At 39.8% G+C, this 144,179-nt stretch overlaps 1 protein-coding gene, 1 non-coding gene and 1 pseudogene across 2 annotated transcripts; 2 read left to right on the forward strand and 1 right to left on the reverse strand.

Moving 5' to 3' along the window:
• Positions 1-2,536: 2,536 nt before the first annotated feature.
• Positions 2,537-47,699, forward strand: LOC124776498. The gene is made up of 9 exons (XM_047251516.1): positions 2,537-2,785; positions 8,305-8,422; positions 12,351-12,484; positions 12,787-12,883; positions 13,375-13,604; positions 16,780-16,931; positions 23,513-23,638; positions 36,980-37,110; positions 47,264-47,699. Exons 1-9 carry the CDS (start codon positions 2,576-2,578, stop codon positions 47,365-47,367), a joined length of 1,302 nt encoding a protein of 433 aa, XP_047107472.1. The 5' UTR covers positions 2,537-2,575; the 3' UTR covers positions 47,368-47,699.
• A 91,383-nt stretch (positions 47,700-139,082) lies between these two features.
• Trnat-ugu lies at positions 139,083-139,156 on the reverse strand. Its single transcript has one exon. It is a non-coding gene; the product is annotated as a tRNA-Thr (tRNA).
• A 4,403-nt stretch (positions 139,157-143,559) lies between these two features.
• LOC124778253 lies at positions 143,560-143,676 on the forward strand (annotated as a pseudogene).
• Positions 143,677-144,179: the final 503 nt, after the last annotated feature.

Consider the following 144,179-nt stretch of genomic DNA (forward strand, 5'->3'; position numbering starts at 1 on the left):
ATTGGAATGGCAATCATTAAAACAAAGGCATTTTTTGTTGTGACGGGATCTTCTCATGAAATTTCAGTCACCAGTTTTCTCCTCCAATTGTTAAAATATTCTGTTGGCACCCACCTACATGGGGAGAAATGATCATCATGATAAAATAAGATAAATCAGGGCTCGCACAGAAAAATTTAAGTGCTCGTTTTTCCTGCGCGCCGTTCGAAAGTGGAACGGTAGAGAGACAGCTTGAAGGTGGTTCATTGAATCCTCTGCCAGGCACTTTATTGTAAATAGCAGAGTAATTATGTAGATGTAGATGTAGAAGTAAATAATCTCCTCAATCTCCATGGGCACTGTATTGAACAGTTTTATTACTTAGTAGAAAATACTGTTTTGATTTAATACTTATTCTTTCTTAGATGTTAGCCACTCTTTCTGTCAGCTTTGACTAACTGCCCTTGACCCACTAAAAAGGGAAACTGTGTTCACAGTATTGTAAGAATGATAGAAAATAAAAATTCAGAAGAAATTCCCAAAAATGTCATAGAAACCCTAGAAAATTTAGATGTGTGGTTCCACCTAAATGACCTAAAACTAAATATTTAAAAAACACAGCTTATGGAGTTTAAGACCAAACAGTCTAAAATAAATTATATTCAAATTATGCATGAAGTCTGGAACTAAATAAAGCAGAATGTGTTAAATTGTGAGGAGTGCAGTTGGACAGAAATCTATCATGGTCCTCATGTACAGACTATTTAAAAAATAAACAGAACTGCCTGGTATTTACTACGTCAATATTAGCCAATATCACAGCCATAGACATGGAAAAGGTAAGTGTACCATAGCTACTTTGAGGCAATACTGAGATACGGCGTTGTCTTTTGGGGAAATGCTAGCAATTTTGACAAGAATATTAACTTTACAGAAAATATTATTAGGAATATGTGTAGTGCAAAACCAAGAGAATTTTGTCAGCCACTATTAAGAGACTAAAACATACTGAGTAGTCTATTACTGTATTCATATGAAATAATGCTTTTCACAAATAATAATCCAGAACTGTTTGCTCCAAATAACTTCCAGCACACCTATGAAACTAGAAACAAAGAAAGTTTCATGCTTCCTACACATAGATTCAATATTTTCATGCAGACCCCACAATATATGGGGAGGGAAATATGCAATAGGTTAAAAAAGACAATTTTCAAAAGATTGAAATTGATTCAGTAAAAAGAAAATTATATATCACTCTAGTACAAAAATGCTATTACTCTACTGATGAATTTTTTAGTGATGATCTGACCACTTGAGCAGGATAAAAATTAATAGTATATATATTCAGATATTTTATAGTTCTAGTAAATGTTGCATTCCATGTACAGCCTATTATAGATATAAGCTTGGAGAGTCTCCCGTACAGTAAATCAACGATTTGACATGTATGGTACGAGACAATAAAATTCTGGTTCTGATTATAAGAGGGGATTAAATTCCTCATCTACTTTGTTCCATTAGGTAACTTCTTCCTATTGTTTATCTAACATATTATATCTGAATAGTAGAACCAAATGTGGTTACTTCCTGCTTTTTACCATTTATGTCTCGGAACAAAGTCTAGGTATGTCCACTGGGGATTCTTGTTAATAACCTCATTCTCTGTTTCACTTCACTGATCCTAGTATAACTCATAGTTGCAGGCCTCATAATATATTTTTGGTTCCTGTAATTTTTAACAACATCCACATTTTTGTCCTATCATATAATTTTATGTTATTTGTTCTTCTAGTAGAGAAACAAAAAATGAATGATGAAAAAGAGGCTATTAGTCCACCACAGATGAACAGTTGCTTGTCCCCCTTAATTATTTGTCTGTCATTTCCAGTCTGGAATTTCTGTTGTTGTTATCTCTCAGTTGACCTGGAGATGTCCTAACGACTTTTTATTTCCTTTCTTACTCTGAAACTGTAACACAATTTTGTTTATATTTCTTTGTTTTATTTTCTTGTGTATTTTTTCATTGTGCTTGATTATGCTTCAGGTTATTATTTGTATGATATTGAAATCAGAGACTGAAAACCTCTTTGTTTTGTTATTTACACTATTGTTGTGTAAGTGTGTATGACTGAGGGGATAGGGAAAATAATTGATTGTAATTGTGTAAAAGGAAACTTGAGGAATCTAACTTGAAGCTGTGTATGAGAACACAAAGAATCTCTCACACATTGGTTGGATTGAATTCCATATTTTACCTATTTATTAATACCTGATGAATATGTGGCATCCTAAAGTGTTGTTCTGCAAAGAGGTATTTCCATGTTGCAAAAGATGGATGTTGATGGTTGCTGCTGCTAGCAAAATCTTTCTTCACATATGAAAAAAAGTGCACATTTTGTTTGCAGTTTGCTACTACAGGATGATGCATGAGCTTGCACCTGTTTACACAGGCACAGCTGTGTGAACAATGAGCATTTAATTAAGTGCAGATGTTCAAACAGATGGAAAAAGGTGTGTCTTTGCACTTCTATGATCATTATTTGTCTCACAGTTGGTACGTCTCTCTATAAGAGACATCAGATCACAGCAAGACATGCAGAACTCCAAGATGATCACTGGGACATTGGTTCTTCTCACTGCAGTGGCCACTACTGCCTTTGATATTTTGCCAAAGGAGTTGGGGAACTTCTATTTGGGCCAAGCTGCTTTTCTTGGGGTTTTCCAGTCCGAGCAGGCAACAGAGAACTATGCTGACCAGTTCACCCTGTATATCTCCAACTTCAACCCTCTTTCTCTTGCACAGGTAAACTCCAAAACATTGCTTTATTACTAAGTTCTGACTGTGTCAGTTTATACAGGATAGAAAGTAATTACTTTAACTGATAACAATCTTATAATGAGTACAGTGTTAGAAAGTAATTACTTTAATTGATAACAATCTTACAATGAGTACAGTTTTGCAGTATTATATGTGCTGCAATGATGTAACAAGTGCATTAAGGAAGAACACACAATGTGTTTCCTTCCTAACTTCCCATTAAAAGAATTTCACGCAACTGAAATTTAAAAAGGGACATTCTTAAATTTTGCAGTTTTCACGGTGATTAAATGAGTGTCTTGATAACATTTTTCATTTTACTGAAAACTTAGTTGCCTTGAAAAAACGTAGTACTTTCAGTACAATCAGGGCTCCTGTCACATTAATAAACCTTGTGGCAGTCAAATAGCTAACATCTTCTTTCTTCATGTTCAGCACACACCAACATGCATACTCCACAAACCACCATAAGGTGCACAGCAGTGGGTATCTTGTACCACAGCTACTCATTCCTTTTCTTGTTCTATATGTAAATGAAGTGAGTGAAAAATGACTGTTAGTGTGTCTCTGTATGAACCATAATTTCTCTTATCTTGTCTTCACAGTCCTTACACTGAGATGCATGTTGGTAGCTGTGGAATCATTCTATAGCCATTCACAGAAGCCAGTTCTCTTAACTTTCACTGTAGTGTTTTGTGAAAAGAAAGTTGTCTAGCCTCCATGGCTTCCCATATGAGTTCATGGACCAATTCCATATACACATATGCTGAGCAAACGTAATAGTAACAAAATTTAGCAGCATGCCTCTGTATTGTTTTGATGTCTCCATTTTGTCCAAACATGTAAGCAATATGCAAGAATGGGTTGCACACGTGTTCTATATGTGGTCTCCATTATAGATGAGCTACAGTTTCCTAGAATTCTCACAGTAATTCAAACCACTGACCTTACTTGCTCATTCAGTGTCATATTTTGCAGAGTTATCCTCAGATATTTAATCAGTGTGGCCGTGTCATGTAGCATACTGCTAATACTTCATTCAAACTCTTGGGTCCCTTACTGTTCATGTTGTATATTAATGGCCTCATAGACAATATTAATAGCAACTTCAGACTTTTTGCAGATGATGCAGTTATCTGCAATGAAGAACAGTCTGAGTGAAGCAGTTCAATATTCAGTCAGATCTTGATAGGATTTCAAAATGGTGCACTGAGAGACAACATGCTTTAAATGTTCAAATGTAAAATTGTGTACTTCACAAAATGAAAATCTTAGTATCCTATGAATATAATATCATTGAGTCACATCTGGAATCTGTAAGCGCATACAAATACTTGGGTTTAACTCTTAGCAGGGACATCACATAGACTCAGCTGTGGGTAAAGTAGACAGCAGACTTTGGTTTATTGATAGAATGCTGGAGAAACATAATCAGTCTACAATTTCAAGAACTGGCTTTAAATACTTGCTGTAGGAATACACTATAACACCTAATGTATCACTCCCAGAGGGATCATGAGGATAAGATTATATTAATTACAGCATGCATAGTGGCATTTGAACAATCATTTTTCCCACACTTCATATGTGAATGCGACAGGAAAAAGCCCTAATAACTGGTACAGTGGGATGTTCCCTTTGCCATGCACTTCACAGTGGTTTGCAGAGTATAGCTGTATATGTAGACGTAGATTTAGAACAAGCTGACATCCATCACATAAATCAGAAATTATGTATAACTTATCCTGTATCCTACTACATTCATTTAAGAACAACATCTTCCCATAAACTACAGCATCATCAGAAAAAAATCAAAGGCAACTACTCACCCTATCCTTCGGACTGTTTATGTATATAGAGAACATGAGCTGAACTATGACACTTCCCAGGGACACTCCTGACGAAACCTATATCTTTTATGAACACTTGCTATTCAGAACTATGTACCAGTTATGTATCTGAGAACCTATTCACTATGATCAGACTTTCATTATCAGTCTACTGTGGGGCATTGTGTCAAATGCTATCCAGAAATCTAGGAATATGGAATATGCAGTTCACAGGATATTGTGTGAGAAAATAGCAAGCTGAGTTTTGTATGAATGATGCTTTCTAAATTCATGCTGATTTGTGGGCAGACAGTTTTCATTTGTGGACAGACAATTATCTGTCTCAAGGAAATTCATTACGTGCAAACGCAGAATCTGCTTTAAGAATTCTGCAGCAAACTGATATTAAGGACATTGATTTGTAATTTTGTGGGTCTGTTCATTTACCCTGCTTGTATAAGTAAGTCAACTGTGTTTTTTTCCCATTTGCTTGGGACTTTGTGCTGGGCAGGAGATTTGTGATAAATGCATGCTAAGTAAGGGGTCAGTGCCGAAGCATACTCTCTGTAAAACTGAACTGAGATTTCATCTGGACCTGGAAACTTATTTGTTTTCAACTCTTTTAGTTGCATCTCAATTCCAGGATGCGTATACCTATGTCCTACATATGAGAGTCTGTACAATGGTCTGTATGATCCTCCTGCATGAATGAGCTTTTAAATGCAAAATTTAAAACATCAGCTTTCCTTATGCTGTCTTCTACTACCACATCAGATTGGCCACTGAGTGACTGAGTAGATCAAAGTTCTTCTTTTGAAATAACTTGGAATATGTTTGAAGGTCCTCGAATTTCTTACTTTTATAAAGTAAAACTGAAACTGAAAACTCACCTGTAATATGAAATGAGTACATGCTACTTTAGTATCAGTATGCCTTTGGGATTCAGTGGATACATTTTTCAAAGTAGCTGTATCCAAATAGTAATGAAATATCCTTTTAAGCATCAAAAAGTTTTTGCTGAATCCCTTTATACTTCCTCACATATATATTATGAACCAAGTAATCCAGTTCCTGAGTCATGGTTCACAGTGCCTATCTAACAGCTTCCAGGGGCAACAGCTTTTTCCAATATTTCAAGTTATTTTTGGCCAAATTAAGAAATTTGAAATTCTCTCATAACCTAGTCATTAAGACATACATTCTTAGGTTAAATATTTAATGCAATAAGACAAGTATTAAAGTTAGAAACTGTGTATATATCTTGAGGCAGTGTAATTCATGGTGTGCAAATTACTCCAATTATATTCAGTATTTGAGAAAGAGGCACTTAGTGACTTCCAGCAAACTTTAAACATAATTTCAAACTTTTTCTAAACTTTTTCTTGCTTGCATGCTTAACATAAAACTTTTAACAAATTAACTCATTTGCAAGGTAATCAGGCATTTCAAGCTGTTTTACGCATGTGATCTGGTATAACATATTTTGAGAAGATCTACATTGACGTACATACTCCACAAGCTTGCAATGGTGGGTGGCAGAGGGTAACTTGTACTGCTTCAAATCATTCTCTTTCCTGTTCCACACACAAATGGATCAAGGGAAAAATGACTGTCCAAATGTGTCCATATGAGCTCTAATTTATCTTGTCTTCACAGCCCTTATGCAAGATGTACATTGGAGGCAGTAGAATCATTTTGCATTCAGCTGCAAATACTGGGTCTCTAAACTTTCTCAGTAATTTTTTGAAAATAGTATTGTCTTCCATCCAGGAATTCTAATTTGAGTTCCTGAAGCATCTCCATAGTGTTTTTATGTTGACCGAACCTATCAGTTGCAAATCTAGCAGCACCTCTGATTTCCTTCAATGTCTTCCTTCAACCTGATCTGTGAGGATCCAAAACACTTGAACAGTACTCAAGAGTGGGTCACACAAGTATTCTTTACAGGTGAGAATTCTCCCAATAAACCAAAGTTTACCTTCCCTACTACCACCCTTACATGTTCATAATATTTCATACTGCTTTGCTACGTTACATCTATATATTTAATCAACACTGTAGCAAGCTGCACTCCACTATACTATTTTTAAACATTATAGTATTGTTTTTCCTACTCACTTGCATTAGCTTAATATTTTTATACATTTTGAGCACTCTGTTATTCATCACACCAAATAGAAATTGTGTCTAAGTCATCCTGTATCCTCCCACAGTCATTCAATGATGACCTTTTTCATACACTACAATGTAATCAGCAAATGGTTGCAGACTGCTGATTACCCTATATCCACCAGGTTGCTTATGCGTATAGAGAACAATATTGGTCCTATCACACTTCCTTTTGGGGCACTCTTAATGACACAACTTCCCTGATGAACATTCATCACCCATGACAACATACTGGGTTCTTTTATTTAAGAAGTCTTTGAGCCACTCACAAATCTGAGAATCTATTCTGTATGCTCAGACCTTCATTAACAGTCTCCTGTGGAGCACTGTATTAAATTCTTTCTCAAAATCTAGGAATATGGGATCATACTGGACTTTACGTATCCATTCTGACATGACTGGAATCTGCTTTTAATGCCAATGGTTTCCTAAACCATATTATTCATGGTAATGTGTTGTGTTTTTTGGCTCTTCCATATTTTTGTCCAACTCCTATACTTTTATCATACTTTTATGACTGTTTGTGTGCAGCTGCTGATTATCACTCTTTTGCTCACTTTAGATTCCAGTTACACAATTTCCACATCACTGATAAATCTCCCATACAAAAATAATGATGATTTGTTATCAGTTGCAAATATTACATTATTTGTGCAACACATCTTTCCATATACCAAAAATATCACACTTTAAATGTTCCTTTGTACATAGGAATTGCTTTGGTAGCTCACTTTTACTTTTGAGTTTACCTGAAGCTTGCTCATCAACCTTACTATCGATCTGCTACACAGATCCTACATCTACAGCTACAGACATACTCTTTTAAACACTGTGAAATGCATGTTGAGGGCACCTCTCATTTTACCAGTTAAGAGGGCTTCCTTCCTGTTCCATTTACATATTTAGTGCAGGAAGAATGATTGCTTCATTGCCTTTGTATGTGCAGTAGTTAGTGACATTCTTGTCTTCATGATCCCTATGGGAGCAATTTATGGGGGATCAGAGTATAATCCTAGATCCACCACTCAGTACAGATTCTTTAAACTTTTTAAATTGCTTTAAACTTTTTAAATTGCTACTAACAGGATAGTTGGTGTCTATCTTCAAATGTACATCATATTATATTCCAATTTTTTTTTCTACCAATGTAGGTAACTTCCTATAATAAAGTATTAAAGCTGCAACAAACATAGTAGCTACATTTAATTGATTTTCTGTGAACTTCATATTTATTTCAGCAGTTAATCATAAATTGATGACACAATATTTAACAAACTGTATCAATCCTAAAATAAAAAATGATGGAAACATGATTTCATGACAGATTCATTGCCTCTAACTACTTCGAGAACTGTATTATTTCTTTGTAAAGAAACACTGAGAGAAATGTTAAATATCAATGAAGAAATTCTGTTTATCAGTTTTTGTTAATGTGTAAATTCATATTTGCTGTAATCCACTTAACTGTGATTTTGTTTCAGCCAAGTTTGCTTTTTTAATTTACAGAAAGATTATATTTACTACATCAAGTCTCCTGGGAGTCAGTTAAATGATGTCAACAACTGGGTGCCAACAAAAATAGATCAAGAAAACTATTGGCCAAATGATCTCTATTTTATGAGCAGTGAGTACCACTTCAAGTAGTATTAATTCAAGATTACCAAATTTACTCAACTTTTCTGGTCCATTAATGATGCGAAGGTAATACATATTATTTTCTAACTACAATACATATCATATTTCCTCACCTGCAGTAATGTTGAACTTTAACTCTGTATAAATTACCAATGCATAAATATGGTAAGGAAAGCTCTGGTAGAATTTGAATAATTTAGGAGTGAAGGAGATAACTCACCTAACAGTGGAAGCATTGAGATGTCAACAGCAACAGCAATAAAAGCTTTTCTAGCCTTCGGATGAATCCTTTGATGAACAACTGAAATTTGACTGTCTATCATCATGCCTGGAATTAGGGACATTCTACCCACAATTCAGCGCAATCCTCCTAAAATGATATTCTGTCACACACTCAACCCACACAACACCCTTGTCCATATCTATGTCACTGCCACTCCCAAATCTTTGCCACAGGATGAAAGACGTAGGTGCAGGATGTGCCCGATTCACCCACCCAAGATATTCTACTCTACTAATGTCAGTGATTAACTTACAGATGAATTAATGTATTAAATATTTGATGTCAAATATGTAAAACCTGATTTAAGAAAAGTTAGTTTCTCACACATCTCAATGTTTATGACATCATATCCTCTAAGCTATATGTCAAATAATAATATAAATTTTGATGATCATTCAGTGGAATATGTGGACACTGTCTGTAAAAAATGTTGCAAATGATGTCAATAATAAAGAAGTAATAAATCAAAATAGCATGCATGATGCTGAAGTTTCACTGCATGAATAGTGAAAATGTTGTAAAGAATCAAGATTCTTCTTTTATTACTTTGTGGTGGGTGTCAATGAGAATTTTTTTAAGGTTTGAAATTATGTGCAATGTTTGTTGGAAACTATGATACTGTTAAGCAGAAATTACAGCTGAACTAGTGAAAAGATTTTTTTTTTATTTTACTGATTACAGTATCGGCGTGTTTTGCAGGTAATTTCCAGTCCTCTTCAAAATCCAGTTTTTATTCAATACTTGCAGATGGAATATACCTGAGGGCCAATAAGTGTGTAACATATGAATCTCCTACTGTATTCCCTGGATGAATGGATTTATGGTGCAGAATTTTAGAGAGTTTCTAAAAAAGTTATGAGATATATACTTAATCTTTTACTGACCTTGTCTGCCACATCTTCTACATCAACATCTGCGTCTACATAGATACCCCACAAGCCACCATATGATGCAGGGCAGGAGCTTCCTTTATCACATCAAAATAAGCAGCTGGTGAACAGAGCACCCTGTTTCTCTTTCTTCATTCACTCTGGAGGAATGAACACTATCACATTTCATTTGGGGGTGTCCTTTAACTAAATATTTTTGAATGATTGTCATACCACTTGCTGTACTGTAATTTTGCAACACATTTAACAGAAATATATTTTGATTTGGTTCAGATATTGAAGAGCACATTCTCTTGGTCTTTGATTTGCAACAGAATTTTGAGAAGCATTATGGACCCTTTCAGTTTGTTTTCCTTTTTTGTTATACACAGTACTTTTATCTTCTTTGCCTTTCTTCTAAAAATTTTTGCTTCATTTCTTTTCCACACAGAAGGATCTGCTTCACCTTTCTTAGCACACTTTATTGTCATTTCATGCCCTTTATTCATAAGTTCTGGCTCCACAGCATTATTCAGAGTGTTAACTTGTTGAGTTTGGCTTTTTCTTTGACTCTCATTATCTAATAACACTTAAATTTCAACAGTGGCAGTAGTTTATAAATTGTCATTTTTTTCTATTTTTCCAGTATCTTGCTTCTTAATTCTTTTTTGGACATATTGGTACCAATATTCATCCTCTGTTTTCTTATGTGAGCCTTCAGATTCCTCTGATGTAATGAGCTCATAATTTTGTGTCCTTTGCCTTTACATATGTCTGCTTGTGTCTGTATATGTGCGGATGGATATGTGTGTGTGTGCGAGTGTATACCTGTCCTTTTTTCCCCTTAAGGTAAGTCTTTCCGCTCCCGGGATTGGAATGACTCCTTACCCTCTCCCTTAAAACCCACATCCTTTCGTCTTTCCCTCACCTTCCCTCTTTCCTGATGAAGCAACCGTGGGTTCCGAAAGCTTGAATTTTGTGTGTGTGTTTGTGTTTGTTTCTGTGTCTAAATAATTATTACACACACCCAACAATTAAAGAAGCATGGTATGTCCTACTGAATTAGAATGTTTCGTACCCATAAGATTTCAATGTTATAAGATATGAGGTTTTGATACTTTGCTACAGAAGAGCTAAGCAAACATGTATTAAGATATGAGGTGTGGCTGTAAAATAATGAGACTATTGCTGTAAAGCATTTTATTTCAAAAACATACACATTGAGTTATTGTCACCCTCAATATATTCTGCTTCTCTTTCCATGCAATGCTCTATGCAGATTTTACATTTATGGAAACAGTGTTGGAAGTCTTTTTCTGTGAGCTCCTTGATGATGTGTGCCACTTTTTCTTTCACTATTTCAATCAATTGAAATCTTCTATATCAAATTTAACATTGGGAATAAATAAGAATCACATGGTGCTAGATCAGGGAAATAAGATGGGTTGTCTAGTATTGGGCTGCTGTACTTTGCTAGAAACATCTTAACAGGCAGTACAGTATGAGCTGGTGCGTTATCTTTATGGAGAACCCATGACTTGTTCTTTCATGATACGGTTTGTTTTTTTTTCTTATTTTTTCATGGAATTGAGCAAGAACCTCAAGGTTGTAATGCTGATTAACAGTTTGATCTTCAGGAACCCAGTGAAGGTAAATAGTTCCATGAATGTCGGGGAGGCGGGGGGGGGGGGGGGAGGGGGGGGGGAACAGTCATCATCACTTTGAATCTCGATTTGCGGATTTGCTCATTTGAATTTCTTTCATGCTCATTGAAGTTGGACCCTTCCAATGCATGGATAGGGATTTAGTTTCTGGATCATAAGTGAAGAACAAAGATTCATCACATATTATCACACTTTCCAAGAAACTATGATCATTTTCAAGGTATTCAAAGTTTGCAAACATTTTCACAAGCTTGTTTTCGTTCACTCATAAGGCTTTTCAGCACCAGTCTAGCCATGCCTTGTATGGGGCTTTCAACACTGTAGGAAAAGACAGGTTGCTACTTTACCATAAAGAAGACACATCAAGTTGAAGACAGTCACATTTAAGAGACACTTACATATAGCTTTTGGCCACAGCCTTCATCTGTAAAAGAGACACACACACCATTCACAAGTATAAGTAAGCAGACCTCATGCACACACAACCGCCAACTTCAGTATCTCGGGACAGCCTGATAGGTAGCAATCTGTCTTTTCCTACATTCTTGATATTCCTACCTGGAGTTTTCATTGTTGCATGGGACTTTTCACCCTATGTGGGACACATTTTCTAAACTGTAGAAACAAGTAAGTAAAATCTGACAATTTTTGAATTATGAGCTATTGCTATCTTAATGATGAGATGGTTGTAGCATTTTGATTTTTGTCCATTATTTCTAGGGCTTTCTGTAGAAAATCATAGATGGCACTAGTTGTAGATTTATTTTTTTTGAAAACATTCTGGGTACTAGTGAGGATTTTGTTTTAGTCAAAAAACTTTATTAACATGTTATAGATTACTATTCCACTACCTGTGGTCAGTGGTGAAAACAATATCTAGAAACATAAGACACAAAGAGAAAATTTATTTCAGAATGTCGATTTACTCGACTTCGTCTCTGTTTCTTCCAAATATGAATCAACTGACATAGCACCCTCCAATATTTCTTGGTGAAAATGAAACAAATAAATGTAAGATCTACAAATAATAGGAAAATTTATCCTAATATTAAACATTTTAGCCTATTATATCTACACTGTGTTCTTTTCAATGTACTACAGGTTCTATAGCGGGTCGTGAGGGAATAATTTGGACATCAGGTTTTCTTGTACCCACCAAAACGAAAGGTTGTTTGAACATCTACTTCACTGATCAAGAGCCATTTGATGGACCATATAATATTGCTTCATTAGATGTAAGTTGAATGTACTATTATTATTATCAAAATATTACAAACATTGGCTGAAGTGACACAAATGTTTAGTGTACTTATTACTTGGTACTAATTGTAACTAATGTATAGAAATTCTGTTTAAAGTAAAAGGTGAACAGTTGACAGCGTGAAGTTAAATTTCACTATTAAAGAAGTATTTATATACTAGTAATAACTTCAAGTTACTGAATTATGTTAAAGATTAGCAGAACAAGTTATTTATATTATACAAATGTAATGTTTGAGTAGTAGGTGCTGCATACATAATTTCTTTGTTTTAATAGGATCAAGACTATTCTTACCATCGAATAATTTGGAGAGATGTTAATGGTGATGGCCTTTCAGATGCTGTGACTGCTCGTTTCCACACTGGACTCTTAGGTATGCTTCAGTTTCCTTTGAAACATTGGCATTTGTTTCAATAGTATAAATTATAATATTACTTTAGTACTGATGGCTGGTACTTACTTTCAGGAAGCAAAATGTATGGTACTGCCAATAGGCACACTACTAGTTTTCAGAACTAATTATTCCATTTTCAGGGAGGACTAAGGGGTGTGTTGAGTTAAAAAAAAAAAAAAAATTATGCCTCTTGGACCCGAATATGAGAGACGCTCACCTGTACTGAGGAAGAGTGTACATAAATATCTTTAGTACCCAAAACTACTTAGTGCTTCCATTGTACCTTTATATGCGCTACTTAATACACTTTGCTTCCTGGAGATAGGTAATGACCAGCAATTCTGTCTCATAGTTTATTAGTTTTATCTGTCAAGTTTTCCTTTGTTAATATTACTAGAGCTTCTGATTATAATTATAATCATTTATTGTTTTTCAATTTACCACAATTATGTTCAATGACAATGCTTCAGGCAGTGTAACAAAACAGTTCCTGTGGCTTGAGAATCCAGGTAACAGTCAGTTGGAAGGATGGACTCAGCATATGATAAACGAAGATGGAGCTGATATACATTTTCAGATTGAGCAATTGCCAGTTGGTGGAACAGCCTATGATGTCCAGCTCAATGGTGAATTCTGGAATGAAAAGGTCACAATATACTATGGAAATGACAATGCAAATTTCTGGCAAAACCCTTCTGTGGTTAGTATAGGATCTCTTTATGCTCACATTTAATGGTAGTTTACTTGTACAAAACATAAGTTTACTTACTCATGACCTGTATATTAGACTAAATATTTGTAATGTAAATGGATAGATAAAAAATCTACTCACCGAGCGATGGCAGGAGAATACACACACAAAAAGATTTAATATTTACAAGTTTCGGAGCCAGTGGCTCCCTCTTGTGGCAGAACAGTTAAAGGGGAAGGAAGGGGGGTGAAGAAGGACTGGAGAGATTTAGGAAAAGGGGTAAAGTTCAGAAAAGTCACCAGAACCCTGGGTTGGGGAGTCTTACTGGATAGGATGAGAAGGAAAGACTAATTACTTTCTCTGTCTTGCAATGGAAATTACAAATTGTATCATAAGATGACCAGAATCTTATATTGATGTTGTTGAATGTGTGGAAGTGTGAAAATTTGTTTTCATAAAATGCACGTCACTCCTCCACTGGAACTAGGGTAAAATGTGAATCACCCAAAAGCTTACTAAGTCAACTTTGTGGACAAAATGATATCTAACATTGGCTTCTCCATTTTCTCATCAGTCTTCGGTACAGATCCTGCCTCTCACCATCTCTCTTTCATATGTGGAAGCTAGCCACTATCATGATACCCAAATGAAAGAGCTGCCATGTCTCCTAGAAGCGTGTCTTTCCAATACTGTATTTATTTATTTATTTATTTCTTGTTCCGTAGATCCAGTTAGTGAGTCAATCACAAGGATATGGAACGTGTCAAATTGTACAGGTTTCAATTTAAACTTACAATAAATACAAGGGCAATTCAATGGCAAATTGTACATAGTTTAAGTAAGACATACTATAAATACAGTAACAGATACAATGTCAGCTAGATAACATAACAACCATTTGACAGAAAAAGGAGTTTCAAATAAAGGTTAAAGATAAGAGCACAAAGTTAAATCAGATATTAGGCCTACAAGAGTAAGTACATGTACAGCCAATCTGTTGTTACAAAAAGTGTGCTAATGCCCAAATGCACAATAAAATCAATTGAACTACTTCTAGACGCAATAAGTTTAGCGATGGTATACATTTTCTTTCAGGTATTCATCCACAGTATAATAAGATTTCTCTGTCAGGTAATCTTTGAGAACTTGTTTAAATTTTGGCAGTTCTGTATGAACACATTTGATATGTAGTGGTAGAGCATTGAACAACTTAATGCTGGAGTAGTAAACTCCTTTTTGTACCAGAGTGAGACGTTTCATTTCTAAATGTAGATTGTTTTTGTTTCTGGTGTTATAACCATGGAATTTACTGTTGTCTTGGTAGATGGAATAATTTTTGCACACAATGGTCAGCAAGGAAAAAATATACTGTGAGGCAGTTGTTAGGATACCTATCTTCTGAAACAAGTGCCTGCAAGGGTGTCTTTGATGGACCCCACACATTATTCTGATTGCTTTTTTTTGGATGGTGAAAACTTTTTTTGCAAGTGGTTGGTTCCCCCAGAATATGATAGCATATGACATCAATGAGTGGAAGTAGCCAAAGTAGGCAACTTTAATAGTGTCAACTTCAGCCACTGAAGAAATTACCCGTAATGCAAATGTTGCCGAGCTAAGTTTTTTACATAGATGAAGAATGTGAACTGACCAATTACATTTACTGTCTATGTAAGCACCCAGGAATTTTGTGTCTTCAACTTTCTGTATTGGTTGATCTCTACATTTTATGTCAATTTCATCGGGATTACTTTGTGATGTATGGAACCTCATATAATGAGTTTTATCTGCATTGAGTGAGAGACCATTTGAGGAGAACCGATTTAAGATGTCATTAAAAACAGTATTTGTAGTTTTTTCAAGATCATGATCAATCAAATCGTCAATTAGAATTGTGGTATCATTGTCAAACAGGGTAAATTTGCTGTTTGTCTCAAAACAAAGAGAAAGATCATTAATAGAGATGAGGAAAAGCAGTGGGCCCAAAACGGAGCCTTGAGGCACACCACACGTTATCGTGCCCCATTCAGACGAGGCAGGTTCTCCAGAAGAGCCATTTAGCATTACAGTCTGCATCCGATCCTGTAGATATGATTGTAGCCACAAGCCAACAGTACCACCTAAACCATAGTATTATGCCTTTTTCCAAAGAATTTGGTGGTTTACACAGTCAAAGGCTTTCGTAAGATCACAAAAAATACCCACTGGAGACATTTTTTTGTTAACGGCTTCCAAAACTTGGTTGCTGAAAGAGAATATTGCCTGTTCAGTACAAAGACCGGCACTAAAACCAAACTGATTTTTGCTTAAGATACTGTGGAAGTTGAGATGGTCTACAATCCTCCTGTGCATGAGTTTTTCTAGAATTTTCGAGAAGGTAGTTAATAGGGATATTGGGCGATAGTTTGTAACAATACTTTTATCCCCTTTTTTAAAGAGAGGAATCACTACAGCCAACTTAAGTCTGTCAGGGACAATCCCATCTTGTAGGGATGCATTGTATATGTTGCATAAGATGGGACTAACAAATTTATAACAGTGTTTCAGTATTTTACTAGAAATATTGTCCACACCAGCAGAATTTTTATTTTTTAATGATCTAATTACTCTTATGACTTCGCTTACAGTAACTGGAGATAAGGATAACTGTTTCTCTTCTGCCTCATGCCCATTCTCCAATATATTTGTTCCTCCATCCACTCAAATTGAGAACAGTACTCATTCCAGCCAAACTGCAGCAACAGAACAAAGAGAAGAGAGGCCTGCTGAGAACTTAAGTTTACGATATGAGCAGTGGTCTCTAACTATTTATATCTTCCTTCTTTGTGAATTTGCTGTATTTTCCGTGTGTGGTGAGTGGTTATCTGTTCTCAAAAGCTATCAGTAACTATTTTGTAGTTTCTTAATAAGAAACTGGAAATACTATGGCTAAAACATTTGAATGCTGGGTGTGCAATACAACCCAAGGTGACGTTTTCTCAATGCTATGTGCACCTCCCAGGTGTTCCAGCAGTCAATGACTGCATCTACTGCAAAATACTGCAAGAGCACTTTGCAGATCTCCTGAATTGGTGTGCATATGTTAGATATATTTGCACAAATACCTGAATCATAGTTACTCTGTTACTTATTTTAACAATAAAATTTGCAAGGCTTCTAATGTATATGATATAACTGTTTGTTGCAGTTACAAGAAGTGGTTGTAGATGATACAATCGGTCAACCTTTTGATTTATATTACTGGGATATTAACCTTGATGGTGTAAAAGAAATAATTGTTACTGCGTATAATGGCAGCTATGGAAATGTTTTTGCTTATACAGTACCAGAAGACTTCAGGTGAGTTAATAATAATTACTCTGGTGGTACTCAGCATTATGAGCACTACACATTAAGTACCAGGAGGTTATGATTAAACTGCAGCTACTCATGTAGGCACAGCGTTTGCTGCAATTATCATATGGCATTGAAACTTTGTAGATATCATATGTTTTAATATGAAACTGATTACAACAGGAAAATATTAGTTCCAATTTTGGCCACCAGGTGCATATCTATCTCTCTACACTATTTGAATTAATAGAGGGAAACATTCCACGTGGGAAAAATATATCTAAAAACAAAGATGATGTGACTTACCAAACGAAAGTGCTGGCACGTCGATAGACACACAAACACAAACATACACACAAAATTCAAGCTTTCGCAACAAACTGTTGCCTCATCAGGAAAGAGGAAAGGAGAGGGAAAGACGAAAGGATGTGGGTTTTAAGGGAGAAGGTAAGGAGTCATTCCAATCCCGGGAGCAGACAGACTTACCTTAGGGGGAAAAAAGGACGGGTATACACTCGCACACACACACATATCCAACAGTACAGAAAGTTTTGTGGTCTATTTTACACTGATACTTTTACAAGATCCAGACAGTGTAGCAATTGAAACCTCATGATCCATGGCAGTGTTCTGAATTTGCTCTTTGGTTTCTGGCATGGACTGATGTTGAAGACGTGTAGCTGGGCAATATTTTGTGGAGTGATGAGGCACATTTTACACTACAGGATGCAGTGAATACACAGAACTGTCAGATTTGTGGTTAAGCTGCATGTTGTGTATGAAGAGCCATTGCACTCACCATATGTGACTGTGGTATGGATTGATAAACACCTTTATTCTCAGTCCATTCTTCTTTGAAGAGAATACACCCAGAGGTCCTATGAGGTATATTGTGACATCTGCACATTATCAAGACCTCCTTGTACAGCATGTGTTTTCTGCTTTGGAAGAGAGGAGCTGTATAGAAACCACTGTTTTCATGCAATATGGGGCACCACCTCATGTCAAATGCCCATTGAAAGATCTGCTTACTGTAACCTTCCATGAATATGTTAACTCCAGAGGTTTTCCTACAAGATCACCTCATCTAAATCCATGTGCCTTTTGGCCCTGTAGATATCTAAAAGAACACATTTACGAGGAATGTGTTCAGTCTGTACCTCAAGTGTAGGCCAATATGCAGGAACATGTTGCTCAGGTCCCACCAGAACTGTTGCGAGCAACTGTTGATCATGTCATTATATGGATGCAGCATCTTGTCAATGGCTTCAGTACTCATACTGAACAAATTGTATAGTGGCATTAGTAATAAAATCAGCATTACGCAATTCTCATTTGTTACCTTTTCTGCCCACATCCAACTCCTAATCCATTACATGTGGGAACACTTCAGTATGTCTTTCTTGCATTCACAGCACCAGATTTGAATTTGGTGACCAAAATTGGTCCCACATTAATGCGTTAGAATATCTACCAAATTTCATTGGCATGTGATAATTGCAGCTAACACTGGCTCTCTGTGAGTAGCAGCACTTTAATTATAACCACCCAGTAGTATAGTAAAAAAAAAAAAAAAAAAAAAAAAACTGGTGTGCATGTCTTACACCCTGTCTTTGCTATGGTTCTTTTTTTTAATAAATATGCATAGGCATAAATGGTCATTTCATTTTACTCCACACCCCAGTAGGCATGACCCAGGCAGATGACAAACTGTACTAGCATTCTTCATTTTCATCTGTCTTATTCTGTAGCTCGAGAAAACCATAAAATTATGATACAATATTACTGCCCAACACTTACATCTACACCTGCTTCCATGCTCTGCAAATTACTGGGATGTGCATGGCTGAGGATATGTCCAACTGTATCAGCTGTCAGGGCTTTTTCCCATTACATTCATCTATGGGGCACTGGAAAACTGATTCTTTACACGCCTGTGAGCATGCTGCAGTTAATCTAACCTTGTCCTCATGATCCCTATGGGAACAATATATGGAGGGTGGGGGGATTAGTAGATTCCTAGAGCCATCATTTAAAGTTGGCCCTTGAAACTTTTTTGGCAGACTTTCTCTGGATAGTTTCCATCTTCCCTCAAAGAGGCTGCCTTTTCAGATCTTTCAACATCTCTGTGACACTCTCCTATGGGTCAAACAAAACTGCAACCATTCATGCTGACCTCTGTAAATGTTCAGTATCCCCTATTAGTCCTATTTGGTACGGGTCCCACATGTGAGCAACATTCTAGAACTGGTCACATAAGTGATTTGCAAGTAATCTCCTTTGTAGACTGATTGCACTTCCCCTGTACTCTACCAATAAACTGAAGTCTACCACCTGCTTCACTTATGACTGAGCTGATGTGATTGTCCCATTTCATGTCCCTGTTAAATGTTACACTCAGGTATTTGTATGAGTCTATCGATTCCAGCTGTGACTCACCAATATTATTTTCATATCCCTCCATTTATCCACAACTTTGCGCACCACCTCTGTAACAACTGACATGCTTGCTCTCAAATAACAACTTCAATCTCACTAAGTTAAAAAAAATCCCTCCTTGACCTTGCACTGGCCTTTATATATATAGACAAATGACAGCTGGTATCTACTTCAGTTTAGCTGCAATGTGAATTTATCTTGATTTACAATGATTCCATTAGCATACCTCAGCTTCAGACAGTCAGATTAGATTAGATTAGATTAGATTAATACTTGTTCCATAGATCATGAATACGACACTTTGTAATGATGTGGAACGTGTCAGGTTAATAAAAGATGTCTGTACAAGATATTACATTACACAAAATATTGCATGACACTAATGTTTAAGTTGTTGTTGTTTTTTTTAAATTTATATCTAAAAATTCAGCCAACTATCTTTAGTTCACAAGAAGTTGTTAAAAACTTAAGAAAATCTTCAATAAGTTACTAATACAATGGCAAAAGTTGCTTTGTTGTAATATTATTTTTGTGGTGTAAATATTACAGAGAATTAATGTGTTCCTTTTGTGACTGAGCATTCAGACTTTTACTGTATAAGGAACAAATCATACATGATGCTACCAAACAGGTCTCATTCAGCTGTGGATCAGAAAAAGTGGCTATGAAATTATAAATTTTTGAATATCTCATTCACTGGATCTTTTAATAGAGTGCTTTGCACTACAAAAATATTATAAAGCACCCACGTAGTTGCTGGTATATGTTCCTCATAAGAAAAATACTAAACACTGTAATTTGCAGTCCATCATACAGTAGCATGTTAAGAGGTACAAAAATCTATCTATGTAACTATTAACTGATTTATTGCTTTCTTAAACTAATATGGTGAGGATCACAAGTATATGCCAGAAGCAGGTTTTGGGAGTAGGTAGCAATGAAGTAACAGTGAACAACAGAATCACTTTCATCATAGCTTACTATAAGGGGCGACAACAAAATTTCCATTTGAAGGCCATACAGTCCACACCTTCTATGGCAACAGGCAAAATCATCATGAGCTTTGACACAATGAGCCCACTGATGCACCAGGTTGAAGATAGCTGTTTGGTAAAACACTATGTCCTGCTGCATAAAGATGTCCATAGCTACTTGCTGGACATGCTTATCTGACAGGAATCATCGACCATTGAAGGCCATATTTAAGGAACTGAAGGCATGCTAATCACGTGGGACAGATCAAGACTATAGGATGGGTCCTAGAGTGTCTCCCACTTTATGTGACATGACTTCTGCTTTATGACATTTGGGATTTGGGAACATGCATTATCATGAAGCAGCAGCATCCGGCACAGAACTGTACATACCATTCCACTGTCGTGCTTTTCGACAGACATGCTCCTCCACAAAAATTCTTCATTCTCCAATGGATGTCTACCAATGTTGTCCTTTAGCAGCCAAGAAAAGAACAACAGCACATTGGTCCCATTTGAATGCATTAGGTAATAATGTTGCCAAAGTTCACATTTCTGTATCTACTACACATGCACTGGAAAGACATGAATGCCACACTAATCCCCTGCTACATCACAACAATGCCCTCAAATGGAAACTTTTCAATTGTTCTTTATAAACTCACTTTGAAAACTAACAACAGTCATGTAATTCTTATGGAAAAAAGAAATTATAACACCTCTGTGGTTTTATCCTTATAGGAACCAGTTTTCTAAGAAGCTTCCAAACCAGAAATTGGAGATCTCTATATTTTTCTGCAATCACTGTATTCAGTTAATGTTGTTGATGACAAAACTCAAGTGACAAAATTCAATACTGCTAGCATGCCAGAAATATTCAGTACAGGACCAGGCAGGTGGTTCAAGTAACACAGCATTTGTTAGCATTTTGAAGATGTTGCAGTCAGTGCAGGTGTCCACATTAGGTGATAACAAGCCAGTGCTCAAACCAATACGTAGAAAACTCTTCTAGAAGTGAAAGAGTTGCTAATTGATGGTACTGTTTTTGTTAGCAAGTATTAAACATTCCCCATCAGGCTAAAATATTTAAATATAAACATGCTATAGTGACACCCATTCACAAAAGTGAAGACAAATGATGTGTAGTTACTGGTACTGATAAGCCTCTCTCTCCAGCTAGTTTTTCATAAAATTGTTGGGGACATTATGATCCTTCTATCTTTATATCTGAAAGTTTATAAGTTTTTGGAGTTCCAATCAATTTGTCATTTTCTGTTTCATGAAATTTTGACAACTTCACTAGTTGTTGAATGCTGACTTCATTGTTCACTCTTTTGACTCCTACCAAACTGCAAAGTACACATTGGTCACTACCAGTTGACTGCTTCCTGATGTTGATAACTAATGAAACAGTCAATAAAAATTCAAATCTAAGAAAAAGCTTTGCAGAAGCATAAAAAAAGTTTAATTGATGAAAATGTTACAAGAGAGACCATAAGAATGATTAGACAAATATGTAAAGAACATAAGTATTACATGAGACTAATATAGCCACCCCAGACTAATATAGCCAACATTGTGATGCAGGTGCCAAATTTCTGGGACAGTGGAATACGGAAAACAATTGAGATTAGAATGGTGGATAATACAATCAATAGGGACAGAGGTTTTAAATTAAGTAAAGTGTGGGGTCTAACACTCAGTTAACTTAAATCGCATCAGCAAACATCTCAATGCTCTCCTTTGCTCATAGATAAGAAGCTTTTTAGTGAAGGGTTTTGTGTGACAGGTTGTAGTCCAAAGAGCAAGCCCCAAAATCTCTCCTCAACACCTGGTGAAGACAACAAGGAAAATTGTTGAAATATTGTGAAAGAGCCAATGTCAGCTTGACTGTAACTTCTCCCCCACACAGTTTGTGGTGCTTTGCAGAGTACAGATTAGATTAGATTAGATTTACTTTCATTAGATACAGAAGTAGGTGCAAACACAAAATCTCTTACACCAATTGGGGACATGCACTTCACTGTGATTTGCAGTGTATGTATCTAAACCTAATAAGATTACTGACAGTATTACATACAATGATATGATGACTTAATTGTAGTTCGGATTTTGTATAGGGTGCTCTACAGAAAGGACACTAGTATAATGTGCACTGGGAAAGTATGTTATTTTCATATATCACCTAACATGTTAGAGATGACAGAAAAATACAGAAAATATTATTCCTAGAAGATGCAGTTAACTAGCCGTCTACACAAACAAATAACAAACTTTACAAATACCTAATTACTATTATCTCAATAACAGACATAGGTCTAACACCAATCCCAGAATGGAGAAATATTATATACTAGACCTAAATACTCAAAGCTTCAATCTTGAGCTATAACATGCCTTGATTTTCTTATCTACAGATGCACCTATATCTACATATATACTCCACAAACCAACTTGTGGTGTGTCACTTGTCCCCTTAATTGTTTGTCAGGAATGGCCTGCAAGAGGAATAATAAAATGGAAATTCCATGTGGCTAGGGCCTCCCATCGGCTAGACCATTTGCCTGGTGCAAGTCTTTCGAGTTAACGCCACTTCAGTGACTCACATGTTGATGGGGATGAAATGATGATGATAAGAACAACACAACACCAAGTCCCTGAGTGGAGAAAATCTCTAACCCAGCTGGGAATCAAACCCAGGCCATTAGGTATGACATCCCGTTGCGCTGACCACTAAGCTACCATGGGTGGACAGAGGAATAATAGCTGATGTGAACTCAATCTCTCTAAACTCTTTCAGTCACAAAAAATAAACATATAGAGGTAATTGTCAAGTGATAGTACAAACATTTTGATCTAGAACCACAACTTGACACAACAAGGTGCAATTAAAATCATGACTAAATTTCCAAGGCATCTTAATTGATGAGCAATTCATGTTGTATGAACATGCTGATCAGCCAATGAAAATTGTAGTATTATCATACTTCGAGCTATAAAGGTTTCCTTGCTGTATCAAATGGCAAGTAAACCTGTGATAAATATTAAGTTTCTCTCTGTCTCTCTCATTTTTACGCACAAAATATTTTTCATGTATGCTTTTCTTTTTATGGCACATTACTTACCTATGTTAAGGTCTGCTTCTTTACTATGTAAAGTTTCATCATTTCTCAGAACAGGAACATTTGAGAGACACACACTTGCTGAAGGATTTGAGGCTAATTTCATTCTGGGAGGTCAGTCTATGACACCTGGTGCTGCGCACTTGTTTTACATCTCTGACGAACATGAGCAGTCAGGGTAAGTGTGATTATTATTTTTATTAGTTTTGTATTATTTCATCATTTACATCTCTGGTCAAAAAACGTTTGCTCATTTCATGGCACCCAGACCAAAAAAACATTTTCTCACTGACCATATTTGCTCTCCATAGACAGACTAGTAATCAGAAAATTTTAGCATTTTACATTTCTCTATTTTCATTTTATGTCATTTTAAGATTTGGTAGTTTTGACATTTTTAACACTGTGATGAGACAAAATGACGCTTTCTAACATCTGAAAAATAAATTACAATAGTTTAATTTATCATCCATTGCATGTAAAATTTGGTGGTCATATACTCTGAAGTATAGGGTTTGTAAACAAAATTATCTAGTACCTTTTATGTGAACTCATCAAGGAAAGAAAAGAGTAAATACTTATATTATTGTGTTTTATCTTGTAATAAACTTGGTTTAGCATTATAGTGGATATCACTTAAAGACAGTATGATAGTATGCAAAATATTTTTTTCAAAAATTCTCCTCAAAATGTGAGCTGTTACTCAGTAAAATGAGTTAGTATGGTTTTTCACTCCTTTGTATTTACTGCTATATAAGAAATTTTAGGACAGTTGTTTATTATGGTGTCTCTCAAAATCTATTATTGTTCCAATATTTGTGAAGACAGTTTCTTATAATTTTATATTTTCAATTTTATTATTCATTTTAATAAATAATATTTTGTTTAAAACCTAAGGAATAAGTAGCAATATAAATTATATAGTCACAAAAAAAACAACAAATATTTGTATGTTGGTATCCATGTTTTCTGGTGTACAAAATCTTTAATATTTCTTACATGGAAGTGTTCACTTTTGAAATTATGTGCACTTAATGAGGACTGTAAAAAGGAATATGCAAAAGTTAAAATTCAAAAACTGGCAGAAAATGTAAAAAGTTGCATTAGATGTTGAAGTGCAGAAAATGATACAGCATTAGTAAATACTGGAGGTGTTGAAATAGACTTACTGCTCGATATCATAAGGAACAATATACACCAATATACAGAGAATAAAAAAATTCACCTGCTGACTGGCTCTGCATCACTGAACTGTTCCTGATAATAAATTCAGAGTGCTTTTGAAATTTCTGATTATACAGTGCACTGAATCTTTTTAGCGAATAGAGTTTCTTGGCAGAACCTAGCCTGACAAGAGGAATGAAGCTGAAACCTGAAGTAAATGATTTAGTAATGAATTTTTGTGAAAATGATAAACTGTTTAGAGTTTCACCAGGTGAGGAGGATTTGGTACACAGAGGGAGAAAATTTTGGAAGAAAACAGTTGATTTGATGAAATTTACACTAAATACGCAGTCCACAAAAAAATGAAGCACCCAGAAGATGTGGTAGGATGTCAATGTAAATTTGTACATGTACACACCATTGGCAGGAATGTAAATGATTCGAATTGCAGCTCTCTGTGAGAAGTATAACAGCCACCAGAGTGCATTAATGTTGTTCATGTTTAGTGCTGTTACCTGGACTGATAGGGCATACTTATGGAAGACTGTGTTATGATCACCTGGCACAGTTTGAGGGGCACAGTGGGTCTCAATTTAGCCAGTTGACTGAATCATGCATTGTCTAGATTTATGGGGCATTTGGATATGTTGGCGAAGATGGGAACGTGAGGTCAGGCATATTTGCTGTCAAGGTTCCAGTAGACCACATCTAACCACCACAAGGGAGGACTGCTGTACTCTGCACCAAGCACATTGTAACTGCTTTACACCTGTGCCTGCCATCCAACAACAGCCAGTGGACTCCCTGCAATATTCTATGTCATCCTGAACCATTAGTCAGAGACTCAGCCAGACTAGGAAATTAATATTGCATTCATAGGCTTCCATTTGCACCACAACACAAACAACTGCACATTGTGTTCAGTGATGAATCACTGTTCTGCACCATCCCAGATGACCATCATCGGCAAGTATGGTAGCTACCTGGGAATACATCCCATTCTTACAGTGTTTTGGAGAGGCAAAGAGATGTTGCTTCTGGGATCATTGTGTGGAGCACCATTTGCGTATGACTTCAGGTAATGGCTGGTAGTGATTGAGGAAACTTTGAGAGCACAGCAGTACATAATGGACATCCTGTGTCCTCATGTGTTACCTCTCATGCAACAATATCATGGTGCCATTTTTTTGACAGGACAGTGCTAGTCCACACATGGCACCTGTCTTCATGGATTGTCTGTTTGATGTTGAGGTACTCAAGTGGCAAGCAAGATCTCTAGATCTGTCTCTGATAGAACATGTGTGGAACCAGCTCTGATGTCAACGCCTTTCCAGAACTGATATCCAGGTTATCAAGGACCAGTTGCAACAGTTGTGGACAATCTTGCCTCAGAAGAGGACACAATGGTTTTATCACACTCTTCCCAATTGAATCGGTTCATACATTCAGGGCACTGGGGATGCAACATCATACTGATAAGTGCTGTCGTACTGACATGTTCTCTGTAAATCTGATTTGATTTTATAATCACTGAAATGGCATCTGTACCCTCTCAACCCATGAAGTTTTATTGCATATCCTCCTCTCCTTCTGCATTCTTCACTTTTATGCCTGACACTTTTTATGCCCCAAATCATGTATTTTATCACATGGTAATGAAATGAAATGACCATATGACACCGGTGGCCAGGAGTCCCCCCACAGGGGGAAGTTTGGCTGCTGAGTTGGATGTCTTTTCAGTTGATTCCACATTGGGCAACTTGTGTGTCACAGCGATGTACTCTGGTTAGGGAAAAGTGTTGCCATTTTAAATTACTTTAACTTTATCAGTGTGGTTAAGAAAGTAAATAAATTAGAAGTTATGTTACCATCATCATTCTTTTTTTTAAACTGCTGTTGGTTAAGCCAGTTTGTTTTATAAGTTTAATTATTTAAAATTTCAGTTTTGTCGTAAGTATTTGGACCAGAATGAATGACATTGCCTGTCGCCATTTGTTCCTTAGTTTTTAAACAAGTATTATTTATTAAAATGGATAATAACATTGAAAGCAATGAAATTTTTTTAAAAAATATTAAAATATGCAAAAAATGACAGATTGTGTAAGATGAACAATAAAAAATTGATCTAAAAATTCCAGTGTAGCAGGAAATATACTTTCAAGGAGTGAAAACCTAACTAAATTTTATTTTTCCACATGATAGCTCTTGATTTGAGGTTTATTTTGGGGAAAAGAAGGGGGATTACTGCACTGTCTTTATGTGATATGCAATGCAATGCTGAACCAAGTTTTTCAGAAAGTAAAAGACAAAAATATAAGTATACAAATTTACCTGCCTTGGTCAATTGACTTCAAGGTATTTGGTAATTATGTTTACAATCCTTAGAGTACATGAACACTAGCACAGAATAGATGATAAATGTAAAGATTGTAATTTATTTTCAAGTGTTATTAAGTGTAATTTTGCGTCATTGTGGTGTCAAACATGTCACAACTTCGAAGCTTTAAAATGTCATAAATGAAAATGGAGAGATAAGATGCTAAAATTTGGTATGGTTACTTATTTCTAAGGAGAGCAAATAAGACAAATTTCATCCAATTCTGAGATAGTGGGTGAGATGGCTTGGTTGACTTGACATAGAATGTACCTTTTGTGGTTATCACTGTGTGTCTGTTTCCTGTCACTTAAAAAATGAAAATTATTCTTTTTCTATATTTGATTATTCTTGCATTTTTGGCTACAGGTTGTAATCTTGTCCTTCCACTCATCACCATTAAATTTTTGTCTCTTCATTACTTTAATAAGCTTCCACAGGTGTACTATGTACAAAAAACTATTCACACTTATTTTGATTTTCTCATTGTTGACTACAGTCACATGTAAGGGTAGATTCTTGAGACTGTAATTTTTTTTTAACTTAGTGGGTTTCAGTTGCTCTGATAACTGATGAAGTAAACTCTGTTTCTATGGTTTTTTTATTTTATTTGACCTATTCTTCTATGTCACACTGTCTTTACAGTTTCCACTTCAATAAAAACTATAATTACATTGTTAGTGCTAAAATTAAAAACATGTCCCATTCCATCAGAGGCATGCACACTACCATTTACATTCTGCGGTACTAACAATATTCTAAAGAGTTTACAAAACAACAGAGTTTACAGACTTTCTTGAGAAAAGAAGAATCTTCACCAAGTTATATCATTATTTTGTTAATGAAACCAGAAATAAATTTAAAAATTAGTGTTAGATTGTGCAATTAATATAATGAATTTTAAGTATGCCAGATATTTTGTAATTTCAAATATTTCTAAAGGATAAGTAATTTTAGCTGTATTGATTGTAACAAATTAATTTCTTTTTATACATTTTAGCCTTAAATATAAAACCTTGTATTATATATATATATATATATATATATATATATATATATATATATATATATATATATATATATATATATATATATATATATATATATATATATATATATATGGTTATAATAGAGGGAAACATTCCACGTAGGAAATATATATCTAAAAACAAATATGATGTGACTTACCAAATGAAAGTGCTGGCAGGTCGACAGACACACAAACAAACACAAACATATACACAAAATTCAAGCTTTCGCAACAAACTGTTGCCTCATCAGGAAAGAGGGAAGGAGAGGGAAAAGACAAAAGGATGTGGGTTTTAAGGGAGAGGGTAAGGAGTCATTCCAATCCCGGGAGCGGAAAGACTTACCTTAGGGGGAAAAAAAGGACGGGTATACACTCGTGCACACACACACATATCCATCCACACATAGACAGACACAAGCAGACATATTTAAAGACTGGTTTGATGCAGCTCTCCATGCTACTCTATCCTGTGCAAGCTTCTTCATCTCCCAGTACCTACTGCAACCTACATCCTTCTGAATCTGCTTAGTGTATTCATCTCTTGGTCTCCCTCTATGATTTTTACCTTCCACGCTGCCCTCCAATGCTAAATTTGTGATCCCTTGATGCCACAAAACATGTCCTACCAACCGATCCCTTTTTCTAGTCAAGTTGTGCCAAAAACTCCTCTTCTCCCCAATACTATTCAATACCTCCTCATTAGTTACGTGATCTACCCACCTTATCTTCACCATTCTTCTGTAGCACCACATTTCGAAAGCTTCTATTCTCTTCTTGTCCAAACTGGTTATCGTCCATGTTTCACTTCCATACATGGCTACACTGCATACAAATACTTTCAGAAACGCGTTCCTGACACTTAAATCTATACTCGATGTTAACAAATTTCTCTTCTTCAGAAACGATTTCCTTGCCATTGCCAGTCTACATTTTATATCCTCTCTACTTCGACCATCATCAGTTATTTTACTCCCTAAATAGCAAAACTCCTTTACTACTTTAAGTGTCTCATTTCCTAATCTAATCCCCTCAGCATCACCCGATTTGATTTGACTACATTCCATTATCCTCATTTTGCTTTTGTTGATGTTCATCTTATATCCTCCTTTCAAGACACTGTCCATTCCATTCAACTGCTCTTCCAAGTCCTTTGCTGTCTCTGACAGAATTACAATGTCATCGGCGAACCTCAAAGTTTTTACTTCTTCTCCATGAATTTTAATACCTACTCCGAATTTTTCTTTTGTTTCCTTTACTGCTTGCTCAATATACAGATTGAATAACATCGGGGAGAGACTACAACCCTGTCTCACTCCTTTCCCAACCACTGCTTCCCTTTCATGCCCCTCAACTCTTATAACTGCCATCTGGTTTCTGTACAAATTGTAAATAGCCTTTCGCTCCCTGTATTTTACCCCTGTCAACTTCAGAATTTGAAAGAGAGTATTCCAGTTAACGTTGTCAAAAGCTTTCTCTAAGTCTACAAATGCTACAAACGTAGGTTTGTCTTTTCTTAATCTTTCTTCTAAGATAAGTCGTAAGGTTAGTATTGCCTCACGTGTTCCAGTGTTTCTACGGAATCCAAACTGATCTTCCCCGAGGTCCGCTTCTACCAGTTTTTCCATTCGTCTGTAAAGAATTTGCGTTAGTATTTTGCAGCTATGACTTATTAAACTGATAGTTCGGTAATTTTCACATACGTCAACACCTGCTTTCTTTGGGATTGGAATTATTATATTCTTCTTGAAGTCTGTGGTTATTTCGCCTGTCTCATACATCTTTCTCACCAGATGGTAGAGTTTTGTGAGGACTGGCTCTCCCAAGGCTGTCAGTAGTTCCAATGGAATGTTGTCTACTCCGGGGGCTTGTTTTGACTCAGGTCTTTCAGTGCTCTGTCAAACTCTTCACGCAGTATCATATCTCCCATTTCATCTTCATCTACATCCTCTTCCATTTCCATAATATTGTCTTCAAGTACATCGCCCTTGTATAAACCCTGTATATACTCCTTCCACCTTTCTGCCTTCCCTTCTTTGCTTAGAACTGGGTTGCCATCTGAGCTCTTGATATTCATACAAGCGGTTCTCTTCTCTCCAAAGGTCTCCTTAATTTTCCTGTAGGCAATATCTATCTTACCCCTAGTGAGACAAGCCTCAACATCCATACATTTGTCCTCTAGCCATCCCTGCTTAGCCATTTTGCACTTCCTGTCGATCTCATTTTTGAGACGTTTGTATTCCTTTTTGCCTGCTTCATTTACCGCATTTTTATATTTTCTCCTTTCATCAATTAAATTCAATATTTCTTCTGGTACCCAAGGATTTCTATTAGCCCTCGTCTTTTTACCCACTTGATCCTCTGCTGCCTTCACTACTTCATCCCTCAGAGCTACCCATTCTTCTTCTACTGTATTTCTTTCCCCCATTCCTGTCAATTGTTCCCTTATGCTCTCCCTGAAACTCTCTACAACCTCTGGTTCTTTCAGTTTATCCAGGTCCCATCTCCTTAAATTCCCACCTTTTTGCAGTTTCTTCAGTTTCAATCTGCAGTTCATAACCAATAGATTGTGGTCAGAATCCACATCTGCCCCTGGAAATGTCTTACAATTTAAAACCTGGTTCCTAAATCTCTGTCTTACCATTATATAATCTATCTGATACCTTTTAGTATCTCCAGGATTCTTCCATGTATACAACCTTCTTTTATGATTCTTGAGCCAAGTATTAGCTATGATTAAGTTATGCTCTGCGCAAAATTCTACCAGGCGGCTTCCTCTTTCATTTCTTAGCCCCAATCCATATTCACCTACTATGTTTCCTTCTCTCCCTTTTCCTACTGACGAATTCCAGTCACCCATGACTATTAAATTTTCGTCTCCCTTCACTACCTGAATAATTTCTTTTATCTCGTCATACATTTCATCTATTTCTTCATCATCTGCAGAGCTAGTTGGCATATAAACTTGTACTACTGTAGTAGGCATGGGCTTTGTGTCTATCTTGCTCACAATAATGCGTTCACTATGCTGTTTGTAGTAGCTAACCCGCACTCCTATTTTTTTATTCATTATTAAACCTACTCCTGCATTACCCCTATTTGATTTTGTATTTATAACCCTGTAATCACCTGACCAAAAGTCTTGTTCCTCCTGCCACCGAACTTCACTAATTCCCACTATATCTAACTTTAACCTATTCATTTCCCTTTTTAAATTTTCTAACCTACCTGCCCGATTAAGGGATCTGACATTCCACGCTCTGATCCGTAGAACGCCAGTTTTCTTTCTCCTGATAACGACGCCCTCTTGAGTAGTCCCCGCCCGGAGATCTGAATGGGGGACTATTATACCTCCGAAATATTTTACCCAAGAGTACGCCATCATCATTTAATCATACAGTAAAGCTGCATGTCCTCGGGAAAAATTACGGCTGTAGTTTCCCCTTCCTTTCAGCCGTTCGCAGTACCAGCACAGCAAGGACGTTTTGGTTAATGTTACATGGCCAGATCAGTCAATCATCCAGACTGCTGCCCCTGCAACTACTGAAAAGGCTGATATATATATATATATATATATATATATATATATATATATATATATATAGATATATATATATATATATATATATATATATATATATATATATATATATATATTTTAAACAATGATGATGTGACTTACCATACGAAAGCGCTGGCAGGTCGATAGAAATACAAACAGACACATGCATACACACAAAATTCAAGCTTTCGCAACAAACTGTTGCCTCATCAGGAAAGAGGGAAGGAGAGGGAAAGACGAAAGTAAGTGGGTTTTAAGGGAGAGGGTAAGGAGTCATTCCAATCCCGGGAGCGGAGGGAAAAAAGGACGGGTGTGTCTGTTTGTGTTTCTATCGACCTGCCCGCGCTTTCGTATGGTAAGTCACATCATCTGTTTTTAAATATATTTTTCCCATGTGGAATGTTTCCCTCTATATATATATAAACCTTGTATACAAAATCAAATGAAATTCATTTAGTTAATGAAATTCATTTAGTTAAACAGCTGAGATAATGTTCACCTATACAAGAATTGAAAGTACACTTGGTATTGACTATTTTTATATATATATATATATATATATATATATATATATATATATATATAAGCTAGGTATTACTTCGTTCTTATTTTTAATACTTTTAAAGCAATCAGTTAATAATGTAAAAGTCAAAAGTGTTGTAGTACAAAATATTCATCAGTTGTTATTTATGATCTTGTGCCTCCTCAGAAAGGGTAATAAAATAAATTTTTGTAAATGTCATTTCAGTCAAAGGGAAATGCTACAAGAGTCACAAAGTGTTGTTAGAGCTCTGTTGCCTCCAGATAGATATTCCTTATTTTATTTGTTACACAATACGACATAATGGACAGTTACACTTCCATCTAACTCTTTTGGGTCCTGAGAAACTGTGGATATATTCTATCCAACATGCATTCGTCAAAATTACAATGAGATCTTTAAAGATCTTTCTTGCGAAAAAGGGCAAAGATTCACAGTAGTAGACCTTGTAAATACCTATACGTTGCAACGTGAGGGGGGGGGGGGCTAAATAGCAGTTCCAGAAACATATCTCCTGCTTAAAATTGTGTGGGTGGAAACTATCATTGAAAAATTTAAAGCCATTTTTCTGAATTGTTGCACTGAATATTAAACAAATATTTTTTAAAATGAATTGTTCCCATTTATTCAAGTACAATGATGTTCCTTGCTAGTTTCTTCATCATTATGAGTAGTATTTTAACTTGAGAGCTCCAGGCATAAGGTTGTTCAAAATGACATATGATCAGAATACTTATTTTCAGAGGTGAACATGTATTATTGTTCCTCAACTGTAGGACCTCATAAGCTAGCTGACATTGCAAACCAAACATATACTAAGTGTCTGAGGTAAACAGCATCTGATAGAGTGAACTAACTTTTGACTTGCCATTTGGATTATTCTTTAAAAAATATTGGCTGTTAATGTAATAATACTATGAAATGGAAAGTTGCTACTCACCATATAGCAAAGATGCTGAGTCATAGATAGGCACAAAAAAAAGACTGTCACAAATAAACACACACACACACACACACACACACACACACACACACACACACACAACTCTCATTAACTTTGTGACAGTCTTTTTTGTTGTGGCTATTGGCAACTCAGCATCTCTGCTATATGGTGAGTAGCAACTTTCCTTTTCATAATAATGTTACATTCCATCCTGAATTTTCCATTGTTTGATTTTTGCCTGTTTATGACTTTAGAGCATTTGGCACGTAGCAGACACTGAACAAGATTCTTTGTTGAAATTTAAAACATGGTAGAATTATAACATAGGTAACCGTAGTTATCTTTGATAAGGCTTGATGATTATGCCCTTCCCATTCTTACATTAAATGGTTAAATTGTAAAGAAGATAGCATCCTTTGGTAATTTGGCCTGTCAGTCAGTCAGAGATCACAAAAGAGTTTCAAAGTGAATTGTAGGGGATGGATAGTGTGTTTTGAACAAATAAAAGTGAAACAAGGGTATTACAATGCATTTAAATTAAGCCAGACAGTACTGAAGAAATTAGATTTGGAAATGAGATGCTGAAAGTACATGAAATAAGGCCATTTGGACCTCCTGAGAAAATGAGTCACCTCTGTGATTTATAATCTAATGTTCATCGTAGTAGACATGTTTTGCTGTATGGGTAAAAAAAGTCTGATTATGGAAAAAGAATAGATGACATATAAAGTAGATGGCTAACAGCAAGTAAAGCTTTCCTGAAAAAGAAAAAAAAATGTTTTTACATCAAATTTAAGTATTAGGAAGTCTTTTCTGAACATATTTGTTTTCCATGAAGCCTTGAGAAATCAGGTAATATATAACTGGCCTGTAATTTGATACATCTTATTTTTTCCCTTTCTTGAATAATTCTTCAAGCAACTAGGGGAAGCTGCAGTTGACAGTGGACTGTTCTGCAAATGGAACTGTGGTGGTGTAGTAATGTTATCACATTTCTTAATAACATAATCTGTGGTGACATCTACATCGATACTCTGCAAATCACATTTAAGTGCCTGGCAGAGGGTTCATCAAACCACCTTCACAATTCTCTATTATTCCAATCTCGTATAGCGCACTGAATGAACAAGCACGGAGGAGTCAAGCAGTATATTGCTCCCTCCTACGTACATCTCGTGAAGAGACCATGAGGATAAAATTAGAGAGATTAGAGGCCACACAGAGGCATACCGACAATCTTTCTTTCCAAGAACAATACGAGACTGGAATAGAAGGGAGAACTGATAGATGTACTCAAAGTACCCTCCACCACACACCGTCAGGTGGCTTGCGGCGTATGGATGTTGATGTAGATGTAGATGTAGATATCTTCCTGTACGAGCTCTGATTTCCCTTATTTTATCAAGGTGATCATTTCTCCCTATGTAGGTCAGTATAAACAAAATATTTCCACATTCGGTGGAGAAAGTTGGTGATTGGAATTTTGTGAGAAGATTCTGTCGCAAGGAAAAACGCCTTTCTTTTAATGATGTCCAGCCCAAATCCTGTATCATTTCCGTGACACTCTCCCACATTTTGTGATAATATAAAACATGCTGCCCTTCTTTGAAATTTTTCGATGTACTCCATCTGGTGAGGGTCCTACACCGCACAGTAGTATTCTAAAAGAATAGAAGGTGAAGAGGTAGTACAAGAACTATGCTGCACAGCTAGTGAATAAACTTTAGCTGCTTTTCACTCCTTGATATTACCTTTTAATAGCTTGTGAAAAACCTGATTCATTGACTAATTTGTCTTCGTAAACCTGTACACTATTAGAAATGTATTATTCAGTAGTTTATTTTAATATCCCATGATTTGGAATGTATTATGTTATATACTTAGTATTAATAGTTAATTTCTTTCATAACTGTAAATTATATGGTTTGATTATGCCTGTACCAATATGCAAAAAACCAGCAGTGTTACAAAATAGGCTAATAACTCAATACCTAGATTGCAAAAATAACTGATGAAACAATAGAAAATAAGGTATGGCAAAGAAAAAGTCAGAACATATCTGAATGGTTTTGATTTTTATGACGAAGTTGTACTTTTGCTTCTAGTACAGATAAATTTCAACACCATATAGAAAGACTAAATAGAGCAAGTCTAAAAGTAGGTCTACCCATGTAAATCGGTTACAGTATGACTAAAATGATGTATTTGATTAAGATCATAATAATGGTTGTGGGGCTTAGCTTTATGGCATCAAAAGAATGCGCAGGGCAGATTTAGCTATGAGAGTAGGCAGATATTTAGGAGTAAGCAAGTCAGAAAACTTATTTATGGGTCATCTGAGTCTAAAAACTTTACCGCAGTGTTTAGAATTACTGATTTCTTGTTTTCATGATTTGATCATTAACTGGTTCAACTTCACCATGATGGAAGAAATATCTGCTTGCATAGTGAGTTCAGTGGATAGTTCTAGGATTTGAATTTATTCCTTAGGTTGCTGAAATATTGGATGAGAGAGTAAATTTCAGAGAATACAGGACTTCCCTAAAGGTGTAGGCTTTAAGAGAGAGAATTCTTAATGTCATTAATTTAGGAGTAAAAGTAAAAACTTAGCAAATAGTAGAGGCTTTGAGTCATTGATAAGCACTTAAAAAAGACTGAAAACTTAGTTCTGCAGTTCCGCATGTAGATGGGGGTTGGGGGATGAGAGGCTGTGTTAGGTGACATTTGTGACAGGAGAAAGGAGGTGAGGAACACGAGGGAGAATTGGGGAAGGAGTGCTGATGGCTCAGAGAGCGGCTGCCGGTTGTATGGGCTACAGATAATGGAGTGAAAGGTATCGGGTGCACATGTTAGAAATGTGACACATGGGCATGAGCACCACTAAGCTCAAGAAACACACAATGATGATAACATGGGGAATGGATTGGGAGTTGGGCCAAACAGATGAAGGGGAAACTGTGGGAAGAGGTTGTGGGTGCATGATGAGTGAAGTTAAGGACTGGTGTCATAGTGGAGGTGTGTGTGCGAGGCATGGGACTAGTGAAGATTGAGGGCAGTTGGATTTCTGGACCAAAGGATGTGTTGCAAGGATAATTTCTATCTGTGTAATTCAGAAAATCTGTTGCGGGAGGGAAGAATCCAGATGGGGAGTGGCTTTTAAAGTAGCACCCAGCAGCATGTTCCACAAGGGGGGAGGGGAGGGAGTCACGTCTGCTCTTGGCCACAGTATGGCAGTAGCCATTCATTTGGGGGGGCAGTTATTTGGTGGTCATGCCCACGTAGAATACTGTGCAAAAATTGCAGCAGAGGTGGTAAGGACATGGCTTCTTCCACAGGTGACTCTGCCTGCGATGTGATAGGACAAACCTGTGACAGGAATGGAGTAGGATGTGGTGGGTGGGTGAACAGTACAGTCTCTCATCTGGGTGTTCCACAGAGATATGCCACAAAAGTTTTCACTCTTGTTCATGTGCCTGCTGACATCTCAGCACCTCTACTATTCAGTGAGTTGTTACCTTTACCCCTAAATTACTTACATTTTGCCATAATGTTCTGTACCATATTTAACCCTTAATGTGAGATGTATGATAATATAAAAATGCATAAACTGTTATTTTTAGTTAGCAAATGTGGATGTGTTGAGGTGACATGTCATACAAGTCAGCATTAACACCAATAAATTTCTGAAAACTACAGATTTCACAATTTTTTCTCTTGTGTGTCTATCACCTCTCAGTACCTAACAAGGAAAGCTCATCTTAGATACTGTCGACACAATATGCACTCAAAATAGAATAAGCAGGTTAGAATTCAACCATAGATTCTACATCTTTTTATCATGAAACATTTTTTTGGTGTCCTCATCACTTTAGATGATAAATACTGATCACTGAAATACTTTCTTATAGGGAAAAGCCATATATACTTTTGTCAGGTGATGATGATGGAAAGCACTATATTCTCACAGCGGCAAGTCAAGACAAAAATGACTGGAGCTATGAGAAAAATGTTTATTTGGACACAAAAGCTACTACAACAGGTAAGGTGTTGTGATACTTAAGAATGACAATCTTTTTGATGCTACGAGTGAGCTGTTTTTGGTTTTTGACAATGTTCTTGTTCTTTCACACAAAAGCAATATCACACACACAAAGAATAATTCAAATTGATGGCTGTTTTACTTAATATTTGATTACCACTTTAACTGCTTAAGAGATGGAGCTACAATAGTGTCCATGTAAGCACTTTCTAATGTCACTGATTTACCCACATGTGTTAATTGATGACCCAAATTACTGAAGAGTTATTAAAAGCATAAGTGTTATAAAAACAGCCTTACTTCAGTTTCCTCTCTTCATCAACTAACAGTCTCTCTAAGAGGATGCAAGAAATTTTGCCATATAGCTAGCTAACAAGAATATTACTTGGACTGTCGAGGATACAAATGAATCTTGCTGTAACAAAAACAAACATGTTTTATTGAACGTAGTTCCTTTTAGAGCAACACATAAGATACAGGTTGTATGCAGCACCGAATACATTGACTGGACAACAGTAATACAGGGTACAGAATAAGCTGGACACTCATCTACAATTGCTTAAATAATACTGTTTCCTTGGCAGCTCACCAGAGCGTGGCAGTGGGTTGACCCAGGTGTGCCTCTACGATTAGGCCTGCAAACTTTATGGATGCACGAGCTCTGAAATTGCACACACCATGAGTGACACACACACACACACACACACACACACACACACACACACATGCACACAATAATATCGATTATGTTATTGGCTCCAAGGTTCTGAAGGAACTTACTCAAGCTACAGAACCAGTACATAAGTAAACATCCTTACAATGCTGCTTTTAATTTTATGAGACCATATATTGTTACAGTTTTTTTTGGCAGCTTATTGTTCGTAATTTTACAATAATGTGGCGTCCCTTTTGGCGAACATGGTTTTTACTTGGTGCACATGAAAGTTTATTTTCCATTTAGTGTTATGACAATGAATATTTTGAGTTTTGATAGATGTATTACAAAAAATTGCATATATTTCTTAATAAAAATACATGCAAGAGTAAGAATTCATGTCCTTTTAAAGAGAGCTCAAAGTGATCTCATCCTTCAGGGCAGAATGTACATTTACACATTACAAGTCATCAGGCATTCCTTCTGGCAACAGTTTTCAAGCACTTTCATTAAATAACACATTGTTCTTAACCTTCTAAATATACTGTAAATGTGTGTATCTCATTTGCAGTTGTCCTGGAGCAAGACCTCAGAAGTTTTGTACTGATTGCACTTACAATGTCTGTGTCTCACATCTGCATTATTAATGTCTTCACAATTTCTGTTGATGATGTAGGAATTTAATGGTACTATTTATTTTTATTATCAGCTTGTCAAGGCTGAACCAGTTTACAATACAGCTCAGTAATGCAGGTAGTGTTTTCTGAAGCATTCCTACAATTTTACCATTGATAAAGATACTTAATTTAGATTTGTAATTAAGCTGTTTCATCTTCATAGCCTCACATATCTATTATAAATAATGTTCTTTATTAATATATAATGTAAGATATTGTGTCTTATCAGATAAATTTTTCATAAGCTCTAGTAGATAAGTGGCATCACAAGTCTCAGTTTTTGCACTTATTCTCTGGTTTATGTTCCATAAGCTAAGTCAAGTTATTTTTCCTGTTTTCCATCCTTGGTTACATAAAACGTCAATGCTTTCATCAAGTTTAATGACATAAATTCACACACCTACCCCCCCCCCCTCTCTTCCCCCAGCAATTAATGGTGTGATAGAATATATTATACAGTCATTAGAAGAAAAAAACTTGTGTCTATAATATTTCTATATGTCTTCTAAGCTATAGCACTCAAGGACAAGCAGGAGAACAGATACAATTATACCTATGGAACAGGAAATAGTGTGTACCAATATAGAACAAAGACCAGTCACAAACCATCAAATACAGAGTGGCACAGGATTTATAATTAGGTCATTGCTATTTATTCCCTTTATATGCGACAGAAATGTTGAACAGAAAGAGAAGAAAACATTGTATGCAGATGACCTGACAATATTGATCGGTGAGCAAAATATGGAACAGGTTGAGAGAACAGCATATACTTCTACAAGCATTGCAGTCCAGTGGAAAATTAAGTGGTTATAAACCAGAAAATAAAACTATATATTCAGTGAAGTCTGAGTATAAGGATTTAGAAGTGGACAAAACAAGGCTGGAAGAAGTAGAATCCAAAGTCTGTCCATAAGGATTTAGAAGTGGACAAAACAAGGCTGGAAGAAGTAGAATCCACTAAATTATTAGGTATTACTGTGGCTAATGAACTAAATAGAAACAGTGTATTAATTCTGTCTGTAAGAAACTCAGAACTGTCACATTCATAATGAAACAGCTGCCACAACACACAGACAAACAGCTTCTGTGCAAAGTATACCATGGATTCTTTCAACAGTACCCACAGTACAGAGTGACAGTATGGGGAAACTCAAACATTCAGGGAATGAAAAGAGTATTCACATTGAGGGGTAAGGGATGGGGGATACTTCTGAAACATAAAGAAACTGCTTCAGAAATCTTGGCATCTTATCTTTTACTTATTTGTAGATATATGAAACAACAATATAAATCACAAAAGACAGTTCAGAGTGGATCACAAATGAATGATAATGTACCATCCACAATGCTCAGAGAAAAAACGAGATATGAAGCATATTCCTCTGATAGACAATTCTTGTGGACCTAAAAGGACTTTAGTATCACATTATGAAGAAATTACTCAGAACCCTATATCATAGTATACACCACATTAACTTAACAAAGAAACTCAAAAACTATCTGTCAGTAAAGATATTTTGCAGGTGAAATTGTGCCTATTAAATTTAATTTATCTGGGTTTTTCTTTGTAATCAGTGGTGTTTAAAGAGGGAAACCAAAATGATTAGTCCTTAGGAAATAACTGATACTGAGTGTTTTCTGTTTTTGATATGTTGTACATAACACACACACTTTATGCGTGCAATATAATACTATAGAATCAAATAAAATTTAATTCACTTCAATTCACTCATTATAATGGGCTTTCCAAGTTTGGCATCTCACACATTATGTAATTCAGTTACTAATCACAACATGGGTGCATTTGTCAAGGAGTCTGCATTTTATGTTGGTACTGTGTCAGGGTTACAGACACATTTCTCTGAAAACAGCTACAAGCTTAACATATTATTATCGTCTCAGATTGTAAAAATAGTCTTGGAATTCTTGCAATCAAGTGCCAATACATTTACTCCCTAGTAGTACTGCTCGTTAATAAAAAGAGTGAACTAAGGATGAACTGTGAAATACACATCTCGAATAATATAAGTTAATAATAGTAATAATGATGAAGAGAATGATGATGATGATAATAGTAATAATAATAATAATAATAATAATAATAATAATAATAATAATAATAATAATAATAATAATATAATACTTGTTTCAACATTGAATGATTCTTTGCATATATACAGAAACAGCAAATGCTACTAATCTCAATATACAGCACAGTAATATATTTTTCTAAATACGTCACTGATTAACATATGATAAGATTACACATAAATAGTAGTGATGGGGCAGCTGATTGGTTTTAACAACCAACTGGCCCATTGACTGCTTTTTCATTCAGTCAGTTTTATCAGTTGAATGAAAGAATTGAATGAAACTAGTGTCTGTGGCCCTGTGAGATATACAAATGTTTCTCACTCATTCTCCGGGTTTGAGTAGTTTCGCTAAATGTGAGATAGTGGAATGACACAAGTCTCTGATAATTAAGTCTGTTATTTGAATGTTTTCACTCAGTCTCTAGGTTTGAGAGGTTTACTTAGTTTACATATATTCAGCCTTTTTCCATTTGAGGGTGGTGCAGTGTCCTGGGAGCCAGGTGCACGGTGCCACCACTGCCAATCTCTAGCAGTCAGGAGTGCATCCATCATGAGGAGGTGGCCTGCTTGCTGGCACAGTGTAAGGAACTGCGCCATCTCCTCCTCATGGCTGCACTCCAAGCAGCAGCAGGAGGCTCATGTGGAGCATGTGTAACCTGAGAGAGGTTTTTAACTAATGTTCATCATCACTCACATCTTTTCAGTAAAACAAAATGCAAACAGTTGCTGAAATTTGGCAATGCCCCTTTCTTCCTCACATACTGCCAAGGGATCTTTTTATGCTCAACTTTCAACTTTTTAGCTCCAGAGAAAGAAAACTGGTGTTCTACAGATCGGAGCGTGGAATGTCAGATCCCTTAATTGGGCAGGTAGGTTAGAAAATTTAAAAAGGGAAATGGATAGGTTAAAGTTAGATATAGTGGGAATTAGTGAAGTTCGGTGGCAGGAGGAACAAGACTTTTGGTCAGGTGAATACAGGGTTGTAAATACAAAATCAAATAGGGGTAGTACAGGAGTAGGTTTAATAATGAATAAAAAAAAAGAGTTCAGTTAAGCTACTACAAACAGCACAGTGAACGCATTATTGTGGCCAAGATAGTCACAAAGCCCATGCCTACTACAGTAGTACGAGTTTATATGCCAACTAGCTCTGCAGATGATGAAGAAATTGATAAATGTATGATGAGATAAAAGAAATTATTCAGGTAGTGAACGGAGACGAAAATTTAATAGTCATGGGTGACTGGAATTCGAGAGTAGGAAAAGGGAGAGAAGGAAACTTAGTAGGTGAATATGGATTGGGGCTAAAAAATGAAAGAGGAAGCCGCCTGGTAGAATTTTGCACAGAGCACAACTTAATCATTGCTAACATTTGGTTCAAGAATCATAAAAGAAGGTTGTATACATGGAACAATCCTGGAGATACTAGAAGGTATCAGATAGATTTTATAATGGTAAGACAGAGATTTAGGAACCAGGTTTTAAATTGTAAGACATTTCCAGGGGCAGATGTGGATTCTGACCACAATCTATTGGTTATGAACTGCAGATTAAAACTGAAGAAACTGCAAAAAGGTGGGAATTTAAGGAGATGGGACGTGTATAAACTGAAAGAACCAGAGGTTGTAGAGAGTTTCAGGGAGAGCATAAGGGAACAATTGACAGGAATGGGGGAAAGAAATACAGTAGAAGAAGAATGGGTAGCTCTGAGGGATGAAGTAGTGAAGGCAGCAGAGGATCGAGTAGGTAAAAAGACGAGGGCTAATAGAAATCCTTGGGTACCAGAAGAAATATTGAATTTAATTGATGAAAGGAGAAAATATAAAAATGCGGTAAATGAAGCAGGCAAAAAGGAATACAAACGTCTCAAAAATGATATCGACAGGAAGTGCAAAATGGCTAAGCAGGGATGGCTAGAGGACAAATGTAAGGATGTAGAGGCTTATCTCACTAGGGGTAAGATAGATACCACCTACAGGAAAATTAAAGAGAACTTTGGAGAAAAGAGAGCCACTTGTATGAATATCAAGAGCTCAGATGGAAACCCAGTTCTAAGCAAAGACGGGAAAGCAGAAAGGTGGAAGGAGTATATAGAGGGTCTATACAAGGGTGATGTACTCGAGGACAATGTTATGGAAATGGAAGAGGATGTAGATGAAGATGAAATGGGAGATATGATACTGCGTGAAGAGTTTGACAAAGCACTGAAAGACCTGAGTCGAAACAAGCCCCCGGAGTAGACAACATTCCATTGGAACTACTGACAGCCTTGGGAGAGCCAGTCCTCACAAAACTCTACCATCTGGTGAGAAAGATGTATGAGACAGGCGAAATACCCTCAGACTTCAAGAAGAATATAATAATTCCAATCTCAAAGAAAGCAGGTGTAGACAGATGTGAAAATTACCGAACTATCAGTTTAATAAGTCACAGCTGCAAAATACTAACGCGAATTCTTTACAGACAAGTGGAAAAACTGATAGAAGCCGACCTCGGGGAAGATCTGTTTGGATTCCGTAGAAATGTTGGAACACGTGAGGCAATACTGACCTTAAGCCTCATCTTAGAAGAAAGATTAAGGAAAAGCAAACCTTCGTTTCTAGCATTTGTAGACTTAGAGAAAGCTTTTGACAATGTTGATTGGAATACTCTCTTTTAAAATTCTGAAGGTGTCAGGGGTAAAATACAGAGAGCGAAAGCCTATTTACAAATTGTACAGAAAGCAGGTGGCAGTTATAAGAGTCGAGGGGTATAAAAGGGAAGTAGTGGTTGGGAAGGGAGTGAGACAGGGTTGTAGCCTATCCCCAATGTTGTTCAATCTGTATATTGAGCAAGAAATAAAATTAACAAAAGAAAAGTTCGGAGTAGGAATTAAAATCCATGGCGAAGAAATAAAAACTTTGAGGTTCGCTGATGACATTGTAATTCTGTCAGAGACAGCAAAGAAATTGGAAGAGCAGTTGAATGGAATGGACAGTATTTTGAAAGGAGGGTATAAGGTGAACATCAACAAAAGCAAAACGAGGATAATGGAATGTAGTCGAATTAAGTTGGGTGATGCTGAGGGAATTAGATTAGGAAATGAGTAGTAAAGGAGTTTTGCTATTTGGGGAGCAAAATAACTGATGATGGTCGAAGTAGAGAGGATATAAAATGTAGACTGGCAATGGCAAGGAAATCGTTTCTGAAGAAGAAAAATTTGTTAACATTGAGTATAGATTTAAATGTCACGAAGTCATTTCTGAAAGTATTTGTATGGAGTGTAGCCATGTACGGAAGTGAAGAGTGGACAATAAATAGCTTAGACAAGAAGAGAATAGAAGCTTTTGAAATGTGGTGCTACAGAAAAATGCTGAAGATTAGATGGTTCAAATGGCTCTGAGCACTATGGGACTTAACATCTGTGGTCATCAGTCCCCTAGAACTTAGAACTACTTAAACCTAACTAACCTAAGGACATCACACACATCCATGCCCAAGAGATTAGATGGGTAGATCACATAACTAATGAAGAAGTATTGAATAGGATTGGGGAGAACAGAGGTTTGTGGCACAACTTGACTAGAAGAAGGGATTTTGTTGGTAGGACATGTTCTGAGACATCGAGGGATCACCAATTTAGTATTGAAGGGCAGCGTGGAGGGTAAAAATCGTAGAGTGAGACCAAGAGATGAATACACTAAGCAGATTCAGAAGGATGTAGGCTGCAGTAGCTACTGGGAGATGAAGAAGCTTGCACAGGATAGAGTTGCTTGGAGGGCTGCATCAAACCAGTCTCAGGACTGAAGACCACAACAACAACAACATTTTAGCTCCAATGATACATCAGCTTGTTAATATGTATGTGTTACCTGCTTCTAGAACAACTTAATTCACAGGAATATATTAACCAGATTTGAGTGCTGAAAAGAAAAATTAGTCTATTCAGTACACAAATAAATGCACATGCACAAGTATAATGCTTTTTTAACTTTGGTGTACCACCTGAGATGTTTTCACACACTCCCAAGTTTGGAGCTACTGTCTGGAAGTATGTATCCCAGTTATATACCTCTGCTTTGGTTCAGCTAATGAAAATTCTACAGACAGCTTTCACACAAGAAGAATCAATGGATAACTCAGTCAACTAAAATGCTTAAGAGTGGTTTCAGCTGAAAAAATGAATAAATACATGGTTCAACTGACAAAAATACAACTAGTTTCACTTGGAAAGAAAGAATGATTAACTCACTCACCATGCAAAACTTGGTCTACTGTTTTCATTCGGTTGCTCAGATCGGCTGGTAGCACTGAAATGAATAATTCAACCAACTGATTCAACTGTCTTCATTCGGTTATTCCTATCATTAACAAATAATTTGCTGTGATTTATATACTTTTTAAAAACCCTTCTTACTCTTTATGATACTACAATATTCTTCTAATGTGTAGGAAAGGTTTTGGATAAGAAATTCCTTAAGCTTAAATGTTACTGTGGGAAGAGTAATAATTATGCTGGGCATTGCACTGACTAATTTTAATCCTGCATATAGCAGAGCCTTTTCATAGCATGCTATTCTGTGGTTCTGATGTAAAATTTTTCTTTACTTCTATCCTTTTGTGTCCCTATTTACAGTTTAGAATGGAATTTTATTTTCTGGTGCAAAAATATTTGACAGTTTGCCCATAGACTTCAGGCAGGAAATTAAAAATCTACAGATATTCTAAATTGAAGTACAAAAAGTTCTTTCCAGTGTATAGACAGCTTATAACATTATCTGAAATCAGTACAGTTACACAAATTGTCAATATGAAACTGTAGATTAAAAACAGGAGCTAAGTGGTGCAAGATGGGGAATAGTAGCTTTTTTCCAAATTAGTTGCATCTCTGCACCAATACATATAAATAAAACAGAGTTTTCTTGAGAAAAATCTTATAATTAAAAATGCAAGGTTAGCACTTCACAACAGTAGCCTACAGTGGCTATTTGCGCCTGTCAATGAATACTTTAACTTGTTCCCCATTCCTGCATACTCTTTCTTGCTGGTATTTACAGAACATAATGTGTGAATGACTGAATGAATAAGGAGCACACGTAAGTGTCTGCAGTACCTATTCAGTTTAGCCTCCCATTTCTGGACCAACTGTCAGACAGAGTAGATGATGGGAGAAACCATTGCACTCATCTGTAACTAGTCAACTAAGTGAACACACATTTTTTGGCCAGCTCTATTGTACTGGTTCTGAAGCGTTAGTAGTTTGTCAAGTGCAGTTGCTGTTGATGAGAGGAGGAAGAGTGTAGGGAGGAGAGGGAGAGGCGGAGAGAGAAAGAAGGATGATGGCTGGGGGGGGGGGGGGGGGGAAGAGGAGGTTGAGGTGACAGGGAGACAGGACAGGACTGAAGCACTAGTGAGCTCACCTTGTTGCAGGCAGATGTGTAATGAACTTTTGCTTTCACCAAAATCACCAATTTCCTCCAGGTTTCTTCTTTTTCTGTATATTCTTCTTCTTTTATTTTAACTTGTTAGTTTTCACTGGACATCACACCCAGAGCAGATGTTTCCTACCTCAGCTTCTGAGTTATGTAACTGTGTTTGCAGTTTTTCAGCTGTGTATCCTGAAATGTTATCACTTACCCTTCTTCTTACATTTGAGCATCTTCCACCCTCTCTTCTGCGCTTGATTAACAACACAAATTATATCTCAATCTATTGCTACTATTTTTATCCAAATATGTTACATGTCTTATCTTCCTGTTACTCACTCGTCGCCACTGTGAACCAGCCACCAATATTTACTCCCTCATCACATCTTGGAATGAAAGACTGTCAGTGTTCTGCAAGGATCAGTACTGGTCTCACTATTGTTTTTAATTGACATACATTATCTGCCAATGACTTTGAAAGACAGTTGTTGCAGTTGATACAGCCATACTAAACAAGGTTCCAGTCTCAACCTTACCAGATGCAGCTCAAATGACTGTTGCACAAGCCTGTGACTGGTTCACGGCAAACAGTTGTCTCAGTCTCAACAAGACTCATATGTGATTTTAGAGAAACAAAAATAACCTGCTAGCACCAGGAAAAAAATATATAAATGATCAAGTGCTAGATGAAACGCTGTGTTAAATTCCATTGAATTCAACTGGATGCAATTTAAAATTGAGTCAACATGTAAAAACAGTAATCAGGCAACTTAGTTTAGGATGTTTTGCCCTTGAGAGTATTTCTCTTTGTATTGACTTGAGCACAACGTAAGTGTTAGAAATAACTAATCCAAAGTCAAGTAGATAGTAAGCCAACAACAATATTGGTTATGGAGTAGCTATTTAATATAAATGAAAAAGCAGCACCATTTGTCTTCTAAATGGGGGCTGCCTATTAATTTTGCTTTATTAAATTTAGTTTGCGTAGGCACAAATAGTATATAGCAATTTAACATGTTAGTTAATATACATTCAGTTCTTAATGGCTACTTCACCTCACTAATGTACTGTAAAACGACTCAGTTCACATAATTGAAGGTGCTCCTTCATTATGCAGTACATATGATGAATGAATTAATAATCTTCATTCAGACTTCATTTTTTCTAATTGTTAATCCACGACAGTTATCAGTGTGTGGAAGTAAAATTTCTTTGTCTTCAGAAAATTGTTAATCCACGACAGTTATCAGTGTGCGGAAGTAAAGTTTCTTTGTCTTCAGAAATGGTTATTATTTAATCAAAATAAACTTTTATTTTCAGGCAAATCAGTTGTAGCTGACTTGGATGGTGATGGGAAGAAAGAAATTGTTGCAGCTGCCTACAGTGCTGGCAGAGTATATGTTTATACTTATGGAGATGTGTAATAATGTCCACTATTTCATACTGACAATGTGTAATGCTACACTGTAAAATAAGTAATGCAACCATGTAAAGTAATACACACTAGTCAGTATTCAATGTACAATTACCAATATAGTATATTTATTAAAATTTGATCCAATACCTTTTTGTGTTAAGTTGTGATTTGGATTATTTTGTCAAATCTTTTGTGCATTTTGTGTTTTCTTAAAAATGAATTCTACATTTCTGCAAGTTCATCAGAGGCAGCAATCAGCTGTTAAAATACTGTTGCTATATTGCATGTATCATAAAAGTTGATATTTCAAAAGCCATTAAAAACTTATTAAAACTTGGACCATGATTTCTTTTATTTATAAATACCACTTACGTGCAATTTCTTTAGTTTCAGTTCAGTTTTTTAGTCCACATGTGAAAGGCATCCATTATCAGTTATAACATAAGAATCCCATTCTCACTGAGTAAGTATAGGGGATGAAATGATCTATCTGAGATATAATATCCCAGGGAGCCACTCCACTTCAAATGACCCTCTACTCTAATTATGTAAGATGGCCGCCGAGTAAGTGACGCCAGAAACCATTTCCAGAAAGTTAAGTGATTTAGACAGGAATATAATTTAGTTTAACGCCGACAACAAATTAAATACGTGCATTAGTGTATCGTTTAGTCTTGCCATTAAAGGTTTGACTTTTCTTTGCGTATTTTTTCAGAAAACACGAAAAGATCGTAACTTCGCGAAGTCGCGCTTAGGCTTAAATTTTGTAAACGTGTTTGTTTCTTGTTTCACGGTAATTTAACTAGTTTCTCGGTAACAAATAAGTAAACTACCGTAAATAATGTATAACTTCATTGTTTTAATACAGATTTCAGAAAAACAGTGTAACTTTATATCAGAAACTTGCCTATATACATTTGTTTATAGGCCTAATTCTCGTAACGTTTTTGGAGAATCAAAGTTAAAGTATCTCGTTTAATTGTCCTTTTTTTTCATTCCATCGAGTGAAATATATAATAAATAGCGTATACCTTCATTGTTTTAATACAGATCTCAGAAAAACAGCGGAATTTTAAATCAGAAACTTGCTTATATACATTTGTGAATAGGCTTAATTCTTGTAACGTCTTTTTTGATTTTCGGTAATTTAATTGATTTATTGTAGCTAAAGTATTATTTTTGCCATGAGTGAGAAGTGCCTGACTTGCCATAGAATTGTTAGTTCCGGGGTTTGGTGTGATGGATGTAGTAATTTTTTTCACTGGGGGGACTGCAGTGGTGTGGGTGTTGGGAAAGTGGATCAGGCTCATCAGTGGTTATGTAGGATTTGCAGCAGAGATAGGAAGATAGTGGAACAGGAGGGGAAAATTGCTGCCCTTCAGGCTGAGCTAGATCAGGCTAGGGAAGATCTGGACAGGTTAAGGAGGGAGAAGGGTAAAGAGAGGTGGGAAGTGGCAACAGGTAGCAGAAGGAACAGGCCTAGAACTAAGTCTGACAGTTTTGTGGTGAATGTCAAAAATAAGTTTGACCTGTTGCTTCAGTTAGAAACTGATGAGCCTCAAGCAGAGGTAGGTGTAGACAGGACACAACAAACTTTCAATAGGAAATTGAAACAGAAAGTAGGAAAGTCATCGAAATGGAAGAAAGTTTTGTTGTTAGGCGGTTTTCATGCCAGAGGTGTAGGCCAACTTCTGCAGGAGGAATTAGGACCCGAATACCAGGTCACAAATTTTTTCAAACCAAGTGCTAGTCTGGATCAGGTGACAGAGGAGTTAGGTTCACTCTGTAAAGGATTTACCAGGGAAGAGGGAAGACACTGTGGTTATTGTGGGAGGGCCAGGGAACAGCATCGACAGAGATCCTGGGTACAGTATAGAGTGTGACCTGGTAAAGATTGTGTCGGCATCGAGACACACCAATGTTGAATTTGTATCTGTCCTGAGACGCCATGACCGGTCTCATTTGAACTCTTCTGTTGGGAGAGTTAATTTGGAGTTGGAACAGCTGCTTGGGTCGGGTGCGGGGGCTCATATTGGTGTGGTTCCTGTTGATTATCTCAGTAGGTGGGACTATACCAGGCACGGCCTACATCTCAACAGGAAAGGGAAGGGGAAACTGGCTGTTGTAATAGCAGGAAATTTAAGGGGGGGGGGGAGACACTGCCATGAATGGTAAAATACCAGTGGTTACAGGTGTTGGAGCAGCACCTTTTTTAGGATAGGTAAGACAGAAAGATGTCAAGTTCTACGAGAGGTCAGGATTGAAACAAATCTTCAGTTTAGGAAAGAAATTAAACAGCACAATTCTAGCACATTGGATCACAAATCACAGCTATCAATTATAAATTTTCACCAATCACCAGAAATTTTATCTCCACCAAGTTGTATCTCAGTCCTAGGTAATTGCATTGATGAATTAAAGTCACCCATCCCAGTTGACATAATCTGCCTCCCTGAACACCATGTGACCACTGGTATAGGAACTAGGCCTAAGCACAATGAGAAGCTCAGACAGGAGAGTACTGCAAATGTTAGAATAAGGAAAGGTTCTCATAAAAGTATAATTAAAAATAATGTAAGTCTATTTCATCAAAATATTGGGAGTTTAAAGAATAAAGTAGATGAGCTTCTGGTTTGTTTAGAAGATTTAGAAGCTGAGAATGAAATAGATATACTATGCCTGTCTGAGCATCACATTGTTACTGATATGGATGAGGTAAATGTAAGTGGTTATAAGCCCTCTGCACATGTAATGAGAGAAAATATGGAGAAAGGAGGAGTTGCCATATATGTCAAAAGTTATCATTGTGCAAAAAGTATAGAAACAAAAAAGTTTTGTGTAGAGAAACATATAGAAGCATGTGCCTGTGAGCTTAAATAAAATAAAGGCACATTTATAATTGTAACTGTATATATGTCCCCATCAGGAAATTTTTATCTATTTCTGAAAAATTTGGACTCCTTGTTGTGCTATCTGTCAGACAAGGGGAAGCAAATTATTATTTGTGGGGACTTCGATGTAGATTCTCTGAAAGAGGGTAATAGGAAAAATGACCTTGAAGTATTACTCGGTTCTTTCAATTTGACACCCATTATTGATTTTCCTACTCAAGTGGTAAAGGATAGCAGCTCACTGATAGATAACATCTTTACAGACCAAGATAAGTTTAACCAGATAAATGCTCAGCCTGTTGAGAATGGTCTTTCTGATCATGGTGCACAGCTAGTTACAATATATGACATAGCTCCATTCAGCAATACTAAACAGTCCTCCAAAGTAGTACGTTCAGTCAACGATTTAACAACTGCAAATTTCAGGGAAAGCCTACAGCAGTTAGACTGGGATGAGGTGTACCGTGAACCTGATGCCAATTTAAAATATAATTTATTTCATGACATTTTTGTAAATGCATTTGAAAACTGCTTCCCCAAGAAAATAGTTAAATATACTCGTAAGAAACCTTGTAACAAACCATGGCTTACTAAGGGTATAAAAATATCTTGTAACCGGAAAAGGGAAATGTATAATTGGCATCACAATAAACATTTAGACGAATACTGTCTTCTTCATTTTCTTTTTATAGAAAATACCATAATTCTTGGAACCTTGTCGATATCTAAGAATTCTTTTTATGTTTTTGTAATCCTTTTCTTGGGGTCTTCTGTAAAGCAACTCTCATTATTTACTGTAAATCCAAGATCTCGTCTGGTTTTACATGACAAATAAAGAAGGCTTCCTATGGCTTCACAATATGCAAATTCAATGTGTTAGTTTTCTTGATTTTCGTCATTTATCTTTATGTTGTAGTTTATGCAGATTAACGCAGCTAAATGACAGGTAACAACTAGTTAAGGGACAAAATAAACTTATGCTTTATTCGCACAACACATATTAATACATTTGACTACCAAATTATATTACGTTGCCCCATCAACAAAAACAGAACATGTATATTCCATAGAGTCTAATGCACTCTGCACATCATATCTTGTGTGCCACTATGCATGCTGGAAAATGTTTGTTCACATATCCCCAACACTCTCCCTTGAACAAATACTTTTCAGATACTCAACACTATAGATCCCAGGTTAACCATAACGTTTCACCAGCTTCTGAAATTTGTCCTTACTGAGAGGTTTGGTTAGGAGATCAGATAACTTTTCTTCCGTCCATAGATAACTGAGGATTATGTTCCCCTGTTCCACATGATGTCTTATAAAGTGATGCCTTATGTCAATATGTTTGGATCTTACACTGGTGACATTCTTTTTTGCAAGTTTAATAGCTCCCATATTGTCACAAAATATCACAGTTGGCTTTAATGTTGGAGGAGATTCTATTTCACTCATCAGTGTACGGATCCAAAGAGCTTCTTGGATAGTGGAGCACAAGGCCATATATCTACATCTACATCCATACACCGCAAGCCACCTGATGGTGTGTGGCGGAGGGTACCCTGAGTACCTCTATTGGTTCTCCCTTCTATTCCAGTCTCGTATTATTCGTGCTCCCCTCCCCCCCCCCCCCCCCCCCATGAATCATGAACCTTGCCGTTGGTGGGGAGGCTTGCGTGCCTCAGCGATACAGATAGCTGTACCGTAGGTGCAACCACAATGGAGGGGTATCTGTTGAGAGGCCAGACAAACGTGTGGTTCCTGAAGAGGGGGAACAGCCTTTTCAGTAGTTGTAAGGGCAACAGTCTGGATGATTGACTGATCTGGACTTGTAACAATAACCAAAACGGCCTTGCTGTGCTGGTACTGCGAACGGCTGAAAGCAAGGGGAAACTACGGCCGTAATTTTTCCCGAGGGCATGCAGCTTTACTGTATGATTAAATGATGATGGCGTCCTCCTGGGTAAAATATTCTGGAGGTAAAATAGTCCCCCATTCGGATCTCCGGGCGGGGACTACTCAAGAGGATGTTGTTATCAGGAGAAAGAAAACTGGCGTTCTATGGATCGGAGCGTGGAATGTCAGATCCCTCAATCGGGCAGGTAGGTTAGAAAATTTAAAAAGGAAAATGGATAGGTTAATCTTAGATATGGTGGGAATTAGTGAAGTTCGGTGGCAGGAGAAACAAGACTTCTGGTCAGGTGACTACAGGGTTATAAACATAAAATAAAATAGGGGTAATGCAGGAGTAGGTTTAATAATGAATAGGAAAATAGGAATGCGGGTAAGCTACTACAAAATGCATAGTGAACGCATTATTGCGGCCAAGATAGATACGAAGCCCACACCTACTACAGTAGTACAAGTTTATATGCCAACTAGCTCTGCAGATGATGAAGAAATTGAAGAAATGTATGATGAAATAAAAGAAATTATTCAGATAGTGAAGGGTGATGAAAATTTAATAGTCATGGGTGACTGGAATTCGAGAGTAGGAAAAGGGAGAGAAGGAAACGTAGTAGGTGAATATGGATTGGGGCTAAGAAATGCAAGAGGAAGCCACCTGGTAGAATTTTGCACAGAGCACAACTTAATCATAGATAACACTTCGTTCAAGAATCATAAAAGAAGGCTGTATACATGGAAGAAGCCTGGAGATACTGACAGGTTTCAGATAGATTATATAATGGTAAGACAGAGATTTAGGAACCAGGTTTTAAATTGTAAGACATTCCCAGAGGCAGATGTGGACTCTGGCCACAATCTATTGGTTATGACCTGTAGATTAAAACTGAAGAAACTGCAAAAAGGTGGGAATTTAAGGAGATGGGACGTGTATAAACTGAAAGAACCAGAGGTTGTAGAGAGTTTCAGGGAGAGCATAAGGGAACAATTCACAGGAATGGGGGAAAGAAATACAGTAGAAGAAGAATGGGTAGCTTTGAGGGATGAAGTAGTGAAGGCAGCAGAGGATCAAGTAGGTAAAAAGACGAGGGCTAGTAGAAATCCTTGGGTAAAAGAAGAAATACTGAATTTAATTGATGAAAGGAGAAAATATGAAAATGCAATAAATGAAGCAGGCAAAAAGCAATACAAACGTCTCAAAAATGAGATCGACAGAAAGTGCAAAATGGCTAAGCAGGGATGGCTAGAGGACAAATGTAAGGATGTAGAGGCTTATCTCACTAGGGGTAAGATAGATACTGCCTACAGGACAATTAAAGAGACCTTTGAAGATAAGAGAACCATTTGTAGGAACATCAAGAGCTCAGATTGAAACCGAGTTCTAAGCAAAGAAGGGAAAGCAGAAAGGTGGAAGGAGTATATGGAGGGTCTATACAAGGGCGATGTACTTGAGGACAATATTATGGAAACTGAAGAGGATGTAGATGAAGATGACATGGGAAATACGATACTGCGTGAAGAGTTTGACAGAGCACTGAAAGACCTGAGTCGAAACAAGGCCCCTGGAGTAGACAACATTCCATTGGAACTACTTACGGTCTTGGAAGAACCAGTCGCGACAAAACTCTACCATCTGGTGAACAAGATGTATGAAATAGGCGAAATACCCTCAGACTTCAAGAATAATATAAAAATTCCAATCCCAAAGAAAGCAGGTGTTGACAGATGTGAAAATTACAGAACTATCACTTTAATAAGTCACAGCTGCAAAATACTAACGCGAATTCTTTACAGACGAATGGAAAAACTAGTAGAAGCCGACCTCGGGGAAGATCTGTTTGGATTCCGTAGAAATGTTGGAACACGTGAGGCAATACTAACCTTACGACTTATCTTAGAAGAAAGATTAAGAAAAGACAAACCTACGTTTGTAGCATTTGTAGACTTAGAGAAAGCTTTTGACAACGTTAACTGGAATACTCTCTTTCAAATTCTGAAGTTGACAGGGGTAAAATACAGGGAGCGAAAGGCTATTTACAATTTGTACAGAAACCAGATGGCAGTTATAAGAGTCGAGGGGCATGAAAGGGAAGCAGTGGTTGGGAAAGGAGTGAGACAGGGTTGTAGTTTCTCCCCGCTGTTGTTCAATCTGTATATTGAGCAAGCAGTGAAGGAAACAAAAGAAAAATTCGGAGTAGGTATTAAAATCCATGGCGAAGAAATAAAAACTTTGAGGTTCGCCGATGACATCGTAATTCTGTCAGAGACAGCAAAGGACTTGGAAGAGCAGTCGAACGGAATGGACAGTGTTTTGAAAGGAGGATATAAGATAAACATCAACAAAAGCAAAACGAGGATAATGGAATGTAGTCGAATTAAGTCGGGTGATGCTCAGGGAATTAGATTAGGAAATGAGACACTTAAAGTAGTAAAGGAGTTTTGCTATTTGGGGAGCAAAATAACTGATGATGGTCGAAGTAGAGAGGATATAAAATGTAGACTGGCAATGGCAAGGAAAGCGTTTCTGAAGAAGAGAAATTTGTTAACATCGAGTATAGATCTAAGTGTCAGGAAGTTATTTCTGAAAGTATTTGTATGGAGTGTAGCCATGTATGGAAGTGCAAGATGGACGATAAATAGTTTGGACAAGAAGAGAATAAAAGCTTTCGAAATGTGGTGCTACAGAAGAATGCTGAAGATTAGATGGGTAGATCACATAACTAATGAGGAAGTATTGAATAGGATCAACACCCCCGGGATAACAAGGCCGCCCAGCAGTGTTAGTGACGTCACACTAAGCGGCCCATAGCCGACGCAGCAGTCCACGGACACCTCCGTACCGACGCGCCTGATGCTAACGAGCTTCTGTCCGTCATACAGAAAGGAGCGAACTATAATTCGAACCAAAGACCAAATTATATATATTCTTGTAAACAGCATAAAGGTTCATAACGAAATACCGATTACATATATGGGCAGGAATAAGTTTAATCGATTGAGGAACTTTGCCACTATTTTATAATTGTCAGAACACTATTTAGCTTTAAAAGTCGCATACAGGTGGTGACAAATGCCAACTGACAGCAGGACTTAACATTTTCAAGCTATTACACTGAAAGTAAATTATCTTAAACACCGTCATACATAGCAAAACCCTCACAACTTACATTAAGGTAACAAGAGTTCGCTTTATCTCATAAAACACATGACTATTGTGAATTTACTCGTATGTTCATGGCGACAGCTCTTTTCAAGAATTTTTACAAGTGTATCCCCAGTAATAAAGAATGGAAACAAAAGGTAGATATTAAATATTCTCCTTTTAACATAGACATCACTGAACACAAGATTCTGTCTTGCACTGTGATACTAAGGGATTGCTCTTTCCTTTAAGAGAAGCCTGACAATTTGAAGTTCACTCTGCTATTGAAGATACACTTCTTGAAACAATATTAAAAATGTTATGAAAGGTAAGGAAATGAAAAACAACCAAGTGCATTACATGTAAGAATGTGAGCAAAAGGCTGAGGCTCTCTTTACTTACCATTTTCGATCTCTCTACAGCTTTTCCACGTAGAAATCACCAACTGCAAGTCTCATTATTGCTGTCTGTAAAACATGGCGTCTGGTGTAGTAGGACTAATGAATCGCTCCATGAAAATTAATTGCGTAGTGTCTATAAAGTGTGTATTATGTAGTGAAATAGTACGTAAAGGAATAAAAATTTGTTCTACATTGCAAAAATGGTACCACACAGAATGTTTTGGTGTTACTAACTTTAATAATCCAAGTTGTGAGTGCGGGGTAACAACGTGTAACGGCCGACAGACGGCAGCCAAAATGTTTGCCGATGGACAAGACGAAAGTGTATTATGTTCTCTACAGCGTGATGTGGAAATGTGCGAACAGTATACAAATCTACTTAAGAAAATGATGAGAAGCCTTCTTAGCAACTCGGATAGTATTAACGACGATAACAGTGTACATGTTACACCTAATCCAGTGCATCGTAAACAGTGTGAAAACATGCTTCACTCAGCAATAAACGTACGTATCAGTGCACCTGAGGCAGGTGTGAATTCAGGTAAAACCACGTACGGGGAAGAATATGTTATGTCTAGTGCAGTGCGTCGTAAACATTGTAAAAATATGTTTCATACAGCTGTAAACACAGCGATAAATACGCAGAGTGAAATAACAACAGGTAGGCCTACTGGTACTGTAAACCACACAAAGGAACATGCGCAAATTAATACAGTGTTACATGCGCAAATTTCTGAATCAAATGTGTGTATATATTCTGACAGCCACGGACGTGGTCTTGCTGAAATCTTACGTGATAATTATCGTGTAAATGCAACCGCCATTGTAAAACCGAGGGCACCCATGTCTGAAATCACAACGAACATAAAAGTCGGAAATCGCCCCAGCTCAACTCAGTGTACAATTATAATAGGTGGAGCTAATGATGTCTACAGGAATGAACTAACAATTTGAAAGAAATTTTGAGCTTTGCTAGAACACCTGTAATTGTCGTTGGTATTCCCCACAGACACGATCTTATGACTACTTCTATTGTAAATAAAGAAATTATTAAGGCTAACAGACAGTTCAAGAAGATATGCAAAGCATTTCAGAACTCACATTTCATTAGTGTAGATTCACTGGAGAGAGAACATTATACCCAACATGGCCTGCATTTAAACAACAGGGGAAAGATTGTATTAGGATAAATAATCCGAGACTTCCTTTGTTCACTAGGCAGATGCAAGAAAAGTGAGCACATTATTCTTCCACCTCCAGTAACCCAGTCTACAGCATCGTGTGTAGGACAACAATCACCATCTTCAACAGAAGCAGATCAGCCTACACTGCTGGCAGCTTCAACAACAGTACCTACTAAGGAAAGTGAGCCCACTATTCTTCTGCCTCCAGTAGCCCAGTCTACAGCATCTTCTCCAGTAATACAATCACCATCTTCAGTAGAAGCTGATCAACTTACATCACTAACAGGTTCAACAACAGTACCAACTACCCGAGCAGAAGCAATGAAAACCACCCGCCCCTTAAGCAAAAGAAGAGTGTCACCACCAGGCCATCTCAAAGATTTTTTATTGGAGGCAAGCACCAATCAGCCAATGCGGTGAGCACTGCAACAGATGCCAAGCATAAAAAATTAGTAGTTTTGTATCAAAATGTACAGGGTATAATTAGTAAGATTCCAGAATTAGAAGTACTATTGCTTGATGAACTAAAGGATGTTTCAGTTTTATGTGTATGTGAACATTGGTTAAAAGAAAATCAAGCTTTTGCTACCAGAATAACAGGATATGAAATGATTAGTAGCTTCAGTAGAGAAACTTTTAAAGGGGGAGGAACATGCATTTATGTCAGACAAGGAATTGAATATAAAGAAGTCAAGTTTAGTAAGATAAAAAACATTGAAAAAATATTTGAATATTGCGTTTGCAAACTAACAGACCTTAAAATAATTATTGTGTGTGTATACCGTTCCCCATCAGGTAATTTTATTGAATGTTTGGACAGTGTTGAAAGTCTTTTTAGTGAATTAAGACATTCTATAGAAAGCATTATTGTACTTGGAGATTTCAATGTCAACTTCAAGATCAACTGTTTAAATGTTACAAAATTGACCAATGTCTTTTGTTCACATAATTTAGCACCAACTATCTTTGAATACACTAGACATGGAAAGAACTCTGAAACAATAATAGACCAAATATTTCTTGACTTACATAAACTAGACAATGTTGTAGAAGTGATTGACACTGGATTCTCTGATCATAAAGCACTAAAACTTAGTATAAATAACGTACTCTGTAAAAACTCTAGGCCAAGTGAGAAACACATCCACAGGAGATGTATTAATGAGGACAACATTAGGATTTTTAATTCCTTGTTAAAAAATACAAGTTGGGATCTAGATAAACATGATAGTATAGACATGAAGTTTGAGTCATTTCTAGCTGATTACAAACATAACTTTGAAATTGCTTTTCCCCTTAAGAAAATGAAAGTAAAAGGCAAAATTAACGCATGGTTAACACAGGGCATAAGAAAATCTGGAGAGCAACTCAGAATGTTAAGTAAATCAGCAAGGCAAAATCCTGCTTTGAAACAACGTGTTAAGTGTTATAGGAAATTATACAAGAAAGTAATCAGTGCAGCAAAAAAGTTAAATAATGATTCATATATCAGTAGAAATATTGGCAACAAAAAAATGAAATCAGTTTGGAAAGTGATCAATAGTAACTTAGGAAGAAGCAAAGTAAGAAACAACATTGTTATTAAAACTGAGGACAAAACTATAAATGATCCATTACAAATTGCCAATATATTCAACTGTCATTTTACAAGTGTAGTTCAAAACCTCATACAAACCCAAAGTAGTACAGACATCAGTCATAACATCACATTGAATTCTGAAACTATGTTTTTGTATCCCGTAACAGTACATGAGGTAGAGAATGCCATCAGCAAACTAAAAAATAAATTATCCTGTGGCACTGATGGCATTCCAGACAAAATCATTAAACACAGCAGATATATTTCTCCTCTTCTTGTAGATATAATTAATGCATCTTTCAGTACTGGCACTTTCCCTAGAAAGCTGAAACAGTCAATTATAAAACCATTATACAAAAATGGGGATCATTATGATGTTAAAAACTACAGGCCTTTATCAATGTTATCTTGTTTTTCAAAAATTATAGAAAGAGTAATGTAAGGAAGACTCTCTACTTTCCTAAAAAAAAAGTGGAATATTGGTCGATGAACAAAATGGCTTTCGAAAGAATAGATCAACTGAAACAGCTATATACAACTTTCTAAAACTTCTCCTAAATTCCATTGATAATAATGAAGTAAATTGTGGGGTCTTTTTAGATTTATCAAGGGCCTTTGACGTTATTGATCATAAACTACTGCTCGAAAAACTTAGTTGCTATGGACTCCGTGGTACTGCTCATGCATGGTTTAAGTCATATTTATCTGGCAGATCCCAGAAAGTAGAAATAGTTCACGATGGAAAGTCATACTTTTCTGGTTATAAGGAACTTAGTTATGGGGTGCCCCAAGGTTCGGTGTTGGGACCCCTGTTGTTCTTGATCTTTATAAATGACTTGCCAAACTATTTAACACAAGCTGATTGTGTACTTTTTGCTGATGATACAAGTCTCTTTATTAAAGCTCAGAATGAGACTGACTTTAACAGCAAAATTGAAACAACAGCAGTTGAAGCAAGTAAATGGTTCAGGGACAACAGTTTATTTGTGAATGAGGGGAAAACATTATGGATGAATTACAGACATGTTTCCAATAATATGAAGCCCAATATAACTGTGAAGCTAGGCCAACAGAATATACCACAAACGCCAAATACAAAATTCTTAGGAATTTGGTTAGATGAGCATCTAAAATGGGACAAGCATATAGATGTGCTCAATAAAAAGTTAAGTAAATGTTGCTATGTATTTAGAATGGTCAAAAATTGCTGCAGTGATCAAACAGTATTGTGTACATGTTATGCATTTATGCATAGTCTTTTGCGATATGGTGTCATATTTTGGGGCAATTCAAGTCAGGCAAAACGCTCCTTTATTATTCAAAAACGAGCGATAAGAATCATAAAAGGAGCTGCACCTAGAGATCCACGTAGGGAAATTTTCAAGGAATATAAAATCATGACTCTTCCATCCATTTACATCTATGAAAGTATATGCTTTCTGAAGTCTCACCCCCAGTTTTCTTCTTTAAACAGTGAGTTCCATGACTATACAACAAGACAGAGTAATGAATTTCACAGAGAAGTGCATAAGAAAGCCCAATACAACAAGAGTGCAATATACCACCCAAAAATTCTCTATAGTGCTCTTCCCTTAAAAATAAAAAGGATTCAGCAGCTGAGCAGTTTTAAAAGTGAACTCAAAAGAATGTTAATCAGTAATAGTTTTTACAGTATTAGTGAATATATGAATTCTTCAGAAAGATAGCGTGCCTTCACCTATCTTATAAGTTACTCATATACAAACTTGTGTCATGGGGTAGACTCTTTTATGTACACACAAAAATTAATTAATCTGTCAATATAGAGTGTTATAATCATTGTTTCTTGTTGCTGTCCATTATACACAGAATATATGTAACTTATTTGTGTCCTATATTATTACAAATTTATATCATGTAAGCTATAACTGTTTTGCCCATATATTTAATTCAGATTATTCACTGATAGTTTTTACATAATATGTTGTTATTCATATTTTTTCTGTATGTAACATATGACAAATCCCATATCATTGTACATGATAAAACGGGTGCTCAATAAACTAAACTAAACTAAACAAAGTGCTTTTCTGTTTAGAAAACCTGGCAATTTGATGTTCATTCTAGTACTGAAGATAAACACATTTCAGAGGAGTTCTAGAACCTATTCCTGCCCGTATATGTAATCGGTATTTCGTTATGAACCTTTATGCTGTTTACAAGAATATATATAATTTGGTCTTTGGTTCGAATTATAGTTTGCTCCTTTCTGTATGACGGACAGAAGATCGTTAGCATCAGGCGCGTCTGTACGGAGGTGTCCGTGGACTGCTGCGTCGGCTATGGGCCGCTTAGTGTGACGTCACTAACACTGCTGGACGGCCTTGTTATCCCGGGGGTGTCGATAGGATTGGGGAGAAGAGAAGTTTGTGGCACAATTTGACTAGAAGAAGGGATCGGATAGAGTAGCATGGAGAGCTGCATCAAACCAGTCTCAGGACTGAAGACAACAACCACAACAACATTGTTCGTGGAAAGAAGGGTTGTCGGTATGCTTCTGTGTGGGCTCTAATCTCTCTGATTTTATCCTCATGGTCTCTTCGCGAGATATACGTAGGAGGGAGCAATATACTGCTTGACTCTTCGGTGAAGGTATGTTCTCGAAACTTTAATAAAAGCCCGTACCGAGCTACTGAGCATCTCTCCTGCAGAGTCTTCCACTGGAGTTTATCTATCATCTCCGTAATGCTTTCGCGATTACTAAATAATCCTGTAACGAAGTGCAGTGCTCTCCGTTGGATCTTCTCTATCTCTTCTATCAACCCTATCTGGTACGGATCCCACACTGCTGAGCAGTATTCAAGCAGTGGGCGAACAAGTGTACTGTAACATACTTCCTTTTCTTTCGGATTGCATTTCCTTAGGATTCTTCCAATGACTCTCAGTCTGGCATCTGCTTTACCGACGATCAACTTTATATGATCATTCCATTTTAAATCACTCCTAATGCGTACTCCCAGACAATTTATGGAATTAACTGCTTCCAGTTGCTGACCTGCTATTTTGTAGCTACATGATAAGGGAACTATCTTTCTATGTATTCGCAGCACATTACACTTGTCTACATTGAGATTCAATTGCCATTCCCTGCACCATGCGTTAATTCGCTGCAGATCCTCCTGCATTTCAGTACAATTTTCCATTGTTACAACCTCTCGATACGCCACAGCATCATCTGCAAAAAGCCTCAGTGAACTTCCGATGTCATCCACAAGGTCATTTACGTATATTGTGAATAGCAACGGTCCTATAACATTCCCCTGCGGCACACCTGAAATCACTCTTACTTCGGAAGACTTCTCTCCATTGAGAATGACATGTTGCGTTCTGTTATCTAGGAACTATTCAATCCAATCACAGAATTGGCCTGATAGTCCATATGCTCTTACTTTGTTCAATAAACGACAGTGGGGAACTGTATCGAACGCCTTGCGGAAGTCAAGAAACACGACATCTACCTGGGAACCCGTGTCTATGGCCCTCTGAGTGTCGTGGACGAACAGCGCAAGCTGGGTTTCACACGACCGTCTTTTATGAAACCCATGGTGATTCCTACAGAGTAGATTTCTAGTCTCCAGAAAAGACAGTATACTCGAACATAATACATGTTCCAAAATTCTACAACTGATCGACGTTAGAGATATAGGTCTATAGTTCTGCACATCTGTTCGACGTCCCTTCTTGAAAACGGGGATGACCTGTGCTATTTTCCAATCCTTTGGAACGCTACGCTCTTCTAGAGACCTACAGTACACCGCTGCAAGAAGGGGGGCAAGTTCCTTCGCGTACTCTGTGTAAAATCGAACTGGTATCCCATCAGGTCCAGCGGCCTTTCCTCTTTTGAGCGATTTTAATTGTTTCTCTATCCCTCTGTTGTCTATTTCGATATCTACCATTTTGTCATCTGTGCGACAATCTAGAGAAGGAACTACAGTGCAGTCTTCCTCTGTGAAACAGCTTTGGAAAAAGACATTTAGTATTTCGGCCTTTAGTCTGTCATCCTCTGTTTCAGTACCATTTTGGTCACAGAGTGTCTGGACATTTTGTTTTGATCCACCTACCGCTTTGACATAAGACCAAAATTTCTTAGGATTTTCTGCCAAGTCAGTACATAGAACTTTACTTTCGAATTCATTGAACGCCACTCGCATAGCCCTCCTCACACTACATTTCGCTTCGCGTAATTTTTGTTTGTCTGCAAGCCTTTGGCTATGTTTATGTATGCTGTGAAGTTCCCTTTGCTTCCGCAGCAGTTTCTTAACTCGGTTGTTGTACCACGGTGGCTCTTTTCCATCTCTTACGATCTTGCTTGGCACATACTCATCTAACGCATATTGTACGATGGTTTTGAACTTTGTCCACTGATCCTCAACACTATCTGTACTTGAGACAAAACTTTTGTGTTGAGCCGTCAGGTACTCTTTAATCTGCCTTTTGTCACTTTTTTAATATTTCTATTTACGGCTGAAATCATCGATGAGTAACCGCTTTATGATCGCTGATTCCCTGTTCTGCGTTAACTGTTTCAAATAGTTCGGGTCTGTTTGTCACCAGAAGGTCTAATATGTTATCGCCACGAGTCGGTTCTCTATTTAACTGCTCAAGGTAGTTTTCAGATAAAGTACTTAAAAAATTTCACTGGATTCTTTGTCCCTGCCACCCGTTATGAACGTTTGAGTTCCCCAGTCTATATCCAGCAAATTAAAATCTCCACCCAGAACTATAACATGGTTGGGAAATCTACTCGAAATATTTTCCAAATTATCCTTCAGGTGCTCAGCCACAACAGCTGCTGAGCCAGGGGGCCTATAGACACATCCAGTTACCATGTCTGAGCCTGCTTTAACCATGACCTTCACCCAAATTATCTCACATTTCGGATCTCCGTCAATTTCCTTCGATACTATTGCACTTCTTATCGCTATAAACACACCTCCCCCTTCACTGTCCAGCCTGTCTCTGCGGTATACATTCCAGTCTGAGTTTAGGATTTCATTACTGTTTACGTCTGGTTTCAGCCAACTTTCTGTCCCTAGTACTATATGGGCATTGTGACCATTTATTAATGAAAGCAGTTCTGGGACCTTTCTATAGACGCTCCTGCAGTTTACTATTAGCACATTAATATTGTTATTCCCTGTTGCATTTTGTCTACTCCTACCTTGCCGTGTCTCAGGAGGCATCTTGTCGGGCCTAGGGAGGGAATTCTCTAACCTAAAAAAAACCCCATGTGCACTCCACACGTACTCCGCTACCCTTGCATCCGCTTCTGGCATGTAGTGCACGCCTGACCTATTCAGGGGGACCCTACATTTCTCCACCCAATAGCAGAGATCGAGAAATTTGCACCCCAGATCTCCGCAGAATCGTCTGAGCCTCTGGTTTAAGCCTTCCACTCGGCTCCAAACCAGAGGACCACGATCGGTTCTGGGAACGATACTACAAATAGTTAGCTCTGATTCCACCCCGCGAGCGAGGCTTTCCGCCTTCACCAATTCCGCCAACCGCCTGTACGAACTGAGGATGACCTCTGAACCCAGATGGCAGGAGGCACTGGTGCCAACATGAGCAACAATATGCAGTCGGGTGCTCCCAGTGCTCTCTATCGCCGCCGGCAGGGCCTCCTCCACATCTCGGATGAGATGCCCCGGCAAGCAGACAAAGTGAACACTGGCCTTCTTCCCCGACCTATCCGCTATTTCCCTAAGGGGCTCCATCACCCGCCTAACGTTGGAGCTCCCAATAACTAATAAACCCCTCCCCCCGTGTGCCTGCTCGGACCTTGCTGAAGGAGCGGCCACATGTCCACTTACAGGCAGAGCGGGCGATGCCACACGGCCAGCCTCCACATTGCCCCTCCGCCTCGTGTGCCGCGAACGTCGCTGAACCCGCCACTCCCCTTGGGGAGAAGAGGGTGGCCCAACCGCGCCCGGTACCCGCAAAGATGTCTCGATAGCAGGGACAGTGGGTGTAGCATGTAACACCTGGGGTGTACCATGCGACGCATCAGACTCCCCACTGCCGCTACATTCCGAGGCAGCAGCCTGAAGATGGCTGACCGCGGCCATCAACACGTTCAGCTGTTCGCGAACTGTTGCCAGCTCCTCCTGCGTCTGTATACAGCAGTCACACGTCCTATCCATCAATTTACTGTAGACAGTTAATCAACTTTTAACTAGACTGCTAATTCACTAAAGGCGGCTGATTGTTGACTGAACTGTGGTTGCTAGCCACTTCTTGTAGAAAACAATGAAAATAGCACTACCTGTCTCTGGACTGTATTGAAAACAAACACTAGCACTACTTGCACTATGGTTGACTAAAGGGACTCTCTCTGACTGTATTCAAAACAAACACGAAATCCATGGAACACTATTACTAGCACTCGACAATTAAAGTTCCTAAAACAAAAACACACGGAAGAAGAAGTGACAAGTAAGAAAAATACAGTTAAAAAAATTAAGGTAGCTCGCTGCACAGCAGACGTGAAGCAGGCGACAGTTAAGACGACACTGGCACTATGGCTGACTTAGCTTCTATAGTACTCAAAGCAACAGTTCTTTGTCTCTTACAAGACCATGATATCAGTCCTCCAGTTAGTCTAAAACAACTTCCAGTGATGGAGTGTCTGCTTTCCAACTCAGTCTGTGTCACTGTATACTTCCAAATTTACATATCCAGTTTTAGAATATTTTAACTTATAATCAGCTGTTCCGTTTAAATATCTGAATATTCTCTTGACTGCCATCCAGTGCTTTTCTCTTGGATCACTGCAAAACTTGTTTACTGCATTTGTTGTAAATGCAATGTCTGGTCTTGAAGTCTGTGCTAAGTACAGTAGACTTCCTACAGCTTCCAAATAGGGTACACTTTCCTTACATTTCTTGTCATCATCAGTTATTAGCAGTTTTGCATTGTTTTCCATAGAAATAGAAATAGGTTTACAATTTTCCATATTGAAACTTTTCTAAGATCTTCCTTATGTACAGGGATTGATCAATCCATAATTCTTCTCTGTTGGCACTTCTTAGAATCTTCATGCTTAAGTATTGATTAATTTCCCCTAAATCATGCATATTAAATTCTGACCGTAACTGTTCTTAAAAAAAAGTCCATCTGATTTTCACTATTGGTTAAAATAAAAAAAATCTACCCTAATGGTCTTGATTGCAATTTCTTCATTGCTCCTTTTATCATATATACTGGGATCTGCTTTTGACTGTAACATGCCTAGTTTTATCAAACTTTTATGCAAACATTTATTCCAGCAATGGCCACTTTGCTTTAATCCACGTATGCCTTTCTTCAAACGCCATATTCTCCTTTTTCCTTGATAAGGTCGCTTAACTTCATCAGGTGGAATCACATATATTTCCTCTTCCAGTCTTCCATCCAGGTAGGCTGTTTTCACATCCATTTGATGAATGAATAAGTCTTCCTTTACTGCCAGAGCTAAAAGGTATCTTAATGGTGAATACTTCCCACTGGTCAGAAAGTTTCATTGTAATCTATTCCTTCTTTCTGGGAATACCCTTTAACTACCAATCTGGCTTTGAATTTTGGTGTTGCACTCTCAGGATTTTTAATACTAAACACCCATCTTGTTCTTAGTGGCTTTTTATTTTCAGGCATGTCAACCCATTCATATGTATCATTATCCACAAAAGATTACAGCTCCTTTTCAATAGCCTTTTTCCAATCTTGAGCATTTGAACTTGCTCAAGCTTCATCAACTGTGATTGGTGAATTGTTGATTATTTGAGAAGCATACATTTCATAATCTGGATATTCTTTTGGTTTTGCTATACGTGAAGACCACCTTAAACTGACTTATTCTGTTGAATCTTCTCAATTTGATCCTCGGGTAGCATGTCAGCTTCCTCTTTATTCTCATCTTCCTCTGTTTCAGTTTCCATCTCTGTTTCAGCACTATCACACATTATGCTTGGTTGCATTACTGTCTCATTTTGACTACTTTCCTTTATTTTATGTCTATAGTCCTCCAAAAATACTACATCTCTACTACTTATTATCTTCTTATTCACAGGATTATAAAATATGTAGCCTTTTGAATCCTCATAGTAGCCAACAAAAATATATTTTTGGGATTTTGCATCCCACTTTACTCTTAATGGTTTTGGAATCTGAATCATGGCTTCACATCCGGTTTCTTCCCAGTCCATACTTCATAAGATGTCTTGTGTGTCACAGCTTTGGTAGGTGAAATGTTAATTAAATACACTGCTGTTGACACAGCCTCTGCCCAAAAACACTTAGGTTGCTCAGCATCACTTAACATACTTCTTGCCTTTTCTACAATGGTTCTGTTGGCTCGTTCTGCAACTCCATTCTGAGAAGGACTGTAGCAAATGATAGTCTGATGCCTAATACCCATTCCATTCAACTGTTCCTTAAACCATCTGTTTACAAATTCTGATCCATTGTCTGATCTAATAATTTTAATTTTCTTCCCAGTCTGTCTTTCGACCATTTTGCAATAAACAACAAATACATCATTCACTTGATCCTTGCTACTTATAAAATTGACATGTATCTAGAAAAATCATCTACGAATGTCAGGAAATGGAAGCTACCTCCTAAGGATTCATTCTCCATAGGTTCACAAAGATCTGAATGTATGAGTTGCAAGACTTCGGTAGATCTGCTCTCACTCAATTTAAATGGCAATCTGGCCTGCTTCCCTTGCAAACACACCTCACATTGAACATTATTCATTCCATAATTTTCCATCCCAGTTGCCATATTCTTCAGTAAAGTCACACTTTTCCTATTCAGATGTCGAAGTCTCCTATGCCACAAGAAACCTTTTGCACCACAAACAGAGTGATTTCCTGTTTCAGCAGTATTTTGAACTGTATTCACTTTGTAAATACCTCTTACATTACTTGCAGTAGCTACAATATCACCACAAGAGTCTATCACTTTGGCTCCCTCTATATTGAAGATAACTTTATTACCCTTCTTTACTATTTTACTTACTGACAAAAAATTAATTGCAATGTTCTTTACATAATGTACATCATGAGCAGTAACAATTTTCTTTTCCCCATTCAAAAGCAAATTAAGATCCACTTTTCCTGCGAGTTCACACCTTAACTTTTAGCTGTCAATTGTAGAAATTCCAATGTCAGTCCTTGATTGAACATCCTACAAACCTGACGGAGCTTTGGTAATGTGCACAGGTGCTCCTGAATCTAGGAAACATTCTGCATGATCGTCACTCGCTTCATTAAAAGAGTAAAAAACAGAATATGCCTTACCTTTATGAGTAGTCTTTCTCTCAGGACTACTAAAATTAACATTCTTCTTTTCTTTTACACTTAACTTTTCATTGCAGTTTGAAGCAATATGTCCAATTTTCTGGCATCTGAAACATATTATTGGCTTCTTCTTCTTGTACTTAGAGTATAAAGCCGACGCTGTTTCTTTTTCGGAAGCGTTTGAATTTGGTTCATTCTTCACGTCCTGTAGGATCTTTACTTTAACACTATCCACTGTAATGGATATTCTCGAACTTTCCAAACCCATAATCATTCGCGAATATTTCCCTGGTAGTCCAGTTAACAATCAAGTTCCAATCCATTCATCCGCAATTTCAAAACCAATATACCTCAGACGATTGGAGATTGAAATTATTTTATTCACATATTCATCGACGCTTTTACGCTAGTTCAATCTTGTGGTTATCAGCTCACGAAGTAATTCTACTTTTCTGGTTAAACCACCATCTTCAAATGCGTTTTTCAGTTTGTCCCATACCTCCTTTGCTGACATAGCCCTTTCTATGTGAACATAATTCATTGGATCAATCAAAAGGATTAGTTTTGATTTCGCCTTCCGATCCTTAGTAGCAAAACTTGATTCCGCAGGTGCCAATTTACCGTTTACGACGTGCCATAAGTCATCCAAGTTCAAATACGCCTGAAAGGCAAATTTCCAGGTCGAGTAATTTTTGCGCCCTGTAAGCTGCTCCATTTGCGGTGTCTGTGTTGCACTAATTTTACAGTTATTTTCTTCTTCGTATAGCGTACTCAGTCCAAGTTTATACGAACTTCCGCGCACCTTTTGCGCAAATACACGTCACCTTAAAGCTTATTATTTAGCTTTAAACCAGTACCTAGGCCCATAACCTTTGTAGTTTATGCAGATTAACGCAGCTAAATGACAGGTAACAACTAGTTAAGGGACAAAATAAACTTATGCTTTATTCGCACAAAACATGTTAATACATTTGACTACCAAATTATATTACGTTGCCCCATCAACAAACACAGAACATTAATATTCCATAGAGTCTAATGCACTCTGCACATCATATCTTGTGCGCCACTATGCACGCTGGAAAATGTTTGTTCACATACCCCAACACTTTCCCTCTGGAACTAATGGAGTCTTCATGGCCTTACAGTCAGTCATACTGAATTTTTCTAGTACTTTCTTTGCATACTGTTCTTGGTGTAAAAATATTCCATCCTCTGTCTTCATTATTTGTATCCCTCAATACATATCTGGATTTTCTACCACAACCATTTCAAATTTCTTCTTAAGTTTCTTTAGTATATTTTCAATTTTCTCCAAGTATTTTCCTATTATGATTCCATCATCAACATGTATAACCATGTACATTTCTTCAGTTGCATCTTTAAATATGCACTGATCTGATTTCAATTGAATTAGTCCTTCTGATTTTAGGAAATCTGTCAAAGTTTTATTCAATCTGGATGGGGCTTGTTTAAGTCCATACAGAGCTTTCTTCAAGACACAGGTTTTTTTCAGCTTCTTTGTATCCTTCAAGTATCTTCATAAAAATTTCTTCATCCAGTTTCCCATAGAGAAATGCTGTTTTGACATCAAACACTCTCATATGGAAATTTTTCTCTGCTGCCAGTGCAAACAGTCTCAATGAACATATATCTACTACTGGGCTGAATAATTATTTGAAATCTATATCCTTTTCTTGCTAACAACCTCTGATAACTAGTCTGGTCTTATATCGACCATCATCTTTGACTTTAAAGATCCATTTGCTTGTTAAGATTTCTTTCCCTTTTACTTCCTCTGGACTAACCAACTTCCATGTTTCATTCTGTTGAAGAGATCTCTTTTCTTCTTCAATTGCTTTTAACCAATTTTCTTTGTCTGGACCACTCAAACATTCTCCATAGGTAAGTAAAGCTGTTTCATAATCATTATATTTTACGTTTTTTTTTCAAATTAGTTCTTTTCCTAAGGTTTTAATTTCTTGTGTCTTCATTGCATGTTATTACTTCTTGATTTTCTTCTCCTTGATCCTCATGGTCTTCTATTTCATTTTCTTGATTGCTAGTATCATTTGATCACCAATAACAAGATTTTTCTGTAGAGTTTCTTTTGTCACTTTCTGCTCAAATTCAACATCTCTTGACACAACAATATTTTTTCTTTCTGCATCAAACAGTCTGTAGCCATTTGGTGCATAACCAACAAAAAATGTATGCATTACTTCTTACATCTAGTTTCTTCAAGTAGCCTAAATTTTTGGCAATAACTCTTCACCCAAAAATTTTAAGTATTGACAGATCTGGTCTTTTCCCAAACCACTTCTTTGCAGGTGTGGCACTTTGATTGATAGCAGGGCTTCTATTGATTAAGTATGTAGATGTGAGCACTGCCTCTCACCATAGCTCTTTCTTTACTTTGGTATCGAATATCATAGCTCTTGCCTTGTTAGTTACTGCCAGATTTAGTCTCTCTGCTTTGCCATTGAGCTGAGGGCTATAAGGAATACTGTAGTCTAGCACAATTCCTTTTCCTTCACACCAATTCTTAAACTCACGGCTGGTGTATTCACCACCTTTATCACATCTTATTTTTGACACTTTTGTGTTGAACTTATTTTCACTTTCTAACACATATTTTCTTACGAATCTTTCAGCCTCTGACTTATATCTTAACAAGTAGGTTACACAGAAATGAGTGAAATCATTTAAAACTGTCATGTAGTACCTATATCCATTAAATGTTGGAGGATCTATCTTTCCACAGATATCAGCATGTACGATTTCAAGAGGTCTTGTTGCTCTTTCTCTCACAGTAGAAAATGGTTTTCTTATTAATATAGGCTAGCTCTCACACAAGCTTCGCACAATTGTATTGCTGAGCATAAACTATTAGGAACTCCTTCACACATTCTCTTGATCTTTGAAGTACAGTTTATGTCTGGATGACCTAGTTTCTTATACCATTCTTATTTTTCTTCTTGTGTCAGTAGTGATTGCATTCCTGATTTAATGTTCACTTCATACAACCCATTTCTTGTTTTTTGTCCTTTCAAAACAGATATTTCACCTTTATAGATTTGAACAGAATGTTTGGTAAATACAACTGTACAATCTTTTTAGTGATTGCATTTACAGACATCAGATTTCTGCTCAGTTCAGGAACATACATAACATCTTTTAGAACACAGTTATCTCCTACAAAGTTTCCTGTTGCAACTATTTTCATTGATCCACCTTGTTTGGCAACTTTTACAATACTATCATAATGTCTCACATTTGCTAACTTATCCACTTCATTACACAAATGTCCTGTACATGCACTATCAACAACCATGACCATATCTTCTTTCTCATTGGCTTCTTGTGAAATCTTTCCTTTGTTACTTTCATATGCAATAAGTGCAGTGACTTCCATCTTCTTTTCTTCATCAATGTCTTGTTTCTTGTTTTCTTGAGTGACTAGATCTTCTTCTATGTCTTCAAAAGTTCAAAATGATATTCTTTCACTGTCTTTGTTCCTAAAATAACAATCTTCTTTGTGGTTAGTCTGTTTGCAATGAGGACATGGCTTGAAAGATCTCAGTTTTGATTCTTGAATTTTATTTTTATTTTTAAAGTAACACTCTTCTTCTTTGTGATTATTCTTCTTGCACATAGAATAGAGTCCTTTCTTCTTAGGGTTCTTGCATTCTCTTGCAAAATGTCCATGACCACCACAATTTTTACAAACTATATCTTTTATTTTATTTTTGTTAAACCCAACATCAAAGGCAATACTCTGTTCTTGATTATTGTTTTTCAGTCATTCCTATTCTCTTATAAGCCTTGCAATTAGATTTTCCATGCTCTTCTCACCACTGGGTGATGAATCCCATGCTGGAGAAAAGTGTTTGTATTCTTCTGGCAAATAATATCTTGGGTATGACCATAATATCTGTCATATTTTCTGACTGGAGATGATTCAATTCAAATACTATATTCTGTAGTGCCCTTATATTACTAGCTATGTCTCTGGTTTTATCGTACGTGAAACTATGAAATCCTTGAAGCAACTACTGAGTTCTTTGAGATGCATTTCTTTTATAAATTGCTTTAAGTTTATCATACATTGCCTTGGAAGTTTCACAACACAATACATGTGGCTTCGCCTTTTTACCAATTGTTCTCATTATAAAATGTTTTGCCTTGCTGTCCATTTTCTGCCATTTTTCTGTTTTTCTAAAGTTTTGCAATTTTCCAGTGTTTCAGTTCTATCCACAATATCACACAGGTATTGCGTATTAAATAATATTCTAATTTCAACAGCCCACAGATTGAATGTAGTACTATCTTTAAGCACTTGTATATCACGAAATTCTTCATTTTTTTGAAACATCTGTAACTGTTTTTCTTCCTTATTCATGCCTTCTATTTTTTAGCTTTTCTATTTTCTTATTTCTCTGGGCTCATAAACTGCTGTGGTTTTTATCTTAATTCTATTGTAATTTTGTGTGAATGTAAGAACACACATACATAGATATAAAGTAAAAAAAAACACTATACACACTTGATATGTTGCTATGTCAACCTACCTTACAGATATATCTTATTTTTACATAAACTCTTAGATGTTAAGCACTATTTTTTTAAAGCACACACAGTAAACATTGTATTTTACTTGCTCCAAACCTTTCATCACTATCTTGGTACACATTGCTTTAAATTTGTTTGATTTTAAAGGCTTTGTAAATATGTCACCAACGTGATTTTCCGAATGCACATATTCCCCATTGATATCCCATCCTCATTTTGATAGAGTTCACGCACAAAATAGTACTTTGCTTCAATGTGCTTAGATCATTTGTGGAACTCTGGGTTTTTCTCTAATTTAATGACACTTGCATTGTTAACGAACGATACAGGCGAGTTTCTTTTTCCACCGATCTCCAACAGCAGTCTGTTGAGCTATACTAATTCCTTGGTTCCTGCACTTGCAGCAACGAACTCCACTTCAGTGGTGGATAGTGCAACTGATTTCTGCAGTTGAGATGTCCACAATACAGCCGTATCACCAATCATTGAAACAAAACCATTTGCTGATAGTCTTGTTTTAGTGTTGCCAGCAAAGTCAGCATCAGCACAGGCACAAAGTTTACCGCCAGATGGAGTATAGAAGAGACCTAAGTCTGAAGTACCGCGAAGGTATCTCAAAATATGTTTTACAGAGTTCCAATCAGAAGAACAGGATATTGCTGCTAACGAAAACGAGGAAATCGAAGGACGTAACATTGTCAACCTGTACCTCACTTCAGCTAAGCGAAGGTAAAAGAAGACGACACACACAAAATTGGTATCCCATATTTCAGTTGACCTATATGATGTGATTTACCTATATATGGGATACAATGTTTTTCTCTGCCTTCAATTCTAATAGTATCGACTGAAAGCTACCATAGTCTTGCTAGCGACGACTAGAAAACCAACAGCAGTTAAATTTGTATCCCATACTTCAGTTGAGCTCTATAGGTCAACTGAAGAATAGGATGCTAATACTAGCGAATGGGAAATAACGACATTTATAACAATTGATCTATATAGGTCAACTGAAGATTAGGATATTACTGCTACCGAAGGCGAAAAATAGCGACATACATAGCATTTGACCTGTGTAGGTAAATCACATCAATGTTACATATGTCGCTTTTTTCGTCTAGCTAGCACCAGTATCCGTACTTCAGTTGACTTGTGTACATCAGCTGAAGTATGGGATAGAAGTTTTATGTATGTCGATCTTTCTACCTTCAGTAGTGTTCGTGAAGACTCGAAAAAATTTAAGTGAAACTAGTACTGATAAAGGGAAAAAAGAGCAACTACTGCAAAATTTGTGTTCCTTAATACAGCTAACGAATCCATGCTTAACATGGAACAGTGTAATATGACAAAGTAATACATCAAATAGACAAATTCAGTGCAACATAAAAATAAAAAACTAAACTTCCCATATGGAAACTCCTTTGCAAAAAACCAAAGGTCGCCTTGAAAGACATCAACAAGAATCACATACCCACATACACAAGAAACACAACATCACGAAGAAACACACATACATACAAATATACAAACCCAGAAGTTCACACCAACGAAATGAAGTAAAATAGAAAAAAAAATCCGCAGAAGAAAATTACGTAACATAAGAAAATGAAGAATGATGAATCAGCCCCAAAAAATCCAAAGCAATATTTTAACCATCTCGACCAAATGCAGCCTTATCCTTAATTATCAGTTATCCCCCATCCCAATCTGAAATTAACTAACACATTTTTGTTGATACATGTGCCCAACATGTTTAAGGAACACTTGAATGGGCAGTATGTATCGGGTAAACACATATTGCAAGATGGCGTCAGTTGCGGAAGTATTGAATGTAGAAGTTCGCGAACATAGTGTTATACCGTGTCTAGCAGTAGATGGGTAACTATAAAATCGAAGGGGGGCGCTTACAAACATATTAACAATAAACATAGGCAGGACTTTGTGTTACCATTAAATAACAAATATAATTCGCTTCAAAACACAGATGACATAGAAACTGTATCAGCACACTCATCTGATAAGGTGGTGCAGGACTCTCAAAACTTAGCGAACAGCCAAGTAAGGTATAAGAAAAAACGTAAAATCAAGATTTACTCAGACAGTTACGCCAGAGGATTAGCAGCTATGTTAACGGAAAGCGGACCTCGTGTGATTAACGAGTTTGAAATAGAAGGTACCGTTAAATCAGGAGCTGGTTTACGAGATGTTTCAACATCAATCAAGAAAGAAAGCACAGTCCTCGCGGGCAGAGACTTTGTAGTGGTAATGGCCGGAGCAAACGACGTCAGCAGAAACGAAAGGAAGATTGCTACTTCGACACTGAAGAAGACTCTCGGAATGTTAACCCACACCAACTTGATTGTTGTTAATATGCCACATCGACATGATTTGCCCCAGTGGTCATGTGTGAATAAGGAAGTGGAGCCGACAAACAAGGAGTACAAAGCTATCTGTAAGCACTTTAAGAATGTTTCCCTGATTAACACCAGTAGTTGTAGCAGAGAATGGCATACCAAGCATGGTCAATATTTCCGCTATCTAGGTAAACGTGTTTTAAGTGATACAATTATCGGAATAGTATTGGATAAGCTAGAGAAGGAAAAAAGACCAGTAATGTGTTTGGATTATGTTTCAACTGAGATGACAAAAAACTTGTATGCATAGACCAGGTTGGATGTTCTAGTAACATAAGGACACAACCTGGTCAACTTTCATGCAGTAACAGTAGGTCATGTCAACTAAGAGAATATGCAAAAAAAGAAATGCCTAAAGTAGAGTTAAAAATATGCTACCTCAATATGGCATGGCGTGGCAGATAAAAACTTAATTGTCAACGAATTTTCAAATGAAAACGTGATAGATATTCTACCTTTAAGGGAACATTGGTGTAAAGAGGATGAGCTTGGGTACAAAGTATTGGATGATTACACACTACTTAGTTGCTATTGCAGAAAACAGCACTTACATGGTGGGGTAGCAATATATGCAAAAACACCTCTTGCACCAAACTGTGGCAGGATAGATCTCAATACCCTTTGCGATGAAATGCATTTTGAAATGTCAGGTCTAGTAACTGAGAGCCTCTTGCTAATGGTAGTAGTAGTGTACAGGCCACCTAGTGGTGACCCCCATATCTTTCTGGAGAAACTTGAGGAACTCTTAATGTACATATGTATACCGAAATGGAAAAAATACAATGTTGTCATTGGAGGGGATATCAATTCAAGTTTTGATGTCCTGCAGGACAGAAAAACTGTGACAGAGCTCAAAAATGTGCTTCGACAATTTAACCTGTACTATGTTAACTGCAAACCCACCAGAGGCTCATACTGTCTAGACAATATATTTACAAATATTAAGAGAACTTGTATGTCCATTGATGCAATTAGTTTCCCTTTCTCAGACCATGATGCAGTATATCTTAGTCTTAATAATGTAACTTCAGACTGCACCAAACCAGAATCTAAAACTGTGATTACTAGACCAGTGAGCAGAGAGAGGGTGGATAGGTTTAGACATGCCCTCACTTATTTCAGTTGGGGCACATGTTTTATTAGGCTTCAACACTGTTCAGCTGATATTGTATTCACAAAGTTTTTCTCCATCTTTTTAAATGTATTTGAAAATAACATCCCTCTGAAAAAATGTACAGCGAATATTAGTAGTAATTACAAGAAAAGGAAAACGAAGGAATGGTATACTCCACAGTTAGGGCAACTGAAAAATACTGTTATGCTGTATTCTAGTCTGTACAAAACCAGTAAATCAGAACTGTATAAAGACCTGTATGCTAAAGCTAAATGCAAGTATAGGAAGGCAATAAATGAAGCAAGGAAACTGCATAACATAATAAACATTGAAAAATCTAACAATAAATGCAAGAAGGCCTGGAGTGTAATAAACTCCATTGCACACACTAAACACAAAGAGGAAACTGCCATTACCCCAGAAGAATTTAATAAATATTGCATTCAGTCCATTGAAGAAATTAGTAGTTCAATAATCAAACCACCTGAAAATGCACTTAGTATTATGGACAGCTGCTTTGAAAAGCTTCCCCCAAGCACCTTCACTTTCACAGAAGTGAGCCCAAATAATATCCTAAAAATAGTGAAAAATTTCAAACCTTCAGTTAGTGTTGATTACTATGATATGTCATGTAATTTGTTGAAATATGTTATTGAGTGTGTGATTTATCCTTTAACCTTTTCTGTTAACATATGCCTAGTTGAAAGTAAGTTCCCCAACATACTAAAAATTTCTAGAGTTGTGCCCATATACAAAAAAGGGGAAAGAACTGTCCCACTAGTTACAGACCTATATCCATAACCCCAGTTTTTTCAAAAATTTTAGAAACGATTATGTATGAGCAAGTTAGTGCCTACTTGGGTAAACTAAATATAGTTAATGATAAACAGTTTGGATTTAGGAAAGGTAAATCCACAATGGATGCAATGGAGTCCCTTGTAAAATTAGTCCTAGATGTGTTCGAGGCTAGGGACTATGCCCAAGCTACATTTTGTGACCTGAGCAGAGCCTTTGACTGTGTAGAGCATGACACTGTGCTGAATAAGCTAGTTTACTATGGTTTTGATGACAACAGTGTAAATATGATCAGGTCTTTTCTAGAGAACCGTCAACAAGTTGTGTGCACTGGTAGGGAGAAATCAAATTTGGTTAATGTTAGGTACGGAGTGCCTCAAGGGTCGGTGCTTGGACCTCACTGTTTATACTAATGATTAATGACCTGCCCTTATTCATAAATTCTCATACAATACTGTATGCTGATGACACAACTTTTCTACATAAAAGCTCTGATCTAGGTACACTGAAAACACTGACCGAAAATACCCTTGCTCAGCCCTCATTATGGTTCAAAACTAATGGCTTCTTGCTAAATGAAAACAAAACCCAGACACTTTACTTTAGCCTCAAAGAGATTCCTAACTACCAGGAATTAGAAACTGTTAAATTTTTAGGTGTTACTATTGACAATAAATTGACGTGGGAACCACACATTAAAAATATATTGGCTAGTCTTTCAAGAGTTATTTATCTAATTAGAAATTTAAAAAGACATGTTCCCAATGACTATGTGAGATCAGCATATTTTGCCTTCTTCCAAAGCATCATCTCTTATGGAATTTTACTGTGGGGTAGTAGCTGTCATGCAAATGACATTTTACTTTTACAGAAGAAAGTAATAAGAATAATAACGGATTCTGATAAAACAGAACATTGTAAACCTCTGTTTATTAAATTGCAGTGTCTCACAGTAGTAACTTTATTCATCTACACTGTTTTAATGTACATTAGAAACAATGTTTCTAATTTTGTGTTGAGAAGTGATATTCATTGCCTTAATACTAGAAACAGAACATCTGTAGACGTACCATATCATAGATTATCAAAATCGCACGACTCTTACCTAGTTCTTGGACTAAGGATTTTTAATAGACCAAGTGCTGACTTTAAAGAACTGCCTGTAAATATCTTTAAAGCTAAATTATACAAGCTACTAGTGAACAATCCGTTTTACACCATTGATGAATTCTTTGAAGATGAAAATACTGTATTCTAACGTGTACCTATTTTATGTAAACCAATTTACATCGATATAGTAGTTTATGTAGAAATATATGCTCTTGACTTTGTCTGTTGCTGTAATCAGCTGAACAACAGTAAAATTATTATTATTATTATTATTATTATTATTATTACCTACATAAATATTCATCGAAAAAGCTCTGTAAATTCGAAATCCGTCGTTTCCCCATCCCTACAACATATTTTATGGCTGACCAATAACCTTCTATACTATTGGTACAAGCCCCAGTTGAGGAAGATCTGAATTGAATATTATGATTGACAACAAGACATTGAAAACCCTTATTCCCCAAATCCCTATATGAAGAGAAACCATCGGAAATAACTACAGAACCCTCTGCAGCATGACCTTCAATTAATTTCACCAAAACTTTCTTCATTCGATTAGGAACTACTATAAAAACTACATCATCACATTCTGGACCTGAAATTACAGCCCCCCAAACCCATAAAATCCTATCGCAGGTTCCCCCCCTCCCCCCCCCCCCCAATTGTGCTTGGTTTAGCCAAAATGAGACTCATCGTTTTCGACTATAACACCCGGCCCCCAAAGGCCGCCACAAACTTCCCTACAGAACAATACCAGTGTAAAACGGTACTCTCACTCACACAACATTCATGCACACACAAGCACACAGGATACCTCAACACCAACAGTACGTAATTTTTGTTATATCCCTCAAAGCCAGCTTCGATTTCTCAAACCATGTTCCGCATCTAACTGAGTGCCATAGTCGATCCTTGCTACACCTCCATACGAATAACTCGTAAATACGACGAGCGGACACACTTATCAGGCACATATGTTCGCTGCACTCACGACATCGAACGTAATCAGCAAGAAGACCAGACTTTTCAAAAATCGAATGGTTGCCATCATGTCTATGCCCAAAGTCTCCTTTTAAGTATTCCACATTCTTGGGAATAGATAAATCCATATCTACAAACGAAAATGAAAAAGTAAATTTCCTCTAAATGAAAACTATTCTTCCAAATTATCTCAAACTTACTAAGAATGAAATTAAGTACCGAATGAATTGGAAAGAACGAATAATTTTGATCAATGCAAACGAAAAACATCATACACAATTTCTAGCGCTGTCTTTGAAAACTACATTGATTTTTTTTTTCAATTTACAGCGATGGCGCTTATTCACAGCTGACAACTGATTTATTATCTATGGCTCGAAAGTAAACATATTAATATCTATGAGTAGCCTATGACATCATTGGTCAAAGCTGCCGGGTTGTATCCCGTTCTTCAGTTGACCCCACTGACGAGTACCATATATAATCGAATAAAGAGAATGTTCCTTTAAACAAAGTTGAATCTGCCATTTCCATGTTTCCCACTGATCTACACTTGACAGTTTGCGAATGTTTGTATGACTAATATCATCACTCAACTGAAGTACTGTGTCTGTTATTCCAAAAATTTTGCAGTCTCACAAATATCCTTATAAACGGAAAAATAGCCTCATGAATGAATACTATAATTCTCAGGGCCTGAAGCATTCAAACCTGGACCCATAACCTGTTGTGGATGAACTTAGGATATAATTATATAGCAAGAACACAACACTCTTAGGAATACTTATCTTCTTCCTTTAATCTCTAAAAGATGACTCACAGCAAAAACAAAAACTTCTAAGAGTAAAAACATGGAAAACAAAAGAAACTCATAGGAGCAAAGAATTTCACAACACAGAACCAAGCACCACCATAAGAGAGGAGAGGAAACACAGTTCTGATTTATTTACTGCAACAATGAGAAGTTTCATTGTTCTCTAATTTGAGGCTGAACAGGTCCTCATATTCTTGATTAGCCAGTAAAGATAGCATTTCTTAATATTTCTTCTTGATTTATTTTCACACTTACTCTGTCACATATAATGAAACATAATAAACTGTTTCTACATTTTAATGAAACTCATTTATGAATAATGTTTCATAACAAAAGACATACTATGCTTGATTTGTCACACACAACAGCTTAAAAGTAACTCGCCAACAGTTATCTCCAGAGTTCCACACTCCCTACTAACTGATTTGGAGGGAATTTTCTTCTATATAGCACAGCATTGTTTTCCAGAATTTTCTAGAAGTCCCTTCATAACATGTGATTTTTATAATCATGAAAAACTGAAGCAAAACTGCATTTTTTGTAGTTACAAAAATCTGAGTATTCAAACAGTAGTAAAAGATGTATATAGTACTGAAATAAAATTAGATATATAGAAGAGACGTTGAGTCACAGGCAGGTACAATGAAAAGATTGCTATACATTTTAGCTTCTTCTTAAGTAAAACAATCACAGCTCACACAAACGTGAACACTGTCTCTGGGTGTTGTGGCCATTATTCCATCCCAGACTTTCCATTGTCTGAATTTAAATGCAGAACTTACAAAATATGCTACATAACAAGGTTTGTTTACATATTGCAGTATTAAAATTTTACATCTGGAGAAATATTGTTTCTGGTGAAGTGAATTACATTTTTCAAATACACTTATGACAACATATCTGATGAATAATAAATTGATATAAATCATATAAATGAACTGAAGGCTGATTACAGCTTTTAAGGATACAACTTCTTCTTGAATTTAAGTCTTTTTAAAGTGATATTCAGTTTTGTAAAGTTGTATTTTCACATTGTAATTCACAAAAAAATGTTCTATTACATTGTAGGCAAATTCGAAAAAGAATATAATTATGTAATTACTTCAGATTATTAAATACTTATGTAAAAGTCACAAATCTCATTCTTTATAATCAAAATTGGAATAAATGTTACCTATCTGGAGATGGAATTGTATCTTTCAGTTGAACCGGAGTGTTGTCACAACATCTAGTTGATCAAGAAATCCCTTGGTTTGTTATTGGGACTGGACTCAGAAATCCTACCTCACCATACTGAGCATGGTCCTAGTGATTTTCCGTTGCCTTCCTTTGACCTGTTATGGAGTGTCAAGAGTGTATCTGTGTTGTATGGATGACGGTGATGGGTGCTTGTTAAGTGTAGCGCTCCATTTGAATGTTATGGACGAACAGAATGGAAATGTTGAAAACCAGTGCTTACACACATCCTACTCCTCTTGAATAGGGACCACCAAGCTTAACGTCCCCAACATATGGACAGATCACCATCAACAAAGACACATGCCCTTACTTCATGAGACACAGCAGAGAGGTTTTGAATTTAATATAGGACACTGTCACAGATACTGGTGATAAGAAATTGAATTCCACCAACTCTCCTGAACTTGTTGGGCAAATATAGCAGTGAAAATGTTCCATCACCAGATACGAACTTGCTTACTTCCAAGTTGAGCACCACTGTCCAAGTGTCCGTTAGGGACCTCGGCTTTGCAGGCAGTTGTTATTACTTACACACAATCTCGTACTTTCAAGGAAGTAGATTATTAATTTTCATGTCATTGTAGATGGTTGGTGCTTCCTTGTTTCATCATTTCTCTAAGTTCTGGAACAGCTTCAGGTTGAATGCAAAGATCTTGGGTTTTAGATAGCCTGAGAGAAGAAAAGTGTAGAGAGTCAAATCAGGTGTAGTCAGTGTCCACCTAACATTATCATTCAAGAAACTGAAAATATTTATCTAAAAATTTGGAGTAAATGAACAGAGCTGTAGGACAGTAGGTTCATGTCATTGAGCCCACATATTCATAACACAAGCGTTTATCAGTCCTAGAGGAGGTGGACAAAACTGTGGAAACACCAAAATCCCAAGACATTATCATGTCTAAAACGATGCAGGAAAATCATTGGCATTCAAAATAACTTCTCAGAATTGATAAATACAGTTTCTACGAGGTTTTAAAGGGAATCCCATATCAATATTCCTACCAAATAGTGGTAAGTTCAGGTAATGATGACTGAGGTGGCTACTGATCATGTCCACTTCTGTCCAAAGTATGCAATGAGCTTAATAATACTGCGAACTGATAACTATGGTGGCCAGGGGAAAAACAAAAATTCATCCTCACCCTCACAAACCCAGTCCTGGATTATGCAATATGTGTAATTAGGGGCCTCATCATCTTACAAAACAGTATCACCATTGGGGAACAAACATTGTACCATGTGACAGACATGATTAGCCAAAGTGGTCACAAAATCCTGGTAGAATTTTGCACAGAGCATAATTTAGTCATAGCTAACACTTGGTTTAAGAATCACGAAAGAAATTTGTAAATTTGGAAGAGGCTTGGAGACAATGGAATGTTTCACATAGACTATATAATGGTAAGATAGAGATTTAGGAACTAGGTTTTAAGTTGTAAGACATTTCCAGGGGCAGATGTGGACTCTGACCACAATGTGTTGGATGTGAACTGTAGATTAAAACTGAAGAAACTGCAAAAAGGTAGGCATTTAAAGAGATGTGACCTGGATAAACTGAAAGAACCAGAGGTTTTAGAGAGTTTCAGAGAGAACATTAGAGAACGGCTGACAAGAACAGTGAACAGAAATACAGTAGAAAAAGACTGGGTAGCTTTGAGAGATGAAATAGTGAAGACAGTAGAGGATCAAGCAGGTAAAAAGACGAGGGCTAGTACAAATCCTTGGGAAACATAAGAGATATTGGATTTAATTGATGAAAGAGGAATATATAAAAATACAGTAAATGAAGCAGGTGAAACGGAAACAAACGTCTCAAAAATAAGATCGACAGGAAGTGCAAAATGGCTAAGCAGGGATGGCTAGAGGACAAATGTAAGGATGTAGAAGCATATATCACCAGGGGTAAGATAGATACTGCCTACAGGAAAACTAAGGAAACCTTTTGAGAAAATGAGAGCCACCTCTATGAATATCAAGAGCTCAAATGGAAACCTAGTTCTAAGCAAAGAAGGGAAAGCAGAAAGGTGGAAGGAATATATAGAGGGTCTATACAAGGGCGATGTACTTGAGGACAATATTATGGAAATTGAAGAGGACATAGATGAAGATAAAATGGGAGATATGATACTGCGTGAAGAGTTTTACAGAGCACTGAAAGACCTAAGTCGAAACAAGGACCCAGGAGTAGACATCATTCCATTAGAACTACTGATAGCTTTGGGAGAGCCAGCCACGACAAAACTCTTCCATCTGGTGAGCAAGATGTATGAGACAGGCGAAATATCTTCAGAGTTCAATAGGAATATAATAATCACAATTCCAAAGAAAGCAGGTGTTGACAGGTGTGATAATTACCAAAGTATTAGTTTAATAAGTCATCGTTGCAAAATACTAACACTAATTGTTTACAAATGAATGGAAAAACTGGTAGAAGCCCACCTCATGGAAGATCAGTTTGGACTCTTTAGAAATGTTGGAACACGTGAGGCAATACTGGCCCTATGACTTATCTTAGAAGATAGGTTAAGGAAATGCAAATCTACGTTTCTAGCATTTGTAGACTTAGAAAAAGCTTTTGGCAATATTGACTGGAATATTCTCTTTCAAATTCTGAAGGTGGTAGGTGTAAAATACAAGGGGCGAAAGGCTATTTACAGTTTGTACAGACTGTCTGTCTGCCATGATCACTCAACACATACGTTCGTCCACGTTCTGTCTTCGTACATGATGTTTTTCCACTTTCACTATGAATGGGAAAAGCAGTGATCGAGAAGGGAGTGCGACAGGGTTCTGGCTGTCACTGATGTTATTCAATCTGTGTACTGAGCAAGCAGTTAAGGAAACAAAAGAGAAATTTGGAGTAGGAATTAAAATCCACAGAGAAGAAATAAAAACTTTGAGGATCGCCGATGACATTGTAATTCTGTCAGAGACAGCAAAGGACCTGGAAGAGCAGTTGAACGGAATGGGCAGTGTCTTGAAAGGAGGAAATAAGATGAACATCAACAAAAGCAAAACGAGGATAATGGAATGTAGTCGAATTAAATCAGGCATGCTGAGGGAATTACATTAGGAAATGAGACACTTAAGATAGTAAATGAGTTTTGCTATTTGAGGAGCAAAATAACTGGTGATGACCGAAATGGAGAGGATATAAAATGTAGACTGGCTATGGCAATGAAAGCATTTCGGAAGAAGAGAAATTTGTTAACATCAAATACAGATTTAAGTGTCAGGAAGTATTTTCAGAAAGTATTTGTATAGAGTGTAGCCATGTATGGAAGTTGTTATAACCTTTAATCACCAATAATTGCGTGGATATTCAAACACACGCACTTAGAAACAATAGCTGGTTACATGATAACAACTCAGTATCTCTTATTCGACTGCCGTGCCGTGACATGCGGCCGGCGCAGTTCGTAGCTAGGTGGCGCTCCCGCGCCCAGCCGAGTTGCGGAGCGCCTCTATCACCGTTTGCGCGTACTGCCTTGGCGGCACTGTTAAATGTCGTGGCACTGTCACAACACTTTTCCCCCCTTGAAAAAAAAAAAACACTCACTTCCTAGGAGACAGGGACAGTGCGGAGACATCCATGGCCTCTTGTGAGGCCCCGAGAAGATCCCGCAGAGAGACACGAGAGTATGGTCGAAAATGTCCAGGACGGATGCTCGTGCGTGGAACGTGCCTCCTGGACGAGATGATGGGTGAAAACTCCGGAGCAGCATCCATAGGTGTCGTGGACCTGGGGGTGTGCTCCAGCGAGATGGGTCCCGGAGAAGGCGGCGTCGCGACTGGGGCCGGTGTCGGCGTATTCGGAAGCGGTAGCGAAGTCGGCTGCAGCAACACGTACGGTAGATCGGCAGCAGCGGCAGGACTGACTTCTCGGGCTGGTGGAGGCGAAGGAAGGGACGGTGGCACCGGCGTGGACACCACTCGTGGGCGCATCTGGTCGTAATGGCGAACAACCATGCCGTCGTCCGTTCGCATTTCACAAAGCCGGCGGCCGCGAAGAGCCTTGACCACCCCTGGAATCCATTTACGGCGAGATCCATACCCTCGTGCCCACACGCCGGCGCCCACCGAGTATTTTCCCGCACTAGGGGACACAGCACAAGGCCTGACAGGGTGAAGCAGGTGCAGTAGAGTGCACGGTTGGCGGCCATGCAAGAGTTCAGCAGGGCTGCGAACACACAGAGGCGTGAAGCGATAAGAACTCAGGAATTACAGCAGAGCGTTATCTGTGGAAAAATCACTAAGGAATTTTTTCATCTGGCTTTTGAAAGTGCGGACAAGGCGCTCGACCTCCCCATTCGATTGCGGATGGAAGGGCGGTGCTGTAACATGATGAATCCCGTGTCCAGTACAAAAATCACGGAAGGCCTGCGAAGAGAACTGAGGGCCATTGTCCGTGACGATCGTGGATGGAAGACCTTCTAGCGAAAAGATTTTGGACAAAGCCAGCGTCGTCGCCGCAGTGGTGGGCGACGGACATCGAACAACAAACGGAAACTTCGAGAAGGCGTCAATCGACAGTAGCCAATAAGTACCGAGGAAGGGGCCGGCAAAGTCAGCGTGCACCCGTTCCCATGGCTGCGCCGGATCAGGCCATGGAGAGGGCATTGTACGAGGTGCAGCCAGTTGTTGAGCACACTGACCACACGCAGCAACCATGTGGGCGATGTCCGAATCAATACCGGGCCAATAAATGTGCCTGCGGGCCAGGGACTTAGTCCGAGAAATACCCCAATGGTCTTCATGCAACAGTTTGAGAACATCTTTGCGAAGAGAGGCTGGCACCACGACCCGTGGAGATGCACCATCCGTGGCCAGAAGAACAACACCATCACGAACAGACAGATGAAGGCGCAAGGCATGGTAGTTGCGAAGGGGATCCGATTCCCGGACCTTGGTCCTGTCCGGCCAACCCCGTTGAACAAAACCGATCACCTGACGCAGGACCAGGTCCCGCGCAGTAGCCGACGCGACCTGAGAACCTGTAAGTGGAAAACCCTCGACCGCACGACATTCTTCCTCATCAGTGTGGAAACAGAGTAGTTCATCACGATCGAAAACTGGGTTGGGGCCCATCGGCAATCGCGACAATGCGTCAGCGTTGCCGTGCTGGGCCGTGGGGCGATAGTGAATCTCATAGTGAAAACGAGACAAGTATAAGGCCCAACGTTGCAGGCGGTGAGCTGCCTTATCCGGAAGCGACGCCGATGGGCTGAACAGAGAGACCAGCGGTTTGTGGTCGGTGATTAGGTGAAACTTAGAACCATACAAAAAAACGCTGAACTTTTTTAGAGCATAAATGATAGCGAGCGCCTCCTTTCCGATTTGAGAGTAACGCCGTTGCGCATCGTTGAGGGTCTTGGAAGCATAGGCGATGGGTCGTTCCGACCCATCCTCATACCGATGGGCGAGAACAGCCCCTAGGCCATACTGTGACGCGTCAGCTGCCAGAACCAAATGCTGACCCGGACGGAATGTGGCAAGACAAGGCGCCGACTGAAAATGAGCCTTCAGGCGGACAAAAGCCTGCTCACACTCGTCGGACCGACAGAAAGGGACGTTTTTGCGTAACAGCTGATGCAGAGGATGAGCTACCGCCGCCGCGGATGGAATGAATTTGTGATAATAAGCAATCTTGCCTAGAAACGCCTGAAGGTCTTCGACCGTAGACGGCCGGGGTAGAGCGTTAATGGCCGCAATGTGCTGACGTAGAGGACGTATACCCTCACGGGACAACTGGAAACCAAGATACGCAATGGGGGGTTGGAAGAACTGTGACTTGTCCAGATTGCACCTCAACCCAGTCGAATGCAAAACCCGAAACAGTGAAAGATGATGATTAGTTGATGATGATGATTAGTGTTTTAGGGCGCACAACAGCGAGGTTATCAGCGCCCGTTCCCAAAAGTTCAATTCAGAGCCGAATCGTGAGAGAAGTGGTATTGTTCAAATTGCAAGATTGGACACAGCACATCAAAACAGGGAGATAAAACTAAAAATAAAATAGCAGTACAAACAGGGAAAAATAAGTAACGGTGGCTGAGTGACCACTTACAAATAATGGGTGACCAAACCACTGGACAGCACATTAAGACTTCAATCCCAATATTTTGGGAAGAAGGCCAGACATCACACAAAAACGTAAAACTCTAGTGACACTCGCCTCATTATTAGTTAAAAGAGAGGGTAGGTCTGGTGAGAAACTGAAATCTTCCCTCAAACCTGCATATAAAACACACTCAGTTAAAATATGCCGTATCTACAACTGTGTCCCACATGTCTGACACGTTGGTGGCTCCTCACGACGTAACAGAAAACCATGTGTCAAAGGACAATGTCCTATTCTAAGCCGTGTAAGGACTACTTCCTCAGCGCGTCGTTGTCGGAAGGAGGTGAGCCACGGTCGGACAGAATCCTTCACCGCTCGCAACTTATTACCCCTCACGTCCAGCCACTGAGCCTCCCACCAACGCATGACCTTCCGAGTCACGAAAGACATAATGGCCTGCAGGGGGACGGAACAGCGAGCAGGAGGTGGGATGGAGCAAGCCTCCTTGGCAGCCGCATCTGCAAGTTCATTTCCAGGAATCCCTATGTGCCCTGGAACCCAGCAGAAAATCACATCCTTACCCTGCTGTTGCAAGAGCAGGAGTGCGTCCTGCACCTCTTGCACCATCCGATCTGCTGGGTACATTTGTTGAAGAGCGTGTAGAGCACTTTGGGAATCGGAGTAGATGATGAATTTCGTGCCACGATGTCGGCGCATATGCTCTAATGCTTGCAGAATGGCAAACAGTTCTGCATAGTAAACTGAGAACTGCTTTGGGAGCCCTATCCGATGGACAGTATCGGGAAACACAGCAGAGCAGCCTATAAAATCCCCCTGTTTAGAACCATCCGTGTAAACAGTAGTAAAATCGGAATGGCGTTCTAAAATCTCAGTAAGTTTAATTTTAAAAAGGTGGTCCGGGGTACAATACTTCCTGTAAGCAGCCAGATCAAGAAGTAATCTTGGCCTTTGTAGTCGCCAGGGAGATCCCCTACTCCATCCCCGGTGGAAGACCTTAATGCCCTCCAGGTGTACCGACTCGAGACTCTCCTTTGCACGGATGCCAAACGGCTTTGTTGCCGCCGGACGGTGGCGGAAGAGACGTGCCAGTGCCGACTGGGAAAAAGTGTCGGACGCCAATGAAAGAGGAGTGGACTTGGTCCTGTACGCGTGCCGTACCACGAGGAGAAGACGCCGAAAGGACAGCGGAGGCTCTCCCGCCTCGACACACAGACTAGCAACCGGACTCGTGCGATAAGCCCCCGTTGAAAGCCTAATACCCTCATGGTGAATCACATCCAACATTTTGAGGTAGGAAGGTCTTGCAGAGCCATAAGCTTGACATCCGTATTCCAGTCGAGGTCGCACAAAGGCCTTATAAAGTTGGAGCAGACGTGCCCTGTCAGCGCCCCAGGATCTATGACTGACGCATCTAAGGACGTTTAAAGCCTTGAAACAGCGGACCTTTACATCCTTTAAGTGTGGCAACCATGTGAGCTTCTCATCAAAAATAAGCCCGAGATATTTCACTTTTTCCATAAAGGGGAGAACAGTGTCTCCTAGTTTTAAAACAGGGAGATTAAAAAGAGAACGGGAACGGTTAAAATCTACACAAATGGTCTTCTCCAAAGAGAATTTAAAGCCCGTGGTCTTAGACCATTTCTCCAATCGCACGAGTGTCATCTGTAATTGGCGTGTAGCAGCTGTGACGGAGGAAGACGCACAGAAAATGGAGAAATCGTCCACAAACAAGGAGCTCTGCACGGGCCGTCGTACTGTGGACGCAATACTATTGATGGCAACTGCGAAAGCTGTCACACTGAGGACACTTCCTTGAGGGACACCGTTCTCCTGCTTAAAACGGTCAGACAGGACATTCCCAACCTTATACGTAAAATACCTGTCTGACAGAAAGGATCGGATGAGTGTGGGTAAACACCCACGGAAACCCCACTCATAAAGCTGCCGCAAAATGGTATGCCTCCAGGTAGTATCGTACGCCTTCTCCAGGTCGAAGAAAACCCCGATAAGGTGTTGCTTACGTAGGAAAGCATCTTGTATCGCTGTTTCGAGTAGGTTCAGGTTATCTAGGGTGGAATGATACCTCCTGAATCCACACTGGCAGCGGGTAAGTAAGGATCTAGATTCGAGAACCCACACCAGGCGCCTATTGACCATACGCTCAAATGTCTTTCCGACGCAGCTCGTGAGACTAATGCTACGGTAGCTACTGGGTTCGGTCCGATCCTTCCCTGGTTTTAAAAGCGGAATTAAAATCGATTCTTTCCACGAACTAGGAAAGTCGCCTGTCTTCCAAATTTCATTAAAAAGTTGAAGGAGGACTTCGTTTGACCGCAGATCCAACTGCTGCAGCATGCTATACGATATCAGGTCTGGACCAGGTGCGGTATCCCGAGATATGGACAGTGCAGAGTCCAACTCCCACAAAGAGAAAGGCTGGTTGTATTCCTCAGTGTTCTGTGAACGGAAATCAAAACCAGCCCTCTCCTGTGTACTCCGATAGCGCAGAAATTCTGGGTCCTGGCTAGAATCGGCCGTAATAGTTTGAAAAGATTCTGCCAACGCCCGGGCGATGTCTCTCGGAGATGTTAGGAGACACCCCCGCTCACGTATAGCGGCTAGTGGCGGTCGAGAGTATCGCCTTGAGATCCTCCTAATGGCTTCCCATACTTTGCTTGAAGATGTGGACCTATTGATGGAGTTCAGGAACTCACGCCAAGACCTCCGTTTACTCTCCCTAACGATTTTCCTCGCCCGTGCCCGTGCTATCCGGAAAGTTGTCAGATGCGCAGCAGTGGGGCACCGACGGAATCTCCTCAAAGCCGCCCGCCTGTCTCTGATGGCGGTACGACAGTCGTCATTCCCCCAAGGGACAGGCTGCCTCACAGGTGTTCCCTTTGACTTTGGTATGGATACATCAGCGGCATGGTGCATCACCGCCGTAATGTGATCCACCCAATGCTGGACGCCTTCACACCGCTCAAAAACAGCCAAATGCCGGTAGAGCGTCCAGTTTCCCTTCCGGAACAACCATTTCGGCGGCTGTGCGACACGACCCATTTCAACTGGCAGATGGAGCCAGATAGGGTAATGGTCGCTGCCATGAAGGTCGTCGTCGACGACCCACTGAGCAATGTCCGCAAGCACAGGCGAACAAATAGAGAGGTCTATGGCAGAAGACGAACCTGAAGCGGTGCTAAAATGCGTGGCCTGACCTGTGTTCAGCAGTATGACGTCGGAAGTCCTGAGCAACTGCTCAATCATCTGGCCTCTGGGGCAGGTTTTGTTGGAACCCCATAATGCATTATGAGCATTAAAGTCTCCTAAAATGAGAAAGGGACGGGGTAGCTGATCAATGAGCCGTGCGAGGGCTTCACTGTCAATGAGCTCAGCGGGTGGTAAATACAAGGAGCACACTGTAACATGAAACTGGGCCAGGATCCGAGCTGCAACCGCTTGTAGCGTCGTGGTTAAGGTCACAGGTGAGGAGTGGAATGTGTCCTTAATGAACACTGCCACCCCACCCTGAGCCCTATTACCAGTCAGGTCGTCTTTCCTGTACATATGATATCCCGTAAGTACAGGCGTGTCAGTCTCTTTAAAATGTGTCTCTTGCAAAGAGATGCAAATGGGGTTTGCCTGTACTAACAGCCGCAATTCTGCAAGGCGAGGTCTGACTCCATTCAGATTCCACTGAAGTATGGGAGCCATATCAGCGTTTCGGTTTAGATTTCCCCCTGTCTTTGCGCCGCGCTGGTGAGGCACTTGTAGAGCGAGTGGCAGCAGAGGGGCTGCCAGGTTCTGGGGAAGAGGTATCAAAATCCATGACGATGTCCTCCTCATCAGTCAGGGATGCCATGACGACATCCGATGGTGCCTTTGGCAGGTGTGACGTCAAACGCCGTGCCCCTTTCCCTGGTCCCATTTTCTTTGTGGAAGCTGGGGTTGGGGGAAGTGGAGAGGCACTCTGTTTCTGGAGGGCCTTCGAAGGCTTCACTGGAGCTTTCTCTGCAATAGCGGTGGGTGCAGGCGGAGCAGCCTGAATAGCTATATCGTTAGTGGGAGTGCTCTGGCAGGTACAAACACAGGTACAGGTATTGGTGGAGGATACTGCGACGCTGGACATGGTCTGCGTCGAAGCGTCTACTCGCGACGCACGGTTGTGCACCAAGGAGGCATAGGATGTGGCAAAGACAGAGGGTTTTGTAGCCCTATACTCTTTTTTGGCTTCCACATAAGGTAGCCTCTTTGTCACCTTGATCTCCTGAATTTTTCGTTCTTCCGCAAAGACGGGGCAGTCTCTGCTCCAGATGGGATGGCCCCCAGAGCAGTTTATACACAGCGCTGGAGATGTGCAGTTGGTCCCAGCTTCATGAGCTGCCTTGAAACAGATACCGCAGGTTGGTTCACCCCCACAACTCATTGTCGTATGGCCAAATCGCTGACATTTGTAACAGCGCATAGGGTTAGGTATATAAGGCCGAACCCTAAGTCTGAGGAAACCAGCCAGAACGTATTCAGGTAAGACAGGCGAATTGAAAGTCACAATGAAAGTGGCAGATTTCTCAGTGACTCCATTATTTCTACGTGTCCTTTGTTCCACGGCTACAATCCCCTGTGTTGCCCATTCTTGCTTCAGCTCGTCGACATCGATATCCATTAAATCACGGCAGGTGACAATGCCTTTACTGGAGTTGAGGGAATTGTGCAACTCGACAGTAACATCATACTCGCCTAACTTGGGTGACTTCCTAAGCAGCTCCACTTGCGATGCCCTAATAGTCTCAACTAACAGGGTACCATTCCTCAGGCGTTTGATTGATTTCAGTGTACCTGCGAGTCCTTCTAAACCTTTATGTATGTAGAAAGGAGACACTTTTTCAGATGAGCCCTCCTTCCTCTTAATCACGATGAAAACATTGTCATTTACGACTCCATGAGCCCTGTTACCCTTTTCCATCTGCATATCTGGAGGACTAGCCTCCCTCATGCGCTTGACTGATTGCGAAGTTGGTGAAGGGAAATACGTGGTTGCCATGTGCGTCCCACGAGCAGCTAGGGAACGAAACGTCAGCCCAGACAGAGCCCCGCATGCCTGGGTAAGCCTTATACAACTGAGGTGCGGCAGGTTCCTCAGAGGTCGCCCGCTAGCGACTGTTCCACCTCAACAGCCATGCATCTTATCGGCGCGCAGCACACCTTAAGATTGAAGGGTTTTTTAGAGAGGTATGTACCATCCTCACGATCCAGGCAATCAAGCCAAGATCCCCGGTCCCTGCGACACACAACGTTCCACCGTTGCGCCACACGGTGGTCGCTGAAGCATGCCCAGAGCTTACGGTGTCAGAGGACTGGCGGCGCACACCAGTCCCCAGCTCGGGGATCCCGGGTTCGCCAAGCCCGTACCCAGCACATAAATGCTGAGTCCCCTGAGGGGCCGAAACAGTGAACGCAAATTGCGAAGGTGCTCCTCAGTGGAGGCCGTCGTGAGAACAATGTCATCCAGATAGTTGATGCAGCCCGGAACGGAAGCCGTGAGCTGTTCGAAAAACCGCTGAAAAATGGCCGGCGCGCTAGCGACGCCAAATGGCAACCGCTGGTACTGATACAACCCACAAGAAGTGTTGATGACGAGAAATTCCTTGGAAGAAGCATCCAACCGCAACTGATGGTACGCCTCCAATAGGTCAAGTTTGGAAAAGAACTGGCCCCCAGCGAGATTGGTAAATAACTCCTCAGGACGGGGAAGAGGATAAGTGTCAATGAGGCTCTGAGCGTTGACAGTGGCTTTAAAATCACCACACACTCGCAGACTCCCGTTTGGTTTAGAAACCACCACGATTGGCGATGCCCATTCACTGGAGGTAACAGGAAGGAGAATCCCTGAAGCTGTTAACCTGTCTATCTCAGCCTTGACAGGTGCACGCAACGCCACCGGAATAGGGCGTGCCCGGAAAAACTTAGGGCGAGCTGTAGGTTTAAGAGTAATGTGGGCTTCAAAATCCTTGGCACGACCCAGACCAGCAGAGAACACAGACGAAAATTCAGAACACAATCCATCCAGCTGTTGATACGGAATATCCTCAGATATGAGGTGCACATCATCATCAATGGAGAACCCGAACAACTGGAAAGCATCATAACCGAACAGGTTTTCAGTGCCCGCATGACCCACCACATAAAACGTGAGGGGCCTAACAACAGACTTGTAGGCAGTGGAAGCATCAAACTGGCCAATGATAGGAATTTTCTGTTTATTATAAGTTATCAGGTTTCGCGTAACTGGAGACAAGGGAGGGGAGCCCAACTCCAAATACGTGCGAGAATTAATTAGAGTTACTGCAGAGCCAGTGTCCACTTGCATGCGAATGTGTTTATCCAGAACACGAACAGTAACAAACAACTTATTTGTTTGAGAAAGCACACAGTTAACATCCATGTCCGATGCCTCGTCCTCGTCGGCAGGAACTTTAGGGGACTGACACACAGAAGCAATGTGGCCTTTTTTCCTACATGAATTACACGTGGCCCAACGTTTTGGACACGTGGCCCTGTCATGCTGTACGAAACAACGTGGACAAGAAGGAAGTGCGGAACGAACCTGCTTCTGTGGTTGCTGTTTTCGCTGCGAGCGTTGCGGCCCAACGCGACGTTGTTTACGCGAGTGAACCGCCGCCACATCTTCGTTCTCCTGTGAAACAGGCAAATTGTCCGTGTCGAAAGTTGACTGTACAGCGCCTACATCACACCACGCATCTATTTGCGCGCCAGCAGCGTGAGACACTTCAAAGGATTGAGCGATGCTTAGAACTTCCGACAACGACGGGTTTGGCAGTTGTAGGGCACGTTGCCGAACTTCTGTATCAGGAGCAAGCCGTAGAATAGCATCCCTAACCATTGAATCAGCATAAGACTCATGATGAGTGTCCGTGACAAACTGACATTTCCTACTCAGACCGTGTAGTTCCGCCGCCCAATCCCGGTAAGATTGATGGAGCTGTTTACGATACCGGTAGAACGCCACGCGGGCGGCAACGACGTGGGTGTTTTTTCGGTAATAGTTAGACAATAAGTCACACTTTTCTTGGAAGGACAGAGAGGCAGGTTCCCGCAGAGGGGCTAACTGAGATAGCAGCTGATAGATCCGTGGGGAAATCCAAGATAGAAATAACGACTTACACATAGGAGCGTCGACAACGCCGAAAGCCAAGAAGTGTTGCCGCAAACGCTTCTCATAATCCTCCCAGTCTTCAGCGGCCTCGTCGTAAGGAGGGAATGGAGGCGGAGGAGAGGAAGACAGACGATGAGTAAGCGACGTCGACAACGCCTGAATAGCAGCCGTCAGCTGTGTTTGTTGTGCCGTCAGCTGTGTTTGTTGTGCCTGAATAGCAGCCGTCAGCTGTGTTTGTTGTTCAATGAGCGCTTGCATAAGCTGGTCCATGTCTGCCCCGTCACGAACACACAAATCCACAACGCAGTGAAAATATCCCATCCTCGTTGCCAAAAAGTGTTATAACCTTTAATCACCAATAATTGAGTGGATGTTCAAACACACTCACTTAGAAACAATAGCTGGTTACATGATAACAACTCAGTATCTCTTATTCGACTGCCATGCCATGACATACGGCCGGCGCCGTTCGTAGCTAGGTGGCGCTCCCGCGCCCAGCCGGTTTGCGGAGCGCCTCTATCGCCGTTTGCGCGTACTGACGTGGTGGCACTGTTAAATGTCGTGGCACTGTCACAACAGAACTGAAACATGGACGATAAAGAGTGTCAACAAGAAGAAAACAGAAGCTTCGAAATGTGGTGCTACAGAAGAATGCTGAAGATTAGATGGGTAGATCACGTAACTAATGAGGAAGTACTGAACAGAATGGGGGAGAAGAGGAATTTGTGGCACAACTTGACTAGAAAAAGGGAGTGGTTGGTAGGTCACGTTCTGAGGCATCAAGGTATCACCAATTTAGTACTGGAGGGAAGAGTGGAGGGTAAAAATCATAGAGGGAGACCAAGAGATGAATAAACTAAGCCGATTCAGAAGGAGGTAGGTTGCAGTAGTTATTCGAAGATGAAGAGGCTTCCACAGGACAGAGTAGCATGGAGAGCTGTACCAAACCAGTCCCTGAACTTAAGACCACAACAACAACAATCCTTGGCAATAACATCACCTTGCAGAATAGCAACGGAGCCCACGAAATACCGCATTCTTGTTGTCCAGATATTAACCAAACCCCCGCCGTACTTCATTCTTGGGACATAAACTTGATCAGATGTTAGAAACAATGTGCAACAAGACGCATCTGACCAAATGACTTTTTGCCGTTGCTCCATACTCCAGGTTTTGTGGCTGTGTTGACACATGTTACTGGTGTGAATATTTGCTTCGGTGATGAGTAGTTTTGGAATTCCAGCTTACCTAAAGTTTCCTGCTTGTGGAGTTCCCTTCATGTTGTTTTCTGGCTGACAAGATTCATGAGTGCATTATTTAGTTCTGCAGTGAATTTTGCAGCTGTCATCCTCTTATTTTTTGTCACAATCCTCTTCATGATCACTCAACACACACTTTCGTCCACGTTTTGTCTTCGTACATGATATTTTTCCACTTTCACTATATGATGTATATATCTTCAGTGTGTTGCCTTGTGAAACATCAAACACTTCAGGTACCTTGGTTATAGAAGCACCCATCACACAAGCATCAACAATTTTCTCACGATTGAATTCACGTATCTTCAACATAATGCACTAACAACTACACAGAACACTGTTCTGACCACGACTGACATTTGAAATGTATTGAGGACGTTGCACAGGTGCTAATTGTGATCAAATACAACATTGTAAACAGAAGACTTGCCTAGCATTATTTTTGTCCAACCCCTGTACGTCACAGTTATTGTTTCGAAGCTCATGAATATTACCTACTGCTCGATACAGAAGCTTTACCTCAAGTTTGATACTGCACAGATGAAGATGTGCCTCACCACTAAACATCGCATTAGCCACTTGAAATGCATGCTGCTGAACTTCCTTGCAAAAAGCTTTCTTAGTTTCCCGGTTAACCTAGCTTAGTTCTAGAACTAGCTCCCATTTTTATTTGAATGACCAAAATTCTGGTACTGCAAGTGGAAATCACAAGGGCGATCTGGTGTTTTCTTTTGAAATACTTAGGAGATTATTCAATATATGCTCTCTCATCATCTAAAGATTTTTCAGACATTCTATTGCTCTGAACTGGCTGAATTAGTTTTAATTAATTGTTGATCTAGTAACTATCATTACTGATTATATCTAGTTTAAATTACCTACAATATCAATTTCTCACTGTAAATAAGCTGATTAGCTCCTTAATTGTGAACCAGTAGTAGTTAGGGAGAGCATAAGGGAACAATTGACTGGAGTGGGGGAAAGAAATACAGTAGAAGAAGAATGGGTAGCTTTGAGGGATGAAATAGTGAAGGCAGTAGAGGATCAAATAGGTAAAAAGACCAGGGCTAGTAGTAACCCTAGGGTAACAGAAGAAGTATTGAATTTAATTGATGAAAGGATAAAATACAAAAATGCAGTAAATGAAGCAGGCAGAAAGGAATACAAACGTCTCAAAAATGATATCGACAGGAAGTGCAAAATGGCTAAGCAGGGATGGCTAGATGACAAATGTAAGGATGTAGAGGCTTATCTCACTAGGGGTAAGATACACACTGCCTACAGGAAAATTAAAGAGACCTTTGGAGAAAGGAGAACCACTTGCATGAATATCAAGAGCTTTGATGGAAGCCCAGTTCTAAGCAAAGAAGGGAAAGCAGAAAGGTGGAAGGAGTATATAGAGGGTCTATACAAGGGCGATGTACTTGAGAACTATATTATGGAAATGGAAGAGGATGTAGATGAAGATGAAATGGGAGATATGATACTGCGCGAAGAGTTTGACAGAGCACTGAAAGACCTGAGCTGAAACAAGGCCCCTGGAGTAGCCAACATTCCATTAGAACTACTGATGGCCTTGGGAGAGCCAGTCATGACAAAACTCTACCATCTGGTGAGCAAGATGTATGAGACAGGCGAAATACCCACAGACTTCAAGAAGAATATAATAATTCCAATCCTAAAGAAAGCAGGTGTTGCCAGATGTGAAAATTACTCAGCTATCAGTTTAATAAATCATGGCTGCAAAATACTAACATGAATTCTTTACAGACGAATGGAAAAACTGGTACAAGCCAACCTCGGGGAAGAGTTTGGATTCCATAGAAATATTGGGACAAGTGAGGCAATATTGACCCTATGACTGATTTTAGAAAATAGATTAAGAAAAGGCAAATGTACATTGCTATCATTTGTAGACTTAGAGAAAGCTTTTGGCAGTGTTGACTGGAAAACTTTCTTTCACATTCTGAAGGTGGCAGGGGTAAAACACAGGGAGTGAAAGGCTATTTACAATTTGTACAGAAACCAGATGGCAGTTATAAGAGTCGAGGGGCATGAAAGGGAAGCATTGGTTGGGAAGGGAGTGAGACAGGGTTGTAGCCTCTCCCCAATGTTATTCAATCTGTATATTGAGCAAGCAGTAATGGAAACAAAAGAAAAATTCGGAGTAGGTATTAAAATCCATGGAGAAGAAATAAAAACTTTGAGGTTCGCTGATGACATTGTAATTCTGTCAGAGACAGCAAAGGACTTGGAAGAGCAGCTGAACGGAACGGACAGTGTCTTGGAAGGAGGGTATAAGACGAACATCAACAAAAGCAAAACGAGGATAATGGAATGTAGTCGAGTTAGGTCGGGTGATGCTGAGGGAATTAGATTAGGAAATGAGACACTTAAAGTAGTAAAGGAGTTTTGCTATTTGGGGAGCAAAATAACTGATGATGGTCGAAGTAGAGAGGATATAAATTGTAGAATGACAATGGCAAGGAAAGCGTTTCTGAAGAAGAAAAATTTGCTAACATCGAGTATAGATTTAGGTGTCAGGAAGTCGTTTCTGAAAGTATTTGTTTGGAGTGTAGCCATGTATGGAAGTGAAACGTGGATGATAAATAGTTTAGATAAGAAGAGAATAGAAGCTTTCGAAATGTGGTGCTACAGAAGAATGCTGAAGATTAGATGGGTAGATCACATAACTAATGAGGAGGTATTGAATAGAATTGGGTAGAAAAGGAGCTTGTGGCACAACTTGACTAGTAGAAGGGATCGGTTGGTAGGACATGTTCTGAGACATCGAGGGATCACCAATTTAGTATTGGAGGGCAGCGTGGAGGGTATAAATCGTAGAGGGAGACCAAGAGATTGATACACTAAGCTGATTCAGAAAGATGTAGGCTGCAGTAGGTACTGGGAGATGAAGAAGCTTGCACAGGATAGAGTAGCATGGAGAGCTGCATCAAACCAGTCTCAGGACTGAAGACCACAATAACAACAGCAGTAGTTATGGATGTTAGCTGCAACAGGCAGAGGACATGCTTTGTTGATGCTGCACATTTCTTAGTTTTGACTGAGATAAACTCATACTGCAGTGTTCTTCTTCAGCACACCAGTGTAGGATTTGACACAGGAACAGCTAAGTAAAAAAACCGTGCAACTCACACATTTATTTTTATTAAAAGCTCACTTCTGAATTTTCGTTTGTGGGAGACAGTATGTGCAATATCCATGTGCTGATTTGAAATTCTAGATTCATATTACTGTCACGTCACTTCTGCATAATCTTTTACTGATTGTATAAATACCCATTTGTATTGCGAAATTTTGAACATTCAAAAGTGGCACGATAATCTGGTACTGTTATCAGCAATTGTAAGCTTAAACTTATTTATGCTCTTTAAACATTTTTGAGAACAGTGGGCCTGTCCTCATTCAAAAGAATCATTCTCTAATTTAATTGTATAATTATGAGAGAAAAAGGTAATATTTGAGAATTTTGGTTTCTTTAGCAAAACTACATTTTCGTAAGTTATCAGTAGGAGTGTTTTGGAAAATTTATTTCATAGCAGATCAGGGTTTGTGATTCACAGTTACTAACAAAAAGTAGACCATCCCGAATTTCATTGTATATCAACGCAAATAGGCATCAATGACAATTTTCGGACATTACCGTTGTCCTGCGCTTAGTCTAATTTGTAGTAAATCGGCATTTGTGATTTACTTACTGTAGCAGATATTGCAACTGACATATGGTGTTACATCTAGTTTGCCCTTAAACAGGAATATATAAATTGCCCAGATTTAAAAGTCGCTAAATGCATTTTTTGTCGATTTTGATTTGAGCTCACTAACGTATAGATTTTTTCAGCGCCGACACGATGAAATAGGTTTCATGGTGCAAAATCCTCTATAAACCGTTGAAATTTGTCTGTAGAAAATCGTATTCGCTTGCAAAGGCCGCTAACTCCACATTGTCTTCGGGTGCGAAGCTTGCTAAATGTCCAGCGTTTGCAAAACCCCCCAAGTTCATTAGGCCGGTATTACACTATCAAATTTCTTTGTCAAATATCTTTGTTAAAAATCTTTGTCAAAGATATTTGATGGTGTAATAGGAACTTTGTCAAATGTCGTCCAATATTTGATCAAACATCAAATCTAGGGCCTCGCTGTAGATTTGATCAAAGAAATCGCTTGTCTTCTGTTCACTGCAATGTGACATGCTACCACATGGAGCGCTAGCATCGCTGCAGCGTTCTGTCGTCTGTAGTGTTTTTATAAACATTGCTGCTAAATACAATTGGTGTGTGCCGACAACTGCAAAATTAATAGAGATGTATGAAGCTGATGAGGCGCTTTACAACGTGAGGCACCCTGAATACAAAAATAGATTAAGAAGATTGGAGACCTGACCTGACCTAACCTAACCTAACCTAACCCTCTCCTGTAGCAAAGTATCGGAGTGTTACAGTGAGCCTGTCTTCTGAAGATGTAGCAGTTCTTAAGTGAATATTGTGCTTTGTGATATGAGGATACACTTCACTGAGCACATACAGAAATGTATGCTCATCCATTCTTAAGTAATTGATGTACAACTTGACGTCTTCCACTGTAAGCTCACGTAACAAGTTTTGTTGAATGCTTTCATCGTGTCGTCGTAAAACCCACGGCTTCACTCAGATTGGATTAGTTTTTCGTTCCATAGATCCGTGCAGAGAAGATCCTCGTGGATGTGGAACATGTCAATTTTTTAAGCTGAAATAACAATACTAATAGTGTGAATAAATACATCATTTGTTTCTATTAAAAATTTCGTCAATGGAGTAGAAGGTGTTGGCCACTAGTAAGTCTTTCAGGCTACTTTTAAACTGATCTTTATTTGTAACTAAATTTTTTATGTTTGCTGGCAAATTATTGAAGATGAGTGTTCCTGAGTAGTGGACCCCTTTTTGAACTAAAGTAAGTGCTTTTAAGTCCTTGTGCAGATCATTTTTTTTCCTGGTATTGTATGTATGAACTGAGTTGTTTGTTGGAAAAAGAGATATATTATTTAGGACAAATTTCATTAAGGAGTAAATATACTGAGAGGCAGTAGTTAGTATACCCAGTTCTTTGAAGAGGTTTCTGCAGGACGTCCGTGAATTTACTCCACAAATAATACGTATTACACGCTTTTGGACTCTGAAAACTTTTGTTTGACTTGAAGATTTACCCCAAAATATTATACCATATGACATTATGGAATGAAAGTATGCAAGCTTTTTCATTTTTATTTTATGTTGCCTATGTCTGCTAACACTCGAATTGCAAATACAGATTTGTTAAGGCATTTCTGCAGTTCTGTGGTGTGCTCCTCCCAACTGAATTTATTATCAAGTTGTAGTCCCAGGAATTTAAGACTGTCAACCTCGTATGTATGGTTCCTTTTTTCCCCCACTTCTTTTCCGCATGTGCACACAATGCAATTGCGGTACGTGCAACTGCTGCGGTTAATAAAAAGTTGTTGTCAGCCATCTTGAACGTTGACGAAAAATTTGATGACTGTGTAATATCCCTTCTAGCGGTACGCCAAAGATCTTTGTCAAATATATTTGACGGAATATTTGATCACATCTTTGATCAAATCTTTGACAAAAAAATTTGATAGTGTAATTCCGGCCTTAGGCATGATGGTCGCCTTGCCATGTTCGGATGCAAGGAGCGCTATCTGACATCGGACTTGCCAATCGAGACATTCGAAGCTACCTTTCAGTTTGTTACGATTCGAATGGATATTTTTCTTATTGAGAGAGGTTGGGTGCCCTGTAGCGAACGCGTATGCAACAATGAAGCTCTCGCTGCCGATGCGTTGTCGAAATATACTCCGGTAAGCACTGTTTAGCTGGTCAGTAAGATGGTTGTTGACGTATTGACGTGAGCGTTTTGAAGAATCTAAGTGATGTTGTGGGCAGCTTAAATGCAGCAGATGGTGCAAACGAAGTGGCAGTAATCGAAACAGTAGGAATTCTGCAAGAAGTCGACTCCATCGTCGTAGCTGCAAATGTCAAGAACGAGACCGAAGGCGACAGTCCCTGCTGGAAGAGGAAGAGGCGTTCTGATCAGTGGAAAAGAAATGTTTCCAAAACAGAAAGGCAAGAACATGAAAAGTATCATTAAAGCAACGTTATGCTATGAATACTGTGTTGACAGTAATTGTTATGACATACATGGAATGGTTTTGAATGTGACTGGTAAGTGGCATTTCCAGATTCAAAATGCCAGAAAAATCGTGTTCGCAAAGGGAAAAAAGAAGAAAATTTGTCATTTCGTGGAGAGCCCTTCTACAACTTTGAAGCTGGAGATGGGAAGAGCATCTTGAAGAGGGGAAAATATTTCAGCAAAAGAAATGGAACAGTCATATCTTCAACATTTCGCGGCCCTGTCAGCAACTGTATAAATATTAATTTCAATTTTAATAATGAACAACCTCAGTTGCACCGTTACCTCGAATTTATGTAGGTTTCAGTCGGGCTAACCCAACCTTCTTCTGACTAACAGTATCTATCGTTTGTCCATAGTGGACATCGTCAAGCTAAAAGTACAAATCCGTAAATTATTGCCAGACTGTAAAATTTTCTAGACCTAATCGTAATAATGACGATGTTGGCCTTATATTAACTTCACCACTCCCAAGTTCTTTTTAAGCGATTAAACTTCATGCTTATGCACAAAAATTTTCCTAGATAGGCCATACCTTGTTAGCACATGGTGTCTTCCTCATATCATGACCAATGAATGCTTTATAAATCTTAAGACAGTCGATCTAAGTACGTTCTGTACAGGTTAACATATACGCTCTTCTCCTCCGCTATACCTTTTATTTTTCCCGAGGGCATGCAGCTTTACTGTATGATTACATGATGATGGCGTCCTCTTGGGTAAAATATTCCGGAGGTAAAATAGTCCCCCATTCGGATCTCCGGGCGGGGACTACTCAAGAGGATGTCGTTATCAGGAGAAAGAAAACTGGCGTTCTACGGATCGGAGCGTGGAATGTCAGATCCCTTAATCGGGCAGGTAGGTTAGAAAATTTAAAAAGAGAAATGGATAAGTTGAAGTTAGATATAGTGGGAATTAGTGAAGTTCGGTGGCAGGAGGAACAAGACTTCTTGTCAGGTGACTACAGGGTTATAAACACAAAATCAAATAGGGGTAACGCAGGAGTAGGTTTAATAATGAATAGGAAAATAGGAATGCGGGTAAGCTACTACAAACAGCATAGTGAACGCATTATTGTGGCCAAGATAGATACGAAGCCCACGCCTACTACAGTAGTACAAGTTTATATGCCAAATAGCTCTGCAGATGACGAAGAAATTGAAGAAATGTATGATGAAATAAAAGAAATTATTCAGATTGTGAAGGGAGACGAAAATTTAATAGTCATGGGTGACTGGAATTCGAGTGCAGGAAAAGGGAGAGAAGGAAACATAGTAGGTGAATATGGATTGGGGGACAGAAATGAAAGAGGAAGCCGCCTGGTCGAATTTTGCACAGAGCACAACATAATCATAACTAACACTTGGTTTAAGAATCATGAAAGAAGGTTGTATACATGGAAGAACCCTGGAGATACTAAAAGGTTTCAGATAGATTATATAATGGTAAGACAGAGATTTAGGAACCAGGTTTTAAATTGTAAGACATTTCCAGGGGCAGATGTGGACTCTGACCACAATCTATTGGTTATGACCTGTAGATTAAAACTGAAGAAACTGCAAAAAGGTGGGAATTTAAGGAGATGGGACCTGGATAAACTAAAAGAACCAGAGGTTGTACAGAGATTCAGGGAGAGCATAAGGGAGCAATTGACAGGAATGGGGAAAATAAATACAGTAGAAGAAGAATGGGTAGCTTTGAGGGATGAAGTAGTGAAGGCAGCTGAGGATCAAGTAGGTAAAAAGACGAGGGCTAGTAGAAATCCTTGGGTAACAGAAGAAATATTGAATTTAATTGATGAAAGGAGAAAATATAAAAATGCAGTAAGTGAAACAGGCAAAAAGGAATACAAACGTCTCAAAAATGAGATCGACAGGAAGTGCAAAATGGCTAAGCAGGGATGGCTAGAGGACAAATGTAAGGATGTAGAGGCCTGTCTCACTAGGGGTAAGATAGATACCGCCTACAGGAAAATTAAAGAGACCTTTGGAGATAAGAGAACGACTAGTATGAATATCAAGAGCTCAGATGGAAACCCAGTTCTAAGCAAAGAAGGGAAAGCAGAAAGGTGGAAGGAGTATATAGAGGGTCTATACAAGGGCGATGTACTTGAGGACAATATTATGGAAATGGAAGAGGATGTAGATGAAGATGAAATGGGAGATATGATACTGCGTGAAGAGTTTGACAGAGCACTGAAAGACCTGAGTCGAAACAAGGCCCCCGGAGTAGACAATATTCCATTGGAACTACTGACGGCCGTGGGAGAGCCAGTCCTGACAAAACTCTACCATCTGGTGAGCAAGATGTATGAAACAGGCGAAATACCCTCAGACTTCAAGAAGAACATAATAATTCCAATCCCAAAGAAAGCAGGTGTTGACAGATGTGAAAATTACCGAACTATCAGTTTAATAAGTCACAGCTGCAAAATACTAACACGAATTCTTTACAGACGAATGGAAAACCTAGTAGAAGCCAACCTCGGGGAAGATCAGTTTGGATTCCGTAGAAACACTGGAACACGTGAGGCAATACTGATCTTACGACTTATCTTAGAAGAAAGATTAAGGAAAGGCGAACCTACGTTTCTAGCATTTGTAGACTTAGAGAAAGCTTTTGACAATGTTGACTGGAATACTCTCTTTCAAATTCTAAAGGTGGCAGGGGTAAAATACAGGGAGCGAAAGGCTCTTTACAATTTGTACAGAAACCAGATGGCAGTTATAAGAGTCGAGGGACATGAAAGGGAAGCAGTGGTTGGGAAGGGAGTAAGACAGGGTTGTAGCCTCTCTCCGATGTTGTTCAATCTGTATATTGAGCAAGCAGTAAAGGAAACAAAAGAAAAATTCGGAGTAGGTATTAAAATTCATGGAGAAGAAATAAAAACTTTGAGGTTCGCCGATGACATTGTAATTCTGTCAGAGACAGCAAAGGACTTGGAAGAGCAGTTGAATGGAATGGACAGTGTCTTGAAAGGAGGATATAAGATGAACATCAACAAAAGCAAAACAAGGATAATGGAATGTAGTCTAATTAGGTCGGGTGATGCTGAGGGAATTAGATTAGGAAATGAGGCACTTAAAGTAGTAAAGGAGTTTTGCTATTTGGGGAGCAAAATAACTGATGATGGTCGAAGTAGAGAGGATATAAAATGTAGGCTGGCAATGGCAAGGAAAGCGTTTCTGAAGAAGAGAAATTTGTTAACATCTAGTATTGATTTAAGTGTCAGGAAGTCATTTCTGAAAGTATTCGTATGGAGTGTAGCCATGTATGGAAGTGAAACATGGACGATAAATAGTTTGGACAAGAAGAGAATAGAAGCTTTCGAAATGTGGTGCTACAGAAGAATGCTGAAGATTAGATGGGTAGATCACATAACTAATGAGGAAGTATTGAATAGGATTGGGGAGAAGAGAAGTTTGTGGCACAACCTGACCAGAAGAAGGGATCGGTTGGTAGGACATGTTCTGAGGCATCAAGGGATCACCAATTTAGTATTGGAGGGCAGCGTGGAGGGTAAAAATCGTAGAGGGAGACCAAGAGACGAATACACTAAGCAGATTCAGAAGGATGTAGGTTGCAGTAGGTACTGGGAGATGAAAAAGCTTGCACAGGATAGAGTAGCATGGAGAGCTGCATCAAACCAGTCTCAGGACTGAAGACCACAACAACAACAAACAACACCTTTTATTTCACTTTACTAGTAAATTCAAGGCCAGGAGTTAAGTTCACGTCTTGTCCCAACAAGTAACTATTACACAGTTTATGCGCAGGCGCAAGGTATTGTGTCCGCCTAGGCGGGCCCATGACGCTGCTGTCAGTTCCAGCACAGCACTCGTGACTGCCGCATCGCGGTCACTATGTGGGGTCGAGGCAGTGCCAGATAAGTTTTACAGTCTGACGATAATTTACGGATTTGTAGTTTTAGCTTGACTATGTCCATTGTGGGCCAGCGATAGATACTGTTATTCTGAAGAAGGATGGGTTATCCCGACTGAAACCTCGGTAAATTCTAGGTAAACGGTGCAACTAGGCTGTTCATTATTAAAATTAAAAGTAAATGGAACATCACCAATCACATCTGGTGTAAAACTTTCAGAAGCTGAACTCGGAGACTTCAGAAAGCTTTTGTAGCTCCACTTTGGTGAAAACTGGGCGACCAACAACAAACTCAAATTCTACACCGAGATGTTAGAAGAGCAGGGAGGCACTCCTAGAGTCGCTCCTGCTGCTGGCAACCTCCTGAAGATGCCAGAAGCGATTTTGGGTTGATGGGCAGTGTTGAGGTCGATGTTACTTAAAATCAAATTTCAGCAATTTAATTTTGTAGAATTTTTTATCGCTGTTTTGCAACTTTCCGCCAGTTTCATTATTTTCTAAAATTTTATCGATGATTTGGAGCTTATTTTATCTTCTACAATATACTGTGATGTATAAAAAGCGATGGTGTATTTAAAAAAAAAGCCTTATATTGAACATCCATATCTGTTCTCTTTTTGACGTTAAGCAAGTCATTTTTTCCTGGTAATATAATGTCACCTTTGTATTTTTATACGCAAATTGTGTAGAATGTTCAGACTTCTCTTTGAAATAAACTGTATTCTGTTTATATTCGCTACAATTAAATTCCACCTTTCTGTCATTCCTAACATATCACTGAACAGCAGACTTTTCAACCGAATGTTTGTTTTCTAGTTGGATCGATACATTTGCAAAACCTGCTAGCTGCATAAATCGGGTGCAAAAACCGCTAAGTCAACATTTCACTTAATATTTTAATGTATGAAACATAATTACAGATTTCAGCCATTAATACCATGTAATTAGTTATTTTTTACTTCGTTTTAGAAAAGGCATTAAGTCTTCAACTTTAATAGTTTGGATAGGATGAGTTTCTCTAATTATCTCTTTCGCTTATTACGCAGTTAGCGGCTTCTGCATCTGGGTTACTGATATTATTATCCACATTTATCCTAAATTAACTCTATTTTCGAGTTCACTAACAACTGCAATTAACCTCGAAAAGTTTTGGGAAACTAGTCATTTTTACCACTGGTTTTTCTGTTGCCTTAATAGAAATCTAATTCTTTGCATTTGCTTCAATTCTAATAGGGACTTAGTAATTTTTTAGCTCAACAGATTAAAAGATAATCAGCAGGATTAATTTAAAGTTATTTGTTCACTGTCCTGTAATACACCACAACAGCTAAAATGCATCCCCATTGCGAATGCTATTCACGGAATCGGGATGGGTTGGCTGACGTTCATAAGCAGCTTGAAATTATCCTGACTATTGTCAAGTGATTGGCAGCTGCTGCAAATCATTTTGTTGGAAGAGCTCCAAAGAATCATGTACGTGTAGCACCAGTACCAAAGGTACCCCAGATACTATCCTTTCCTGTGATCTTGTGTCCTCTGCAGAAGGTAAGAGATCTGTCATTACTCATCCACTGGAATGCAAATGGCTGAAATGTGTTGGCTCCCTTTCTCTTTACAAATTGCCCAACTAATCCGCATGAGTTCTTAGCCACAGTATAGAATGTGCTGTTTATCTAGGGGGTGTAGTGGTGGTGTCGCGATTAGGAAAGCAAGGCGTTGCCACCAGGAGTAGTGAACTGCGACCAGTATTGTGTCCACCTCTCTCGGTTTCAAGGGGATCACATGGCTCAAAATTGTTGCGAGGTGTACTGACTTTGGGCACTGAGACGTTTGAGTGTGTACAACAGCTTCCGTAGTGCAGAGGTCACTCACATGGAATTGATTAATTTTTCAAGTGGTATTCTAGCTGCACATGGTAGCTGATTCATGGCTGTGGAATTAAGCCCCTTATTTATTGTTCGCGTAATGTGAATTTTGGATCCGTTAAACTCCCTCCTTATCTGAAAGGGTAGATCGAACTTTTACTGGTGAGTGTGATTGTACCAGCCATGTAAGAGATAGTCTCACTGCCCCATCTGTCTCGTGCCCAGTTCTTCTGTGACTCTGAGAGGAACCAGACTGAGTTGCAAAATTCTGGCTGTTTAGGTTTCTTAGTTCATGCTTGGCAGTACTTCTGGAATTATTTTTCTATTCCATGACCTTTTGCTCAAATGTTTCAAATGACTCTGAGCGCTATGGGACTTAACATCTGAGGTCATCAGTCCCCTAGATTTAGAACTACTTAAACCTAACTAATCTTAGGACAGCACACACATCCATGCCTGAGGCAGGATTCGAACCTGGGACCATAGCAGTAGCAAGGTTCTGGACTGAAGTGCCTAGAATCACTCGGCCACAACGGCTGGCTCACCATCTTTTGTGATACCACAGTGCATGTTTACTATAATGTCTTGTAGCTTTTAACCAATGAGAAGATCTTCTTGGTAAGCCTATTGTTGTTCATTCGTTGTAGGTGACCATAGAACTTGAGCCTCCTATGTTGCATACTGGTGTTGGCTGGTACTAACTGTTGATATAGTTCAGAATTAGACTTTGAAACACGTATGTAACATAGCAGCGATGGCGAGGCATTATAGCATCTGTGACCAGAGAGTATGCGCTTGACCGCGCGAGTGTTGCGAGCGGTTCTCACTCTGTCAGTCAGTCGTTGCGAGTCTGTAGCTCTGTCTAGTTGAGGGCAGTACTCTGTCAGTAGTCGTCGCGTGCAGTACGCTAGTAGTCGTCATGCAGAGCGGTCGGTCAGTAGTAGCAGCCCAGTGCAGTTGTGTGATGTAGGCGGTCGGCAACACTGGTCAAGATGCTGAATGAGGTATACTGTTAATTAATATAATCATTAGATAATGTAAAATTTATTTATTGTAATTAATCTCGAACAAATCCCCCAATAATAATTTTGATTTGAAAAGCATTTTTCAAAAATTTTATTTTTTATTGAACTAAAGATTTAATTGCACTTCCCATTTCATTCCACTTCTTTTAAAGAAAATTTTCAGTAAAATAAAAAAAAAAACGAATATTATCATTTGCAATGCAGTTCCTCCAAGCCGTGCGGAAAGATAAGAGCAGAAATTTGACATCCAGTTATTCTGAGGTAAGACTTTAATTCTGATTGTTTTACACAGGGCCAAAGACCGATATTTCGGTTTAATTGAATTTTCTTATCACTGAATGGACTTTAATTTTTTGGTGAAGAATTTATATTTGAGTCAGATTGCTAATTTTTGTTTAATTGTCATTGTCAGTAGATTTGATTGTGGGGAGGTTACAACTTCAATCAGTAGGTTCCATCTGGGAGCAATCTTGGGCCATGAATTTTTCTGAGAATAAGTCTTTCAGTTTTTCTGTTCATCAAGAGGGTCTCTGTGGCATACAAAAACTGTGGTCTGACAGTAGTTCTGTAATGACAGACCTTAGCATTCTTCGAAAAGCACTTCTTGTTGTACAGATTATGGGACAGATGGTATGCTGCGTTCAGTTTGTTACTCCTTTCTAAGAGGGAGGGGCTGTCTCTACCATTGGGGTGGACCCATTCACCAAGATAACGAAAGCGATTGAACCTCCCAATTGTTCCATGTATAGTCGTCAAAGGAGTATTACTGGATTGTTGGTTCTCAAAGTATTTGGTCTTCTCATACGATATTTGTAACCCTGACTTCACTGCTATCTCATGCAGGGCTTGGACAGCAATGACAGCATCCTTAGAGTTGTTGGTTAAGATTGTAATGTCGTCTGCGAAAGCAAGGAACCTTAGCTTGAATCTTTGCGTTCTGGCTCCAGTGGTAACTGGTTTGATTCCTAGATTCCTCAGCGTACATTCCCAGGTTTTGATGACTTTATCAAGCACTAGATTAAACAGAATGGGTGATAGACCATCACACTATTGTACTCCCATTTCGATACTGAAACTCCAAGATAGTTCTCCGCTGAACTTTACCTTAGAGGTTGTATCTGTGAGTCTGTTTGATATTTCGTATTTCTTAATTTTTATAATTCTAAAATTCAGGCCATTGCACCTAAGTTTTTTGGTTGTTTAAATGTCGAGTTAGCCCAGTGGGGCAAGTTTGTAATGTTCTTGTCAAAGGTTCAGGAAACGTCATTTTACTTACACTACTGGCCATCAAAATTTCTACACCAAGAAGAAATGCAGATGATAAAAGGGTATTCATTGGACAAATATACTATACTAGAACTGAAATGTGATTACATTTTCACGCAATTTGGGTGCATACATCCTGAGAAATCGGTACCCAGAACAACCACCTCTGGCCGTAATAACGGCCTTGATACGCCTCGGCATTGAGTCAAACAGAGCTTGGATGGCGTGTACAGGTACAGCTGCCCATGCAGCTTCGTCACGATACCACAGATCGTCAAGAGTAGTGACTGGCGTATTGTGACGAGCCAGTTGCTCGGCCACCATTGACCATACGTTTTCAGTTGGTGAGAGATCTGGAGAATGTGCTGGCCAGGGCAGCAGTCGAACATTTTCTGTATCCAGAAAGGCCCGTACAGGACCTGCGCCGTCCGAAGTGGCCGTGCGGTTCTAGGCGCTGCAGTCTGGAACCGCGAGAACGCTACGGTCGCAGGTTCGAATCCTGCCTCGGGCATGGATGTGTGTGAAGTCCTTAGATTAGTTAGGTTTAACTAGTTCTAAGTTCTAGGGGACTAATGACCTCAGAAGTTGCGTCCCATAGTGCTCAGAGCCATTTGAACCATTTGAACAGGACCTGCAACACGCGGTCGTGCATTATCCTGCTGAAATGTAGGGTTTCGCAGAGATCGAATGAAGGGTAGAGCCACGGGTCGTACACATCTGAAATGTAACGTCCATTGTTCAAAGTGCTGTGAATGCGAACAAGAGGTGACCGAGACGTGTAACCAATGGCACCCCATACCATCACGACGGGTGATACGCCAGTATAGCGATGACGAATACCCGCTTCCAATTTGCGTTCACCGTGATGTCGCCAAACACGGATGCGACCGTCATGATGCTGTAAACAGAACCCGGATTCATCCGAGAAAATGACGTTTTGCCATTCGTGCACCCAGGTTCGTCGTTAAGTACACCATCACAGGCTCTCCTATCTGTGATGCAGCGGTAAGGGTAACTGCAGCCATGGTCTCCGAGCTGATAGTCCATGCTGCTGCAAACGTCGTCGAACTGTTCGTGGAGATGGTTGTTGTCTTGCAAACGTCCCCATCTGTTGACTCAGGGGTCGAGACGTGGCTGCACGATCCGTTACAGCCATGCAGATAAGGTGCCTGTCATCTCGACTGCTAGTGATACGAGGCCGTTGGGATCCAGCACGGCGTTCCGTATTACCCTCCTGAACCCACCGATTCCATATCCTGCTAACAGTCATTGGATCTCGACCAACGCGAGCAGCAATGTCGCGATACGATAAACTGCAATCGCGATAGGCTACAATCCGACCTTTATCAAAGTCGGAAACGTGATGTACGCGCATTTTTCCTCCTTGCAACGCCGGTCAACTGCTGTTTGTGTATGAGAAATCGGTTGGAAACTTTCCTCATGTCAGCACGTTGTAAGTGTCGCCACTAGCGCCAACCTTGTGTGAATGCTCTGAAAAGCTTATCATTTGCATATCACAACATCTTCTTCCTGTCGGTTAAATTTCGCGATTGTAGCACGTCATCTTCGTGGTGTAGCAATTTTAATGCCAGTGCAATTTAGCGATCTGTGCAAAGTAATTTTACCGCTGAAAGTCTCGTCTACAGAAAACAATGGTGAAAGGATCGCTAGGAACAATGCACCCTATGCTATTCTGGGAAGCATTGGAAGATCTCTCTCGGTGATGGACTATACCACAGCTATGCGCTATGCGTCATCGTGTGTGAGACCAGGGTGAGCGCGCCTTGGAGTTCTGTGACATCAGTATAACACTCGAAGAATTCTAACTGTATACACAAAAATGGACCCAACTTTCACCTGCAGTGGTGTGATAGCGATGACTCGCACTGGCTTGCTCCCTGCGGTGGTTCGTAGCGGCGACTGCACCGGGGGCAGCGTCGGCGTCGGGCGTCGAGTCACGGGATGTGTTTTTTATTAGCAATCTTCTGTTTAAACTATATTCCATCGATTTCACCAAGCAATAGGATGCTGCAAATTAAGAAAAACTACCCCATACATGTGAAGAATACCGATTTAATTAATTGGCATAGTTTTTTTTATATCAATGTAGTGTTAGCAGTACAGTAGTTAATGGGAAGGAGTGCGTATTGGGTGACATGGAGCAGAACAGCAGGTTATGTGCAGAACACTATGTTAATCTGCATAATTTTTATGTAAAACCCAGTACAATAGTTTAAGGGGGTGGGGGACAAAGAAGAATGCGTCAGAAATGGCGTTGAAAAGCATGTGAAATTCGAAAAGTGTACCAGAAAATGGTTGGAGGACATAACTAATTACTCAATTTGGTATCAATGGCGGTAGAATATTTTAGGAAATGGTGGTGACATGGAAAACCACTTAGCAGAACAATAGGTTAAGTGCCGACAAAGTCCCAAACATTAGGTAAAGACAACCAGAGTACAGTACCAATCATTAGGTTATGCATCGTATTTGCTCCATGTAATTACTCCTTTCAAGATCTACGTGTTTCCAGATAGCAGGGAATGATAAGCCAGAGAAATCCAACCCCCACAAACTGATTTTTGTATAAATAAACAATATACCCTTGAATTTCCTATTATGAAATCCTTCCTCTCCACCAATTTCCGTATATTCCATACAATGCCTTGAATCCCCTATATTGTGTAAATAAACAATATTCCACATAATGTCTAAATTGTTTAAACAATATACCTTACACTACAATCGAATACCCTCCAAATGATCGATCAACTGAGTCTTTTTCCCGCCAATTCCTAGGAAGAGATGGTGGTCGGATGACTTAGGTTAGTGGATGTGCCCCTTTTTCCCGCCATTTTATTCGGTTAGTAGAGATTGCATTGTCCTGATGGAATTTGAACTTCCCACCAGGGGGGTGTGGCAGGGAGTGTGGCACTTGCGTCATCAGTGATGTCATGGATGCCATCTTGGATGACCCACTTTGGGGCGACGTCTTGGTCTGGAGTGACCTACTTTGGGGCGACATCCTGGTCAGGAGTTACCTACTTTGGGTTGTCGTGATAGTTGCCATCTTGGATAACAGTACTTTGGGGTGACCTACTGTGGGGTCTGGGGCGACCTACTTTGGGGCAACGTCCTGGTCTGTGGTGACCTACTTTGGCGTGACGTCATCGCCGCCATCTTGGATAACGGTACTTTGGGGTGGCCTACTTTGGGGCATGGCCGGCCCTTGGGGTGACCTACTTTAGGGCGACGCTCTCCTTGCCCTACTACTCACGCTCACCTGCATATATCGAAAAATGGAGTGGTACAACTATAGTATGCTTGTCCTGCTCATCTGCCTTTCTTTTCTGCTTCTTCTTCAAGCCGTAAACGTGAACCGATATTCCGGGATTTTGCGCCTCAAATTTTGGTGTGTCCTGAATCTTTACAGGGAACTCGATACCATCAAAGTTATAACATCCCCGAATATTAATATCTATTCCATGTCGGGATGTGCGCTCTGGATGCTGTTTAATTTTTCTTTCGCAAGCCGGGATTGATCATGCAAAACAAATGTTATCCTTTCCATTTTGAAGATTAATGGGAGCCCGCTTGTTCTTAATATCCTCAGGGAGGTAGATATAACTGGACCCTCCATTTAACAGATCATAGAAATGAATATGGATGTCGAGGTGTGGCATATGGCTGAGTGCTTTAGCTTACTCTCTTACATCCATCTCGGAAAACAGGGCCAGTATCGCACCCAAGGTGGATTCACGATAGCACTCGGTGATTGATGTACTCCGAGATATAACACCATTATTACCCCAGATGTAATGTAAGGTTTTTCTTCAGCAGCACCCTGCTGTTTGGGCAGGTGGTTCAACTTGCAGCAGAGCACTGCATTACATTTAACGGCAATATATCTCATATCATCTAGGGGTTTCAGGAGCTCTATGAGTAGAGCTTCTATGAGTAGAAACCTGGCTGGGCCATGATAACCCACAGCCAGAGATATGCCCCTCAAAGGCCCTAGCAACCGCTGAGTATTCTAGAGAGGTCATGACGCCGCTAATTTGATGTGCTTCAGAATCAGGATGGGAGAGAGCACAACCACTGATCATGGGTTCACTATCATTAATATTAATATTACTATTACTAGGCTGTGTTGTCCATTCAGAGGATGACTGAGCTGGCGAGGGGGACAGTAGTGCCACACACCTGGGTGTGAGTGGGTGGAGCCAAGGGTGAGGCGCCGCTGTCTGGTCAGTTGGAGCAGCCAGCCCAAGCTGCAGGCAGAGCATAGTGAATACCGCTGGAACATGGCTGCGGGCTCACCCCAGAATTAGCCAGTCCACCAACAATTGCAGAGGCGTCAGCAGTCGTCTGTGATGCTGCCCGCCTCCACGGAAGACTAAGCCCGGGCGGAAGGGGGATTGGGACCCAGGGATTGCTGACTCCGTGGCGCACAAGTCTGGGTGGACTGAACCTCGGCCGATAGCTTTGTGGTGATTGGCGTAACGCACGGCTCTGCTCGCCGTAGTGGGTCTCTAATGACAGTGCGCCGCGCCCCAACTCCTGCCACATGTGCTACAGCCATATGAAGCTTCACCTCTGTGAAAAAAATAATAAGCATCGCATTTTAGAGAATGTTTAAATAATTATAAATAGACTGATATGGAAGTATGACTGATAATAATAATAATAAGAAGAATATAAAAGCTATAAGAATAGTCACCTTCTCCGTTCCTGGACCATGGCTCAGTCACAACAGCCAGCCCTTAGTTGTGTATTTCGGTATCGAAGTCCCCATCTGCCACAAACTGTGCATCGATAAATGCCTGCTCTTGGGCAATAGCTTCCTCAGCCACCTACGCTTCACACTGAAAGTGCGCATTTAAATAGTCGATCTGATCCAAATAACCTGTAGCAAAAAAAGAAGAGATTAGAATTAGAGAAACTGTATGCGCACAGAAATGTTTTTACATATTGGTATATCGATGGAATCGAATCTTACGCAGGAGAGATGGCTCCTCCTCCTCCTGGCGAACATCACCATCCTCTAAATTAGAGGGATGGGGTGCACCAACAAAGAAGTATACGTTATATTACGGTATTATCACACACTTGAGATATTACGAAAACACAAAACAGATTTCATACTCACGTTTTTGAGCTGACGGGGTCGGATTCTGCCTTCCCAGTGCATCACCCAGCGCGCCCAACACCTCAGCAATGAATGCTGAAATGAGGAGAAAACAAATTCACTTTCACACATGCAAGAGCAGTTCTGTATTCTAAAGAGGGGTTTCACATACTAAATAACACTCATACGAAAGTAATAAGTTACATGGGACCTCGTTCATGCGAGGACGCTTCCCTCACGGTTGCTGTGCACTGAAGATCTTTACATGATACTGCTGCTGAATAAGACGACGAACAAGGAAACGCAGACAGAGACTGGCTGACTGTGTCGGAATGAGGGAGAACATAATGATGCTGAGGTTTAAATAGGATGCCGAGCCTCCTCCGACATCACCAAGACACTAACCAGTGGGTGTTGAGTTTCTTGGGGTGGGATGGGGTGAGCCCACTAGCATCCCTGGCGACTGGAATCTGAACTAGCCACATGCGTCCAAAAAACCCAAGAGACCTGAGTCTCTGATAATTTATGGATTTACAGCAATAGAATTCATACTATGTGTAACGATACTATTTCGAATACACAGTGGATGATATTAAATTCAGCCTCTGCATCTGGAGTCATTATGTGTATTCCATTAATTAACCACAGTGTATTACCAGCTCAGTGCATTGAACAGATATTTCCTTCTGAAGTTTCAGCTGCAGAGAATGCAATTACAGCTCCGATTATCCGAACACTTTAGAAATATTCTGGAAAACAGTAGGAGTCGCAGTTCCATGAAGGAAGCGAGTATTTTTTACAATATTACTGGATGCGAGAATGTTTTCAACACTTATCGTGCGGTTGATGAGACATTGCAACTCCCTCAAAGTCTGAAAGCTTCGTGATTTTCCACGGTGAATGTGATATACGAGAAATTCTACGTTGCTAGTATTAACACTAGCTTTGACTGTTTTACCTAGTGTTTCTTACATTTAGCTTAGCTTCGTAAAAGCTGAAGCAAATGATTTACAAAGTCTTCAGATGATAAAATGGAGAATTTTACCATTTAGGAAAGGTGTACAGTGGAAAGGATCAAATTTCAAGTAGCGCTGTCGGTGGAATCGACAGCTTATATGACCGCTGAAAGTTTAGTAAATTATACTACCACGATGCTGGAAAATTTTTACCTCGAATTTCTCGAAATGTATAGTTATAACTACATGTGTACACGTTTGTACTAAAGTGTTATATGTTTCAAACTCTTCAGAGCTGGAGTTAAGTATCTAATGGGTTTAATAGATGTCTTTCAGTGTCTTGCTAAGTCTTGAAATGTTTCTCAAAGGTGAATCTCACCTTACTTGAGTGGTAGAATGATACGCGCAACAGCATAATAAAGTGGTGAATGCTAGAGGGAAAGATATAGCCCACTGTAAATTATTATTCTTTCATTCTGCTGCGCATCTAGGAGGATGCTGGACAAAATTTTCTAGAAATGCAGAGTTATAACTTTTGTACTGAAGTGTTGTATGTTTCAAACACTTTAGAGCTGGAGTTAAACGTCTAATCTGTTTAATAGATGCCTTTCATAGTCTTTCAATGCTTCGATAAGTCTCGAAATGTTTCTTGATGTTATGAAGAGTAACGAGTGTCTACTCGCTACCTTCTTCACGCAGGTGGTACTGTTTCTACTTTGGGGAAGACCCATATGTGAAGAGCTTTGAAGGAACTCTTTGTTCAACACTGTTAAGAACACCTCCATGTGTTCCCTAGCTTCGCATCACTTTTTTTTTACGTCGTTCCTGTTTGGGGAAAGGCCCATATGACAATACCTTTGTTCGACGCTGCTATGAACTCAACACCTGCATGTGATGGCACGTTTGAACGACAGTATGGAAAGCTTCTCCAGTAGAGCGAATACTCTCAGCAGCGTCTTGCCTTTGTCCATGCTGTTTCTATTTTGGGAAAGATAAACATCTCAACCCTTTTAAGGAGCTTGCGAAGACTTTGTTGTCGTTGTTACCTGTTACGAAAGCATTCTCAGTCTCCCACAGGTGGCCGCATCCAGCTGAGGTGCGGTGTTTGTTTGTTTCGGCGAATACTTCCAGCGTCATCATGTCGCTGTTTATGCAGTTGAGAGCAAACATATTTTCAGAAAGATCAGTATATGAAAAGAACTCTTAAGGACAGTGTGTTTCTTTGTTGTTTTCCACTATGAAGGAGCGAAGGGTTCCAGTGGATGTTTGTGTCGTGGTGCCGTCAGGGCTCAGAGTGAGCAAATCTTTTGTTTTTACAGATTAGCGAAGGAGCGGCAGCAGCAGGTAGTACAGCGGTGGCAGTTGGACACCCAGCTGACTGAGAGGGGAGGGGGGCCAGCGACACGTGCTCCACTAATGTCAAAATACATGACGCGCAGTGTGACCCAGCAGGCAGCAGCCGCCGCATGCCTGGCTGACTGAGAGGGATGGGGACCCTGTGCACAGCAGAGTGGGGGCCCACACTGCAGGTGTCAGCTGAACTGCATGATCACGTGACCTATCACAGCGCCCTCTAGTGGTGAACTCGCGAACTATCTCAGTTCTTTGGTCTGCTGGATTGGAGACAGTTGTCTCTTGTGGGGTGGGAGCCTATATGTGAGTTAGAAACGACAGACAGTTCCAGCAGAGACAGATGTTTCCATGCATTGTGTAATGCATCTTTAATGCTTCTCAATGCAAAACATTTATTTGCAAGACCGTATTCTTCCTCTTCATGTGTTCAAGCATTAATGCTTGCTTCCATTCTTCATGCAATGAGCTGTGGATGCACTCGTGGGCTGAGTGAGGGCACGTAATACCGCTATTAAAACTCTCCCTATCTGGTACCAACATCTTGCTAATTGAACACATGTATATTCTTTACTGTCGTTTCTTGTTAACAATATCAGCTTATTCCCAACAATAAGCAGCTTTCACTCAGTTAATATTCGGCAGAAACCCAACCTGCATTTGGATCGGACTTCCTTAACTCCTGTGCAGAAAGGTGTGCAGTATACTGTTGCATCCATTTTCAGTAGGCTGTCATAAGAATTCAAACATCTTAGCAGTAATCCACGCGCTTTAAAATCTAAACTGAAGAGTTTCCTCATGGATCACTTCTTCTATTCTATTGAGGAGTTCCTTGAAAAATTAAGCTGATTCTTATGTTATATTGTTGATTGCATGTACTGAAACTTATAGCTTGACTTTCTTTGGGCTCATAAATATTTTATTTTTATCTGTTATTATTTTTATGTTGTAATTTCATGTACTGACACCTTACATGGCCTTGGAGATTTGTTTGTCAATTTGGTCCTACAGAACTTGATGTGTAAGTAAAATAAAATAAATTAAATACTGTGGATCGTCGTCCCCACAAATGGTGACCCTGATGCCCACAATGACAGACGACAAACATTTCCTCATCAGGACAGTTGAGTGCCTGACAGGAAGTCACTACCAATCCATAAGTCACTATAAATTTCGGACAAGTGCTGGGCACATCGTGTGGTATGCAGCTCACGAGCAATAAGCTGTGTCGTGTCTACCACTCCAAAGAGAGAGAGGGAGAGACGAAATGATTTAGTATTACTTTGGTTTCATATAGGTGGATACACAAACAAGTTCAGCTATGCACATGATTCTGCACCATCGTCCATCACTGTCGCTGATGCATCTTGCATACTACATACCGAGGCACAAATCGCATCTAAATTCGTAGCAAATTCTTCTTCTGAAGTGTTCTAACAAGTAAGCTCTGTAAGGCTATGCCAGACTTTACCATAAAAACCATACACATATGAGCATCGCTCGTTACACTCATATACCATGCACTGGCTGCTGGGACTAGCATACATCAAGTTCCTGAATGCAGATTCCTGAAACTGACTGCACTTGTGGTATTTCCATTGTTCTCAGGGGTAGTCCGCTGCACATATGGTACAGCGATCTAGTATCTCTGCAAGTGTTTGAGCCTTGAAATTTCAGTTATATGTGTTGAATTATGACATAACTGATACGATTCCTAAACTAATAGCACTTCTTTGTATCACTAAATCACGGAATTTCAAAAATTACCACTACATTGAATTCTCAATCTGATGAGAAGTCTACAACAATGTGTTTACTATCGTTCGCATCCAACTTGTACTTTGCCATCGGTGCACTAACCAATGCTAGCAGCTCAGTGAATGATGCAGACACTGGAGATACTGGAAACACAAAATCTGGAAAAAATTCTGCTTTCTGATATGATTGCTGCTTCAATGTATCAGGCGCTACATCAGAGAGCCTGTATTCATGCTAATTTGATTCCCACTGCAGTGTATCGTGGAACTGTTGTGTTGAGGATGAAATAAATGAAAACTGTGAAAACATATACAAATTAACAAACATACTCAATAAAAATAGTAATAAATAGTGAGATGGGCTAATACTGGTAATTACATTAAACTATGTGATCCAGTTTTTTTGTCTGGCCTAAGGGCTGTGGATCTATCATGACTGTTCATGATCAACTTTTCACTGTGATGTACATCTGCAGAGTGCACTAGATAATGGACACTGTGGAGTAGGAGTGGGGGAGGGTGGGGCGAGTGTAGTCCTACAGCAATGAAAACAAGTGTTTTGGGTGCGCAGTGTTGCATAAGGAAAGTAAGTCATTGCGTGATGTCAGGCAAAACCCAGTCATCACATTCTTGCAGTGGTGGTGGTGGTACTATGCACCACCACTGCATCCTTACTTCATGCCATGTTTCTGGGGTAGACAGTGAAGCATGGAAGTGGCTCCCAGGCATGAATGACAGTTTGTTAAACAAAGATGGAATAGTTTAAATAGATAAAACAATTCGTATCCTATTCTAGTGGCAGTGGAAATATTTTTTTTTGCCTGAAGGCCATACAACCAGTGGCAATATTGCTTAAACAACACAAGTGATCTGTGATGTCACACAGTTTTAATGTTGGGGTAAGTGTGCTGTTTGAATTTCCCACATTTTTTGAATTTCATGTCATTTTATACTTAGGACAAGTGACCTACTTCTGCTATCTTGGATTGTGAGACCAGAGGGATGGGAGGAGACGTGTGTGTGTGTGTGTGTGTGTGTGTGTGTGTGTGTGTGTGTGTGTGTGTGTGCGGGGGGGGGGGGGGTGAAATATGACAAGTTTCGTGACATAATCGGGTGTCATCATCTGGTGACATTACTGGAAGTCCGTCAGTAGCGCAGACTGTGCCAGTATCCTCAGTTATCCACCACTCTAGTGAAGTTGTTCTATAGTTTTGCTGTCTTCATAATAACAAATGAACCATGTCAAAAAAAGCTAAGGCTATTAATTATTTTATGCCGCCCATTACAAGCAATGAAAAACCTTGTGGCTGTTGTTTCTCCAAATAGAAATACTGTCAGCTTACGTTATGACCTCCGTGGAGCTATAAATATGTCTCTGTGGTGCAGATAAGGGGTTATTATATTTACTTGTTATCACACTTAGTTTCCTGTTTCTAAAACGTTAAGAATATCACTGGTATATGAATAATTCAATTTTATTTGTACAGTTCCTTATTCCTACAATCAGCAGACATGTTTGTAAGCAAAGATGTGTAAGTAATAAGACCTCTGCAAAATGATGAATACAACAGAGCTGAGTATGTGGCTCGCAAGAAGAATTGGGGGGGGGGGGGAGGGGTGACGCGAGTTGATACGTCGCTTGTGTGGGAAAATGTGCTTGAACTGGTCCTGCCCCCATCATAACGGTCTCACAATGAAGAAACTTGTCATAAACATAACTTATTTTACCATCTTAAATCAGTTGTAATTGTTAATTACACAATCCAATGACTGTAGATAAGCAATTTGACAGCTGCCAGCCTGTCCCAGTAAGGGGAATGCGAGTAACTGTGAAAAAAAGAGAAGGTCGACGAGATCATTAGAGACGAAGAGCAAGCGCTGAATGGGGAAGGATGGGGAAAGAGGGCGACTGTGCTTTTTGCAATACATGCAATCATTTACCTTAAGCGACTTAGAAAAATCACCAAAAAACATAAACATAGACAGTCAGAAGGGCAGGAGGGGTGGCGGGGGCGGCGGGGGGGTTGGACAACTGTCCTCTCTAATGTGAGTTGAGTGACTTACCAGCATGTTACCTTGTTCAAGGCAGTCGTACAATATACAGGGTGGCCATATATTATGTTTACAACTTAAGACTTTGATACATTTAAAACTGTACTAGATATTAACAAATGGTTTTCAGCATGAGATAACTCATAAAGATTTGTTTCCCAATGCATACACATCAGTATGTGCACCTTAGTGGCACAGGTAATTCTATCTCTCTCCATGTACGATTCAAGATCTCCACAGTGGCATTTTCAAATGTATTGCAAATGCGTGCCTTCCGATCCTCTAGATCTCTAAACTCTTGTTACGCCAGGTCCTTTACAAAAACCCACAGGAAGAAGTCTAGTGGCGTGAGGTCAGAGGATCGTGACAGCCATCGAACTGGACCATCCACCTATCCGAAAATTTGCATCTAGAAACTGACGTACATTTAGAGACCAGTGGGGTAGTGCATCATCCTGCTGAAATATGAGATCAGATTGCAGGTGCACCAATTGTGGCACAACGAGGTCTTGTAGCTCGTCCAGGTAAACAACACCGTCGACGGCAGACTCGATGAATACGAATGGACTAATGACGCAAATGCGCACCAGTCTGCGCCAAACATTGACCTTACGACTGCCTCTTTTCATTTCACACGTAACATGAGGACGCTGAGAGTCCAGTATACGAACGTTATGACGATTCAGATTGGCTGTTCCATGAAACATAGCCTTATCGGAGAAACAAATCTTTTCCAAAATTCACTGTTTACGTCAGTCTTGCGTAGCACATCCGCTGCAAACTGTTCGCGCTGAGGTTTGTCCGTATGCTTTAGTGCCTGAAGCAGCTGTGCCTTGTGGGGATGGAACAATAACCTCTTACGCAAGACATTATGCGTTGTTGATCGTCTCATTTCCAACTTGAATTGGAACAAACACATCGATGTAAATTAGCCTACTACGCCTATTTTCATTCACTGTTTTCAAATGGCATCATATTTTGGGGTAACTCATCATTAAGAGAAAAAGTGTTCGTTGCACAAAACGGTGTAATCAAAGTAATAGCTGGAGCCCACCCAAGATCACCTTATAGACATTTATTTAAGGAACTCAGGATATTCACAGCACCTTCGCAATACATATATTCACTTATCAAATTTGTTATTAATAATCCATCCCAAATAAAAAATAATAGCGATGTTCATGGCTAGAACACTAGAAGAAAGGATGATCATCACTGTTCTGGGTTAAATCTAACTTTGGCACTGAAAGGGGTGAATTATGCTGCCACTAAAATCTTTGGTCATTCCGCAAATAGCATTAAAAGTCTGGCAGATAGCCAACCAACGTTTAAAAACAAATTAAAAGAATTTCTGAATGACAACTCCTACTCAATAGATGCAAATTTTTAGATATGGAGTAGTAAGTGTAAAAAAATTATTTTGTGTAAAGAAAACTTATGTTAAAGTGACACGTTGCACATCATTACGAAATGTCGTATTCATGATCTATGGAACAAATATTAATGTATGTATGTATGTATGTACGTATGTACTCTCTGGCCGACGTACGCACCGATTTTGTCGGACTCCTTGCAAACGCCTGCCGTACTGTAATGTAATAAAATAAAATTTTTTATTTATTTTGTGACTCTTGGTGTATTGTAATAAAATAAAATATGAGCTGTGACTTATACAAAAAAGAAACACACATTAATGCAATGGCTCAGCATAAAAGAGAAATAACTAATGTAGGAATATTATTAACAGTGTAATATGTTGTTTAATTTAGCCCGACGTGTATAAGCACTCAGTAACAAGCTCAGTTCTCAGGGTAGTTACGTAATCGTCGATAATTAATTGTCCTTTTCTTATTTCCCAACACTATGGCTATTATTCCAGGTTCGTGTGCTTATTGCACCAGAGAATATTTGCCAAGTCTGTTTGATGAACACTACTGTAATACGTAACTTATCGTGGTTTCGTCTCGATTCCCCAATATAAGATAACAAGAGTAGCATCTACAAATGAAATCCTATAATGGAACTGTGACCAGACCTTTTCTGCCTGGGATGTTATCTCGTTATATAAAGAAAATCTGTAAATAAAATTGTTAAATCATTAGTAGCTGCCTCCGGTCTCGTGGGATCTGAAATAAAGTTAGTTGTCCTAACCGACGGCACGTCTAAACCCAAGTCCACCCAGGAGAAACAGTACAGTACCTTGTCGACGTTGTTGGTTGAAGGAGATGGGCCTCCCGCTCTCTTTTCATGAAGAACACTATCTGTTTCCATAAATGACGTATGCCATGCCCGAATAGTTTGTCAGGACGGTGGTTGTCTTCCATACTGTGTTCGAAATTTCGTTGAGCTTAGGTTTCTGACGCCGTCTGTATGAAGCAGGCTACACACCAGGCTTTCTCCCGTGACGTCCACATTTTATCGGGTTTTCGAGTTCAGTATTACGTCAAAACTGCGTCATCTGGAATATAAAAAAAAACCTTTATGAGATCAAAAGATATCTTATCACATGTTGAAAACCATTTGTTAATACCTATTATAGTTTTAAACTTATTGTAGTCTTAATTTGTAATGATAATCTATAGACATCCTGTACTGTAATTCGCATAGGTGATCGAGATAGCCCAGAAACATGCACTTTTCCTCGATGTGAGTCACGAGAAGGTTACGAGTGGGACGGGGTATCATTTGATTTTTCCCCTGCAGTTGTGTAGTACAGTTTAATTGCCTTCTTGCTGCTGCGCGTTCTCACAGTCGAAACTCGCCTGGGAGCATCCAGCGGAAGCGGCCGCTATCGGCCGGGCCATCGTCTGCGTTCGCGGCGAATTTCTGCAGTGTTTGCAGGCGGCTGCGCTGGCGTCGTTCTCTCGTTGGCACGCAGGGCCGGTCGCGGGCGCAAGTTTCGTCAGCTGCAAAGGCGGCCACTGCAAGCGATGCGCACGTGCTGCTTCCTTTCAAAGTGTGGGAGAAAGTGGCTTTGTGACGCCAGTATTCGCTCGCTGGCAACGTCCACACTACGGGTAACGTTTAACCGTGACAGTCATAGAAACGGCACAATTGTCGCTTTTGTTACGCGCGTCTCTAGAATAAAAGATGATTCGCTAGAAAGTGTCTGCAGTAAACAGATGGAATACTGTAGTTAAGCATATCGAACAGTCTTCCGCCATAATATCTTTAGTCAAAGCAAGTGGTCTAAGGCTCGTTGCACGAGGTCTGTTCAAAAAATTCGGGAACTTTGCCCATAAAACTTATCTACGCTTATCTTTTACTTATTCTGCATGGTCTCCTTCGAAATACTCTCGCTACTATTGATACACTGCTCTCAACGCCGTTTTCACTTCCGGAAGCAGTCTTGGTACGCCTCTTGCTGGATCGCGCGAAGCGCCTTCTGCGAATTTTCTTTTATTTCATCTCTCGTTGCACATCTTCGTCCTTTTAACGGGCTTTTCAACTTTAGAAATCATAAAAAAAACAGTTCGCGGGCGTATATTATCCCTTCCTTTCTGTGGTTATTAATTATTATTATTATTGTTAAGTGAAATATTGATTTGTAGATGGCCAAAGATAAATATTAAATTATGTTTAAATTATATTTAAATTATGTTTCATGGACGATAAATAGTTTAGACAAGAAGAGAACAGAAACTTTCGAAATGTGGTGCTACAGAAGAATGCTGAAGATTAGACGGGTAGATCACATAACTAATGAGGAGGTATTGAATGGAATTGGGGAGAAGAGGAGTTTGTGGCACAACTTGACTAGAAGAAGGGATCGGTTGGTAGGACATGTTCTGAGGCATCAAGGGATCACCAATTTAGTACTGGAGGGCAGCGTGGAGGGTAAAAATCGTAGAGGGAGACCAAGAGATGAATACACAAAGCAGCTTCGGAAGGGTGTAGGCTGCAGTAGGTACTGGGAGATGAAGAGGCTTGCACAGGATAGAGTAGCATGGAGAGCTGCATCAAACCAGTCTCAGGACTGAAGACCACAACAAACAACAACATGATTCAAATGAGCGCCAGGCTCTCTACAAAAAATGGCTCTGAGCACTATGGGACTTAACATCTGTGGTCATCAGTCCCCTAGAACTTAGAACTACTTAAACCTAACTAACCTAAGGACATCACACACATCAATGCCCGAGGCAGGATTCGAACCTGCGACCGTAGCTGTCGCGCGGTTCCGAACTGCGCGCCTAGAACCGCTAGACCACCGCGGCCGGCGGCTCTCTACAAATTATTTCAAATGCTTTCGGCGAAATGTAGTACTGGCTAAGTTCACTGACCTAGAATAACTCGTATCTTTGAAAGTATGCATTTTTGGACGAAAGAAAATTAGTGAAGCTTTGCACTTTAGTTAATTGAATAACTGGAAATGATTCTTTCTGCTCCGGCTGTGGTGATATGATACACAAAAAATAAACGTAAATACGCCGCGTAATGGCGGCCAGTTGTTGCCAGTCAAAGATCACCGCTGCTCGCTTCGCAGAGACTGAAAAAATGCTAAATAACTTCTTGCAATTATTAATTCAGGAAGAATTGTTTGCATGGGTTCTTTAAGTAACACAGTGCACTCACTTTTTCTAAATATATTTCCACTAAGCACAGAACACACACTTGAATTATTCGCTACGTTCGAGAACAAATAGAACAAAAGCTACCTCTACAGTAGCAAGCGTAACTTACATACAGCAGAAGAAATGATCTGACTCGAAGTGATTTTAAATATCTTTTTTCTCTTACATATAATGACAAAGATAATAATGTTAGTTTCGAGAACGTTATGCACGACGATCTCATCTAATATAAATAATGTCTTTTTATTACATTGCAATCGATATAGTCTTTCTTTGAAGCTAATTTAATACACTTTCATAATTAATTTTTTCGTTTATGTCCATATAATATTATGCAGAGTCCCTTTATTATTTACTTCAAATATATCGGCTTGAATATTTCAAAAGGGACAAAAATGGCTCTGAGCACTATGGGACTAGATCTGAGGTCATCAGTCCCCTAGAACTTAGAACTACTTAAACCTAACTAACGTAAGGTCATCACACACATCCATGCCCGAGGCAGGATTCGAACCTGCGACCGTAGCTGTCCCGCGGTTCCAGAGTGAAGCGCCTAGAACCGCTCGGCCACTCCGGCCGGCCAAAAGGGACACTATAGGCCAGGTCTGAAAAGTACGGATTATAAGGCTGCAAGAGTCACGCTCCAATAGGGATGAATGTACAGGTGCCTTATCGTGACGCAAGAGCCATGAATTGTCTCGTCCCAATTCAGGCCGTTTCCTTCTCACGTTTTCTCGCAGGTGTTGCAACACGTCCCGGTAGTACCATCGATTAACAGTTTGTCCCTGTGGCACGAATTCACGACCCACTAATCCTTCAAAGGTAACTATCAGCTTGGCTTTGACATTTGACCTGACCTGACGAGCGTTGTTTGGTCTTGGAGAACCTTTCCCGACTCAATCTGAAGATTGAACCTTGGTCTCAGCGTCATGACCGTAGACCCACATCTCATCACCAGTTATGATTCTCTTAATGAACATCTCGTTCTCATTTGCACTATCCAAAAGCTCTTCACAGATTGCGAGGCGAAAGTCTTCCTAATCTTCACTCATAGCCGTGGGTCGAACTTGGCGGCAACACGATGCGTTCCAAGATGTTGTGTCAGGATTTCATGACATGATTTAAGTGAAATGTTACACTCTTCTGCAATCTCTCGGACAGTCAGTCTTAGATTGGCACACACAATTTCGTTGACGTTCCTGACCTAAGCGTCGTCGGTGGAAGTCGAAGGGCTTTCTAAGCTAGGGTCATCTTTTAACTTCCGTCCGGCTATTTTTAAACCGTGTGAACCATTCGTAACACCGACTACGGCTTAAGCACTCATCGCCGTAGGCTTCCTGCATCATTTGGTGTGTCTCTGCAAAGGTTTTCTCGAGATTCGCACAAAATTTAATGCAGACGCGTTGCTCATTTAACTCTGACCTCTCGATATTCGCAAACTGTGCGGCACAACGTTCTACTCAGTGCAGCAGACATACGTACAACAATGTAACATCTGGCAGTACACATTATGTCATGGGTTTGGTAGCCAGTCAGTCCAAGGGTGCCCATACTCGGGGCAAGGGGGAAGCGTGCCTCCTCCCCCCGCCAAAGTTCTCAGCGAAAGGAAACAAAATAGTATTATCAGGTGTCCTACTTTCAAGGAAATGATTTAAAAGTCGGTATTACGCAGGTCTTGAACAGGGTTGGAACTGGAACTTTTTTATGATTACTTACGCTATTGGTCTTCCAGAATATTACACTGAAGAGCCAAACAAACTGGAATTGCCCAAGTCCGTCGGAATGCACAAAGGACATGAATGGATGAAGGTGATCAGACAGGATGCTTACGTACGTGTCACTTGTCAGAGTCGTATTTAGGCGTATCAGCGGTCCCATATCACTCCAACTGCACACGCCCCACACCATTACAGAGCCTCCACCAGCTTGAGCAGCTCCCTGCTGACATGCAAGGTCCATGAATTCATGAGGTTGTCTCCATAATTTGGTGGTAAGTTCTGTGAGACCAAACTGCTGAGTTCATCGCTCCCTAGGCTTACACACTACTTAATCTAACTTAAACTAACCTACGCTAAGGACAATACACACACACACACACACACACACACACACACACACACACATGCCCGAGGGAGGACTCGAACCTCCGACGGGGGGAGCCGCGCAGACCGTGACTAGGCGCCCAAGACCGCACGGCTACCCCGCGCGGCGTTGTCTCCATATCCGTACATGTCCATCTGTTCGCTACAACTTGAAACGAGACTCGTCCTACCAGGAAACATGTTTCTTGTCATCAACAGTCCAATGTCGGTGTTGATGGGCCCAGGCGAAGCGTGAAACTTTGTGTCGTGCAGTCATCAAGGATACACGAGTGGGCTTTCGGCTCTTAAAGCCCGTATCGATGATGTTTTGTTGAGTTGTTCGCACGCTGACACTTGTAGATGGCCCAGCATTGAAATCTGCAGCAATTTGCGGAAGGGTTGCACTTCTGTCAAGTTGAACGATTCTGTTCAGTCGTCGTTGGTCTTATTCTTGCAGGATCTTTTTTCCGGCCGCAGCGGTGTCGAAGATTCGGTATTTTGCCGGATTCCTGATATTAAGGGTACACTCGTGAAATGGTCGTACGGGAAAATGCCCCTTCAGCGCTACCTCGGAGATGCTGTGTCCCATCGCTCGTGCTCCGTCTATAACACCACGTTCAAACTCACTTACACCAGCTGCGACATAGTCAGGTATATGAACAGTGATCCAATACTGTCAAATATTTTTTATTCCAGTCTTTGATCACAATATCAATTCCTTTGATGATGACAGGTTTCAGTCAGTAATGACCATCCTCAGATCTTTTCTGTACCATGTCCTAAAGCTGTGATGAGTATATTTATATGTTTTGACGATGCCATTACGGCCTTATCACTTTAGGACATGGTGTAGAAAAGAGCTGAGGATGGTCGTTACTGACTGAAACCGGTCATCATCAAAAGAATTGATATTGTGATCAAAGACTGGAACAAAAAACATTTTCAAACTCGCTTAAATCTTGATAACCTGCCATTTTAGTAGCAGTAACCGATCTAACAACTGCGCCAAACACTTGTTGTCTTATATAGGCGTCGCCGATTTCAGCGCCGTATTCTGCCTGTTTACATATCTCTGTATTTGATTACGCATACTTGTACCAGTTTCTTTGGCGCTTCAGTGTAAAAGTACTCTATACCTTCAGGTCTAGGACCCCCCCTCCCCGCCCCATGTACTAACGTATGGACACCCGTGATCATCTAGAAGATCTTTATATCTCACCTATCAATTCCTTCTCGCTCTAAGTGTTTGTTAACGTGAAAAATACTGAGGTACGCTGTGGTTAGGACTCCATGTTAAACTGTAGGGCCTTCCAAATAACTTCCGGGAATTCAGCCAGGTAACACTTTCAGCGACCGCCGATATTTCGGCGGGAGAACACCCCGCCATTTTCAAGGCAAACTGCAACGGACAGGCGACGTACATGCAAATTTAATACCTCGGTTCTCGGACCCAAGCAGGAAAGATAACACACACACACTGAACACTAGTGCCACCAAAGATGGCCAAAGTCAGAGCTATCGATAGTGAGACTATGAATTCGCAGGTGAGGTAGCATTGAGTCTGTCCCTCTGTTTCTTGACAAGGGAGAGAGCCGGATTCCAAACAGAGTTTAAACAGAAACCTCCATCCCTGTTAACAAGGTTGCTCGCTAATTTAATCTCAACTGCCTCCCGAATCACACTGTCCCAATAGCTGGACGTGCATGCCAATATCTCGGTGTTATTATATAACATGGAGTGACCAGTATCCAAGCAATGTTCGGCAATAGCAGATCTATTTGGCTGCTGTAATCGTGTGTGCCGTTTATGCTCAGTACATCTGTCCTCCACGGTCCTGATAGTTTGACCAATATATGCCATGCCGCAGCTACAAGGGACACGGTATACACCCGCCTTACGCAGTCCAAGATCATCCTTAACGGAACTCAAAAGTGCTCTAATTTTAGATGGAGGTCGGAAAACACATTTCACATCGTATTTCCGTAAAATACGACCGATCTTATTGGACGTGTTTCCTACGTAAGGCAAGAAGGCTGTAGACTTAGGTGTTGACTCAGAATTATCATCAATCACCTGATGTACAGTTGGTCGATAGCGCAACGCACGTTCAATCTGTCTATCACTGTAACCATTTTGACGAAATGTAACTTCAAGATGGGACAGCTCAGCTGGCAAAGTCTCAGCGTCAGAAACGATATGTGCCCTGTGTACCAAGGTACGAAGTACCCCCTCACGCTGAGCCGAATGGTGACAACTATTAGCTTGTAAGTACAAGTCGGTGTGAGTACGTTTCCTGTAGACTGCATGTCCCAATGATCCATCATCCCTCCTCCTAACCAACACGTCGAGAAAGGGAAGGCAACCATCCTTTTCCACCTCCATCGTAAAACGAATGTTCGGGTGGATCGAGTTCAGATGTTCTAGAAAGACATTCAAATTCTCCCTACCGTGAGGCCAAACAACGAAGGTATCGTCAACGTATCTATAGAAACAGGCGGGTTTTAAAGGCGCCGACTCCAATGCACGTTCCTCGAAGTCTTCCATAAACAAATTTGCGATCACAGGAGACAACGGACTACCCATCGCAACTCCATCTGTCTGCTCGTAATACTGGTCATTAAATAAAAAATAAGTGGATGTCAACACATGCCTAAAGAGATTAGTTAAATCAGCACCAAACCTGGCTTCAATTAACCGCAACGAATCAGACAGAGGAACACGGGTGAAGAGAGAGACCACATCGAAACTCACTAAAATATCAGAGTCATTCAGCCTCAGTCCCTCCAAACGACGTAAAAAATCAGCTGAGTTCCTGATATGATGTTCACACCGTCCTACTTGTGGACTCAACAGAGATGCAAGATGCTTGGATACACGATATGTCGGGGCGCCGATGTTACTCACTATAGGACGGAAAGGAACCCCTTCCTTATGAACCTTTGGAAGGCCATATAACCTAGGGGGAACCGCGCTATAGGTGTTAAGCCTCTTGATTGTGTCCTGCGACAAACCACTTTTCTTCAGGAGGCTGTTGGTCTTTCTCTCAACACTTTTAGTGGGGTCAGCATCGATTCTGCGATACGTTGAATCAGATAGTAAACGTTGCATCTTTTGTACATAATCATGTTTATTTAAAACAACGGTGGCATTGCCCTTGTCAGCAGGTAAAATAACAATACTGGGATCAACCTTGAGAGAGCGTAAAGCAGCCCTCTCTGCTGCTGTTACATTACTCTTGGGTGGACGAGCCCTAGTCAAAACACGGCATGCCTCCCTCCTAACTTCCTCTGCAGCGTCAGGAGGTAGTTTGCAAACTGCCTGTTCAATTGAACTAATAAAATCAACTACCGGCAAATTCTTCGGAGTGGGTGCAAAATTTAATCCTTTCCCTAGCACGGATAAGGTTGCGTCGTCAAAAGATTTCTCTGTGAGATTTATCACAGAACGTCGAGATATAACATCCGACTCCGCGCGATGAAAACGTTCAAACTTTGCCAAATGCCGGGCAGTAACGGAGTTGTACTCCCAGTCAGCTTGGGTCCATGAGGCACCGTCCAACCAATCCCAAGTGAAATCAGACACTTCAGATGCCACCATTAAATGAAAACGATACAATTCTTTGGAAACAGAATCCAAACGTCGACGAGTAAAACGAATCCTTTCGCGAACAAGAGCCAAGCCAGCACGTTGCTTAATTCGGTTGGCGGCAGGAGAATTAATATGGTGCACAACCTTAGCAAATGTTGGGACATGATTTTCATCACGACACCTCAATAAAAACGACAAAGCACATTGCAGTCTAACTCGACAGCTACGAAGTTTATCCAACTTACGTAAACACAGATACATTTCCTCCCCGTAGAGGTAAACAATGTGAGACCTGAGTTTCTCCTGGCGTATACAACTTTCAAATAACTTCCGGGAATTCAGCCAGGTAACACTTTCAGCGACCGCCTGCTGTAAATGTCAAAGGAAGGCAGCTGCTTACAATCTCCAACAGGAGCGTGCCTAGTAAAGCACTGTGATATTCAAATCAGTCTTCAGGTTGCTTTGCTTTGCTTTTAAAACAGTGACGAAATAACAATAAGCTGTCAACCTTTCTCAGTCACAACCAGACACGGCTGTACACTAGAATATAACGGATATGAAGTATAAACACTGCAGTCACAGGTTATCAGTAACGTGGCGTTTACAAGAACAAGGAGAAGAAAATGTCTGGAAAATTTAGTTTAGGATTAATCTTCATGTGTTTCAGTACGCTGCTTCCTTCACAAACGTACACCATCTGACCAAAAGTAATCGGACTTCTCTATGTAATGCAGAATTGACTGCAACATGTCACGAGAGCGGACATGCCAGTAAAAGCAGGTGGGGAGTATTATGTTGCCAGTAGAGAGAGGCGGTAACAGCAGTATGGGAGCTCAGTGACTTTGAACCTGAACTAGTCATTGGATGTCACCTGAGTAACAAATGCATTAGAGACATCTCAAACGTTATCAAGCTGCTCAGATCGACTGATAATGTTATGATTGTCAAGTGGAAATGCGAATGAATAACCAGACCTAATGTACTGACGGTCAGGAACCGTCAAGCGCCGCGGAGCAAAGTTGTAAAAAGTCGCCGGTCGCGGTGGCCGAGCGATTCTAGGCGCATCAGTCCTGAACCGCGCGACTACTACGGTCGCAGGTTCGAATCCTGCCTCGGGCATGGATGTGTATGATATCCTTAGGTTAGTTAGGTTTAAGTAGTTCTAAGTTCTAGGGGACTGATGACCTCAGATGTTAAGTTCCATAGTGCTCAGAGCCATTTGGACCGTTTTCTAAGAAGTCACAGGAAATCACAGAATGAATCGCTCGTGAGTTTCAAAGCGCCATCAGCAGTCCAGGTAGAGCAATGACTTTGTGGTGGGGAGTTAGGAAGAATGAGGTGCACGGGGCGCGAAAACAACTCCTCATAAAATACACACATTTCTGTAGGCAATGCTAAGCGACGCATGGGATGGCGTGAAAAACGACGCCACTGGATAGTTTACGACTGGAAACGGATGATTTTGAGTGATGACTCACATTGTACCCTGTGGTGATCCAATGGAAGGGTTTCGATTTGGCGAATGTCTCGAGGATGTTACATGTTATCATGTATAGTGCCAACAGTGAAATACGAAATAGCTGATGCTACGCTACGCAAGTGTTTTCGTCGTCAGGATGAGATCCGCTCACTGGGTTTAAGAAACTTTAAATGTGAGATAATAAGAACACACTTTACAGCATTGTGGACAGTGTACAGTAGGGGAACGGTCCAGAGACTTTTTATTTAGTTATTTTTTATTTACACGTCAAGTTCCGTAGGACCAAATTAAGGAGTAAAACTGCAAGGCCATGGAACGTGTCAATACATGAAATTACAACATAAAAGTAATAACAGGTAAAAATAAATGTTCATGAACCTGATAAATGTCAGTTCATAAGTTTAAGTAAACGCTATCAGTAATACAATAAGAATCAGCTTAATTTTTCAAGGACCTCCTCGGCAGAATAGAAGGAGTGACTCATGAGGAAACTCTTCAGTTTCGATTCGCGTGAATTACTGCTAAGATTTTTGAATTCGAGTGGAAGCTTATTGAAAATGGATGCAGCAGTATACTGCACACCTTTTTGCACAAGAGTTAAAGAAGTCCGATCCAAATGTAGGTTTGATTACTGCCGAGTATTAACCAAGTGAAAGCTGCTTATTCTTGGGAATAAGCTAATATTGGTAACAAGAAACGACAATAAGGAATATACATACTGAGAGGCCAATGTTAAAATACCCAGACTAGTGAACAGAGGTTGACAAGAGGTTCGTGAACTTACACCGCTTCTGAGCCAAAAATATCCTTTTAGAATGGGAAGAGTTACCCCAAAATATAATGCCATACGACATAAGCGAATGAAAATAAGCAAAGTAGACTAATTTTCGTGTCGATCGATCACTCACTTCTGATACCGTTCGAACAGTAAAAATGGCACATTAAGTCTTTGAACAAGATGCTGAACGTGGGCTTTCCACGACAGCTTACTATCTATCTGAACACCAAGAAATCTGAACTGTTCAGTTTTACTAATCATATGCCCGTTCTGTGAAATTAGAACGTCAGGTTTTGTTGAATTGTGTGTTAGAAACTGTAAAACTGGGTCTTACAGTGATTTCGCGTTAGTTTATTTTCTACAAGCCATGAACATAGGTCATGTACTGCACTATTGGACACAACATCCTTTACTACCAAGCTAGTGTCATCAGCAAACAGAAATATTTTAGAGTTACCCATAATACTAGAGGGCATATCATTTATATAAATAGAGAATAGAGAAGAGGAGTGGCCCCAACACTGATCCCTGGGGCACCCCCCCCCCCCCCCCCCAACGTGACAGTACCCCACTCAGACCCCACATCACAGCCATTAGCAACATTGTGCATAATGACCTTTTGCTGCCTGCTGCTAAAGTAATAGGTGAACCAGTTGTGAGCTACTACCCATATTCTGTAATGGTCCAACTTCTGGAACAATATTTTGTGATCAATGACGAAGATTGTATCAGAATGACAGTTCACCCAGCCATAAAACAGCATCTGTGACGCAATGCTTTGTGGACAATGACATTACGGAACTGGAGTGGCCTGTCCAGCACTCCAGACCCAAGGATCTAACATCACTACTTTGTCTGTTTCGGCTCTCGAGGAAGAATGGGCTGCCACTCCTCTGCACCTAACTGAAAGTCTCTGTACTTCCATTTGTTCACAGATGTTTGCGAGACTTCCGCTGTTCAGTACAGAAAACCATATCAAAGCCTTTCAGCCACCTAAATCTCCAAATTGTTATTTTATTATTATGTTCAGGCCCCCTGACCGATGTATAGGAAGATTCGCACCTTTGGTCCAGTCGAAATAGGGGCCAGCATTCACAGTCGGCAGGTGATGTTTGAAGTGACCACTGTCTCAATAATCTGCGAATATCAGTCTTTGAATTCTGGCCCCTTTTACAACTGGGCCAAAGGTGGGAATCTTCCCACACGTCGATCAGGGAGCCTGAAGATGGCGTAATGCATCACCGAAACTGGTAGTCCAATAAAATAACAATCTGAAAATTTAGACGGTTGAAAGGTGTTTGATATGACATTCTTCACTGGAAGTGTCCCCAGGAGAGTTCAAGCAGTCACAGAGGCGAAGGGTGGACGCACCTGATGTTGATGTCCAATAATAGATGTTCGGATGGTTCTGATTAGATAGCGTATACCCAGTACGACAAGTACGGTACTACATCCGATGTATGATAAGCACACAACCTTCAGAAAGGATGCATAGTAACGAAAGGTTGCGTTTTCGATAAATCTGTAAGGCACTGGCAGCATTGAACAGCGTCCATTTTCTTTCTTTTTTTTCGATACATGCAAGCAAAAGTTCCCAAGTGCGGTGTATGAACGCTCTGGTCGCCATCATCTAATAACAGTCCAATTAACAACAGCAAACAAACACCGCCAGAAATGACTGGTATAGAAAAATAACTCTAATTGTGATAACTGATATAACAAAACAATAGTTTTGACTATCTATCTTGATCAACCCATTGCGAATTATTACAAACAGTATTAGTATTATTAATAGAGAGGATCGAGAGGTCATACACACGAGTGATATATCGCCCACAACCGGCCGATCTCTTCGATCCCAACGTAAACGAGCAATTTACCAAGCAATTTTGGCCAGTATTTCGAATGTCACTTTCACGTTAATACCTGTTACGGTAGAACTGCCGTGTTTATCAGCTGTGGAGATTCTTTCTTTATAAGTCGATTAATATTCGTAAAAAAAGATTGGTATTTATAAAATTTATTTTGTAACATAGTATTCACCGATAGTTTTGAAAGAGAATTATGTTTTCGGGCTCCGTAGCTTACTTTGTAAACAGAGACTAGACAGCCTTCTTTTTTGTGAGTAGTTTCGGGATCGCAGCCCCATCTCAAAATGGAGCTAAACATAGTGCAGATGTGGAACCTCTGTTTCCAAAACAGAATCAAATGTTTTGGGACACATTTCTTGAAATCCTTAAGCTGTCCACTAAGGAAGTCTTAACAACGAAATTACCTACTACTTGACGAAAAAACTTACTAAAAGTGTCTGAAATTTTGGGGCTACCATTAACCAGTTCATTACCTTTAAACAAATGTCTTTTTTCCGTAGTCCTTTCTCCTCTATCTGCTTCTAATATTTTCCAAATAGTTCCTATTTGGGTGCTGAATGAACTTATCAAATGACTTTGCTTAGAACTTCGCAATACAATTTGTAATGTGATTGAACCCTGTCACTTGTATGTTTGATGCTTAACTATGGGATTCCAATTCTTGAACGTGCACGTGCCAGACCTTAAAGCTGATAGCTTGCATAACGCTAATTGTTAGTGGGAAAATTCAACTGCGAGGATGCATAGATAACTCTTAACTACGAGAATTCTAAGAAAATCATGCCTTGTATGAAACTTACTATTATCACAAAATCTGACTATGAAATGTGATGAAAAACTGACTACTTTGAAACTAAAATTTACCCTTTAGAAACTTAATTAAAGATATAATCTATTTTCTACACTATCTGGTGTTCCTGGGTCGCAGTGAATAATGTCGTGCAAACTTCTATCGTACCTACAGCGCATCTCGATAACAGAACTGCAAAATCTAAGTTCTGAGATACGCAAAGGTGCAATGCGTTCTCTAAGAACATGGCTATCTTTCCTGGTTCACAATTTTTTATATGGATTTTAAACAAATTGAAAATTAATTGACGCTTGGGACGTGGAAAATAACTCTGGGTTAAATTAACTTAATATCAATCTCGTATCATTTGACTTTATAAGATTTAATGAATCTTCAATAACAGTTAAGTTTTTTCTGAAAGCACGTAACTGTAATCTAAGAATTACAGAAATTAATTTTGACATGTGTAATCTTTCCATAATCAAAATTCCAAAATCTAATTCTTAGATCCATTTCTCTCAAAATGTCCGATAAACCCCGAAAAAAAAAATCTTGAGCTGGATGTCTGACGAATCAAGAAAGTTGCATTATCAAACTGCTGCCGCAAATAAAACAGAGTTAATCATTACCAGTAGTTCATTCTTCACCAAAGAAATATAATCGTACCAACATAAAATTCAATTCTTTTTCTCTCCACAATAAATCTTCCATTAACCCGTAATATAATACCCAAAAATTTCCATTGTTTGCTGGTCACTGCTGTTAAAACAAAACTCGACTGTTCACATCTAACACCAAAGCTCAACTGTCTGTCTCCTCTTCACCCCTCGCGATCAACAGATAAACCTGGCGCGCATCTTTGCAGAGCAATGATCACCTCCAACTCATCTCCGTGCAGCGCAGCTTCTCTGCCGAGACTGCGTGCTCACATCTAAGTAATTCAAACCTAGCAAGCGCGATTCCAGACACCCAGAACGGGAAAAGTTCTTTCGAAAATTTACACACACCTTTCACAGTTGTGAACCACTTTGCCTCAGGAGAGGCTGCAGCGGCTTTTTGACGCACTTCTCAAACGAATCAATGCATGCATGTATCAGGGCCAGAAAGGTGCGAGCCATACTGATAAGTATGCCAAGTTCTTTGTAAATTTGACTCAATTTTGTGAACACATACTCTCCCAACCTTTGGAGTTTCTATATATGAAGATAGTAACTGTTCTCGGGGTGTAAGGCTAGTTCGTGTCTGTAGTAGAATACTACACGTGCACCCTGGGTAACGCTAAATGAACTAGCACTAAAGGCAACCAGATAATCCAGATAATCCTGTGCTGGATCTACTGGTAAACACATCATGAGTGATACCGACCAAATGAACGATGAAGAATTGACTAGAGCACTCGGACCGTGCCTCCGAGTCTGCCACCTAAACATTGAAGGCATAAGTAGGAGCAAATGTGAATTTCTCCAGAGAGTTCTCACTCAGAACAAAATCGACGTAGTCGCGATACAAGAGACTCATGTGGAAAACATAGATCAGCTGGTCTCTAGAGGAAAAATCCCTGGATTCGAGATACTGGGAGCCACCTATCACCGCAATTACGGCGTGGCAACCTACATACGAAATAAGATAGAAAATGCTTCCCTGTGTAAGATATCTACAGACAACAACATACATGAAGTTGCTGTCAAAATTGGCGAGACCACTATAGTCAACATCTATAAGCCTCCCGGCTGTCCATGGCCTCCAGAAGTACTCCAAGAATATCCCCACCCTGCTATCTACGTAGGCGACTTTAATAGTCACCATGAGGACTGGAAGTACGCACGAAACAACCAGAACGGTGAATCCCTGATGAGCTGGAGTGAGGAGACTAACACCCACCTGATTTTCGACGCCAAGGACCGCGGAACATTTCGATCAGCAGCATGGAGACGAGATTATAACCTTGATTTATGTTTTGTCACTAAAAACAAAAACAACCAACCGCTAGCCGCAACTCGTGAAGTCCTGTCTGATTTCCCACATCTTATCTTAAAAGTCGGAATTAACATCCCAATCATAAAATCCTTTCCTCGCCCACGATGGAATTTCCAGAAGGCAGACTGGGCCACCTTTGCAGAAAACCTTGACAAGTGTCTAGGTTGGATACCCCCGACTAGGGACAACTATGACAGATTTGTGGAAGCAGTCATCGCCACGGCTAAGAGGAATGTACCCAGAGGCTACCGGAAAGAGTACATCCCTGGCTGGAATGAGAGATGCGAAGACCTGTACCGGGAATTTACCGAAACCAACAACCAAGAAATCGCGGACGAACTGTTGCACAGCTTAGACGCAGCTCGACGGGAAAAATGGATGGACACCGTGGAGAATCTAGATTTCACTAAATCCAGTAGGCAAGCATGGACCCTACTCCGTAACGTGGGAGGCAGTAAACGTAAAATAAAAGACACCCCTCTTTAAAAAAGGCAAAAAATCCGCATCCTCTCAACCCGGATTATGGCAACCTCTGGAAAATGTGGTGGGGAGAATCTGTGACCCAAAACCTGCAGAATATGCCATGCATCAATGTCCAACCACCAGGATTCAATTTTCCAAGGAAAACTTGGACGACCCTGAATCGAATTCGGACAAATAACGGCAGATGTGCAGACAGCCTCCATAGGTGGGGTAAAATCACCACCCCGAGATGTGACTGCGGTGCGGACCGGCAGATGATTCGTCACATCGTGGAAGATTGCCCTCTGAGACGTTTTGCAGGAGACCCCAATGAGTTTCTGACCGCGACTGAAAGTGCAATAGACTATGTCACAAATCTGGACGTTTGTTTGTGAACTTTTGTTTGTTATATACACTTTTTTTAAACACTTTTATATCTACAACTATATGTTACACACTGTGACTACTCTTTATTTCTGTGTCTTATGATTTTTATGTCTTTTCTATATGATGTGTTATATGCCATAAGCTAAATAAATAATAAGTAACTGTTCTCGAAAGAACAGATACCACTGATGACCGTAAAGCTTCTCTAGAATAAATAATTAGTTGAAACCCTCAGCTGCCGACAGGTGTTGTTGATACACCTCGATGGGGACAGCTGAAAATGTCTGCCCCGACCGGGACTCGAACCCAGGATCTCCCGCTTACATGGCGGACGCTCTATCCATCTGAGCCACCGAGGACACAGATGAATAGTGCGACTGCAGGGACTTATCCCGTGCACGCCGCCCGTGAGATCCATGGGAACATTGCGTATGTAGATTGTGAACAGTTGGGCTTGTGGGTCTCACGGGAAGCGTGCAAGGGATAAGTCCCTGCAGTCGCGCTATTCATCTGTGTCCTCGGTGGTTCAGCTAGCTCGCCGGCACGGTAAGAGGGTTAGCTACCCTCTGTAACAAGAAATTGAATAAATGGATCAACGAAGAACCTAAATGGTTGTCAGCAGACGTCCGCCCAGAACAAATTTAACCAACAATATAGAACAAAATTAGATAAAAAAAGATGGATAGAGCGTCTGCCATGTAAGCAGGAGATCCCAGGTTCGAGTCCCGGCCAACAAGATTTAGGTTTTACGCAGTTTCCATAAATCGCTTAAGACGAGTGCTTGGGTGGTTCCTTTGAAAAGCAAACGGCCAATTACCTTCCCCATTCTTAGCCCGTCTGAGCTTGTGCTCTGCTTCTAACGGCCTCATTGTCTGTGGATGTAAAACGCTAAGATTCCGTTCTTCCTTCCTTTCACTCTCACCCTGGCGCTATTCACAAAAGACACTGTTTGTAGACAGGGGCGATTCTAGAAGTCGGTCAAGGGGGCGGGCGCTAATGGAGGGGAGGGGTGGGGGGAGATGAGGTTTAGGGGAATGGAATATCGCTTAACAAAAGAAGAGTTGGGGTCCTCCACGGACAAATTGGTAAAATTTGGTGTCGCTTAAAGTAGTTTTTGGTAACTTTTTTGGAGTTCAGGGTAAAAAAATGCGTATTAATAAATAAAAATAAGCTCATTTTAAGTTAAATGATATTTATTGGTTTAGATAGTAAGCTGTTTGCCGCTCTTATTCTTTTTTAAAATGTGTTTGAAATACATTGTAACTTACATTGCTACATATTTATAAAAAGTGATTGAATCTGTTGGAGTAATATATTCGCTGATTTCTGAAGTCATTTTATCCGGTGTAATACGATACTTCATTGGGAGGGGGGGGGGGGGCTACAGCCCCATAGCCCGCCTCCCTTGCCACGGCACCTGATTGTAGAGGACGGTAGGATTGCTAAAGCGCCGCGCTGCTTCACGCTGCGCACGTCCCTGCCGTGATAACGAGCGGTCAGCGTTGCAGCGCGCAGGAAGTTACGGCAATGCGCGCCTTCTCTTTCATTGTTAGCCCGATACCGGCCATTGCTGTTCCCTCCAGACGACGTGCAGAGAGAATTAGCTGCTATGCTTGGCGCTTTACAGTAACCCAAGTGGTCGAACTTGCTGCAGGCTCAAAATGGTTCAAATTACTCTGAGCTCTATGGGACTTAATACCTGAGGTCATCAGTCCCCTAGAAGTAAGAACTAGTTAAACCCAACTAACCTAAGGACATCACACACATCCATGCCCGAGGCAGGATTCGAACCTGTGACTGTAGCAGTCGCGCGGTTCCGGACTGAAGCGCCTAGAACTGCTCGGCCACCGCGGCCGGCTTGCTGCAGGAGCTACGCCACCTTGGCAGAGGGTCGCAGCACCGTTTCCAGTAACACTGACGGGATATTTCTGAGTCTCCTGGAAAGTGATACTTTAAACAATAATGGGACAAATATAACAATTAGTGGGCAGTGTGAGCTACACAACTTATATTGTGTCTTGAAAATGTAAGCAAGTAAAGTATCAACACTGAAGCACGACCATCATCACCATCATATCGCCACAAACACATCATATCACCACCATCTTCATATCATAGTCAGCTGCATCATCATCACCATCATTAACAACAATAACATATCATCTCCCCACGACAGCTGCATCACCATCACATCATTATTGGCATGCATTTCTCCGACGCTGAAGCGGCGCAGCTCACCGAACAAGCAGAGCTGCTCGAGGCTCAGATGCGGCAGAGCTGCGTCATGCAGTAGAGGAGGACGCCGAACGACGGCGGGCTGCCGATGTTCAGCACCAGCCTGATGAAGCTGTGCCAAGTCACTGACGAAACAGCGCAGTAGAGGGCGTAATGGCAACGCATGCGTTGCCGCACTGAATTCCTTTGTTACAAAGACGAAGCCACTGCAGCAGGCCCAGGAGAATCCACACGAGCCCAGCTCCAACACCCGGCCTGAACCAGCTATAACGAACACGCAGCCATATAGGAGCAGCAGCAGCAGCTGGCCCAGGAGACATCGTCGGTGCCCAGCAACAGCAGAGCTCACGTCCTCGACAGACTGATCATTCTATGACAATCCGGCATTGCTTCTATGGTACTGATGAATGATTCCAAACCACTAACATAACCTTACCTTGCACGATCTGTCCCAGATGGCAAGAAATCGCTATTGCCCTCACTACCCAACCTGACACTGTCGCAGAACTTGGCTTGGCACTTTTTTCCCTCTGCCCTTAAAACCGCTCTTCTTTCAAGCTTCATTCTGTCAATCTTTTTCGACCAATTCTATCACCCAGATGCGCCCGTATTAATGGGTAATCTTACCCAGACATACTGATTACATCGCAGTTCCTCGTTCCTGCGATCTCCTCGATTCTAAATACTAATAATGCAGAGGTGACAGTAGACCTTTTGAGTTGGTCACCGTACTAGTGCGAGCGTGGATGGGCTCCCACATTAAAAAAAAATCATCACCATCTTCACATCATAGTCAGCTACATCATCATCACCATCATTAACAACAACAACAATAACGTATCATCTCCCCACGACAGCTGCATCACCACCACATCACCATCACATTATTATTATCTTCAACCATTTTACCTCCACTGCCGAGTATAGGCTACCTCCAGATTTGTCCATGTATTACAACCTCCTTCTTCTTTCGTTAATCCTCTGTAGGACCACAAATAGCCCATTCATTGGCTGCGTTTTCTTCTTTAGCTCACAGAACCTCTGCACCCTTTCCTTTCTTCTCGAGTGTTCTTTTTCGGTAGTCTTCAGTATCCTCTCCTCTTGTCTGACTCTCTATTTTTTTCCTGTATTCTTCTCAGCTGTTGATCTCTGACATATTGGCGGACGCATACTTGCTTCTCCAGTTTTCTTTCCCTTCCGTCTTGATTCCAAATTCCGACCACTTCTTCCTGAGTTCAACAACCCACCAGATATCATTCTCATTCGATCCATATTCATCTCGAATATATGTCTCGTAAATCTTGCCCTTTTTAGTTTGATTTCTCCTGTCACTGTCCTCATTCTTCCCTATGTGTCACATCCATCTGTCAGCCCCTCTATTATGGCCCTGTATTTTCCTCGGCATTGTTCTCTGTTATCATCTCAGCCGCATATACATACAACATCGCCCAGATTTCGAAATTCATGACCCAGAAAACAAAAATTGACTCTGAAGCTTGTGTACATGGAGTGAGTCATTAACTATTGCCTCCTAGAATAACTCCAAAAGTATGATAGGAGCTGAAAAGTTTGTGGGACAAACGTTGCATGGGACAATGGGGGCCATAATATGACGTTGGTTTTCTGTTGCTAGGTGGGGTTGCTTCAGAAATATGGTCAACTTTTTTTTTTTTTTTTTTTTTTTTTTTTTTTTTTAGTGGGATGTTATAGTTTGGTACTTATTTTCTGATAGCGGCTATCGAGACGAATCCAATGATGTGTAACACTAAGGTGTTTGAAGGTTAACGAAGATCACAAATGTGGCATTAACGTCCATTTACAGACCATTGGTATCAATGCAGTGCTGCAATCTTCTTATCATGGACTGAGTGGTATTCCTTATCACATCGGCATTTATTGAAGCACATGCTCGGACAATTCTCTCTCGCATGTATATTACTTTTGTTATGTTATGATACCGATTTCCTATTAAGAGGTTTATTTTCTTTTTTGATATGCAATAACTTTAATTTTATTTACAGTTAATTTTATTTATAATAATTCTGATAGATGTAATTTGTAAAAAAAGAACTGCTATGTGACCAGCGAGAGCAAGAAAGAGAGCCGTATCGATAGATAAGAGTCGAACAGTGAGAGAAAGTGTGCCAGCGAATTGGCGTGTACGTAGAGAATAGCGGGTCGGGTTTCGTCGGAATAAAACGTTCGACATATATTGCCGGACACTCACTTTCAGAATACGGCATAGATTTACTATTGACGTGGACATCGCGAAAAGAAAGTGTTAAACTGTTTAGGGTGCTGCGAACCTCTCGGAGCGATGCAAACTGAAATGAGAATGCATGTGCGAGTGAACAGTGATCGTTGTCAGCTGGGCTAAATTGTTAGCTGCGGCCTGAGTTGCAAAAGCTATTGTATGCTAAGAACTTTCATTTAAAACTTCATGATATTTCACACGAATTAAAAAATTAACAGTCAATATAAAAAGAATTAAGTAGTTATCTAAATTTCGTCTTCTGTCTGTAGAAATGCCAACGGTCTTGCCACAGTGGTAACACCGGTTCCCGTCAGATCACCAAGTTAAGCGCTGTCGGGCTGGGCTAGCATTTGGATGGGTGACCATTCGGTCTGCCGAGCGCTGTTGGCAAGCGGGGTGCACTCAGCTCTTGCGCGGCAAACTGAGGAGATGCTCGATTGAGAAGTGGCGGCTCCGGTCTCGTAAACTGACATACGGCCGGGAGAACGTGCTGACCATATGCCCGTCCATCTCCGCATCGAGAGACGCTTGTGGGCTGAGGATGACACGACGGCCGGTCGGTACCGTTGGGCCTTCATGAGCTGTTTCGGGATGAGTTTACTTTAGTTTTTTTATTTTCTAAATTTGAAAGTTAATCACCAGACTGTGATTTCGTGAACGTTAGGTGTTCGACGAAAGGGATGAACTGAAACTACACGATTTACGAGTTGAAATTTGTTTTGGACTCTTTCAAAAATTGTGTATTTGGCATTAATAACTGCATCGTATGCCGTTAAACATTATCGTCGTAGACATGCGATCTTCGATCTACATAGTACCAGTTGCTTGTCACCAGTGTATACCCAAAGGACGACGACGGAGGAATAATATTACCACCAAGTGGGTGATGCCTC

Source organism: Schistocerca piceifrons, chromosome 2, assembly GCF_021461385.2.
Source record: "Schistocerca piceifrons isolate TAMUIC-IGC-003096 chromosome 2, iqSchPice1.1, whole genome shotgun sequence".
Lineage (NCBI taxonomy): Eukaryota > Metazoa > Arthropoda > Insecta > Orthoptera > Acrididae > Schistocerca > Schistocerca piceifrons.

Bases quoted from the DNA above. Each gene is read 5' to 3' on its own strand.
- LOC124776498 (XM_047251516.1), top strand. From the start codon at position 2,576: ATGCAGAACTCCAAGATGATCACTGGGACATTGGTTCTTCTCACTGCA. The intron at 13,605-16,779 runs GTTAGTATAGGA...TGTTTGTTGCAG, and splicing joins TCTGGCAAAACCCTTCTGTG to TTACAAGAAGTGGTTGTAGA. The intron at 23,639-36,979 runs GTAAGTGTGATT...ACTTTCTTATAG, and splicing joins GACGAACATGAGCAGTCAGG to GGAAAAGCCATATATACTTT.